This window comes from Pinus tabuliformis, chromosome 3_1 (assembly GCF_031772625.1).
Source record: "Pinus tabuliformis cultivar Carrire ecotype Pingquan chromosome 3_1, CPIR1, whole genome shotgun sequence".
NCBI lineage: Eukaryota > Viridiplantae > Streptophyta > Pinopsida > Pinales > Pinaceae > Pinus > Pinus tabuliformis.
The window spans coordinates 528,297,184-528,441,362 of record NC_142301.1 but is presented as its reverse complement, the minus strand read 5'-3'; positions in this window follow the sequence as shown (position 1 = coordinate 528,441,362).

The window sequence follows — 144,179 nt, the reverse complement described above, 5'->3', positions numbered from 1 at the left end:
GAACTCGAAAAGGTAGAAAACAATATCGGAGGGAACCTCTTGACCATGGCAACCAAGGTGTACCTTTTTTGTAAATAGCCAATCTCAGCCCAAAAAAGGGGTAAACGTATACTGAGGTGACATCGATTCATTTAATTTAACGAGTTCAAAACGACAAGTACTCGACAATATTTTCAATTTTTGAGAGTCAGAAAAGAGCTGAAAGATGACTCGAAGGGGGTTCCTTTTTTGTTTGTTTAATGAGTCCGAAAAAGAGATAAAATAAAACTCCCAGAATCGGTCAATAATGATCACTATTCACATTGGAGGCACCTGTAACTACACAAGAAAGACACCCATCACCGATATCAAGAGAAAATATTAAAATATTACGAAAATATTTGACAAAATTACTTTCAAAACTTAGAAATAGGTAAAAGTAATTTCATTTTTACAATTTTACCAAACTGAGCTCTGAAAGTGCTTTTTGTGCACTAATTCTCTTGATTTTCCGGTGGCCGTTGCGAGGTCCAGGGTACCATTTCATGAACTGTCTTTAAGTTATGGTATGTTCTATTCTTAGAGCAATTTACTTCTTTTTATTATTATTAGCAATCATATGTACATTAAGTAAAGTGCAGATAGAACATTAAACGACCGACATAAAACAAGCCAAGACAAGAGACACAAGATGTGGTGGCTAGCTAGGGGAAAACCCCAATATGGGGAACCCTTTGATCAAATCTTCCTTTATCTTCAATAATTCAACAGAGAGAAATAGTACATAAATCTAATTTACATTAGCAGTAGCAAACCCTAGATCAGCCCTCAACTAGGGCATACCATATCTTACAAACCGACCGTCGGATCAGCTTGATTCCTTCACCAAAAAATGTGACCTTATGAGAGAGTCAGATCCACCTACAGCATAGTTCAGAGAGAGAGAAAGATGGTCAATGCTGGTCAAACTTCCAATCTGTAGTTGCAACCCTAAATCTGTGTCCTTCCTTCCACACATGTGAGAGAAGAGTCTCTTTCTGCGTAGTAGGAGAAGAGCCTCTTTTCTACGCAGGAGAGAGAGAGAGATGTGATGAGATGAGCGTGTGCAAATGAGGAAAAGACCTCCTGTATTTATATAAAAATGTTGATGCTTGAATAGATGCGACTGTTGGGCTTCTGAGCCTACATGAGTTGCTGGTCAGCTTGATAATTATTCCATAATCAAAATAAATTCATATCTCCAAAAATAAATATCGGAATCGGATGATCTTTAGATCAATCCTACACCTCTCAACGAGAGGAATCTAATAAAAATATTACCGTCCATGAATAAGATGACCCACATGGAGTTTGGCCCTAGTTGCCAATTTTAACACTCCCTCTCAACTACGGAGAACTCCATCTGCAATTCGTCTGTCGGTCGCTACTATTCATCCATCAAATGCACTACCCTGTACATCTTGACCCCTGCTCTACTCTACTCTATCCTACCTGAACTGCTCTATTTTGTTCTACCCTGTTCTGATCTACTTTTCTCTACTCTGTTGTGCTCTACTCTCCTTTGTCCAAATTATGAAGAAGAAGAAATGATCGAGGATGTATCATACTATCCTCCACTGACTCAAAGTCAGTCTTAGAGTGTGTACCAATGGTCCCAGACTAGTCCTCAACCGACCTGAAGTCAGTGTCATAGTGGGTACAACTCCTACCATTGGTACCAAACCATTATCATCCTTCACTGACTCAAAGTCAGTCTCAGTGTGTGTACCACTGGTCCTAGACCACTCCTCAACCGACTCGAAGTCAGTGTCATAGTGGGTACAACTCCTACCACTGGTCCCAGACCAGTATCATTGATCCTAGATCAATGAAGGTCATCCTAGCATAGGAAGTATGGTAGATACAGTGATGCGTCTATCAATACTACTATGGTCCCTATCCTCATTTCCCTGCTCATTGATCAGATGAGAGGTACTTCCCATAGGTCCCAGACTGCATGGGTAGGATGCCTTGACAGGAGAACTAATCAATCCTGTCCACAGGAGAGCGAATCATCCTGTCCCACAAGAGAGCAAATCATCTTGTTCACAGTCGCCATGGAGAACACATCATCCAGGCCTCATAGGAGAACTAATCATCCGGCTACATGATCATCACGGAGAACACATCATCCAAACCTCACAGGAGAACTAATCATCCTGCTACATAATCGTCATGGAGAACACATTATCCAGACCTCACAGGAGAATTAATCATCCTGCTACATAATCGTCATGGAAAACACATTATCTAGACCTCACAGGAGAACTAATCATCCTGCTACATAGTCGCCACGGGGTGTCACAGGGAAAGTATTGATTCTTTTACCTTGTACACGTACACCACCAGGGGATGGTGAGTCACCCTATGGTCATATGTCACTTCAAGAAGTACCCCGCTCCCCCCCGGAGCTCCCAGAGCTCAATACATCATATAGGACCCTCATAAGAGGGTTTCTAAATGACACCAAGTCATTCTTGGAAAGTCAGAAATTTGACCATTCCTAGGGGCTTTGTCAGAATGTCAGCGACCTGTTCATCTGTACCGATATGTTGGAGCCTTATAGCTCCCTGCTACACCATATCTCGAATATAGTGGTACCTGATATCGATATGCTTGGAGCGATCATGAAATACGGGATTCTCTGATAAACGAATTCCACTCTGGTTGTCACATAGGATCATGGTTGTATCCAATGTAAATCCAAACATCTCACTAAAGAGATTTCGTAACCAGACTGCCTCACAAGAGGCCATGCTAGCAGCAATATACTCCGCTTCAATGGTGCTCAAAGCCACCAACTTCTGCTTCCTACTCATATAGGATATCAAAGAAGATCCCAAGGAGAAACAACACCCGGAAGTGCTCTTACGATCCACCACACTACCTGCCCAATCAGCGTCAGTGTATCCAAGTAGTCTCACATCTTTGGCAGTGTATCTTAACCCATATGTAATTGTGCCACAAAGATATCTTAACAGATTCTTGGCACCAATCCAATGTATGTGGTGAGGTTCAACCATATATTGACTCAACGTGTTTACTGCGAAGCATATATCTAGACGGGAGTTCACTAAGAACATTAATGTGCTGACGAGTTGACGATACTCGATGGCATTTCATAAAATAGGTCCAGAAACACTACCGCTTAACTTCTTAAAGTCAAGCTCCATCGAGGCAGTTGCAGGCTTGCAATCTACCATATCAAATCTTTCCAATATCTTCACCACATATTTTCCTTGAGATAGGAAAATTTCCCTTGGCTTCTGCCAAACTTCAAGTCCTAGGAATTAGTGCATCAATCCTAGGTCCTTCATTTCAAATTTAGAAGCCAACTCCCTCTTACATTTGTGAATGAGAGGGTCTACACCTGTTAGAAAGAGGTCATCCACATACAGCACCAATATGAGAGGTTTGTCATCTTCAACCTTAAAGTAAAGGTTAGGATTAGCTTCACTCCTAGTGAATCCCAGCTTCATCAAGTAACTATCGATCCTCTCATACCATGCTCGGTGTGCTTGCTTCAGCTCATAGAGAGCCATCTTCAACCTGCATACATGAGATTTTCGATCATAAATATCAAATCCTTTGGGTTGCTCCACGTAGACCTCTTCTTTGATCGAACCATGCAAGAACGTGGTCTTGACATCCATCTGATGTAGGTTCCATCCTTGTGAAGCCGCAAGGGCTATGATCAAGCGGATGGTGGTATATCTGGCAACAGGTGTTATAGACATATTTTGGCACTGCAACCCCAATCATATATGTCCATAAACCAAAGGCTTCTGAGTCCCTAAAAGTGTTGATTCATACCCTAAAGGAACAAGGTCAGCTGATTACATCATCTCCCAAAAGTTCTTCATGGAAAACTGCTCAGAACTAGTCAAAACTGGACCATACAGACTGCTCAGTGCTAAGGGTGCGATGCATCTCACCTGCTTAGTGCAAAAAGTGCAATGCATACTGGAAATCCCTTCTTTAGGGTGCGATGGGTGAGAGTAGACAAATGGCAAAGACGGTTTGCAAGGTGGATGATCATGGAATCTTCCAGAAACTTCTCATGTGACACTTGCCTCTCTGAATTCGCCCAGGGATGAGTAAGAGATCATGAATCTCCAAATGGAACCAAGAACTATCAGAGAGAGGACACTAATCAAAATTGCAGAAGCTAACTCACCCCCCTGCAAACATATATATATGGATCCCTCATCCTAGAGATCCAGAGGCTGTAATCTTGTATTTTGTAAGGAAGTGCTGTTGGTTTCTTGGTGGAATATCATAGTGTTGGGTGATCTAAGCTTTTCATGAGGTGAAGAAGGGCTTTCATGCTACGAGGATGACACTGGGTCAGATCAATGGGTTGTAATCCTCTCTTCTTCTCTTTCTATTAATAAAGTTATTCAATTTTTCCTCCACATTCTTGTATGTTTTATGATATATGCATTTGTGTGGTCAATATATATCTGGTCCTATATTGTTTATGATTGTAGATCCATGTATTTCGATAGTATTATGCTGCTTTGACTTTACAGGTACTCTTTGAATCAGGGTAAGAAAGGAAGGAGCGGCAAAGATCTATCAGAGGGGAGAGGAAACAAGCAAGGAATCAAGCGAAAGACAGAGGTTGGTACTCTTGCTTTCTTCTCATCTACTTCTCATAAAGGAAAATGAGAGTAACTTTAGTTTGTTTGTTTCTAATATAGCTACACGTCTTAGTGGGACTAGCAGCTCTGAATAGACACTAGATTTCCCAATAACAAAATGGCAACTCCGCTGGGGAGCGAATAGCTTGTTTGCTTGTCTATATTTGTTTGCTTTATAAACTACAAACGGAGCCTGAAGTCAAGCCAGCTAGCCTTCGAACTTTATTTGCTATGCAAGTGCAAATTAGATCAATGCTGCTTCAGTCTATCTCCAGGTTTTGTTTATGAACTGAACAATTGATTTGTAAACATCCTAATTGCCCTGGTGGTGGCTCAAGTAACCTCATTAGGTCAGCCCCTATGATTTATATTTACTGACTATCATTTGCTCGGCCTAAATCCCTGAACTGAGCTGCAAACTATGATAAAAAACCAAGTTCAAGTCTCGGCCCTATACCATCGCACCATTTCTTCTAGGAAATCTGGATGCATCGCACCTCCCATGTGTACCAGGTGAGATGCATCCCTGTTTCCCTGTGTTACAGGTGCAATGATCAGAAAAGGCTAATTTTGCCTCCAGATTTTGGTTTTTTTTCACTCTCTTCAGCTTTATTCAGGAGTTTTGCTGTCTATGATCAGTATACCACTGTGGAAACTCCCTTCCTTTGCATGATTCATCCTCCATTGTACAAATAATTGTGAATTTTTTTATGTATTGTGCACCATTTACAGTTCTCTTTTACAAAGAAGTAGCTTAATCGAACTATCGTCTTTTGATTTGGAAGTGTCACAAGTGTCTTTTTCAGTCAAAGAAAAGAACTCTATTGTTCTTGATAGTCGATTGTACTATTACTTTTGTATTTGATTTGAATTAGTAGTTTTTCAAGTGTCGAAAGCAGTTTTCAATTCAAAATCGTAAAGTGTCGTCATTATCTTCCTTTCGTTTTTTGAAGAGAAAATCATTAGTACTGTCACTTTGAAAAGATAATTCAGATTTGTACTTAGCATTCTTTTTGTCATTCATACATTAAGAAGGCGGAAAACAAATACATGCATGTGCATTTGCATGTAGACTGCTTGTTGATTTTGATTAAGGATAGTGCATCTAGTGTGTGCTCTCTGCTCTATGTTGAAAGGATCTCATTTCTCTTTCTTTGGTGGCTAGGATTTTCATTGCAAAAATAAGATTAAACGATTGTTTATCATCTTAGATTGCATTTTAGGAATTGTATATCTACATCACGCGGTGAACCTGAAAGGCAAACTTCTTAAGAAAGATCAACTATAAAATAAATTCAATGAACATAAAAATGATTTGGAATCTAATGCACAACATTTAGAAGTCTAGGCTAGAGACGTATTCCAGTGTCATAAAGCCTGGTAACTATTGCTTTCATCGTGGGTTTGGTGATTCCTCCTCTTTGAGACGACAAGTACTAGTACGGAATTGTGCTCCCACGTACCGTCGAGTATATATTGGGAGACCACAATAGGCTACATCCTTTATCCTTAGGAAGCTATGTCTGCCACCCTATCGATCGTAATGCACTAAAGACAGTGTTCGGGAAGATTGACTGTCGTACTGTAAAAAGTATTCTGCAGTTTTGCGATTGGTTTGGTAATCCCTCTGTCTATATTTCTAGAGTAGTCTCTTTCGTTCCTTTTCAGACTCCTTAAAATAAAAGTTCCATCTGAGCGCTTGTCAGTTAAGGCTCATTAAAAATCGAAGGCGACTAGAGTCATCTTTAGCTTTTTCTCGACTCTTAAAAATTGAAAAAGCAAGTTGTGTCAAAGCGTCTAAAATTTATTTTAATCGGAATAACGTCACTGTTCCCTCATTGGTCTTAGGTTGAGGAAAATGGAGTCCACCAACCAAGGATTTCCCCTTGGGGGAAATCCTAGTCCTTTCTCCTCTTGGGGAGATGTTGGTGCACCTCATATGGACACATTGTCCCTCCCAGGACTGAAAATTGGTTTGTGAATATGGCTCTTCTCGACCTCTGTCGTTCAAACCACTGTGATTCCTGAGCAATCAAGTCAGCAACTAGATGATACTAGAGTTACCCCCCAACCTTCTGCTTCTCTTGTTTCTCCCTCCCCTCCTTCCTCTTCGCTTGGTGAAGCTGGTAAAGCTAAAAACCAAGTAACTGAGAAGAAGAAGAAAGGGAAGGAGAAAGAGAAGAAGAAGAAGGAGCCAAAGGCAAAAAGGGGCAATCGTGCATCGTCTAGCGAAAATCCACACACTGCACCATCCAGACCTAAATCTCCATGTGTCATTTGCAAAGGAGACCACTATCATCGAGATTGTCCTTGCATCCCTCAGATCTTAAGGGACTGGTCTCCTCATTTGCACAATCCGATGTCATCAACCTCTGACGATCATGTTGAGAGTACATCGTCAACTAGTGAAAACGAAGTCTCTGGACAGAAGGGAAAATGTAAATTCCCTTGTAAACTGTGTGAAGGCAATCATGCCGTCCACCGTTGTCCCTTCCTAGATGAAGCTAAAAGAGTCTTGGATAACCGTCCTGCTTCACCGCTACGGCTTCCTCCTGGGTACAAGAAACTCTTGTCGAGTCCATCGCTAGTTGAAAATCTGACTGACACAACTTTGTGATCGGTCGAAGCATCTATCATTGAAGATAAACCCTCTGAGTCCATACCAGACGAAAGTCAAAAGGTCGAGGCGGCAGTCGACCCAGTCTTGTCTTCGGAAGGTCCATCTTCAGATGATACAGTCACCGAAGAGAATGAGAACGACACCGTTCAAATTCTTTTCATAAACACAGACTCCGATGAACATGGGGGCAATCTACCCATTCCTTTACTGCGAGTCATATCTGGCTGTTTATTTGGTCCCACCTCCAAGCAACCTAGTCATTTCCTTTGATTGGAATCTACTAGGCAGACCCCGTCTACCGTCTAATGTACCATTTCGAATCATTGTACAAGCTTACAGAATAGTCATGGTCAGTACTATCATAGATGAAGGGGATTCTATGAGTATCCTTTCCTCAACTGCTTGGAAAGCGCTTGGTTCACCATCGCTTCTACCTGAGATGCGAAATCTGACAGGCTTCGACAAAGGAACCAGTCGATTATTACGGATCCTTGCAAGTTTGCCTATAACATTGAGAGGGAAAACCGTTTATCTGAACGTAATGGTAGTCCAAGGACCTTTAGATTATAATCTTCTCCTTGGACGTGACTATATTTATAGCATGGGAGCCATTGTCTCCTCACTCTTTCAAGTAATGTGTTTTTTGCATGAAGGAAGAGTGGTCTAGCTCGTAGACCAGCGTTCATTCCCCGGCTCACACATAGCTAACAGTCAAATGCCATCCCTAACTGGTCTTTTCACGCAAGGAATGTCTCATCAATTTCCAGTTTGTCCACCTGAATAATGCGAGTAATTCGGTGGTCATGACTGAAACCCAGGAGGCATGCACCCTAGTTTGCTTTGGTAGGAAAACTTTGGGTATAGGGTAGGTTTCCGTGAAGGATATATGACTAGTCTGACACCCGTCCATTTAGGAAAATGGGATTAGACCGGAATAAGATTCCCTCGTCAAGGTTAGGTGATTGGAGCTAGAATCACCTTTTTCCAAATGGACTAAGCTGAGGAAGTGTTTCTATCTACTATGCGGATGGAGACTATCTTGCAAATACGAGAACTTCTATATGGTAGCCTGGAAACTTATTTCACTATACTTGGGGGCATGCAAACCTTTTGGCATGCAAGTGAAAAACGATCATTTATTTTCTTAGTTTGTAGATTCTCAACCCTTTAAACTCGTAGAATTGGTCGTTCCTAGCTTGCATAATGAAAGGATACATAGCAAAGCTTCGAAAGGTGCAAGCTACATAAAAATGGAATCTATCAATGAGATATCCTTATTATACAACTGGCATGAGCAGTTTTTATGTGAAGTTCAAGCTCATTAAAAATTAAACCTAAGAAATGAGCAAATGTTCCCCCAGAGTTTAAGCTCATTAAAAAATGAACCAATCTTCGGTAAATATCCATTGCGAATGAATTATCATCAGCTTTTGAGCCTTGGTGGTGTTTTTATCATCACCTCCACTCTATTTTAGCCGATCATACGCCTCCATTTGATTGTTTACCTTTTTCAGGAACAACTGCGATGAGTGATTCTGTTAGCCATCCTTGTGACACTGCCGTGATTGGAAAATTCCAAACCTTACCTGGAATCAGCTACTACCCAGAAAATATCACTCGTTCCTCAAAAAATGAGTCTCCTTTAAGCTCTTTTCATCTAACTCGTAAAATATGAAAATATTGCTGAGCGATTGGCCTCTTCAGCTCGTTAAAGTTATCGGAAGTGTTATCCCTCCTCTGGATTTTAATCTTTTTGGACCTGAGGGATTATTACACAAAAAGATCGAGTGCTTGTCTTGTTTGGCTCGTTAAAACTATCGAAAATTCATCCCTTTCATATTATTTTATACTTTTTCGGACTTAAGGGATTATATGATGAAAAAGGATCATTGGAGTTTCCTTTCCGTCCCTTTTCAGACTCTCTAAAATTGAAAAAGGACGGAGTTATCATTGTCGTTAAACTCGTTAAAATCAATAGTGACAAACTTGTCCATATAGACAAGAACGAGTTTCACTATCGCTAGGCTCATTAAAACATAGCGACGCGTTTGCCCAAAGGGAAAATTATAGAACAAGCATATGTTATCCTCCTCAAGCTTGACAAAAATAAAGAGGTACTGGTCAGCAATGACTGGGGAAAAATTGGGAAGAAAACTTGAAGAAACTTTATTGGTAGCAAAGTCACTCTTGAACATGACACTTTCACTCCATCACCATGATTGAGTCGAGTTGGGTTATTCCATTCACCCGTCCTTTTGCCATTGGTCCATCGTACCATCCATATTTGGGGTTAACTCTACCAATCCATTTTCAGTGTCACCGATATGTTCAAGAGACGTTGCTCAGAGAATTCACCAAACCATCTTGTGTCTCATCCGCTGCAATACATTCACGCTCCATTCTTTCATGACCACCACCCTGAACCTCGTATCATCAGATTGTTTTTCACCTCCACAAAATCATTTGCTCCGTTCTATTTCGTAGATGTGGGATTCATTAAGGCCCTCCTACGATGGGTCACTTCTTGTCGACATCAGCTCATTATCCAAGAAGTCGACCTAGGAACAACCCTTTCAGCACTTTGAAGCTTGCATGCCTCATTGGCAAGTTTCTCACTTCCAGCAACAGGTTTACATCAATGGCCTTCGATCGAAAGATTTTGTGTGGTGATCGACGCCAAGTCCATTTCACACCACGTGAATTGTACTATCGTACCTTGAGGGTCATCATCATTATCAGTGATTACTCTTGCACTTGTTAACAGCTTACATCATTGGCTGGTAATCAGGCGATGTCTTTCCATGTTTGACTCCAGAACATCTTTTCACATGGATTGACTTGTACTTCGAGCGAAGATTGAATGAGTTTGAAGACCTCGAATCTAGTTTCATCCATCCGGGCTGCGATATATTCAGGAAAATAAAGACATCAAATGTACATCATTGCTGCACAGAGGATCATCCTAATCAAAGGATGATGGCTCTATCAGAATCATCAGTCTGCCACACAGACGGTTGTCTGTCCTATGTACATGAAATGAATTTATAAAGCTGAGCATGGGAATGCCTGCCTCAGCTAGATCATGAAAATATTATGAAGATAATGTATTGTATTGTATCTTATTACAGGTCGCTTTCCAGTTTGAAAAAACCTCGGATCCTCATGATAAAGCATTTCACCCGACATCAAAAGATTTTCAACCTCATGCTTTATGGGGCAACTTTTATAGGCATATTTGGGTACTGCAACCCCAATCTTATATGTCCATAAACCAAGGGCTTCTAAGTCCCTAAAAGTGTTGTTTCATACCCTAAAGGAACAAGGTCAGCTGATTACATCATCTCCCAGAAGTTCTCCATGGAAAACTGCTCAGAACTGGTCAAAACTGGACCATACAGACTGCTCAGTGCTAAGGGTGCGATGCATCTCACCTGCTCAGTGCAAAAAGTGTGATGCATACTGGAAAGCCCTTCTGTAGGGTGCGATGGGCGAGAGTAGACAAATGGCAGAGACAGTTTGCAAGGTGGATGATCATGGAATCTTCCAGAAACTTCTCCTGTGACACTTGCCTCTCTGAATTTGCCCAGGGATGAGTAAGAGATCATGAATCTCCAAGTGGAACCAAGAACTATCAGAGAGAGGACACTAATCAAAATCCCAGAAGCTGACTCACCCCCCTACAAACATCTATATATGGATCCCTCATCCCAGAGATCCAGAGGCTGGAATCTTGTATTTTGTAAGGAAGTGTTGTTGGTTTCTTGGTGGAATATCATAGTGTTGGGTGATCTAAGCTTTTCATGAGGTGAAGAAGGGCTTTCATGCTAGGAGGATGACGCTGGGTTAGATCAATGGGTTGTAATCCTCTCTTCTACTCTTTCTATTAATAAAGCTATTCAAGTTTTCCTCCACATTTTTTTATGTTTTATGATATATGCATTTGCGTGGTCAATATATATCTGGTCCTATATTGTTTATGATTGTAGATCCCTGTACTTCGATAGTATTATGCTACTTTGACTTTACAGGTACTCTTTGAATCAGGGTAAGTAAGGAAGGAGCGGCAAAGATCTGTCAGAGGGGAGAGGAAACAAGCAAGGAATCAAGCGAAAGACAGAGGTTGGTACTCTTGCTTTCTTCTCATCTACTTCTCATAAAGGAAAATGAGAGTAACTTTTGTTTGCTTGTTTCTAAGATAGCTACCCATCTTAGTGGGACTAGCAGCTCTGAATAGACACTAGATTTCCCGATAACAACAGGTGCAAATATCTCGTCATATTCTATACCTTCCTTCTGGGAGAAGCCACGAGCGACAAAATGAGCCTTATACTTTTCCATAATTCCATCTACTGCATGCTTTATCTTGTAAAGCCATTTAGAAGTGACAATTGTCTTGTCTTGGGTCTAGGAACTACTTTCTAGACATCATTCTTCATAATAGACTCATATTCTTCGGTCATAGCATCCTTCCATACTTGATGCTTGACGACATCTGAAAATGATGAAGGCTCATTTTGTATGATCGTGCTCATGATGGTCAGGTATCCTTGATACCTATTGGGTTTCTTACTTTCACGGAAGGTTTCTCGGGGTACAGTGTGTCCTTCAGCATCATCGAGTAGCCCCCTAAGCTAAGAGGGCCTCTTCCTAGAAGAGGAAGGCTTAGGTGGATCAATAGGATCCATGGGTTCTTCTGCATCAGGCATTGTTTCATCATCCTTTTCTTTCGGTTCCCTGGTGTCGGCCTCTTGAGAGCTCCTCAAAGTCAGAAGATTGTCCACCTTGCTGAGAGCCATATCTTCATCAAAGGTGACATCATGACTAATCACAACTTCCCATTGATCGGCTACATAGATTCTATAACCCTTAGTATTTTCACCATAGCCCACGAAGATTCCTTTCTTTCCAGATGCACCCAATTTATTCCTTTTCTCTTTTAGCACATGAAAAAATATAGGGCTTCCAAAAATTCTAAAATGAGATACATCAGGTTTCTTACTGGTGAACATTTCTTTAGGAGTCTTGGAACCCAATGCTTGATGAGGACATCGGTTTTGTACATATACAGCAGTGCTTGCAGCTTCGGCCCATAGAAACTTCGGAAGTCTTTGATCATGGAGCTTGGCACGGATAGCTTCCACAATTGTATGGTTCTTCCTTTCTACCACACCATTCTGTTCATGAGTATATGGTGTAGTAGTCTCCCTCTTAATGCTAGCCTCTTTACAAAAGTCATGAAACTCGTTAGATTCATATTCAGTTCCATTATCAGTCCTTAAGATCTTGATCTTCTTTTCGGTTTGATTCTCGATCAAGGCTTGAGATGTGTTATAAGACATGACACCTAGTGGACTTCCTCCAACCTGATATAATGAATCAACTCGAAACCCAAGATTGAAGACATCTTCAATATTGTTTTTCCATGCACGTACCTTGCCATTGATGAAAGCCACCTAGTAGCCTTTGTCTTCCATTACTGAGAGGGACATCAGGTTCTTTTTGAGGTCAGGTACATATAATACATCTTGTAAGTGGATCGTATTACCTTGATTCAATTTAAGAGCGACATTGCTTACACCTTTCATGGGATATTTCATATTATCTCCAAGGACAATTTCCAGGTTAGTTTATTTCTCTATTATATTATGGAGAACTTCTTTGTAACTAGTGAAGTGCACCACTATCAACAAGCCAAATTCCCAGTGAGTCCGAAGGAGAAGAGGTAGATAGAGCAGTTAGTAGATAATATTCATCCTGTTTATTGTTATCAATGTTAGATTCATACCTGGAATTTCTAGCATTCTTGAATGGTTGTCCTCTTCCTTGATTTCCATCACTCCTTTTACCTCTGCTATTAGATTTTCCATTCCTTTGATTGCCATGAGAGGGATTTTGATCATCGTCCTGATGTGGGTCCCTTCTATTAGGGAAGTCCCTTGCATAGTGACCTGCTTTATCGCAAATGTAACATCGTCCTTTTCTTCCACCCTTAGGTATAGCCTTTCGTTTTGATTTAGTCCCGGAATTATTTATTTTCTTAGCATGAGAAGAAAAGGCAGTAGGACGACCTTTAGGCATGGGCATTTCTTTCTCTTCTATCCTTATTTCTTCTTGAATGCATCTTGCCATTAATTCCTCAAAACTAGGAATTACGTTATTGTTGAGAAAAGTAGTCCTAAACATGTACCATTCGGATGGTAGTCCTCCAATGGTTGAGAGTACCATTTCCCTATCAGTAATAATTTCCCCAATAGATAGGAGATCGTTCTTGATCTCAGTGATTCTTAAGAAGTATGCTTGCATACTCTCATCTTTACGCTTCTTAATTTTCTTAAGCTTATTTCTAAGAAACAAGACTTGATTTGCATCATCAACTTTAAATAAACTCACCACTCTATTGTATATTTCCTTGGAGGTGTTCAAGTTAGAGATGTAGGTCATCAAGTGCTTGTCGATAGAGTCCCGAATGATCTTCTTTGTTTTGACTTCACTAGTTTTCCATTTGTTCCTGGTAGCAGTGGGTGCATTTGATGGAGGCTCAACAATATTGCCTCTCACATGGTCCAACACTCCTTGATTTTCTAATGTTAGATCGAGAAACATCTTCCATCCGTGATAGTCAGCTTTCTCACGGAGCTTGTCTTCAGCAGGAAAGAGTGTTGAGGACCCCATAGTTATTTTAGGATAGCCTTGCCAATCTTCTCTTTGGTGATTGCTCTTGCTCTTGCTCGATCTTTGTCTTCACCTCAGCTCTCATACCATGTTAAGTTATGGTATGTTCTATTCTTAGAGTAGTTTACTTCTTTTTATTACTATTAGCAATCATATGTACATTAAGTAAAGTGCAGATAGAACATTAAATGATCAATAGAAAATAAGCCAAGACAAGAGACACAAGATGTGGCATCTAGCCAGGGACAAACCCCAATATGGGGAAACCCTTTGATCAAATCTTCCTTTATCTTCAATAATTCAACAGAGAGAAATAGTACATAAATTTGATTTACATCAGCAGCATCCAACCCTACATCAGCCCTCAACTAGGGCAGAAAATATCTTGCAAACCGACTGTTGGATCAGCTTGATTCCTTCACCAAAAAATGTGGCCTTCTGAGGAGAGTCAGATCCACCTAAAACGCAGTTCAGAGAGAGAGAAAGATGGTCAATTCTGGTCAAACTTCCGATCTGCAGTTGCAGCCCTAAATCTACGTCCTTCCTTCCACGCATGTGAGAGAAGAGTCTCTTTCTACGCAGTAGGAGAAGAACCTCTTTTCTACGCAGGAGAGAGAGAGATGTGATGAGTGTGTGCAAATGAGGAAAAGACATCCTATATTTATATACAAATGTTGATGATTGAATAGATGCGACTGTTGGGCTTCTGAGCCTACATGAGTTGCTAGTTGGCTTGATAATTATTCCATAATAAAAATAAATTCATATCTCCATAAATACTTATTGGAATCAGATGATCTTTAGATCAATCCTACACCTCTCAATGAGAGGAATCTAATAAAAATATTATCAGCCATGAATAAGGTGACCCACATGGAGTTTGGCCCTAGTTTCCAATTTTAATAGTCTGTGAAAGGTAAGAGCCTCATCCTTGTTCTTTCATTTTATTACCTTTTTATGCATTTTAAATGGTGATTTTTATGCTAGAAAGGAGGATTTAAAAAATTTAAGGTGTCAACGACCATCGTGGGTATAGTTAACGGACCTACGATGGTCGCACTTGAGCCTAAAGGCTCGCACGATGCCATCACATTGTTTGTAAAAATAGGCATGATGGCACCAAGGGCGATTTTTAAAGAAATAAAACTCTCTTTTAAGAAAAAATGATGATTTTGATCCATGAAAAAGGAATTAATAAGTGTTTAAATGTTGTTTTCTAGGAGAGTATGGTCTTGGAATGGAAGGAAGAGGCCATGAGGCTGAAGATCATCAAGCAACTCAATACCCTGCTTTCATAAATTCTCTGAAGGATTATGGACTGTTAAAATTCTTCAGGACCACAGGGTTAAGGGCTCAGGTGGAATCACTACCTTATCTGATTAGCCTTTGGGATATAGACTGATATATCTTCATCATAAAAGGGCAATAACTTGAACTTGAGGAGATGGACATCTATTTCATCACAGGATTATCCCATCAAGGAGAAAAAGTTCAACTCTTTGGGTCTTGCCTAGGAGGTGAGAGCACAAGGAGTCTAGTCCAGAGATATTGTCCTAGTGTCGAAATAACCAACGAAGGTAAGGTGAAGATAGCAACAATCACCAACAACCTCGTTTTGAGAAAAATTTTGTTCACCATGGCATGTGTATCCGGAACAAAAGCCTTGCATGAGGCTTCAAAGTATCAGTTCCAATATGCTATTGCATATTTGACCCACACCGTCTTCAACTAGTGTGGTGGCCTTTTGGAAAACATGAAGCAACAACTAAGGAAGGGTAAGCATGGAGGCCTGAAGAAATTCAGGTTTGGTTCTATACTAGTGACCTTCTTTTTGGATCGAGTGCCCCTCTTTTGGTATCAGTGGGAAGAAGTACCACATCCTGCCCCCCTGAGATTTGAGACTCGTGAGATGGAGCCAGCTCATGCCTCGACGAGGCATGGGTCAACATATGCATTATCCACCACAGTTCTTCACCTGGCTAGAACACCATCTACTCATGGTAGATGACTACACTTATGCTGGCACATATTTTAGGTGGGATCCATGTCTACCTCTGCCATTAGACGAATAGTTGATTGATGCAGGTAAAAACTTGTTTTTTGGATTTTTTCAAGTTTACGATTTTTATAAAAGTGTAAACTGAGACTCAACTTATGATAAATGTGCAGATGTGGGACCAGAGAGACCACCATGCACATCACCATTAGCATGACGAGCTTCTCATCCGATAGTGGGTGCAAACTACAAGGAAGGGGTTGACCCCTTGGTTGAGATCGAGCGCAATCTGGAGGCAATAACTTGAGGGCTTCCATATTATGCCACTATAGATGATGTTCTACTGCATTGGCAGAGAAACACTGTGGGAGTCTCTTTGAGATTGCATTGGCTACTAGGCTGAGTGATCAGGGTGGTCTCATGCTATCATGAGCACTGTGCAGTTTGATAGTCTATCTATTCTTTTACACATTTTGTAGGATTTGAAAGCCAAGTGTCCCAAAACACTATTTTTTGACATTTTGATGTAAACAATCCGACAAATGTGATATATATATATATATATATATATATATATATATATATATATATATATATATATATATATATATATATATATAAATATATATATATATATATATATATATATATATATATATATGCATGTTTTATTTCTACTTATGTGTTCATAACATGATTTAGTTTTATAAATGACGCAAATGTTTATCAAGAGTAAGATTTGCTAATTCATCGGTTAATGTATTGAAATTAAGTGGAATATGTTGATACGTAATGTAAATAAAATTTCTTTCCAGTAATCTAATACGTAGATACATAAGCAATATTTGTGGGTTTCTCACTGAATAATGATTGTTTAACTGTAACACAATGAACTGGAAATCCAACTTGACAACTAAATCCCTAATGCCAAGAGTAACTTCTTTTGACAAGAGTTCAATAACTACAATATATTCATAAATATTATTGGTTGTTCGACCAAGGTAGATACCTTGTAAGTTAATCATCTTGCCATTAGGGTCATAGAGTACCCATGTTGCGGAAGAGAGGTTATGTGTGCTATGACAAGCACCATCAGCAAAACCAACGTAATGACCTAATGACATTTGTAGACCGAGTGGAACACATGGTAATCATTAAAGCATATGTCTGCAAAGAAAACAAACACACCAAAAATAAAAAATGCACACTAATGAATTAACACACTAATGTACAAAAGTTATTACACAAATTTCAAACATAATACTTTTCGATGTACAACCCATTATGGGGCTGTGACAATGCATTTCCCTCATAATCACATAGCTCATAGGCACCTTTCTGTAAGACACACTTGACAATGTAGGGCCCATGCCACAAGGGTTCAAACTTTTTTGCCCCAAATTTATTGTTGGCTTGATCGTAAAGAAGGGCTAAGTCGCCTTCAGCAAAAGTGCGAGGAGAAACGGTTTGGTCAAAATGAGCTTTGACTCACTTCTTTTGAGCTTCGATGACCATCACAACAATGCAATGAGTCTCGTCAAGTCTCTCAAGATACAGTAGCCACTCCTCTTCATGTGATGTATTCAGAAGAAGTTCGATAGCTATCTTAAGTGAAGGGATTTCACACTCGATTGGAAGAGTTGCCTCTAAACCGTACAACGACTGGAACGGAGTGAATCCAGTGGTCGTCTTAGCAGAATTTTGGTAAGCCCAAAGAGGTAAGAATAACATTAAATTCCAATCCTTCCTATGCTTCCCAATGGTACGCTAAAGCATAGTAATCAAAACCTTATTGACTGCTTCAACTTGTCCATTGGCCTATGGATAATAAGGATTTGAGCTATCATGTCGAGGGCCCAACTGAGTAGTTAGCTTTGCCATCATGTGCTGACAAAAATGTGATCCATGGTCATTCACGATAGCTTGAGGGACACCAAAATGTGCTATGACATGATTAAAAAGGAACTGAGCAGTAATAACTCCATCAGCATTATATGTAGGCATTTCCTTAGCCCATTTCATAAAATAGTCGACGACGACGATGATATAACCATGCCCCCCAACCGAGCGAGGGTTACATGCCATGTAATCAATGCCCCATTTGGAAAATGGGCCAATGGTAACTACTGGGTGTAGGGGTGTGGGTGGGGCGCGCTACTTGCGGTTGAAAATCTGGCCTACATGGAATTTTTAGACAACTAGAATGTAGTCTTTGAAGATAGAAGGCCAGAAATAACCGACGTGGAGGATTTTCTGAGCGGTGGCATATCCAGACATATGACTACCACAAGCACCAGAGTGGAAATCATTTAAGATCCTCTCATCCTCTTCAAGGGTGAGACATCTGCGAAGGACAAAGTCCACACCGACCCGATATAATGTATCACCGAGAATCTGATATGGTTGGGACTGATGCCAGATGCGACGTCAATCAAATTAGGACAACTCAGATCGGAAAGCCTGGGTTTGGAGATAAAAAATAATGTCTCCATATGATGGGTCAAGAGTTCTTATCAGAAACAGAGTTTCATCAGGTATATGCTTAGTAAAATTAGTTGGAGTGCTTGCACATGAAAGAGCATAGATTAACTCAACAAAGACGAGTGATTTATTTCATTTGGCAGTAGCAAATTCCAAATCAAACTCCTTAAGGATGACAATCCATTTGGAGTATTCTCCCCCCAGTAACTGGCTAGTAAGTATATATGTCATGGGGTTGCAATCAGAAATAACAGTGGTTTTCCGTAAAAGGATATAGTGTCCAAATATTTGGATGGTGTGAACTGCCACTAAGGCAAGCTTCTTGACATGAGCATATCGAGACTTGGTATCAAAAATATTCCAGCTCAGATAGTAAACCACATGCTCATTTTCATCATCGTCGTCCTGAAATAACACCATAGCAATAGTCATATCAGTTGCAGCCAAATACAAGAAGTAAACGTGGTGTTAATCGGAGGGATGCAGTAAAGGAGCAATAATCAATGCATTCTTTAAAGCATCGAAGGATTCCTAGGCAAATTCATCCCAAATAAAAGGGATCCCTTCTTAAGTAAGTGAATAAAACCCTTGGCAAGTTCGGCGTAAGTAGGGACAAATCGACAGAGAAAATTAGCTTTTCCCTGTAGGCTCTTCAATTGCAGTAATGACGTAGGGGGGTGTAGATTAACTATGGCCTCAACTTTCAAAGGATCAATCTTGATACCTTCAATAGAAACCATAAAACCTAAGAGCCAGCCAAAATCGATGCAAAACACACACTTGTGTCGATTGAGACGAATATTTAATTCCGACATCGTAAAAATATGGCTCTTAAGTGATTCAGATGGTCACGATGTTTAGCCAAATGATCTGGTAAGTCATCAAGGTATGGCTGAACAATGTGTCAAATGTCATGAAATGCATGAGACATTTCTCGTTGGAAGGTAGAGCCAACATTCTTCAAACCGAAAGGAAGTTTCTTGTAAGGGAAAGTGCCCCAAGGAAAAATAAAGGTCGTTTTATGCTGATCGGCGGGTGAAATATTAATCTGGTTATAGCTAGAAAAACCATCCATGAATTAAAAAATCTCAATCCCAACGCATTCGCTGATGATTTGGTCGATAAAGGGAGTAGGATAATTTTCCTTAGGACACACGTGATTGATATCGTGGTAATCAACACAAACACATATTGTACCCTTCTTTTTTGCAACAAGGACGATATTGGATACCCGATCCGTCAATGGAATAGGATAAATGAAACTCACTTTCAAAAGATTCTCTACTTTTGCTTTGATAGCAGCATCCTTTCGAGGGTCCACAGGACGAAGCTATTGTCGAACAGGCTTAGCACCAGGACAAGTTGGAATCTAATGCACCACTATGGGTGGATCGATACCAGGCATTTCCTCATATGACCAAGAGAAAACATCTTAGAATTCTTTAGAAAACCAAGTATAAATCTTTATCTCATCTAGATAATAGGAAACCCCAATATGAATGTTCTCGACAATTCCTGGCTTAACGAAAATGTCAAGAGGCATTGTAGTAGTGATATTTCCCATATTATCCTTTGACAAGACTTCATTTACTAGGATAGGTGTCTGAAGTGGAGGTGTAGTAAAATGAGAAACAGGCACTTCAAGACAGGAAGGTATCTCATCGAGGCTAAGAAGAAAAGAAGAACGATGATGTAGACCATTCCATGGAATTTCATCTAGAGACATGACCTCAACGATACACTCATTTGTGGGGAATGTCTTGTTCAAAGGATCCAAAGAATCCCAAGAACATAGATAGGGATATGGCACATAAGTGTTTAGGTTCATACTAAAGACAATATGACTTTTTGAAGCAGCCATCGAAGCTAAGACAATTTCTTGATAATTAATCTCCAATGGACTTAAAGGCATAGCATCGCCAAATGAGTCAATTTGTTCATCGATAAGTGTTGAGTCTTGAAAATGTCATTCATTTCCATTACACTTTCACTATTATGTCCATTATATCACCTCCATTTCACCTCCATTTCACTAGTATGTCACCACATTCATCCCACTTTCATTATCATTGGGCCACCTTTATGTTTTTCCAATCTTTATTATTTCTAAGCCTTTTAAGTGAATTTGTGGTTAAACATTAGAAAATAATGTGCATATGCTTATACCTAACAAATGGGTTGAGGTTGTTGACATGTGTAGGTTGAAAGGAGACTTCTAGAAGACCCTTATGTGGCACTCTAAGGCCAAATTCGAATTTGGTTGGAAAGAATCATGGGATCATGAGGATATGTGTCACATATCCTAATTGTATTGTAACTCCAAAAAGACATGTGTCTTATCAGTTCCTATTTTGATTAGGACTCTAGAGGTAGAGGGAGAGATTCATGGACTATCATTAATGAGATGGCTTCTCATCTTTTTGTATAAATAGGAGATCTCTCTCCTTCATTTGTTAGTCTTTAGTCCCTAGTTCTTAAGTTTGTAGTTCTTCCTTGATGGCTTTTGAAAGCTTTGGAGAACTTTTTTGTACTTTGTACTTTTGAAGAAATTGAATAAAGCTTTGATGTTCTCAACATGGAAGGAGTTGTGCAGTAGATGTCATGGAGCATATTAGGATGTAAGGTAGAGTACATTTCATTTTGTAAATATTGCTTTGTAGAATGTAAGATAGAGTAGATTTCATTTTGTAAATATTGCTTTGATTTGATTATGTTATTTGATTGCTTTCAAGTTTGATAGATTAGATTTTTCATTCATGCAAGTGTGTTCAATTTTGCTTTGATTTCATAGGTGGCAGAGGGCCCCTGCCTTGTATAGTTGTCATTTAATTTTGCATTTTATTTCACCATGTATATTAGCTGTACATAACAAAGCTTTTTGATTACTGTTGTTTTACATTTTTCTCATGTATATTAGTTGTACATAACAAGTTGTTTTGATTACTGTTGTTTTACATTTTTCTCATGTATATTAGCTGTACATAAATTGCTTTCAAGTTGATTGTAGATTAGTGATGCACATAGCCTTTTAATGAACTAATGACGTGATAGAATCATCTTGTCCTTTTGCTGAAGCAGCAAGGATACTGGGTCTCATAGTCATTAGCTCATTATTTGGTTATTGCATTTTATTTTGATTGAACTAGTTGTATATTTACACTTTTGTTTAAATACTAACTCCATCAATAACATGTTTTAAGTTCTTTTGAAGTGCTAAGTTTTGGAAATTACCATTAGGGACATAGGCCTTGTCTTGAAATCTTTATCCATACTTGTCCTCTAAAAGTATTCTTAAGACCTTAGAATAGGATTTCCATTTGCATTAAACACTTTAGAAAACCAACAAGAACAAAACCCCAAAAACAAACATAAACTATAAAACAATGAAGTAAGAGAAAGGTTAACTAAGCACATATAGTGCACCACACTTCATCAGTTTACGATACCCGGATTGATAATTTATGTAGAGCAATTTAAGACGTTAAATTGACTATATAGTAAGGATAATCCAAGGATCTTTAGAATCCGAGATCATGTTGACCGAATGAACATTCGGAGGTGGGAGAGAAAAGGTACCCATTAAAGCAGAATCTTTGAAGAGACTTGCCCTCACACTCTCGTAAGGAATCTCAATATTTTCCATGTAGGGAAGGTTGTCGTTCCATGAACCAAAAGAAAATAAGGACAGTTGATCAACTGTGAAAAATTTTCCTTCATGAGGAAAATGAAGTACGTGGAACAAAAAAGACACCACACAAAACATGGTGTGAGTCGAGCTTCGCCCAAGAAGAAGGTTGTAGTTGAGGTTGACTTCTAAAACTTCTACTTCTAATTCAACAGTCTTTCCTTCTAATGTAATCAAGAAGTTCGTGAGAATACCATATGGACGTGAGCCTCTACCATCAAAGGCTTCCAAGGTGTTTAGAGATTGGTTAAGAGGAGTAGATCCAATGGCTTTCCAACATGAAACTGACATGATGCCGGTAGATGCACCTTCATCAATAACCGTTAGATGGATTGTCTTTCCTTTGATAAGGACCTATATTAGAAATGCAATTTGATGAGGAAGATGAGGCACATGATTCTCTAGATTGAAAGTAATAAAACTAGAATCAGAAGGATCGGTAGCACCTATAGTAGATAGCAGTTACTTATGTTGCATTGGACAGGATTGGAGAACCTCCAAAGAAGACATCGCCGAAGGTGCCTGAGCTAAATCCTCAAAAATATTGTAATTTTGTGCAACTCTAGCTTTCGGATTAAAAGATGACTTCCAAAGAACACCTTTGAGAGGTGGCTAGATGATGGACTCACCATTAGGGTGCTCAATATGGAGCTGACCAAAACTAGACAGAGTAGAAGTAGAAGGAATATCAGTGGCTTCTTTCTCCATCATATTCTTAAACGTGGCTTGATAGTCCTTAGTTCAAGCAGTGATCAAGATAGGTGATGAACCTTGCATCATGAACACTTGGGAACCTGAAGAAGCAGAAGAATGAGGTTCCTCTACCAACAGGGCCTGTTGTGATGGAAATGGTTCTTTTAAGATAATTGGAGTCCCTTTCATCAAGTGACTAACTTCAGATCGTCAGGGACAATCCTTAGTGTAATGATCCTCCTCACAGATGAGGCAAGGATATTTCAGCTTTCTTCGAGAAGCATCATTAGCAGAAGATTTAGGAGGGTCCTATTTTGGGGAATCAACTTTGGCCTTACCTTTTCCCTTATTTTAACCTTTATAGGTATTATTTGTTGTAGTAGACTGGACAACATGTACCTCAGAGGTTTTACCAGGACTGGATGAATTTTTGGAGGGATTATTGGAACTAGTGTTTGAAATAGATTTCTACTTTGAAGAAGCTTTTTCGAGAGTTTGAGACATGGAACCAATCACACGTCAACAAGTGGTGTATCTGGAGACTTCGATGTTGTCAGATCCAATGATGGTTTCAGAGCATTAGGTGACATCTCATACAATTTAACAGATTGTGAATATACCAAGTCTAAATACTGGGCACGGGCGATAGCTTTCTCTTCATTAACACATCCACCCATGGGTATGTCCTTAGAAATTTTTTTGATGAATTATTTTGTGAACCATTCTATCAACAATTCATCAAAAATCTCAAACTTGATGAGGTGACACCGGCGTCTCCATTCATGGATATGATCAGAAATGTGGGTCGCAGTGTCTTACTTAAGGGACGTAAGCAAATGAGTCCCAGTTTCATACCGAACTGGCAATTTGAAATGAGTGAGGAAAGCCATAGCAAGAGAGTTGAAATCAACATAGGTACCATGATGAAATTCAATGTACCACTTAGCGGTAGCACCTGTGAGAGTTCTTTGAAAAAGTCTAAGACAGATAGAATCATCGACATACGAATTGAAGGAGCACTAGAGGTGATATGTCATCACGTGGGCTTGTAGATCCTCCTTCGCTTTTTCCTCATATTTGCGGCAATCAATTTGAATTTTCATTGGAATTGGAGGGAGGTAAGGCAAATGAAGAATGGGATCATTCATGAGCCTCAAGATATTGGGCAGCTCCAACATAGCCAAGAAAGGCAATTGTCTGTTAAACGACATATAGGGCCTCTGAGGAGGCCCAAACTATGGAGTCCATCCTTGTTGGTAACGATTTTTCCCCCATAGTGGAGGATTTTGTCCATACAGAACCTGGTTTTATCCCCACTGAGGGTTAGCTTACCCATAAGGTGGATTTGGTTTAGGTAAGGCTTGATACTACCCTACCATAGGCTGCAAATAAGCATTGTACATGACATATAGGTTATAAGGTTTCTTAACCTATTGACCCTGGACGTAAGGAGATTGACCCTGTTGATGCAGGGGTTGACCTTGGCCTTGCAAAGGCTGACCTTGCTGATACACATATAAAGCTTTCTGTTGTCAAGGCTAACGTTGGTGCTGCAAAGGTTGACTTTGCTATTGTAAAGGTTGACCCTATTGCTGCAAAGGTTGGCCTTGCGAGGAAAAATCTTGGGAGGACTACTGAACAAACTGAGTTTGCAACTACAAAGGTTGTTGCAATCAAGGAAAATGTTTCCCTTACTGCTGCAATGCTTTCCCTTGTTGCTGCAAATATTTCCCTTGCTGATGCGAAGGTTTCCCTTGCTGCTACAAATGTTGTCCTTGTTTCTGCAAGGGTAGCTGGATAGTTCTTGGCGTTATACCCTAAGGGTATTGATAGTTCCCAAATTGGATCTGGCCATATCCACCAGGAATAATGGATTGACCAGACTAAACATAAGGTCCATCTTGAGGAATATAAGGTGTATTAACCAAGGCTTTCGAACCATATGGGAAATAAGACTGTTGGAATGGGACCTGAACAATATATCGCTGCTAGTATTAGACGTTACATGACCCAGACAAACCAAGAGGGTTAGGAATAGTTCCATAAAAGGTTGATTCATCCCAACCATGTGAGTTTGTAATCCACTCACATTGGTTTCACCTAACATGAGAGGAATATTCAGATCTTTTCCCCCAGGTGGTGGCACAATCTATCCAATCAATGGCGAGATAGAAGAACTTACTGATACCTGACCTGAGACAGTCGGTTGAACCGAAAGAATCAATTGAAAAGATGAAATGGGTTGAGATGGAATGGTAGGTTGAACAGGAACTGAAGTCACTGCAGTTTGTACAGTGGTTTGAGACATCATGTTTGGGATGAACAAAACTGATGTAGGCATAGCATTGGAAGATCAGATGGGGTTCTGATACAATGATGAGGCACTATGAGTGCCTAAAACTAACTGAGCTAGAGTGGTATAGCCATGTGGAAACATGGGTATACTAGTTTCAAGATATGAGAGAGACGAGACGCTTCCCATATAAGGAAAGCCTTTTGTAGGGAATTCATATCCCTTCTCATCATCCACGTGAGGAGTATGGGTGGGGAAAATTATGAATGACTCGGAGAGGAGACTATAATTTCTGCTTCTGACTCCATAGATTGAAATAATTGGTGACAGGGAACCCAAGATGTACGAGGAGATAACTCCAAAGGAATACCATGCCAATCATACAGGCTGTAAGGATGCTTAGGAGATATCAAAACAGGATCGAACAATGGATTCAGAAAATAGACAACCAACCCTTGCAGACTTTCAGGAGTCTGCAGACTCTTCGGGGTCTAAATAGGATTATCAGAGCAATATGGATCAAATTCTTGAGGTGACCAGGAATCTGATGGAGGTGGATGAGAAGATAAAGGTTAGATGCTTGTAACAATTCCAAGTTCAAAACCTTGATCCTTAAGAGTTTGAGGAAGTTCCTGATGAACTCCTTGGAAGGACCCTTCACTATCAGACAATGAAGGGGAACTATGAGATGGACTCAATGGTTCAGCCATGATGGCTTCCTCTCAATAGAAAAAAGGAAAGGAAAATCTTTTTTAGGGATTTAGAAGTCTTGAAATTAACAGGGAATTACTCAATTTTGTCTAAGAAGAAACTTTCTGGGATTGACATGTTTATCGTGGGCATTTATTTTAGAAACAAAAAAATTTCCTTTTCATATTTTAAGAGTTGAGAAAAGGGTGAAAAGGTGATTCTAGTTGCTTTCAATAGTTTCACGAGCTTGAAAGGACAAGTTACTTTATAGTATCACTTTCACTTCCAATTCGAAACACAAAAACTTCAAAACAAAACAATCCTTTTGATTCCAATGAGACAATCGATTTGTAATCTATCATTAGTCAAATGAAGCTTAAGTGACTTTCACAATATCCACTAATGAAAACAACTTAAGGCACAAGAAACAAAAAGTGATCTGCAAAGTATGTTTGAACACACAAAGACTCTCTAGCACAGGCAATTGATCTCTGATTTCTGATGAGAAGACTAATGAGTGGATGATGAGCACCAGTATTGCAGCAAGGATGTTGTAACTCCTGGGCTACCAGCTTTACTTATCAACCTGGGGTTCGTAGAAAACTTGGAGGTGACAGTGCTATATCCACAAGTAGAAGTGAATGTCCTTCCTGTTGTCACTGTTCATCTAGCGAGAGACATTCCAAGCCAGACTTCTATAGAGTCAGAAGAATCTTGATTCTTTGATGGAAGAAGAGAAAATCTATTCTAAGAGAGCTACTCTACTACAATAATGAATAAAACAACATGTAATTCTACATCACCCCATATCCTAATTAACCATTTAAACAGCTAAACTAAGCATAATTGCTAAATCAACACTAACCTAATGTTGTTATCTAAGTTAGAGAAGTAGAGAGTATCAAAGCAAACTAATGTGTAAGCAATGAACTAAACTAAATCTGTTTTCACGTTTTTTGTTTTATTTTGGTAAAATCAAGAATGCAAGGAGTCAAGTGAAAGAGCAAGCGAAGATCAAAATCAGTGGAAGGGCGACGTAGTGGAGCAATAGTGCACACAAAGATGAACGTCTGAGATCGTATCGCAGGAGACTACATGAATGGATGGATGAATAGGGCTAACGAGAGATGAATGGCAGAGATCTTATTGCGCAATCTAAGTGAATAGATGGACGAACAAGGTTAATAGGGAGATGAATGGTAGAGATCTTATGGCAGAGATTAAGTCAAGAGATGGATGGATCACATTAAGTCATGTGTTTCCTGAAGGGTAAAAAAATGTTCAGAATGATAGAGTGGGTTCCATAGGTGGTAAGCAATTTCTCGTGCACCTTCAAAGTTGTAAGTGGAATTCTAAAATTTGGCACGATTAGCCTAAGTGAATGACACGTAGCACGGGAAAACCAATTTTCTCGCGTGCTCTTGGGCAGATATCAGCTGTGTATGAATTCGCATGAGATTGCACGATAGCCATTAGATCATGTGTGGTTGATCAACAGTGGAGATCGGCCAAACTATTTGGTGATCGGGTGACGTGATAGCCATCAGATCAAGCGAGGCAGATAGATGGTGGAGATTATCACGTCAAGTCACGAGGCAACAAAAGGGTAAAGAAAACGTGTAGAATGATGGAGCAGGTTTTCGTAGGTGGTAAGTAGTTTATCGCGCACCCTCAAAGTTGTAAGCTGTATTCTAAAATTTTACATGATTAGCCTAACTGGGTGACACGTAGCATGGGAAAACCACTTTTCTCGCGTGCTCTTGGGTGGATATCGGTCGTGCAATAATCCGCGTGAGATTGCATGATAGCCATTGGATCAAGCTAGACAAATCGATGGTGGAGATTAGAAGCGCATAAAGTATTGAGACGACACGATAGCCGTTGGATCAAGCTAGACAGATCAACGATGGAGATTTGGAGTGCATAAAGTCAAACATTGAAATGAATCAGAAAGCGATTGGGCAGGTTTGTTGTGTATCAAACGATAAGGAAATCTAAGGGTATAATCAGACTAAGACATGATTTCTTGGCTTCCGCCTAAGCATTTCATACTAAAGGAAATAAAAATATGAGTGAGATATATTACATAAAGAGAATGATGGAAAGAGATGATGACAAAATGAACCAAGTACTGAATCAAAACAACAACTCCAAAGCTCAGGCGATAACTAGAAATATGAAACGCAACCAATCTACTCTACACTGCTATAATGGAAATGCAGCTACTTAAGAAAATGAACGATTAAACCATGAATCTATGCTAGCATACATGTACGATAAAGAGGTGCCTTAGCTACTAGGGTTGGGTCCTAACCCAAGAGCTTCAGCCGTCTGAGTTAACTTAGTGCTGGCTAAAAACAAAACTCATTCTTATTTTCAAACAATGGATTACATCCAAAATTATCACAAGTCTTCAAGCTCAAAAATAAAGTAGAGTTTTACAATCAAAAGTATGAATCCTACCGAGGCACTAGGCCTTTCTACTTATACGACTGAAGTCTCCAACGACTTCCTTAAAATTAGGGAGGCTTAGCTCCCAAACTAGAGATAAATTGGTGTTTTGACTTCCACTTTCTCAACTACCTTCTAGTCCTCATGATTTGGCTAGTTGCACTCTGAGTTGATGGAGAAATATTCGAATGGAGGGGTAGTAAATGAGGAGGATTTCCCTCCTATAATTCCTCTCCCTTGTCCCATTCTAGTTTTGACGAAGATATTTTCCAAAATTCCTTGCTTTTATCATTTATTCCTACGTTACATGCACATTAGACCACAAAGAAAAATATCCAACTCTAACTCATCTCATAAACAAAATATGACCAAAATTATGCAATAAGTTGTGAGAATAGTTGGTTTGACTAAGCTAGGAGGTGAACTACGCCCAATATAATTACCCAATGATGAGGCTCATCATCACCCCTAGTGAAAGTGTTGCTCATACTCTAAGCAACTTAGTCAATGTCCATGTCCTTCATGGCTCTGGTAGCCTCTCTGATATCCCATGCCTCTGATGTGGTCTCTTCTTCTTGTGCATAGAAGTTAGCTTTCCTTTCTACTTCTTCCCACTGCCTCTTTTCCTGTTCTTCTTTTATCCCTTCTAGCATCCCTAGGAGTAGTGGTGGACTGAGTTTTAGGCCTATCCAATTGACCTTCAACCTTTGCATTGATTGCTTATACATAGGTGTCATGTTGAGTGCCTCTCTCAACCTTTGAGGGGAGTGATATTCTCTAATCTTCAAGAAGTGTGGTAGTGTGTTCCATCTCCTGAAGCAGGCATGTATACTATCATCTCCTAGCAGCCTAAACATATCCTCAAAATGTGAAAGTGCTTGCTCTTGAGCAGCAAGATATATAGGTGCTAGCTGAGGATTATTTGCAATTAGATTATGGATGTTGATTAGGGCCTTGGGATTTGATTGTTCAGATCTGATGAAAAGAGATTCATTCTGGTCTCTGGAAAATATTCTTTTCATCTTTGCAACCCTTGACTCCTCATGGTTCATCCATGATGCCAAATCCATTAATTGTAGATCTCCTAGCATGACATTAGGATCCCAAACATTCATGTCTGTGAGGGCCATGTTGTGCAAGGAAAACTCAACCATTTTGGCCCTATCATCTAGTGTACTTTGATCACAAAGATCAATAAATTGCCTATAGTCCTGAAATGGCATGGTGCCCCTTTGTGCTAGTTTTTTAATTTGAAATTGCAGCCATTGTTCTTTGAGGTAAAGAGCATAGGATTTAGCTGGCATCCTACATTAGATGGCCTCCAAGGAGAGGTTGGCCATACATGCTAGTTGGTTTTCTCTTTTCTAAAGTTGTCCTCTCAACCATGCATTTTCCCTCTCAAGAAGATCTCTCATTATTTCTTCTATGTCCCTTAAGCCACTTAGCTCTTTGTTTTTCTTATCTTCTTCCTCTTGTTGTTCTTTCTCATCTCCATCAGTTTCTTCCTTTTTTTCCTCCTCTGTTTCAGCATCATCCTCCTTCTCATCTCCTTCATCATGTTCCTCTGTATTAGTTCCTTCTTCATCCATCTCATCCCCATATAGTTCTGTATCTTATTCTTCTTGTTTTTCCTCCTCCTCACTGAGAGAAGGACTAACATCATAGGTGAGGGTTTTGATGTCATCCCCTACTCGTAAGTCTTTGAAGACTGACCATGTTATATGGGTCCTGAGGTTTTAGAGAGCATCCTCAATGAGGATCCTGATCAACCCATGGTGAGCCAATTGTTGGGAATTCCCTTCTTTTACTTTGCTGCTGGAGTCTATGAGTGATTGCATCAAGAAATAGGGTATGCTGAGTCTTTGGTGAACTGGTGTTTCTACCCCAAATATTAATTCTTCAAGCATCCTAAAATGCTAGCCATAAACAACACTGTATCTACCCTCACATGAGATATATTTGATGAGTTTGTAACCTACCTCACTCCATGGGTATGGAAAATTGTCCCTTCTTACTCCATTTTTATCCTCTGTGGGTTCTTCACCTTCTAAAAATAATTTCTTTTTTGCCACATGACTATTTGCTTTGTCTGCTTTTCTCCATGGAATTCCTAAGGGAAGTGTTGTGACCCTACTGATGAGATCTAGGGTGAGATCTATAGTGATCCCTATAACTATGATAGTGGCATGGATTCTGCTATTTGGAGTGCGGGAATGAGAAAATTCTTGAGCCACCTCATCGTCATACACTGTGCGTTTTTCGAAAAACCCCATCTATTGGTGTCTTATAAAGATCTCAAGCACTTGGGGGTGGTGTTGTATCCTCATAGTGTTTGTGGGTTCTCTCCTATTAAACCCTCCTGTCATATTGCTTATGAGGCTTGAGGACGAAATGAGAGGTTTGACACAAAAATTTTAAATCTAGGAGAAAGCAGAGTTTCCTATGTATGTACTTCACCTCCCACAATTGTTATATCCACTAGCTTTTAGAGCATTTCTAGTTCATTTTCTTGTAAATGGGGATGGATTTTTAGATCCTACCTCTTTAGAATGGTGGCAGTGGACACTTCTTGTGATATTACTTCTTGAACCCCTCTATGTCTTCTGAAGACTACCTCTGTGTATCCTATATAATGCTCCTGTAGACTGTTCCTGTGCATGCTCCTGTAGAAAATATTTTGTAGAACGATGGATCCCTGCTTTCGATGGGTGGACAGAGTTATAAGAGTGACTTGAGTGAGAGGGTTTCGAGGAGGTGGAATGCATGAATGCATGAAAATGATTTTTTATTTCCCACTCCTCATAATCAGATCCCACCTTGTAGATCCGTAGTTAACCACTTCTTTTCCTACTCCTCCTCTGTCTTTGAGTCGACTACAACGATGGGTGAGAGGACACCCGGTTTTGTATGTGATGATTGAACGAAGGTGACCAAGTTAACTGGCCACCTTTTCACTTATAAACCAACTACCTCGTAATGATCACAACTTATGATCAAATGATGCATATGAGTGAGTAAGCGGGATACTTACTTGTGGTCTCGATGCCATGCTACAGTTGTCGAGGATCAGAGGTGTTGCATTTGTTTATTTGGTGCATGGTCATTCTTCTTCCTCTTCTATTTTCTGTTGTCTATTGTCTGCTCCTAGATCATCCTAGAGAAGGTCTATAGCTGATGATTGACATTCTGTTGGATAGGCTACTACAAAACCTAACCAACCTGCCATTCACCCTCAGATTGCTTCCTGTAGGTTTCAGGGTATCCTGTAGGAATACAGGGGATCCCGTAGAAAACATAGTCTTCGACTGAATTGAAGTAATGAAGTGAAAAATCAATGGAATTGATGGAGGGATGCATGTTAATGAGTGGAGGAGATCAATATATGTGAGGCAGGGTTCCCTTTGGATCTTCTCTTTATTTGTTGATTGTCTTTTCTCGCCTACCTGCAAATAACAATTATGTCATTTTTCCCTTTTTTTTCTGAAAAACACCTAGGCTACCTCAGAGAGGTTTTCACCCAAGATTTTTTCCCTGGTCACCTCAAGGAAGGTTTTCACCTAGGGATCTTCTTATTCTTTTTTATTTTATTTTTCATCATTGGGCCGCCTCAAGAGGTTTTCAACCCAAAGATGTGACTCAGGTGCCTCATGGAGGTTTTCACCTGAAACCTTATTCTTTTTTTTTTTTCAGTGACCTGATGGGGGAGGAGTTGGAACTTGCTCCACCATCATCACTGTCTTATTGATATTGTCAATGAACTCTTGTTTTGATAAATTCCTCTTGTACATTTTCAATTGGTTTCCATTAACAAGCAACAGAACGACTTCTTCATCTATAGTTCTGATTTACACTTAACCATTATCATGACATCTTTCCACCACATAATATCAGAGCCATCTTGTCCTTAGATTGCCCTTAAATTATTTATACCTAGAGTCATATAATAATGCCCAATCTCCCTCTTGAAATCGCTTCTCCTTAATATGTCTATCATGCTAGATCTTCCTCTGAAGCTGAAGTCTCTCTATATGTAGGATGGCCTGCAATCTGAATTCATTCAAGCCATTCAATTAAAACAATCTTTCTTTTTGTGCATGACTAAGATCCAAATCTAGTTGGGCTACCATCATCAATGTCTTATATTCAAACTGTAGGTTTTAACCCTGTACAGAAAATACCTGCATATTAATTCTAAAACACAGAAAATAAACAATGTGAGAGAATAACACATAAAACACATATACATAGAGATTTTCCCCTGGATCCCAAAACCTAGACTACCAGCTTGATTTTTCATTATGTTCCTTTCAATGTTACAATACATATTTATACATGCCAAAGCATCCAATACCATGGACTAAAAACCATCATGTCCAAAACCATGGACCGAAAACCATCACGTCCAAAACCATGTGCGAAAAATCATGCACAAAACCATAGGTAGGTCCTCCCAACCTAATATAGGGTCCAAAAACAAAATTTTCTGGGGCACTGCCCCGACCCCATAGAGTCGGGTTACCTGCACCCCTCAAACACCCTGTGAACCCCCCCCACCATCCCCCACTACGCAATTGGTGCAATGAAGGGGGGGCTCTGCCCCCCCTCTAACCCCCCAATTAACTACGTGGGCTAGTCATGGAAAGAATATAACACAACCCAACATTCTCCCACTTTTTGTTTTCTTTCCACAGGGGTCCACAAGAGAGCTTAGTCATTTATCCAACCCTGCAATGCCCATTGTTTCTCTATACCAAGAGAACTTCTCAGAGCTCACAGATTTTGTCAATGCATCTGCAGTATTCTTCAAAGTGTCCACCTTTACCAGCAACACCTTTTTGTCTTCTATCATATTCCTCACAAAGTGATACTGAACATCAATGTGCTTTGTCTTTGAATGATATGTAGGGTTCTTTGCCAAAAAAATTGCACTTTGGCTGTCACAGTCTATCCTTATAGCTCCCTGTATGAACCCCATACTTGAACACAATATCTACAACCAAACTACTTCCTTGCTTGCATGAGTGGCTACCATGTATTTTGCCTCTGTAGTTGACAGTGCCACTACAAATTGTTTCTTACTCATCTAACTGACTGCACCTTCAAATAGGTTAAACACATACCCACTTGTAGATCTTATTTGATCCAGATCTCCAGCCCAGTCTGCATCAACAAAGCCATGAATATCCAACACTTTGTCCAATCCTAGTCTTCCTTGGTAGCACAAAGCATAATCACTAGTGCCACACAAATACCTAAAAATCCACCTCACTGCTATCCAGTGCTCCTTCCCTGGTTTTGACATAAACCTGCTCAATAGTCCCACTGCATATGCAATGTCTAGTCTATTACAGACCATCGCATACATCAGGCTACCGACTGCACTTGCATATGGAACACGGGACATGTCCTCTTCCTCTTCTTGTGCCTTGGGACACTGTTCAACAGATAACTTTACACCTACAGGAATAGGAACCTTCACCAGTTTACTATCCTACATATTAAACCTCTGCAATATTGTCTCAACATACTTCCTCTAGTTTAACCAGAGCTTCCTCTTTGTCCAATCTCTTTTAATTTCCATGCCCAAAATATAGTTTGAAGCACCAAGATATTTCATTTCAAATTTGGAGGACAACTGAGTCTTCAAATACTGGATAATTTCTTTGTCATTTCCAACCAGAAACATATCATCCACATACAAGACCAGATAAATAACATGGTCACCAATTAATTTAAAATACACACAGTGATCTACTTTGCTTCTAGTGAAGCCAAGTCCCCGTATAAATGTATCAAATTTCTAATACCACATTCTTGGTGAATGTTTTAACCCATACAGAGACTTCTTTAACTTGCATACCAGTTCATTCTTCCCCTTCACCGCAAAATATTTAGGTCGCTTCATGTAGATCTCCTCTTCCAGATCCCCGTGAAGAAATGTTGCCTTCACATCCATCTGTTCTACCTCAAAATCAAAAGCAACAGCAACAGATAAAAGTAATCTAATAGAAGTTACCTTGGCAACAAGAGAAAAAATATCACCAAAATCAATTCCCAACACCTGGGAATAACCTTTTGCTACCAACCGAGCTTTGTATTTATCCACCTTTCCTTCTACATTTGTCTTCTTCTGGAACACCCATTTGTTGCCAATGGGTTTCCTTCTAGCCAGCAACTCCACCAGATCTAAAGCCTATTTTTTTTGCAAAGATGCCATTTCATCAACCATGGCCTCTTTCCACAGTTTTCCATCCTCTTAATCTACTGCTTCCTTCACAGTTCTGGGATCATTATCAATACTAGATAAAGAAAAAATTGGACAGAAAGAAAATGGACTATACCTTTCTGGCTGCCTTCTTTCTTGAACTGATCTTCTCACACCCGGAGTTTGTGGCTCTTCATCTTCTGATTCCTCCTCTGCTGTAGAGTCTGATTCTTCCTCCTTTAGCTCAAAATCTATCTTCTCAAGTTCCTTTGGTTGGACTTCATGTTTAATAACATCTTTCACCTCTATGAACACCACATATTGGTTGTACACAACCTTCCTTGTTACTAAGTGCCAAAGCTTATAACCCTTTAAACCATCCTTATACCCAATAAAGATGCACTTTTCAGATTTATTATCCAACTTGGTTCTTTTCTCCTTTGGAACATGTACATATGCATCACATCCAAATACCCTCAGATGTGAAAGAGAAGGTTTCTTACGAGTCCATAACTCTTGTGGAGTCTTATCTTCCAATGTTGATGAAGGTGATCTATTGACCAGGTAACATGCAGTGTCCACCGCCTCTGCCCAGAATTCTTGTCCTAACCCGACACCACTGAGCATGCTTCTTGCCCTTTCCATTAACATCTTTTTCATTCTTTCTGCAACTCCATTTTGCTGAGGTGTATATGGAGTAGTCCTCTGACGTGCTATAACACACTTCTTATATAATTCTTCAAATTCCTTACTTCAAAACTCTCCACCGTTATCTGTCCTCAGCACCTTTATCTTCTTCTCTATCTGGTTTTTCACTAGAGCCTTAAATTCTTTAAACTTGTCAAAGACTTCAAATTTCTTCTTAAGGAAATATATCCATGTATTCCTTGAGAAGTCATCTATAAACGATACATAGTACATAGACTTACCCAGTGATGGAACCTTCATAGGTCCAAACACATCACTATGCACAAGCGCTAATATCTGTTTCACCCTCTTACCACCAGAGGGGAAACTCACCGGATTCTACTTCCCATATACACAATTTTCACATAAATAAAAATCCAGAGAGCTATTACTCATACCTTCTACCATACCTTTGCCATGAAGTATTCGAAGGCCCTTCTCTCCAATATGTCCAAGACTTTGATGCCATAGCATGGTCTTCTCTCCAAAGACCACTAGATTTTCTGCTCCACTTTTAGGAACCAAAAACTGTTGCACCCATCAATAACAGTGCTACCTTGCAGCTTGTACAGAGTTCCAGTCCGAACTCCCTGCATCAATACCAGTGTCCCCCTAACCATTTTGTAGGTATCCTTCTCAAACACTATTTTTACACCTGCATCATCTAGCTTGCTTATGGAAATCAGATTTCTGGCCAATACAGGAATATGCAGAACACCTAGAAGTGTTCTAACCCTTCCACCTTGCAACTTCAACTTTAATTTTATGCAACCAATGACTCTATCCTTCCTGTCATCCCCCAAGAAGACATCACCACCATCATATTTCTCATACTCATAGAACCACTCTCTATGGGGAGTGAAGTGAAAGGATGCACCTGAGTCAATAAACCATGCCTCATGATCTACATGTGTACTTGAAGAAGCCAAGTACACATCCCCACCTTCATCTGAGGTGGTTTTCACCTCTGCAGAAGGAGCATCATCAGATCCCTTTCCTTTATGACGAACTTTAGATTTACAATCCCTTTTGTAGTCCCATTCCTTTCCACATTTCCAGCACACCACCTTTATAGGTTTTCCTAGAGATTTAGATCTCCCTCTAGATTTAGATCTCCCACTCGATGACTTATTTTTGCTTCTGTTCTGGGACCATCCTCATATAGACAAGGCATCACCATTTTGGCTCTCCATATTTTTCCATCTCATCTCCTCCATTAGCAAGGATGAGACTATTTCATCAAACTTTAAAGTAGTTGCATTTCTACCTATTGCAATAACCAGACTATCCCATGAATCTGGTAGAGAACACAACAAACTGATGCACTTATCTTCATCTGAAATTTTAATATCAACAAATAATAACTTACTTACCACAATATTAAATGCGTACAGATGTTCTGTCACCAAGAATCCATCTTTCATCCTTAGGTTATACAACGTTTTCCATAGGAATAGTTCATTCACCAGAGATTTAGATTGGTACAAATTCTCTAACTTGTCCCACAAAGCCTTCGCCATAGCTTCCCCTGATACATTCAACAGTACTGAATCTGAGGCACACAATCATATTGTGCTCTTAGCCTTCTGATCCAACTTCTTCCATTCTTCATTGGACACTCCCATTGGTTTAGTACTCGGATCTACCGTGACCCACTGATCTTTATCCACCAACAGATCCTCCATCTTGAGTTTCCATAACTCAAAACTTTTACCATTAAATTTCTCGATCTCCATATTTCCACTGCTCACCATCCTCTTTCACCACCAGAATCAATCTCGCAGATCTCCCACTAAACAGGGTCTACCATAGGCCCGAGTCAAACCCCTCAACAACAAAGGCGTCCCCTTGAAGCCAAAACAACTCTGATACCAAATGTAGGTTTTAACCCCGTACATAAATTACTTGCATATGAATTCTAAAACATAGAAAATAAACAATGCGAGAGCATAACACATATACACAGAGATTTTCCCTTGGATCCCAAAACTGGGACTACCAGCTTGAGTTTTCATTATGTTCCTTTCAATGTTACAATACATATTTATACATGTCAAAGCATCTAATACCATGGACCGAAAACCATCGCGTCCAAAACCATGGACCGAAAACCATTGCTTCCAAAACCATGTGCAAAAAATCATGTACAAAACCATAGGTAGATCTGCCCAACCTAATATAGGGTCCAAAAAAAAATATTTTTGGAGCGCTACCCCAGACCCCATAGAGTGGGGTTACCTACATGCCTCAAACCCCCTGTGACCCCCCTGCTACGCAATCGGCTCAACGAAGGAGGGGGCTCTGGCCTTCTTCTAACCCCCTAGTTAACTATGTGGGCTAGTCGTGGAAAGAATATAACACAACCCAACACAAATTCAGTGGATAGCAAAGCCTTTTTCCCATAGACCAACTCATAAGGTGTAAATCTAATGGTGGTGTTCCATGTTGTATTATAGGCCCAAGTAGCCTCAACTAGTCTCTCTGCCCAATCCTTCCTACTGCTGCTAACTACCTTTGTTAAGATGCTCTCCAATGCCCTGTTGGTCACCTCCACTTGTCCACTAGCTTGTGGATGATAAGGAGTGGAGGTCCTATGCTTGGTTTTGTGATGGATGAGCAGTTCTTCAATCATGTTGGAGGTAAAATAGCTACCTTGGTCTGTGACTAGCTCTCTAGGGTACCCAAGTTTGTAAAATACATTCTCCCTTAGGAACTTAGCCACCTTCTCTTCTGTTGTTGCCTTAATCGCCTTGGTTTCAGTCCACTTAGTCATATAATCAGTGCACACAATAATGTACTATTTTTTCTTTGAAGGAGGGTTGATAGGCCTAATGAATTCCATGCCCCACTTTTCAAATGGCTCGAAAGTCACTTGAGGTTGTAGGGGCATTTCATCCCTTGGAGTAGGCTTTCCCATCCTTTGGCACCAATCACACTGACTAATGTACTTCTTCACATCCTGATGCAGAGTGGGCCAATAACAGTCCACTTGTAACACTTTGAATGTTGTCCTATTTGTTGCAAAGTAACCTCCACAAGGCCCATCATGATAGGTCAGAAGGATGTCAAAAATTTCCTTTTCCCTTACACACTTTCTCAAGATTTGATCTGGGCCAAGTTTGAAAATATTGCCCCCAATCTAGGTGAAGGGGGTGTTTTTCCTGACTATCTTACTCTTTTATTTGAAGGGAAAGTTTGGTGGGAACTATGCTGATAACAAATAGTTTGCTATATCAACAAACCATGGGGAGAGAACTAAAATAGAAAACAAATGCTCGTCTGGTAACTGGTCATCCACCATTCCTTCTTCACTTGTAGGCATATTCATCCTAGATAGAAATTTTGCAACAACATTTTCCTTACCAGGCTTATCAACAATAGTTATATCAAACTGTTGTAATAAAAGCAACCATCTTATAATTCTGTTGGAAATAATACTGAGAGGGGGGGTGAATCAGTATTATCAGAAAAACTTTTTCATTTTATGCTCAGAAACATATACGCTACTTCAGTTAAGTGAAACAGCGTGTACACGCAACTTTGTCTAAAGAAACCCGCGTATAACAATAAAACTTATGATTCAGTAGCTTATCTTCAGTAAATGCATCAGGACATTATTAACCATGATAGTAAAATAGGTGCAGTATAATAGAACAGATCATCACACAGAAAGCACACAAATGAACACCATGATATAAGGTGGAAACCCAATGTGGGTGAAAACCACCTGCTGCAAGTCGTCTCTATCTTTCTTTAATATGAAACTTCAGTTTACAATCTTTTGTACCAGTGCAGCCTTATACCAGTACGCAGGCTACAACCTGCTGAAGGCTTCAACCTTCTCTCGTTCTCCAAACTTTCTTGGAAGGGAGCTCCAACCCCCTTTGCTCTTGTACTAGCTAAGATACTAGTACGTAGGTGCTGGCCTACAATCTTCTTTCCTTCAGGTACCACCTTTCATGCATTTTCAGACTGGATATTCCTGAAGCACAACATTACAATCTGAAGACCACAATTCATTCAACTTTCATAGCAGCTTACAAAACAACCAACAATCACTGAACCACTGAAACCCTGTCAAACCCAGTCACCAGAACACAGAGCAGACTACAAAACTCTGCAATAATAGTCAGACCCAGCTGCAACCCCAAAAATCAAGCTCCAAAAGATATACGCTACTTCAATGAAGGCAACCCGCGTATACACGCGGTTTTACCGAAGACAACCTGCGTACAGATCTAAAAATAATTTTTCATAACTTGCAGCTGTACCAGACATCAGTTATACCCAGAACATAACATTGCGTCAGTATGCAGATCTAGAAATACGCATAATCAACCTTATAAAGATAGTTCATTTCAAACCATTTGATCCCGATCTCTCCTTAGATCTTGTTCTCCATCAACCGATGAGATCTCTCCTTAGCTCAGATCAAGCAATCAACCAATAACCTGCATACTGGATCTAATACTTCATCAGATATTCAAGACTTTTCAGATACACTTGCCTAATGATTTCCTTCTCCTTATATAGCCTTAGGCCTTGTTCAATACCAAGGGCCAAAACCATAGAAATCCAATACCATCAACTTCAAAACTAGGGATCAACACATCCGTCGAGACACCAAGGTCCAAAACAATAGGCACAACTTCCAAGGAATAACCGTCGTGGACCAAAGATAAGTTTTCCACATACACGCGCTTTTACTGAAGCCAACCAGTGTGTACACGCGAATTGGTATATATCGAACCTGCGTATACGCGACTTGGTATATAGTGAACCTGCTTGTATACGCGACTTGGTATATAGTGAACCAGCGTGTATATATTTTTCTTCATACTTGTAGACTGATCATCAATTCCTTGCTGCTATCCTTCTGCACTATGATTTGTTATCAGTGTGATTTGCCATCAAGGACAATACTTGACTCATAATGCCAACAATCTCCCCCTTTAGACTTGATGGCAACAACACCAAATCAAATCAGTCTCCCCCTTTGTCATCAAGGGCAAAGGGCTATGCTCCCCCTGAGTACATGCTGATATCTTTGCTTGGCTGTGCTGAAACATGCTCCCCCTAACTGTAGGCAAGATCTGCAAAAGATGTTCTTCAAAAGAACCAAGACTTATACACCATAAGGGACCTCCCTATCACCAAAAGACTCAATCCATACATCCATACTCCTAACTAAGAGGGGATACATTAGAATCAACCAATTATATTACATCATTCATCCCAGGTATAGTGGGGAAACCAACATAAGCTGTTACATGACCTCGACACCATAAAAGAGATATCACAGAAGAGATACATGACATAGAGACAACAAATCTAGACCAAGACTTATGAAAGTCACAAGCAGCATCTGATGCACATCTTTTAGATCAGCAACCAAGATTTCCTTCTGAGCTCCTTCTCCTGAAACCAACAACAGTTGTGTACTAGAACCAAAAGCATCTAAATGCCAACAATGCTTTATGAGACTTTAAGCTGCTCCCCCTGAACCTGTGCCTGCTGCACCCCCTGAAACTGTGGCTGAAGAATTCTGGCATACCCATCTCAGACCTTCTCCAACTGGAGTCTGCCCTTGCTGTTCAGAACTCCATATACGCGACTTCTCCTGCATAAAACAGCGTATGCACGCGGATATGCTTTCTGCAACACGCGTTCACCATACACGCAACTTTACCAACATAAATCGGCGTATATACGCGGATATCCCTTACGTAACTTGCGTATCCCAACATTTCTGTAGAACAGACAAGCTTCAACAGTAGGATGAAGCATCAAATACTCCCAGCTTTTGTCTGAAATATTCAAAAGTTTCCCTGGGCAGTGGTTTTGTGAGAATGTCAGCAACTTGTTCCTTAGAAGGAACATACTCCAACTTGACCTTCTGCTCAAGCACTTGTTCCCGAAGAAAATGGTACTTGATTGGTATGTGCTTGGTCTTTGAGTGCATGACTGGATTCTTTGAAATGCTGATTGCACTTGTATTATCACATAAGATAGAGACTGGTGAAGTGCAGGTGATTTGAAAATCCTGCAAGGTCTGCATCATCCAAAGAAGTTGTGTGCAACAAGAGGCCGCAGCCACATATTCTGCTTCAGATGTAGATCAGGCAATCGAGGTCTGTTTCTTGCTGAACCAAGATACTAATCTGGAGCCCATAAAGAATGCACCACCACTTGTGCTCTTCCTGTCATCCACGCTTCCGGCCCAATCTGCATCTGTATAAGCATGAAGTGTGAGATCTGTATCTCTAGGATACCATAAGCCATAATTTTGTGTCCCTTGAAGATACTTGAAAATTCTCTTCACTGCCTGAAGATGAGTCTCCTTCAGATTTGCTTGAAATCTTCCAACTATTATGACTGCATGCATGATGTCTGGTCGGGTACCTGTCAAATAAAGCAAACTCCCAATCATGGATCTATAAGTTGGTTGATGAACTGCTACTGATTCATCATTTGCACTGAGGCTGCATCCTGTAACCATGGGTGTACATACTAGCTTTGACTCTTCCATGCCATACTTCTTCAAGATCTGCTTGAGGTACTTGGTTTGAGACAAGAAGATGCCTCCTTCATTTTGTTGGATTTGCAATCCAAGGAAGTATGTCAATTCTCCAAGTAGTGACATTTTGAATTCTTTCTGCATAACCAAGGCAAAGTTTTGACTCATAGTCTCTTCATTGCTGCCAAAGATAATATCATCTACATAAACAACAAGTATTAGAAATTTGTTATTTTCAACTTTTATATAGAGATTGCTATCTGTTGATCCTTTTGAAAAGCCTTGTTGGTGAAGATATTTGTCCAACCGATAGTACCAAGCCCTTGGAGCTTGTTTGAGACCATAGAGAGCCTTTTTCAATCTGCATACAAGGTTTGGATCATTCCCAAGAATGAAACCATCTGGCTGTTCAATATATACTTCTTCTTCTAAGTCTCCATTCAGAAAGGCCGATTTCACGTCCATTTGAAATACCTTGAAGTTTTGAAAGCTTGAGAGAGCAAGGAACATTCGGATGGCCTCAAGTCTTGCTACAGGAGCAAAGGTATCTTCAAAATCTATCCCTTCTTGCTGCGCATACCCTTTACAAACAAGTCTGGCCTTGTTTCTAATTACTTCTCCATTTTCATTCAATTTATTCTTGAAGACCCATTTTGTCCCTATGACATTCTTATCTTTTGGTCTAGGAACCAGTTCCCAAGTGTTGTTCTTTTCGATCTGCTCAAGTTCTTCATCGATTGCTTTGACCCAACATTCATCTTTGCATGCCTCTTTCACATTTTGTGGTTCAGTGGAAGAGAGTAATGCCAAATAGCTTGAAGCTTCTGCAATTATTCTTCTTGTTTGTACTCCTGCTTCTTTCTGCCCCACAATCTGAGATTCTGGATGATTCTTTTGAACATATCTGGATGGAGTCTTCTCTTCTATTCTTGTCTGCTCCTCTGGTTCTTCTTGAGGTTCTTCCTCTTCTTGAGGTTCTTCTTCTTCATCATTCTGCCTTTGAGGGTAGCCTTCATCTTCTTCAATGTCTTCATGATGAACTTGCCTAGGAATGTATCCCTTCTCATCAACCACTACATCAATGCTGTCAACAATTCTGCCAAGTCTTTTATTGTAGCATTTGTATGCTTTGCTATGTGGAGAATAACCAAGAAGAATACCTTCATCTGCTCTTGGTTCAAGTTTTCCAAGTTGCTCATCAGTATTCTTAATATAACATTTGCTCCCAAAGATTTTGAAGTGCTTCACCGAAGGAGTCTCACCACTCCAGAGCTCATGAGGTGTTTGAGTGCTGTTTACTCGGACATTTGTTTTGTTAAGAATAATAACCGCAGCATGTGCAGCTTCACCCCAGAAAGTTGTGGGAGTACCTGATTCATCAAGCATAGCACGAGCCATTTGTTCGATTGTTCTATTCATTCTTTCCACAACCCCATTTTGCTGAGGAGTTCTAGCTGTAGAGAATTCTCTTCTTATCCCATGTTCTTCACAGAAATCGAAAAATTCGTTTGAGGTAAACTCCCCACCTCTGTCAGATCTGAGGCACTTAATTTTGTGTCCTGATTCATTTTCAACCAAGGCTTTGAAGGATTTGAATTTCTCGAATGCTTCATCTTTGTGCTTCATAAGCCCTAACTAGACAAACCTTGAAAAATCGTCAATGAATAATATCAAATATTCTTCTCCTCGAGGTGTCCTTTTCCTAAATGGACCACATACATCTATATGGACTAGCTCAAGAGGCATGCTAGCTGATCCTTCCTTCTCTGGAAAGTTAGTTCTGGTTTGCTTTCCAAACTGACAAGATTTGCATATGGTGTTGTCTGGAATTTTGATATCTGGAAGACCACGAACTGCCTGATATTTGCATGCTTTCCTTATTTGTGAAAAGCTTAGATGCCCCAACCTCCGATGCCATAGCCAATGTTCATCATCCTTGCTCAAGTAGCATTGTTGTCTTTCCTCAAAGATATATAGATTATTTGGAGTCCTTCTTCCTTTGAGCACTGTTTTACCTGTATCAAGATCGCGAACACAACATCCATTTGATCTAAATATTACCTCTGTTCCTTGATTGCACATCTGACTGACACTCAGAAGATTATGCTTCAATCCATCAACATATAAAACATTTCCTGCTTTGACCTTTTCTTTCAACGGAGCAACACCTTTTCCTTTTATGGCTGCAGAGATATCATTTCCAAAAGAAACTTTCTTCCCCTTTTCTAATGCGGTATATGACTCAAGCTTTTCTTTGTCCCCTGTCATATGCTTCGAACATCCGCTGTCAATGTGCCATAGACTTTCTTGACCTTCTGCATAAAAGGCTATCCCACATCTTTCTGGTTGCGGTTCCTTTATTCTCCATGTTCTGACATTTGAGGTTTGTTCCTTCTGAGTTGTCTTCCGAAACCTGCTCCTGCATTCAGAATCTTCATGACCAAATTTATTACAAATAGAGCATTCAACATCATTTTCAAGAACCGAAAAGTTGTTATAAGTCCTTTTCATGGTTCCAGTCATTCTCCCTTGCTTTTGAGCTTCTCTAGTCATGATTGTCTTGTAGGCAACACATTGAGCTGCTTTGTGACCGAAGTTATGGCAAGAAAAGCATTGGCCATTAAAGAAACTTCTGCGATAATCAGATCTATCATCCAACCGATTGTAGCTTCTATTCACATTCATTCTTGGAGCAAGTTGGGAAGATTTTACCTGTGGCTGATTGTAGCCTCTATTTGTCCTTAAGGCAGTTTGTCCCCGAATTTCTTGATGGTCTTTATTTGTTCTTGAGGTAAATTGTCCCTGATTCACCTGATGACTTTTATTTGGCCTTTGCTCGCTTCTCCTTGCTGCATCAAGATAACTTTTAGAGGTAGAGGCTTGAGATGTTTCTCCATTATATCCCATACCTGTCTTGATCAGAGGAGATCGCTGCACATTGATAATCTCATCCAAGGTTTCAGATCCTTTGACAAATTTGAGATTAATCGCTTTTGTTTTCTCAATCTCCTTTCTAAGACAAACAATCTCACATTCCAATTTTTCAAGATGTTTTTCCTTTTCAGTCAGTTGACATTGTAGAGAATCAATAATAGCACTTTTCTCTTCTAAGCAAAATTTGAGATTATTCATTTCTTCATAAAAGCCTTCTACATCTATAGCATCCATGTAATCATCATCTTCAAAAGCCATTAGAAGTTTATATCTATAACCTTGTTCATCTTCGTCACTATTTGAAAGACCATCACTATCTTCATGAGTGTAATAGCTTTTCTTCTTTTCATTCTGTTTCTTGTTCCATTTAACAGGTTCCTTTCGCTTGTCATTCTTATCTTTGTGAGGACATTTGGCAGCATAATGACCTACTCTTCCACAAGCAAAGCATTTAAAAGGTAACTTACCTCTGAATCTTCCAGAACCCCTTTGAAGATTTCTGACAAAATTTGATTCTTCTTCTTCATCTTCTGGCACGTGACTTGCTTCATAATAATCTTCTTTGCCCGAAGCCTTGAAAGCAGCTTCTCTTCAATCTGATGGACCTCCTTTTCTCATTTCATAAGCAGTTAGAATTCCGTGAAGCTGAGACATAGTAAGAATTCGTAGATTTTCATTTTCTTCTATTGCAGACACTTTAGATTCAAATTTGGGGGACAATGATCTTAGAACCTTTTCAACCACAATAGCCTCTTTTATTTCTTCACCCAATTTTTTCATGCAATTAACAATCTCATCTACCCTAAGGAAATAGTTAGCCACACTTTCATCATTATACATTCTGAGAGTCTCATACTTAATCCTGAGAGTTTGAAGTTTAGCACGCTTTACCTGTTCGTCTCCTTCATAGCTCGTGACAATTTTGTCCCATATTTCTTTTGCGGATTTATAGTGCATTACCTTCATGAATTCTGATTGGGATATACATCCTAGAAGGGTACTGACTGCTTTTGCATTTGTTTCATACTTCTTTTTTACGGCTGCATCTGTAGGAGTAGCTAAAGGAAAAGCGTAGCCTATCTCTACAATGTCCCAAACTTCTGTACCAAGAGATTGAAGATAGGCAGTAACTCTTACCTTCCAATAATTGAAGTTTGTCCCATCAAAAACTGGTGGCCTGATTGATGCTTCTCTCTCGTAGTTGCTCATGATGAACGATCTAGCTTCAAGCGATCAAGCTTCTCTGAAGGACCTGCTCTGATACCAATTGTTGGAAATAATACTGAGAGGGGGGGTGAATCAGTATTATCAGAAAAACTTTTTCATTTTATGCTCAAAAACATATACGCTACTTCAGTTAAGTGAAACAGCGTGTACACGCAACTTTGTCTAAAGAAACCCGCGTATAACAATAAAACTTATGATTCAGTAGCTTATCTTCAGTAAATGCATCAGGATATTATTAACCATGATAGTAAAATAGGTGCAGTATAACAGAACAGATCATCACACAGAAAGCACACACATGAACACCATGATATAAGGTGGAAACCCAATGTGGGTGAAAACCACCTGCTGCAAGTTGTCTCTATCTTTCTTTAATATGAAACTTCAGTTTACAATCTTTTGTACTGGTGCAGCCTTATACTAGTACGCAGGCTACAACCTGTTGAAGGCTTCAACCTTCTCTCGTTCTCCAAACTTTCTTGGAAGGGAGCTCCAACCCCCTTTGCTCTTGTACTAGCTAAGATACTAGTACGTAGGTGCTAGCCTACAATCTTCTTTCCTTCAGGTACCACCTTTCATGCATTTTCAGACTGGATATTCCTGAAGCACAACATTACAATCTGAAGACCACAATTCATTCAACTTTCATAGCAGCTTACAAAACAACCAACAATCACTGAACCACTGAAACCCTGTCAAACCCAGTCACCAGAACACAGAGCAGACTACAGAACTCTGCAATAACAGTCAGACCCAGCTGCAACCCCAAAAATCAAGCTCCAAAAGATATACACTACTTCAATGAAGGCAACCCGCGTATACACGCGGTTTTACCGAAGACAACCTGCGTACAGATCTAAAAATAATTTTTCATAACTTGCAGCTGTACCAGACATCAGTTATACCCAGAACATAACATTGCGTCAGTATGCAGATCTAGAAATACGCATAATCAACCTTATAAAGATAGTTCATTTCAAACCATTTGATCCCGATCTCTCCTTAGATCTTGTTCTCCATCAACCGATGAGATCTCTCCTTAGCTCAGATCAAGCAATCAACCAATAACCTGCATACTGGATCTAATACTTCATCAGATATTCAAGACTTTTCAGATACACTTGCCTAGTGATTTCCTTCTCCTTATATAGCCTTAGGCCTTGTTCAATACCAAGGGCCAAAACCATAGAAATCCAATACCATCAACTTCAAAACTAGGGATCAACACGTCCGTCGAGACACCAAGGTCCAAAACAATAGGCACAACTTCCAAGGAATAACCGCCGTGGACCAAATATAAGTTTTCCACATACACGCGCTTTTACTGAAGCCAACCAGTGTGTACACGTGACTTGGTATATATCGAACCTGCGTATACGCGACTTGGTATATAGTGAACCTGCTTGTATACGCGACTTGGTATATAGTGAACCAACGTGTATATATTTTTCTTCATACTTGTAGACTGATCATCAATTCCTTGCTGCTATCCTTCTGCACTATGATTTGTTATCAGTGTGATTTTCCATCAAGGACAATACTTGACTCATAATGCCAACAAATTCTAGCATTCACATCTAGTTTGTTCATTAAATATTTGATTGCAGCACGGTCAGTATGCACAAATTTTTGATAGCCTGTAATGTAATTCCTAAATTTTTTTAATGAGTGCACAACAACCAAGAGTTCCTTTTCGGTCACTGTATAATTTAGCTCAGCCTTTGACAAGTTCTTACTGATAAAATAGATGGCATAGGTCAATTTCTCCTCTACCTGACCTAAGGCTGCTCCTATGGCTTTGTGTGAGGCATCAACATGAATATGAAATGGGAGGGCCGAGTTTGGGCCTCAAAGAATTGGTGCAGTGGTTAACTTACCCTTTAAAATGTTTAAGGCCTCTTGACAGCGTTTTGACCATATAAACTTAGCATCTTTGGCCAAAAACCCAAATAAGGGAGAGGCCAACTTGTTGAAGTCCTTTATGAACCTTCGGTAGTATCCAGCTAACCCTAAGAAGCTCCTGACATCCATCTACTTTTGAAGAGGTGGGACCCTTTGGATGATTGCTATTTTGTTTGGGTCCACCTATAGTCCTTGTTGAGATATTGAATGACCTAGCACGGTCCCTTTAGTCATTAAGAATTCACATTTTTATGGACTAAGAGATAGGTTCATTTCAATGCATTTGTGCAATACTTTGCCTAGGATAGTCAGGGCTTCTTGAAAACCAAAACCATAAGGTGTAAAATCATCCATATAGTTTTCCACCACATCATGTACTAATTCAACAAAAATACTCAAGACTACTCTCTGAAAAGTGGCAGGAGCATTGCATAAGCCAAAAGGAAGGACCCTATAGGAAAAAGTACCCTAAGGATAGGTGAATGTGGTTTTATCCTGGTCTTCTGGGCTGATTTGGATTTGGCTGTACCCACTAAATCCATCTAGGAAAGAGAAAAACTTCTTCCCTGCCAGGCCCTCTAGCACTTGGTCAATGAAGGGTAGGGGAAAATGATCCTTCTTTGTGGCTTTGTTCAACTCCATGTAATCGACAAAAATCCTCCACTTACCATTTTTCTTGGGAACTAACACTAAAGGAGAGACCCACTCATTGTCAGAGATAGGGTAATTGAATCCTGCGTCTAGCAGTTTTTGTAGTTCTTCTTTGACTATATCTTTAAGAGTTGGATTCATCCTCCTTTGTGGTTGCCTGACTGGCTTGCAACCTTCTTTGATGTATATGTGGTGAGTACACACGGAGGGGTGTACTCCCTTCATTTCCTTGTAACTCCAAGCGAAGGCTTCTAGGTTTTCTTTCAACATGTTGCCTAGATTTTACTCTTCAAGAGTAGAAAGAGATGGATTAATTTTCAAAGTTCTCTATGGGCCAAATTTTATGGTTTTGACACGGAGTGGGTTCGAATTGGCCAAGCATAAGTCAATTGGACGATTGTTCTTGGTTTCCCTTACTGCTTCTTCTAATGGTAACGAACTAGGAGTTGGAATTTGGAGCAGCTGTTTAATTAAGTCATCCTCATCTTGTTGTCCTCCTCCTATGGTTGCCTCCAAAGAATAAAGTTGGGCTAAATAAACCTCATCTTCTTCCTCCTCCTTCAACCATAAAGGTAAATCATGCTCTAGAGAAGGTTGAACAGGAGGGTATAGGACTAACTGTCTGCACATATGCCCATTCTTGATGGTCATATTGCTAGCTCTGCAGCTAATGTAAGCATCAGCTGTGGCCAACCATGGCCTCCCAAGGATGAGAGGGTAACCATTAAGCATAGCCTTAGGCTGGAGAACTAGAAAATCTGCAGGGTACTCCCAGGATTCAATGGAAACCATCACATCCTCCACAATTCCCTCAGGGGTGACTCTAGAATAGTCTACAAATTGCAGAACTATTGTGGTTTTCCTCAATGACCCTTGTAGGTTGAGCTTGAGCATGGTGTCCTTGGTCATCACATTAATGGCAGCCCCAAAATCAATCAAAGTGTGGGGGACAATGGTGCCATTGATGTGCACATCTACTACAAGGCTTCCAGGGTCCAAATATTTTGGAAATATTACCTGCCCCAGCATTAAGTCAGACAGCTGCCCAGTGACATTAATGGTAGGGGTATCCCTTTTTCTTCTTCCTGGATGCTTGAATCACTTCTCCTTAATCAACTTATTGTAAATGGGAACATCTTTTATTCGCTGGAGAAGGGGGATCTTTACACATAGATTTTTCAATTCTCCCAGAAGTTCAGTTTCTTCTAGGGTAGGCTAGAGTGGTTGGGCTAATCTCTCAGGAAAGGGTGGATTTAACTTAAGGTTGTTTTCCTCTCTTTCTTCCTCAACCTCCCTATGTGGCAAGGGAGGTTGGTTATCTGGAAGAATTATCCCAGATATTAGGTTGATCTCCTGGATTTCTGCATCGTAAGATGGGTATGATGTCTCTCCACAATATACTTGTTGAGCCTGCCTATTGTTTAGGTTCGGATTTGGCTAGGTAGGCATTTGGGGTTGCTTGCGTGGAGCAGAATGTAGAAGTTATGGTTGGGTAGGTAGTGGAGGCAATAGAGTTGGAGCATTGTTGTATTGGGGCCTCCACCCATGGTTTGGGGTGTTCCACTAAGGTTGGGGCTGAACATAAGGTTGAAATGACTGGCTGGCTAGCTGTGAATGACACTGAGATGCATAGGACCAAGGAGGGGGTGTAGACCAGGAAGGATGAGCAGGGGGTCCCCAAGAAGGTATAACTGTGGTTTGGTTGGGGTTGTAATATGCATGGGATGACCCTTGCATACCCTGCTGGTATGGTCTAAGCCCAGGAGGTCTCCATTCGTTGATGTAGCAAAGTTGCTCAATGATCCCTTCAACTCCTGGATATACAGCTTTAAGTCCAAGTAAAGAATGGCACTTTTCTGTGGAGTGGTTTTCTTCACAGACTGAGCAAATATCAATGTAGTTCAATGGACACTCGTTATTAGGATTCCTCCTGGTGCATCTAGGACAAAAGATGGCCAAGGCTCTCTCTTCTTCCATTTTCTTCCTTTTGATATTCATGGAGTCCAATTTCAAGGCAAGGGTTTGCAGCATCTCACTTTTGAAATATTCCAGCATATTTCCAATTTCACTCTTGATGGATGAGTTGGAAGATGATGTACTGGCCATAGGTTGACTACTCCTACCCTTTCTCTTGGCTGCCATAGAATGGTTTCTAAAGACAGTCTTGATATCCTCATAGGGTAATTGGTAGATATCTCCTCCTGCTAAAAAATGTAAGGTATCCAAAAGTTCTTCCTTTAATCCTCTAAGAAGGACCAACTTTAGTGACTCAAGGTCAAGTGTGCACCCGGCCCTTTTGTAACTGAGATAGAATCTTTCTTCATAGTCTTCTACGGATTCATCCTGGCCCATGGTCATCCTAAAAATCTCTCCTTTATTATCCCTTGACCTACAATAGTCCCTATATTTGTTCTCAAAAACCTGTTGCATTTGAGCCCAAGAGGTGATGCTATCTCCAAGTAAACCCATGAACCAGTGCAATTTTTCATCCTTGAGGGTAGTGGGAAACAATTTTAAAATTTTATCATCATCTGTATAGTCATAGGTTCGGAATATAACAACAAACTCAAATAGGAAAGTGTCAGTGTCCTCTGTGGTCAGGCCATGGAAATGAGGTAGGGTAGAGGGGCTTATATTCCTCATCTTAGTGTCCCCATTGGTCTCCCTGATGGGGAAGGCACCCTCAATTCTCTCTCTATTTCCTCTGTCATTTCGGTTTTCAGCCATTGGTTCAATAGGAATTGGTTCCTCTTCTTCTTCTTCCCCTGTAGGTTCTTCAAATATGTCAGGTTGCTCGCCTTAGGGTTCCTCTAGTTCACAGCCACCGAAGAAGAGAGAAGGTTGGCTATTGGATGCAGTGGGGGTATTTGGAAAGAATTTCCCTAAATTGTCCCTACTCCTATGAGGCATGAAAGGAAATGTTTTCAGGTTGGTTTCTATAAGATTTTCTTAGCTGGAAAGTACTTTACAGAAATGAAATTGTTGATTGAATGGAAACTACTGACAGAAAAAACTACTTGCTGAATTGAAATTCTACTTGCAAAATGGAAAGGAAAGTAGGAAATGACAAATGAAAGAAAGGAAGCTACTAGATTACTTTTGCAGAAATAAACTAATGGAAGAAAGTTGAAGACTAGAAATAGAATAAAAGAAAACATGAATCACATTCTACTCTGACACCTCCCCGACAACGGCGCCAAAAAGTGATGAGCACCAGTATTGCAGCAAGGATGCTGCAACTCCTGGGCTACCAATTTTGCTTATCAACCCAGGGTTCGTAACAAACTTGGAGGTGACAGTGCTATATGCACAAGTAAAAGTGATGGTCCTTCCTATTTTCACTGTTCATCTAGTGAGAGACCCCAGGGGTTCCAAGCCAGACTTCTATAGAGTCAGAAGAAGATTGATTCTTTGATGGAAGAAGAGCAAATATATTCTAAGAGATCTACTCTACTGTAATAATGAAGAAAACAACATGTAATTCTACATCACACTGTATCCTAATTAACCATTTAAACAGCTAAACCAAGTTAAATTTCTAAATCAACACTAACCTAATGCTGCTATCTAAGTTCCAGAAGTAGAGAGCATCAAGCCAAACTATGTGTAAGCAAGGAACTAAACTAAATCCATTTTCACATTGTTGGTTTTCTTTTGGTAAAATCAAGCATGGAAGGAGTCAAGCAGAAGAGCAAGCGAAGATCAAAATTAGTGGAAGGGTGACGTAATGGAGCAACATTGCACAGGAAGATGAATGGTTGAGATCGTATCGCAGGAGACTACATGAATGGATGGATGAACAGGGTTAACGGGAGATGAATGGTGGAGATCTTATCACGGAGACTAAGTGAATAGATGGATGAGCAGGGTTAATCGGGAGATGAATGGCAGAGATCTTATTGCGGAGATTAAGTCAAGAGATGGATGGATCACATTAAGTCACGTGTACGTCGAAGGGTAAAAAAGCATGTGGAATGATAGAGTGGATTTCGTAGGTGGTAAGTAGTTTCTCACGCACCTTCAAAGTTGTAAGTGGAATTCTAGAATTTTGTGCGATTAGCCTAAGTGAATGACACATATCACAGGAAAACCACTTTTCTCGCGTGCTCTCGGGCGGATATCGGTTGTGCAGGAATTCACGCGAGATTGTGCGATAACTGTTAGATCATGTGGGGTTGTTCAACGGTGGAGATCAGCCAAGCTAGTTGGTGATTGGGTGACATGATAGCCATCGTATCAAGCGAGGCAGATTGACAGTGGATATTATCACGTCAAGTCACGAGGCAACAGAAGTGTAAAGAAAATGTGTGGAATGAGGGAGTGGGTTCTCTTAGGTGGTAAGCAGTTTATCACACACCCTCAAATTTGTAAGTTGTATTATAAAATTTTACGCGATTAGCCTAACTCGGTGATACGTAGCATAGGAAAACCACTTTTCTTGTGTGCTTTCAGGCGGATATCGGCTGGGCAAGAATTCGCGTGAGATTGCGAGATAGCCATTGGATCAAGCTAGACATATCGATGGTGGAGATTTGGAGCACATAAATTCAAACATTGAAATGAATCGGACAACGACTGGGCAGTTTTGTTGTGTATCGAATGGTAAAGAGATCTACGGGTATAATCAGACTAAGATGTGATTTCTTGGCTTCTGCTTAAGCATTTCGTGCTGAAGGAAATGAGAATATGAGTGAGATCTATTACAGAAAGAGACCAATGGAAAGAGATGAAGATGAAATGAACAAAGTACTGAATCAAAACAATAACTCCAAAGCTCAGGCAATAACTAGAAATCTAAAATGCAACCAATCTACACTACATTGTTGTAATGGAGATGCAGCTACTTAAGCAAATGAATGAAGAAACCATGAATCTATGGTAGAATAAAGGTAAAATAAAGAGGTGCCTTAGCTGCTAGGGTTGGGCCCTAACCCAAGAGCTTCAACCCTCTGAGTTAATTCAGTGCTGGCTAAAAAAAAAACTCATTCTTATTATCAAAAAATGGATTACATCCAAAACTGTCACAAGCCTTGCAGCTCGAAAATAAAGTAGAGTCTTACAATGAAAAGTCTGAATCCTACTGAGGCCCTAGGCCTCTCTACTTATACGACTAAAGTCTCCAACGACTTCCTTAAAATTAGGGAGGCTCAGCTCCCAAACTAGACATAAACTAGTGCTTTGACTTCCACTTGCTCGGCTGCCTTCTAGTCATCATGATTTGGCTAGTTGCACTCCGAGCTAATGGAGGAATATTCGAATGGAGGGGTAGTAAATGAGGAGGATTTCTCACCTATAATTTCTCTCCCTTCTCCCATTCTAGTTTTGACCAAGATATTTGCCAAAATTCCTTGATTTTATCCTTTATTCTTGTGTTGCATGCACATTAGACCACAAAGCAAAATATCCAACTCTAACTCATCTCATAAACAAAATATGACCAAAAGTATGCAATAAGTTGTGAGAATAGTTGGCTTGACTAAGCTAGGAGGTGAATTAAGGCCCATATAATTACCCAATGATGAGGCAAATCAGTGGACGAAGGTTGACCTAGAAGACCTAAAACCCTAAAAGGCTAATCAAACTTCAAGCACACTCAAACCAAGTTAAAATACAATTGCAATCAGACAATGACAGAGTCAATGAAGAACACAATGCTAGATCATAAGGAGAAGGAAAATAGAACTGGAAATAAGAAAGAAAACCCTAAATTTCTTAATTTTCTGTAATCATTGCACCTGTCAGAAGGAAAGTAGTGATCATTGTCTCTGTAAATAGAACACCCGTGATATCATCGCAACTGTCAGGGTCAAACCCGTGACGGTCGAGGAAAAAAAAAAGAAACTCAAAAATCTTCAAGAACAGTTCAGGCTAACAACCTTCAGGCATCTACCAGAAAGTGACACTGACTACAGACAAGAAAAGAAGTATAAAAATGAATGGTTGATCAAACTCATCAAAAGACAAGGTGAAGAAAGAAAAGGAAAAGGTCATAGTCTCCCTAGCGGAGTCACCATTTTTTTGACAAGGTTAATCCACTCTATGGACAGAAACGATCCCTCTAGCCCAATGAGTGGGTCTAGCAACTGAAGTGAAAATCAACTAGACATCTTCCTAGATTATGATTGAAAAGTAGAATGAGAGAGATGACCTACCTCGCCTTGATTCTATTCTAATTTCCTTTGTCGCGATCCTCGAACTGCTTGTGTCACAAACTTGTTCCCACTTATTTAATGATCCAAGTGGCTCGAGAGACACACATAGGACAAGGAGGACTCAGGGAAGCTCAAAAATCAAAGTGATCGGAATGCTTTCAAACCAGGACCAAAGTGTAGACTTCGTCATTCTGATCGTGGTGGTGCAAATGATTTGTCAATCCAAGTCCATATGTAAAAGTTAGAAGCAATCAAAGTTGGGTTGACTTTTTGATGACTCAGCAGGCTTAAGGAGGCCACAATTTGGACTTTTTCTGACCACTGGATTCTAGCCAACCTGGGCTGGATTCTGGGTGAAATTGTGGGGTCGTTAAATGCACTCCTATGGCTAAAATTCGAATTTCAAAAAATGTGCATTTTGTTATATTAAAAACAAAAAATATATATATAATAAAAGGGGGTGGGGGCCACCAACCCCACCACCACCATGAACTATTGCTCTATTAAAAGAGAGGCAGGTGGGAGTTGAACCCGCCCGACCACATGGGTTGGCACACTAGGCGGCCCCATATAATAGGCAACCACCCAAACGGTACCAACGTACCAAGCTCCAATATTAAATGTGCCAAGTGGGAGACATGGGGTACGCCGCCCAATGCGGACCTGACCCCCTTATATAAAAAAAAATTGTTCATTTTTAAAATGATTTGTATAAAAAAAGGGAGGGGCAGGATTTGACCACTCGACCCTTCCTCAACAAATATGACAACATTATCACTGCACCAAACAAATTTCTTGGGTAATCCGACCGAGAATTTTTAAAACAACCAAGTTTTTTCAGTGCACGGAGGGCAGATATGGAGGAACCAGGAGCAGGCATGGTTTTCGAGACAATTAATTTTTTAATTAATTTTTAATGCATGTGGAACCATGATTGGGCATTTTGCAGGAGGGCCAAATTTCCACTTTGTCAGATTTTGACAAATTTTATATGGATTCAACATCTCTTGTCTTCACAAATGCAATGGCATTGTCCGTTTCTCCATCAGAGTTCTGCATTTTTCAGCCATTTTCAGTATGCGGGTGAAACCATGATCACTGTAAATATAGGGAGCGAAACCATGAGCCTTGAAATTTTCCCGACGAGGTAAATTTTCTCCATGTCGGAATATAGTCAAGTTTATACTTGTTTTTCACGGTTTTCCGCAAGGATCACAATGTCGAGGTCAGATTTTCCATTGAGTTGCAGATTTGTAGTCCACCCATGGATAAGAATCTTTGAGGAATCTAGGGGAATCTAAAGGATTCCTTGAGCCCCAGATTCTCAACTGCTTAGAATTCAAATTTTGGACAATTGATTTTGCACTATTCGATGCCACAAATCTGATGGTGCATTCAGATTTCTCATTCTATCATTCTATTCTTCAGCCACTTTTCTAAGTGGAATGTAGGTGTCAACATCCATGTGCTAGTAGTCATGCAATTGATGCCGTGAGATTGATGGTTCGAACAGCTTCAACAGTTTGACATCCGCTTCTTCAGATGGCCCTTGGTTGTAAGGTATATGTAGTGTTCATGTGCTACCTTTGCTAGTCATTGTGTTGCATAGGTCTTGATTGATGTTTGATGTGGGATCCTATTTCTTACTCATTTTCATGATTCCTACTTGATGTGATGTGGAATCGCCTATGTGATGTATTTTTTGTCATAACTCATCATGTTTGTATGTTGATGGGATACTCATGTGTCGCCATGCATGTTTGTTTTGAGATCCCTTTTATGCCATGTTGGCGGGATGCTCATCGTGCATGAGTTTTTGTGTCATACTAATAGGAGTACTTTGACTAAGAGTTCCTGTAGAACATCTCTTAGAGGCACTCTTGTGTGGGGGCATTTTCCTTGTATGATTGTGACATAATCTCTTGTGTACATCATCACTATTGACAACACTTAATGCAGCGGCCTACACCATCTTGACACCAGGGCCTGGAGACATAGTCCCTCCTAGACGAACTCTGTTATCAATGTCTTATGTTTTCATGTGTTGATGATTGACGTGTTCCTCTTCTTTACAACATGCAAATGTATTCATTAATGTTCTTTTAAAAATGCAATTTAACACATCATGAAAGTAAAAGGCCTTGGAAGGGTCCTTCGACATACTCGGAACTGGATCAAGTGGTGTTAGAGTGGTCTTTGCATTGATGTGAATTGCAAGCGTGAAAAATGGAACGTACAATGACAGAGGATGAAAAAGTGATGTACGAGACCATGCTCAACATTTCCAAAAGAGTGGAAATAATGTATGAAACTCTACAGAAAGAGAGAGGAAAAGGAGCAATTGCAACTTCAGTTGTAAGCCATCGATGAGGCCCTGGAAGAATTGAAGCACAACAAACATAATCTTCAAACAAAGAATGTTGAATTGAAGATGGATCTACATGAAGAGAAATAGGAGAAACATAGGTTGCTACGACAGCTGCAAGAAAAGGAAGAGGTCTTGGAAAAGCTACAGCATGACCCGTGTCAGGTAAAAAGTAATTCTCTAAATTCATGTATGAGTCCTGATGATGATTTCGTTGTTTTTGAAAATCATACCACAGGGATTGGCTCCAAATTGTTGAAGAGAATGGGGTATGAAGGAAAAGGCTTGGGCATTAATGGCCAAGGCATTGTAAACCCCATCAAAGTAGAAGAATTAATTCGTCAGGAAGGACTTGGGTATGTCAGAAAGGAAGTTGGGGAATGCATCGAGACAACTAGCGAAGCAACAACAATAGATGATGAGGAGCCCTCATCAGTTCTTTCCAAATCGGCAAAGGAGGTAAAAGATGTTGATTTCCTTTCAGTTTCATCTTCACATAGTAAGCTTTCTATTGGAGATGTGGAGATCCCAATTACAAGGACAAACATGAGGCTCCTTACCAAGATGAGGTACAAGGAGGAAAAAGAACTTGGTGTTAATAACCAAGGCGTAACTCAACCATTGGAGGTTGAGCAGAGACCTCAATTCAGAGGCTTGGGATACACCGAAGGAGAATTCTCAAAGGTGTCAGATTCTTCCAAGGTATCCTCGAAATCGTCAAGGAAAGAGAATGATGGGAACACATCCCCATCATCCCATGGAATCGCCCATTGCAGGGAGAGAGCTAAGGAAAGCTCTCATTGCCATACTGACATCAGAGATAGCAAGGGAAGGTATAACCACTTCCAATCTTCGAATGTTCATTCCGATTATGATCATTTTGATAATAATGAATGTAAAACATGGCATCGAAAAACATGCACCTTTTGTGGATTACATAACCATACATTTTCTAAGTGTTCGAAAAGAATGGCAGCACACAAAAGGATGAGGCATGAAAGACCCTCTCAACAACATGAAAAGAAACAGTTTAAGCAGATATGGAGGAAGAAAAACTACTGCAGTCATTGCAATAGAAGTGGCCATCAAAGAGCCACTTGTTGGAGGCTCCATCTAGAATAGCGCCTTAAAGACAAAGCGTCGGTGCATGAACCAGGTGAAGCAGTTCTTAGACAAGAAAATGCACCACAAGGAGGCGACCCATTCACCTTGATAAGTGAAAAATGGTTTCTAGACATGTTGTCATTTCGTGGTTGTGCTTTTGTAAATCATTTGTTTCATTTTAAGATGAAAAGTGATGATGTGTTTTCCATCACTTGTTTGGCAACAATGATGTCTGGTCTTATTTTGAGTTGCATTTTAAACTCTGAAAGTGATGTCGTGTTTCCATCACTTGTCGAAAGAAAATCATGTTTGGCCTTATCTCTGTAAATCATGTGTTGCAGTGATGATGTGTTTTCATCACTTGTTGAAGCAAAAATGATAGGTTGGCCTTGTTGTCATAGCTGGGATATTGCATCCACCTTGTTGTAAAATTGACCACCGAGTATGTGCTATAAACTCGTGATAAGTATGGGGTGCTTGGGTTATTAGTTGATCATGTCAATCAAGCATGTAATTTGCAAATAATGTACTACAGGTTGTAGAGGTTGTAGGTGTCAGCTCATTACTTAAGGCTCCGAAGAACAAAGGTGAAGGAGATGCAAGCGAGACCTTTTCAGGACGCTTGTGACACAAACATGGTACAGAGAAGTTGCAGATTATTTTTCATGCTTTTGGAGGACCAAAAGCTCCTTAGTGGGGAGGATTGATCCAAGTGGCTCCAAAGACACACACAAGACAAGGAGGACTTAGGGAAGCTCAAAAATTAAAGTCATGAGAATGATTTTCAACTAGGAACAAAGCATAGACCTTGTCGCTCTAATCGCGGCGGTGTGAACGGTTCGTCAATCCGAGTCTATATGCGAAAGTTAGAAGCAGTCAAAGTTGGGTTGACTTTTTGATGACTGGGCAGGCTTAAGGAGGCCACAATTTGGACTTTTTCTAGCCACCAGATTCTGGCCAACCTGGGCCAGATTCTGGGTGAAATTGTGGGGTTGTTAAATGCACTCCTACAGCTAAAATTCAAATTTCAAAAAAATATATATAATAAAAGGGGGTGGGGGCCACCAACCCCACCACCCCCATGAACCATCGCTCTATTAAAAGTGAGGCCGGCGAGAGTTGAACCCACCCAGCCACGTGGGTCGACCCACTAGGCGGCCCCATATAATACGCAACCACCCAAATGGTACCAATTTACTAGCCTCGAATATTAAATGTGGCAAGCGGGAGACATGGGGCAGGATGCCCAATGCAGACCCGTCCCCCTTATAAAAAAAAAAAATTCTTTCATTTTTAAAACGATTTGTATAAAAAAGGCAAGGGCGGGATTTGACCACCTGGCCCCTCCTCAACTAATATGCCAACATTACCATTGCACCAAACGAATTTCTTGGGTAATCTGCCCGAGAACTTTTAAAAGAACCAAGTTTTTTCAGTGCATGGGGGGCAGAGATGGAGGAACCAGGAGCATGCATGGTTTTCGAGACAATTAATTTTTTAATTAATCTATAATGTAGGTGGAACCATGATTCGACATTTTGCAAGAGGGCCAAATTCCCAATTTGTCAGATTTTGACAAATTTTATATGGATTCAACACCTCTCATCACCACGAAAGCAATGGAATTGTCCGTTTCTCCATCAAAGTTCTACATTTTTTGGTCATTTTCAGTATGCAGGTGGAACCATGATTGCCGTAAAAACAGGGAGTGGAACCATGAGCCTTGAAATTTTCCCGAGGAGGTAAATTTTCTCCATGTCAGAATATAGTCAAGTTTATACTCGTTTTTCACGGTTTTCTGCAGGGATCGCAATTGTGAGGTTAGATTCACCATTTGAGTTGAAAATTAGCAAAATCTTTGTGGAATCTAGGGGAATCTAAAAGATTCCTTGAGCCCCAGATTCTCAACTTCTCAGAATTCAGATTTTGGACAGTCAATTTTGCACTATTCGACGCCACAAATCTGATGGTGCATTCAGATTTCTCATTCTCTCATTCTATTCTTTAGCCACTTTTCTAAGTGGAATGTAGGTGTCAACATCCATGTGTGAGTAGTCATGCGATTGATGCCATGAGAACGATGGTTCGAACAACTTCAGTAGTTTGACATCCACTTCTTCATGTTGTGTTTTGAGATCCTTTTGTTGTATGTTGATGGGATACTCATGTGTCACCATGCATGTTTGTTTTGAAATCCCTTTTATGCCATGTTGGTGGGATGCTCATCGTGCAAGAGTTTTTGTGTCATACTGATAGGAGTCTTTTAACTAAGAGTTCCTATAGTGGAACATCTCTTAGAGCCACTCCTATGTGAGGGAATTTTCCTTGTATGATCGCGACATCATCTCTTGTGTACATCATCACTATTGACAGCACTTAATGCAGCAGCCTACACCATCTTGACACTGGGGCCCAGAGACGTAGTCCCTCCTCGACGATCTCCGTTATCAATGTCTTATGTTTTCATGTGTTGATGATTGACGTGTTCCTCTTCTTTACAACATGAAGATGTATTCATTAATGTTCTTTCAAAAATGGAATTTAACACATCACGAAAGTAAAAGGTCTTGGAAGGGTCCTTCATCACACCCGGACCTGGATCATTTAAGCACTTATGTATGTTCACAAGTGATCAATAGACAACAAAGTATGCCAAAACCAATAGCAAATCCAAAAGTAACCTACTTAACTGATCAAGGAAAGACAAGCTAATACATACATGAACATATATATTTTGGGAATATGAACCAACAGTTGTATATTATTTAAAGAATAAAGGGAATCTTACATCCATAGCCTTGATGTTGAAAGGCTCTCCCTGAGTGGTAATCCAAGTCCAAGCAAAGAAACTCTCCAAACACTCCTTCTCCAAGTCTAATGAATAGCCTCTAAACACAAGCTCATCATAGGGGTGCAAATGGACATAGATCAATCATTTGGGAATGGGAGAGGAGGAGTGATAGGACTCCTTCAAAGATAAGATTGGGACCACATCTCAAGGAGGTAGCTCATTGGGATGGGACCAAGAGGTAAAATTGAGAGGATTCGACCTCATATATGTGAAACCACCTCCATCTCGTTGCTGTGGAAGCTTCTAGATCACGAAGCTTCTCATACTCTTTGGGAGAACTTCCTTTTCGAGACCATCGCAAGTATGAAAGGTAACAGAGTGATGCCATCATTGGCTTAACATTGTACAACAGGAAATCATCATAGTTTTGAGCTTCATAAGGGTGATGACCTTAATTTTAGGGTTTTAAGAGATATTTCTTCAGGGAAATCTCTAGAGATTTTCCAAGCAAAGTTAAAAGAGGGATATGAGTTGTATACATGGATGAGTATAATGTATAATGATCATGTTTCGTGAACTTCAGGGTATGTCACAGGGAAGTGTAGGAGGCGTGACAAAATACTGTGTAACAAATCTAGATATGCCAATTCCAATGCACATGACCGACTAAACCTTCCTTATAAACATTAACCAAAGACAATTCCAAAAATGTGTTGGACCACTAGAAGAGAAAATGTTCCCCCTAAATGTGTGAAATCTCTTCAATCCTTGAAAACACTCTCTATAAAGAGTTCATGCTCAAATCAAAAATATTTATAAAAATCATGATCACAATGGCCTCATCAAATGGAACATTATTAGCATAAATATTGAAACATATAATTAACATCAAAAGGATTGGAATATGAAAACCCTAGCTACAAGTTATTCTACGAAAACAAAAATAATCTAGTAACACATGTTTTATAGTAGTAACTACATCATTTAAGAGAATGAGAGCAAACTCTAGCTCACATCAAATCTGAAACCTAAACATGCATGCAGGGTCGTATTCTTGGCTTCAGTTATGGAAATGGAGCGACAAATGAAAACTTACAAACATTCCTCAAGGCTTACAGGGAACTCAAGGGCCAACGAACTGAACTTGATAGCTTTATCAATGACTTGGACCCACAATCACATGCACAAGCCTGAAAAGGTGTGGTTATGACCCTCCAACTGCACACACAAGCTTCACTATATTTATAGTCCAAAATTGACAGTTTGGACGTCGTGGTCATGAGATCTGAGCCACGTTTTAAGGCCAACCTCTAGACCAATGCCTAGAACTTCCTGTAACTTCCCACAGTGATAAATGATATAATGAGAATGTTATTCATACAAAACTTGAGCAAGCACTTGACCTAACCATTCTTAACCATGACAGTCATTTCGTCAAACATATGGTGAACATGTAATCTACATTTCAAGAATGTATATCTAATCATAGGGGTCTGAAACTTAGTCGAGAATCACCAAGAAGGTATAATGCCCTCTCATAATAGTTTCAATAACATTGGTTAGCCCATACAATCATTAACCACCAATTACTTATCAATCCTAAACAAGTCATAACTAGCGCACATTACAAATCCATGCTTATAACTAACATATAACCATATTATTAACCGTGGTAGAACAACCATCAAATTACCATAATAACAAGTATATGTACTCATAGAATACAATAGGAAAATAAGTTTTATTAACTCATGCAAAAGCCAAGCAAGTAAGGGATTTCCATGTACCACCTGACCATAGATTGGGTTAAACCAAATATTTTGTTCTGTTAATCACTCCCATGCCATATTCTAAGCACGAATGTGGGATCTCAAGAAATAAACCAGTAGGGCTTTCCAAATATTAAACCACCTCCACCCTTAGGCTACCATGATATTTTCAAAATTAGTCAAGAGATCACGAAGCCAAAACAATCTTGGATGTCTCAAATTTTCTTCACCATTACCTTGAGGAATCTGCATGTCTCCACCCACCTATCAAGGGCTTACAAGAGATTAAACCACCTCCACTTCTAACCCTTGGGAATTTTCCTGAGACCACCTCACCTAGTTCCAAAACCTTTCGGAAATCCAAAGTTCAACCAATAAAAGAGTCCCATCACACCATGGCTATCCAGGAAATGGTAGGGCAGGCCTAAAATCACTATCAAACTAAGAAAAACCCATGTCGATGACAGCTAATGAACCAAATAAAAAAATCATCTACCATGCATTCAAGCCTTAGCTAGGAAATCTCACGTGCAGTATATTGCATGGAAAATCCTACTGCTTTTGCTACTTGACCCAACCTTCCTTACCTTTCCTTTACTTTCCCTGTCCTTCCTTTTCCTTCATCTCTCTAATGCTAGAGTGCTCCAAGAATGCTCTATATGTGCAAGAGTATGAGAGAATAGAGAGAGCTCCAGAACTGAATTGACAAAAGTTGTGAATTCATCCTCATAATCCTTTTTATTATTGAGGCCTCTATTTTCTTCATTTTCCTTAAATTTTCCTCTCATGCAAATTTGTGAGACTTCATATCCTGTTTCTCCTATTTTCCTCTATTTTCATAAATAAAATGCCAATTAATTCCTCTTTTCCTTTTCCAATGCCTTTTCCAATTTCCCTTAGCCATAAATAAACTGAAAGTGACACCCACTAGGATGTTTTTCCCAAATTTCAACTTGGAATATGTGTCCCATGACCTTAGTCTTATTTTTACCTTTATTATCCTTTATTACATAAAATTGTAACTTGGGGTTGTTACAAACCCCTTCCCCTCAAGGGAACACCATCCCTTTTGTTATATGACACCTATTGTTGGCTCAATTTGGGCTAGCCTAGGTTCAATCTATACTTCGCACCAACAAAAAACTTGATCACTAGCCCTTTCGGAAATGACCTACAAGAAGATCACAGTCTCACTCAAAGTGACTATGAGAGGATGCAAAGCTAGGTTTCTACAGCCTTGAAGGACTAGGGGATGTGGTATTATTATGTTATCTTATTATTAGCATTTATCAATTTCTTTTCCACATTAGATTAATCACTTAAACATGCCATATAAAACCATAAATCATCATTGTGCTGAAGTAAAATTCAATTGTAATAACGGCTACTCTACAACAGATAATAATAAAATATACACATCAAAACAACAAATTAATGTGGTTCACCCCAGTGTAGGGCTATGTCCACAAGAACTATTTTTTAATATAATGAATATTTTGAACAAAAACCAGTTCTTGGCCTACGCACTAAGCTGCAAGTTTTCTGTGCACTCTGTTGCAGACTCTTCTTTAGGCCTTTGCGCACTTAGCTGCAGAGCCTCTCATTTTTTACCAAATTACAGATCACGGTAATAAATCACCCATAACACTGATATGGATCAAAATAGATTGATATCTCTTCTTATTATTTTACCCTATATTTACTATTACATTAGAGGGGTTACATCATCAAAAAACCATGGTCCAAATACCATGGACTCCCTACAACAAGCAACTATGGACCCAAAACCATTGATCTCTTACAAAATTGCATGATTTTACAAAACGGAGGGATTTCCACCTACCCTGAATCCCTTACGACATCGCACGATATATTTAACTCCTCAAAATGTGCTCCACTGCATGCTCCACTGCGTGCTTCGCTCCATGCTACACTGTGCGCTTTGGCCCACAAAATGTGGAGTCTTTTCCAAAATATAGGCCAAGTTGCACTACGCCCAACATGCCCCCAACACTCACATGTGACTCGTTCCAAGTCACATAGCCAATTTTCCTCTGATCTTTGCTACAATGTTGTTGTAGGCAACGTTGAACGACTATAGAATGTCTATGACTTGCTTCTCTTTTCTTCATACTTCCTCCAACATGGCTTTTGTCATCGATCCCCTAGCCTTCTACATCACTGCCTCCTCTCTCTATCAAATCTCTTAAAGATTCTCATCCACTACTTAGGACAGTTGGAGAGCTTCATCCTACCATGGCTAAGTTCTCTCTATCAGAGTTTGCTATTCTTTCCTCAGCTCCTCTATCTTCTTCTGGAGGGAATTTCCCTCATTGACCTTTACAAGCTTCTGTGAGATTGGTAAGGTTCTCATAGTTTCCCAAATCTCCTCCAGCTACTATTGCTTCTGCTGAATATCCTCTTGTAGTCTTTTTGCATTTGGATCTTCCTACAGCGAATTCCAAATCTGTAAGCTCTCATTGAATATCTTCCAATAATCTGCCATTGCTGCGGAGATGTCAGCCATTGCAGCCTTTAGGTCAGCCTCCCTCTTCTCTCACATTTTCTTTGGTGTGGGTGGTTGTAGCTTTATCTATAGCTCAATGATATTCATCTCATATGTAAATTTTACATCCGCAATCTTATCCTTGTATCCTTTTACTGCAAGGTTGATCTTCGCAACCTTGTCCTCCACTAGTTCCGCCTATCGAACATCAATGTCCAGAACCTCACGGCATGTTGCTTCAACCACTTCTTTCAGCTTCTTCTATTTTTGTACTACCTAATCCCTCTCTTGGATCACCTGGTCGAGCTTCTGCTTCAGCGAAACTCACTCTCTCTCTAGTTGAATGTTCAGCTTTGAAGTGAGTTGTTCATGTTGCTTCAACCCATCTATGATCTCTTTATGCATCTTGTGTAATGTCTGAAGTGGCACTATTGTGATGTTCATATTCACATACCTCCACTGTTTGGCTTGTTGTTGTACCTCGGCGAAGTCAAACTATAGGGCTCTGGTAGTTATCACGTTATCTGTGCCCTAAGTGTAGGCTCTATTTGTCTTTCCTCTCTAATCTTCTCCTCTACCTGCACTCGATGTCTGATCATCTGTACCAATGTCCTCAGTTCTGCAATGGGTTCCATGACACCTTTTAGAAGTGTGTTTTAGTGATCTTCTCGCATGTTCCATGATTATGTTATTGCTTCTTGAATCTGTTCCCATTCTGTTCCAAGTCCCCAATAGTGAGGACCAATGGCATTATGTCCTTTCTCTTATCTACCTTCTGCTTCTTTTTATTCTTGTACCATCTTCGACACATGCCTTCCTCTTCTCTATGACAGCTGGGTCTATCTCTATCTTTTTAGACTCTCTGTTCTTCTCATCACCTCAAGGAGGATCCTAGAGACCCTCTTCATATTTCTCCTCTTGTTCTAACTCTTACTCATCCTTATCCTTCCGACTTGCTTCCTTGAGCTTTGTTGTGTCCTCTTATGTCTCAATATCCTCCGTCTGTGTCTCCAATGTAGTGATCCACTCCGCGGGCCACTACTATATCTGTGCTAGGAGATCATCTTCTGTTACTAAATATGGCAGGGGATGCCATGTCTTCCTTGTGTCCCTACAAGCCTGTATGTAAATTCTGTGGAAGTCAGCCTTAAACTTCATGACAGAGCTATACTACTCGTATAGGCTCAGTGAAAGGTGAGAGTGTTGGTTCACCAACATGTGTAATTCCGTATGGTACAAAACAAAAAAAAATATGTTATCCTATGCTCGCTCCCATTTAGTGGTGTACCACATCAAACATCTGAGGCTAGCAGAGGGAATTGTGAATCTTCCGGCTCTCTCCATGCAAGCATCAAAATGATCATAATTAACCATGTGTGGTGAAACATAGTACCTTTCTCCTGAGCCACGCAGTAGTCATCCAGAAACTATTGGCATAGATATGTGGCTGAGTTGTACTAAACTCCATCAGTGCACTGCACAACTAATGAAACCACCGGTTCAGGGACTTCATTAGCCCGACACTTCATCATGATTTTTCTAGAAAATATATGTGTTGCAAAGAGAACAATCTGATCATTGATAGATTTGATATCATAAACTCTCTTCCCCTTCGTCAATCCCAACCTCTTCTTCATCTTGTCTGCTATGGCTATATCCTGATCTTTCCTAACAAAATACTCTATGGAGTCCAACCCCTAATAAGGAAATCTTATTATTTTCCATATTAATATTGGGTCAATAAGGATACTCTTCCCCATCCATAGGCATCCATCATGCACCAGCATGAGTAGTTTTCTCACACAATATGTGCTTCCTGGACTTATGCTGAAATGCGCCACATTCAACATATGCAACAAGCCCAACTGCGCCAATCCAATTGCCCACTGTTGTGGTTCTAACCTTGTCTCACCACTCTTAGGGTAGTGGATATTTCTTATTGTCATTGAAATCATTGTCTACGATCTTTAGCTATGGAATATTTCCAAGATTTTATCCCATAAATCACACTGACCCTAGCAGTAAACATGTGAAGGTGCCATACTTTATGTCCTTCGACTGTTACTAGTTTTTCATCTATTTTTCTTGATGGATTATACATTAGGAGAGGTGATAGAAACATTGAGCCATCTTTTTCCATTTGCACTCGCTCTGCTTCTTCCTCACTATATCTCACATGTTCATGCTCTTTCTGAGGCTCAACAATTTTTTTTTCTTATTTATTCTTCGTTCTCTCCTCTCTGGTCATTTTCTTTCATGGGTATCTCCGCTACATGAATGATGATGCTACTATGGGTGGTGATGTTTCTGCGGGCATATCAGATGATACTTCCATGACTCTAGCTAAGCCACTCTCACTAAATAGACTAATAAATTCTTCAGGCATCATACGACAGTGAAACTTTCTGCAACTTATTTACAATAACAATGCTCGAACTCTTAGGATAACAAAGTGCCAAATTTGGGCAGGACGTGGATTTTTATAACAATTTTGAATTTCTAACCCCATCATTAGTTCAGATTGTGTTCATTAATTGTATATATATCACTAGATCTGCACAATTTGTCCTCATAAATGCAGCACTCCTTGTGTTTCAATGACAACTTTCTTTTCTAACGTTCATATTTTCTCGGTAAACTTTGATGCATCCCATATTGTAGCAAAGCAACCCCTCTTACGTCAAGGTAGCAAAGTAACTTCCTATGTCCAAGCTCTCTCTGCAGCGTAGTTTATAGTCTAGTGCCCACTTTCAATTACAGGCGTCACTAAGATTTTTCTCCTCTCTTTAGAGGAAAGATGTAGGGGCATGGTTGTCCTTGTACAACTTCAACCTATTGCCATTTACTCTTCCTTGAACCAATTCTCCATTTAACTCTTCTAATTGAAATGTGCCTCCATCCGTAACATGCTTGATAATATATGGGCCCAACCAATGCATCTTGAATTTTCCTAGAAATTTTACAAAATTACTATCATAAAGGAGAACAAGGTATCCTACCTGGAACTTCTTCTACTTAATATGTCTATCATGCCAATCCTTTTCTCATACTTTCTGTACCTATTGATGGAATCCTGGAATAAATCTATATTCCTCCAAAGCAATAAACTACAACATTCTTTCCTCCGTTATATCATGGTCTACCATATCTGTAAATGCTACAATCCTCAAACTAGGCACACTGTATTCCATGGGCATCACATCTTCTTTCCCATAAACTAACCTGAAGGGAATCTAACTTGTTAGATTTTTACATGTGGTCATATAAGGCCATAAAACTGCTGGAATTCTAAGATCCCAATCATCTCTCTTCACATTTCATAACTTAGTAAGTGCATTCTCCAAAATATTATTAAATGATTCTATTGTTCCATTGGCCTGAGGGTGATAAGGGGTACTCTTCTAATGATAAACTTGGAACTCCTCAGTCAATGCTTCAATAGTCTTATTTAGGAAGTGTGAACCTTGGTCACTCATCAAAATCTTCAGACATCCAAATCTAGACAATATGTACTCAAAAATAAACTTCATAGTAGTCTTTGCACTGCAGTCCCTTACTGGTTGTGCTTCGGCCCATCTTGTCAAGTAATCAATTGTTGTAATTATGTACCTTGCACCAGTCCTCTTTCCAGGTGGGTTGATGGGTCCAACAAAATCAATGACATACTTATCAAATCCCTGCAATGTAACTTATGGTACCAACGACATTTCATCTCTTCTGGAAGGCTTATTTGTTCTTTGACACACATCACATGATCGAAAGTACTCCTTTGCATATTTATGTAGTGTAGTCCACCACAATCCCACACTCAAAATTTTCTGTGTAGTATCATTTCCTGCATATTTTCCACCAGCTTCACCCCCATAAGCCTCTGCTAGAATCATTTTCCTTTCATGTTCCGGAACATATCTACACAATATCTCATCTAGTCCCATCTTACATAATTGTCCTACTATTCATGAAAAGTTAGCTGCCTTAACCACTAATTCTTTCTTTTTCGACGTAGAATACTCTGAAGGGTCCATTCTTATCGTAAAAAACTAAATGATATTTGCAAAATGGTCATCTTCCACTCTTATTACAAATAACTATACATTAGGGAGATTATCCTCTATGCTGGTTGGTTCTTCCCCTGTTCCCAGTCTTGACAGATGGTTAGGTCCTACATTTCATCTCCTTGGTTTAATAATGATCTCAAAGTCATATTCCCATTATAACAATAACCATATGCAAATATATCCTCCTAAGACAAGCTTATTAACCAAATAATCTAGTTTAGAATGATATGTAAACATTATAAAGTCTGAGTCCTGACCCCAACAAATAGTGTCTAAACTTCTGTAAATCATACACCATGGTTAGCCCTTCCCTTTCTATAGTGGTGTAATTCTGCTCTTCTTTAGATAACTTTTTACTTGCAAAGAATATACAAGAGGCATCCACATAGACATGGAATTCCTTGTTCCAATCAGGGAACACTAGTATAGGTGAAGCTACCATTTTTTGTTCAATATGTCGAGGCTCTTTTGACAGTATTCATTCCACTGAAAAGTTACATCCTTATTCAAATATTTCTCGATAGGCACAATGATCTGAGTGTTATCACTAAAAAAAAAAAAATTCTAAGATTTTGGACAACTGGTATGGTTCCAAAGCTTTCAAGTCATTTTTATTGTTTGTTTAGGAAGTCTAAATCATAGAGTGGAGTCTTGTTCCCATCATCAAATAAGGTCAACAATATTGTCTTACCTATCATTGATCCCTCATTATTTCAAAAGTGTCATGTGTTAAGGCTGTTTCAAATTTGACATGCGCTACGAAATCACCTAGGAGTTTTCGTAGCGCAAAACTCAGAAAATACACTGTGTGCGCTACGAAATCAGGGATTCGTAGTTAGGAGATTTCATAGTGCAAAACCAAGAATTTGCATTGGCTATGCTACGAAATCGGGGATTCGTGTCAGATCTTGTTGAGATGTCTAATCTATCAAAATCCATTAATGTTTCATCACCATGTGTCAGTCCATGAACCTTGCTTATCACATGTAGCCATTCATTCTCATCATTAGATTCGTTAGGGGTCTTGTACGCACTCTTTTCAAATTTCAAAAAGGGTAAGGTAAGGTGATTTGGTCTTAATATTTTCCATGTTCCTTCATGCATAAGAAGACAATTGGCAAGCTCAACGATAACATTCACCACAATTCTTTGAAAGCTCAAGCGAGGCAACTCTCCATTTCAAGCTCAAGCGAGGTAGTTTCCAAAACTAAGACAGTGCGGGTTATTTCAAGTCTCCTTGCAGGTGTCTCACATAAATGTCTGAAGAAAGGAAAAATCATAGATCAGGCCGGTGTCTTAGAGCTGATCATGAAGGATTAGATGTTCTCACGAGGAACAGAGAGGTTGAACATGCATTCAAACATGTGGGCTACTGGAGATTCTGTGAAAAACTTCAGGGTGGTTACATTCAAGTAACCAAGGACTTTTCCTTCAATTTAAATGGTTTGAATTCAAGGGTTGGAGTGCTAGAAATACTAGTTTCTCCCGAGGTTATATCTATAGTCACATAGATTAATAGAAGCCAGGAGAGATGGTTCAATAACTTCAAATTTGAAATGGCACCCTGCCAAGTATTTCTGAAGCCAGAATTCATAGGCTCGGACTTAACCAAATTAGTTCCCAGAAGCTATGTAAAAGATTCATATGCCAACTTGCTGTCATGCATCCAAAGATATTTTACCTGTGAAGGGAGATACCATAAGGTGTACTCTTACCATTTTAAGCTTCTATTACATTTCACTAGAAAAATATCTCTAGACTTACCTTTTTATCTGTTTCGTAGCTTAGGAAAAATGTCTGATAAGGTTCAATTGAAGAAAGAAGCTTGTGAAACCTCATTTTTCCATCATGGGTTGATCAAGTTGATTGTTTTACATGAGCTTCAGAAGATTGGAAGAGACTAGTCTGCATTCTTATTTATGACAAGCTTTAGAACTGAAATAGGACTTAGCCCTAAGGCTAAGGAAATATCTTCACCAGTAGTAAGTCATCAGGAGGAAGCAAGATCAAGTAGGTTTGTGAAATTGAAAGCCAGAAAGCAGGTGAAGGAGCCTATGACACCACTAATAGTTCAAGATACCCCTCAACAATCACAGAAGAAGAAAGTTCAGATCAAGTAGGTGCTATGAGAGCAGTCTATTGATAAAACTGTCCAAAGAAGAGTAACCAGAAGTCAATTAGCCAAGGAAAAGGGGAAGACAATGATTGTTGATGAAAGCCCAGTGTCAAAGGGAAGTTTGAATGATCTCCTCCAGGCTATCGACATAGAAGAGACCCCTCTGGTCCAAGTAGATTTACTTGAAGCAGATAAGAACAAAACAAAAAGAGTTAAATCTTCTAAAAAGCTTCAATTTGATGACCAGGTCTCAGAGTTTGTCTTCAAGCCAAGAAGACCTGTGACTAGACATTTAAGAAGGTTACAAGAGGTAGAGCTAGAAGCAAGTGAGACAGGGGAGGTAGCAGAATTCCTTGAAGAGCTTGTGGTTCCATCAGTACAATCATCACTAGTGCACAAAGATGACAGAGGCAAGGCAGTTATCACTCATGAGGAAGAATGTAGCTTTGAGGAGGTCAAAAAGAAATTGGTGTCTGCCAATCTTGAGATTGCCCAACTCAAGGAAAGGGCAAGGAAACATGCAGTTGAAAAAGCAAATTTCAAAAGAGTAAAAGCCAGTTGGGAAGATGGAAAAGTTCCAAGATATGAAGTAGTGGGAAATCATGCTCAATATTTCACTTGGACCGTCCCTACAATAAAAGAGGCAAGATATGTCAGAAGGGTCAATGGAAAATTAAGAACTAAAATCTGAATGATGAAAAGACAGATTGAAGATTTGAAGATTCAACTGAATGAACCAGAAGAACAGTCTCAGCATAAATGAACCTGATAGTAAGTGAAGAAATTTTGACACAATTTTGATGCAAAACTTACTTTTTGAAGATTGAAGATTATTTTTGGATGGACAATGTCAGTTTTGTTTGGCTCATTAGCATATGGAGAAGCCATTAAAAATCCCAAGAATGACAAAAACTGTGTTTTTGACTCACACAGCAGTTTCGTAGCGCGCTACGAAACTGCTAAAACTACTAGTTTTGTTTTTATGGATCAATATTGAAATGAAATTGGGGACCATTATGAAAGTATGCTACTGCAGAGACACAAAAAGACCACTTTAGAAGTTTTGAACCTTAAGCAAAGGCAAATTCAAGAGATGAGGAACATATGGAAACTCCAAACCCTGCGCTACAAAAATAGCAGTCATTCTGTAGCTCAGATAGTTTGTCAAGCTTCAGGCAGTATTCAAGAGGTTTTTGTCTTAACACAAGTCTATGAGCAGGATTTGAGGATTAATTCAATGCATCACATGTGATTAAAGGAGACAATAGGGTTAGCAGACTTCGAAGAACCTTCTTGGAGACCAAAGCAGAAATACAAGGGCAGTTTCCTAATATCCAGGAACAATCAAAGGACAAGCAATCAAAGGCCAACATGGAGTTTAAAGTCATCACTCAAGCCAAAGATGAGGAGAAATAGTTGTCAAAGAACGAGTTTATTTCATAGTTAAGTTTGTTGCCAGCATAATAAGGAGTTACACTCCTAGTTGTATTAGGTCTCTAGGACTGCTAGTTAACAACTAGTTGTAATTAATAGTTTGTTTAAAGATCAATAGGTGTCAGGTCAAGTGAAATTCGAATTCCCCCCATGCTGGAGGAAGGAATCCAAGCTTGTAATGAACTCTATATATGACAAGAGATGTAATGCACAAGGGTTGGAAATTTTTGTGAAAAACACTCATATTGTGTCATTGTAGAAGACTATGTTTTTTATGTAATACAAAGTTTGGCTTTACTCCTCAGGATTCAGAAAGAGTTCAATGCTTGCTTGTTTTATGATTGTCCTCATTTCCTCATTTGTAGTAGTATGAATGTATGTTACTTAGAACTCATTGGCAATGCTCTAACTTCCTTCATGCATTTGTAGACTGTGTTTCCTACATGTTCTTATGTGTTAACTGATATATTGAACTCTTGATGCCCCGACTTCCATGTTAAGCTAATATTGTTGTCATACTAAACATTTACTAACTCCATAAGCCCAATGGATGTTTATTGACTGTGTTTCAACCATTAACACTCCTTGTTTTGTTTTGTAGAGTTAGCCATCTAATCTTTTACTAAAATCTTTAACCTAGTGAGAGAGCCCTCTTAGGTTGAGGAGGCTAAGCCTCAGCCAAAAGTTGGTTTGAAACAGTTACTCAAGGTCTTCCTAGTCAACAGCCTATCGGGGTTAGGTTTTGTGATAACACTAAGCATACCCCTTGATGAAATTCCTGAAATACGTAGTATGTCCCAACATAGTAGGAATCTATCTTACTATCTTAGGTGGAGGAAAGTTCACAATGATAGCAATCTTAGCAGGGTCCACCATTAGTCCTTTCTTACAGACAGTATGTCCCAACAATATGCTGAAAGTTAGAGGAATATTTCGGCGAAAATCACATGGAATGTCATTTGTCGACGCTTTTCGAACCAACCAGTGTGGTTCATCGTCAGGACAAGTTGAAGAACAGATCTAGCTAAGCATGTTATATAGACCGAGCAAAGCCTCCAACGACTAGTTTGACCAACTGCTAATATTGACCAAAGGACCAGGATTAAACTAGTATTTTGATCCTGGTCCCTTGGTCAATATTAGCGGCTGGTCAAACTAGTCGTTGGAGGCTCTGCTCGGTCTATATAACATGCTGCGCTAGATCTGTTCTTCAACTTGTCCTGACGATGAACCACACTGGTTGGTTCGAAACGCGTCGACAAATGACATTCCATGTGATTTTCGCCGAAATCTTTCTCTAACTTAATATGGATCACAGAAGCCTAAACTCTATTAATATGCTGAAAGGAAAACAAAATATGCACTTTTTTAGGTTCAAAGAGACCTGATATTGTCTACATGTGTCGATCATATATCTTAAACTTCCAACATGTTTGTTCAACAATCCAAATACTCTCCAATCATCAAAATATAACTCTAAAAACTTGTGGATGTATTCCTTAAAATATGGGACCATCACCCTAGAAAATATAGTAAGGGCATGTTTTAATCCAAAAGACATTACTGTGTATTGATATGAGCCCCATTCTGTAGTGAATTAGGTCTTATGACGATCTTTAGGTGCAATCCTATTTTGATGATAAACTGAGAATCCATCTATAAATGAGTAATCTTCCTATCCTCCTACATTGTCTAGCACTGCATCTGTGAAAGGGATAGGGAAGGGCTCATGTAAACATGCATCATTCAACTTTCTCAAATCAACATAGATCCTAATTTATCCTTGAGTCTTATTCTCTTGCACCACCATAGGACTCACCCATTCCGATTCTTCTACAGCTTCAATAATTCCTATTGCTATCATCTTATCAAGCTCTACTTTCACTTTCTCCTTATACTTCGGGTTCAGCCTATAAGGCACTTGTTTAATCAGATTTGCATCAGGCTTAACGGTAATATTCATCACTCCTAGATCTCCTATTATACCCTTTATCTCTGAAAAATTAGTGGGAAACAATTCTTGATATTCATGAAGTAACTTTGTAAATTTAATGACTATCTCCTCATCCCATAGTCTCCTATTATTGAAAACTTGGGTTCCTTATCTGATCCTATGTTCACCTTCTTATTCTTTAGTGGCTTCGTTATGCCTAGTATCTCTAGCTCAGGTCCACTTACTTTGCGGTATCCTTCTGATTTTGCTAAGTTGATGTTGCAAGGATCTTCCTCTTCAACTGCAATAAGGTTATAACACTCCAATACATTTTCCATATGCACAACCTAATCAGGTTAGTGCCATGTCAGTTGAGTTACATTCTCAAAGATCCTCTTCTTGACTTTCTAAATGGCAAAAATATATGTATGGGAAATTGTCCTCAAAGCTGAATATTAATATGAAGCCATCAACCTTGTATCCCCAGTTCATAGTACCATGTCGAAGCTCCATTTCTAGGTATTGGTTTTGAGGGATCGTCTCTAATGCATGAATGAATCCATATATCCATTCTTGTTGTGGAATCTCCTTCCATGTTGTAGTGCATAGATGGATATGATTCCTAGGATTAGTTTCACCATCACATTTTATCTCTATCTTTGTATCTATCTATCCAAACCTTATCCCCATTAGTCCTTGACATTCTTGCCAACCTCATATATTCTGCTTTTGTGCATTCCACCATCTAGCAGGGATATCTTTCAGGGATATATCTAAGGCTAACAACCTTTGATTTTCTAGAAGTTACTATTCATAATCATTTAAAAAGTATTTAAATCATCTAAGTCATCATAAGAAGGCATGTTACACACCTCAGATATCATACAATGAACTGATTTAGTAATTCTTGCACAACGCATTTTAGGATACTTCATGCAACCTATTTTTCCAGTTCTCCAAGTCTTCTTCTGAGTCTGAGGTACAAGAACTATCATGCTCCCAACTCAACTTTCCCTCTACAGTAGGGTTAACATAATCTCATTCCTTTGTTGTCATTTGATAGATATTGTCTATGTCAGTTGCACAGTATTATTCTTTGACTGCTTCTATATATCTTACTCATTCTGATGGATCCAAGGGAACAATTACTCTCATATTGTTTTCTTCAAATATCTTCTATCTCTTCTTCAGATTAATTATGGCGATATTGTCAAATTCCCAATCAATTCCAAGAAATGCATGATAAGGGTTGTTTTCATCGATGATCTTGTTATACAGCAAATTGACCTCCTCATCAGCTCAGAGGAGAAAGACATCATAGCTGAAGCAAAGGCCAAGATCACATGCCTTGTTTCCACACTAACGCTATTTGTGCACTAACAACCTACTTTATAAAGCTTCTCTGCAAGCCTAAGGGTTCGTTAGTGACCCAACTAACTCAAGTTGCTAGTTCAGGAACAACGTTAGTGGATCTTAGTGAAGTTCTAAGGGTCAAAGGAATGAATTGACTCATAAATATCTATATATTTGTTCCTAAAATCACTTAAGAAAAGAAAGGAAACATCCAGATTCGACCTATTTGGAGGATTTCTAATCCTAATGAAGGAGGAAAATGGGAAAGAGCTAAAAAGCATGGCAACTTCATTTTTTTTACCCTAGGGAACTCAAGGAGGAACTTGGCAACCCTAACTCAATTTCTACATAAGCAAAGCTAGGGCTATGGTGATAGAGGTCAGATCATTTGAAAGGATAGCATACTTGATTATTGAGCATTGTCTCAAATCATAAGAAGTTGGTAAGAAGGGAGAGAGAGAGAGAAGCTAGAGGGGTAAGGGAAGGCTGACGCAATAGATGGTTGTAATCACTCTTCCGACATTAATATAGAACTGTAGTTGTACTATCTACTCCGTGGTGTTGGTACTATCATTCATTTTTTTGTTTTTCCAATACCTTTTAGCATGAGTAGCTTAGTTATGTGTAACTAGATGTTATTTTATGTATTCATGTATTAGTTATTAGAGTTGTATGTTGTGATTATTCTTGTCTCTTCTATGTGTAGGACTTGATCTGGAGCTGTCTCAGGGGACTTTCGCCTAGCTACATTTTTCTCTCCAGCAAATCTACATGGAGGCTTGAGGTAATCTATTTGTCCTACTTTGATAGTTAGTTATTGTTTATGAACATGCATGTAACTTTGTGACAGTTACAGATAATCTTACAGAGTGTCAAGGTTCCGGGAAGACCTTTGAGGGTATCTCCATTCTCCATACACCGTGCATTTTATCCTACAGCAGAATTGGCGACTCCGCTAGGGACTATACATCTAGTTCCTGGTTTACCCAGACAGTTCTCAGTTTCCTCCTCCTTCTAAGACCTCCCTATACTTCTGCATTCCCTTTCTGACCCACCAAAACATTGCTGCATCTTGCCTACATATATTCATCATTGAATCTGATCTGAGAAGCCCTATTTTGAGCTGTTTCCCCACACTAATGCAGGTTAGCAGACTACACAGTGCTTTATAAAGCTCTGTGTCTGCATACAGGGTGCGTTAGTGGACCCAGTAACTCTCTGTGGCCACTATTATAGAGCATTAGTCTCCCAAAACCTTGATTTCCAGCTGTGTCTGCAAACCAAAAGGGATAGGAAGCCTACTCATGGACTGAAAGAGGATCTGTTACTGCATTTTGTTAGAAAAATAGGTGTCCTAAAAGTTTTTTTTTTAGGAAATAAGTTTGGTTTTTCTTTCTTAAAAGAATTTTTTATGAAAGAAAGATCCACATTTTTTATTCATTCTTCTATTTAGCTGGTTAAAAGCTACTTTATTTTGGTTTCAAGTAGTTGTTAAGAAAACATTGGAAAGATTTCCATTGGTTATGCATGTGTTAAATGACTAGGATGCATGGAAAGAATATGAATATGTGAAAGACTCTCACCTGTAGAATACAACTTGTTTTCATCGAATTGAAATTTTTTTAAAGCATTGTCTTGTGCATGACTTTTGAGTCAAAGACTCATCACATTTCATACATCAACTCCCTTACCAAAGCCAATAAAAAAGTACACATAAAGTTTACCTAAAATCAATCAGTAACTATTTATTAAGCAGACAAACATTAGTTCAGGCTAGGATCTTGGGATAGGTAGTGTGAGTAAACTGCCCAAGATAGAAAGCCCAAACTAGTGTCATTAAAAGAGAGAAAGTTCCTGCTGCACTCATACTACCGGGACCACTCCATTAAAAGCAGAGCTAAATACAAGACAACATCAAACTGTGAGTGAAGGTAGCCCGCCTTCACTTGCAACTCCTTTGGGTATTCTGTGTATTGTGGATCCCTTCGAGGATTTCGGAGCTGAGTCGGGGACTTAGGTATCCTGCCCACACAGCGTATTGTCTATGACTATTTCCCCCCCGGTAGTGTCTGTGATTTGAGGTATCCTTAGTGGCCAAGCTTTTAGGGACTTACACAAGGTGATTGGGGCTGGCTGCCCTGGTACCTAACATAGATGGACCTACTCTGTCTTCAGTTTTTGGGAGGGTTCTCGTCTTCACGAGAGTACTTGGCCCCTCAATCTAAGGTTTGAGTGAAGCTCTAGAGTAACCATAACTATACATTTGGCCAAGCCTCTCTGTTATTCATTATGATACTCGGTTTCATCTCCAGCGATCGGTGCTTAGTAGACAGGGTCATTTCCCTCTGTTTGTTGATTAATCAACTTAGTGTATTTTTTACATTTTTTTATGCATCCGTGTGTTATCATTTGAGACTTTAACAAATATCACGATAAAATTTATTGATAAAAATTAACGGTCACCGTGGCTACATCCAACCCTCGTCGTCAATCTAGACAATTGCTAGGACTTCATCCGCTGAGCTCCAGTGCACCAGATTCCCCATCTTTGGGGAATCAGTCTCCCAGATCTCACACAGAATCTGTTTGGACAACCAACAATTCAAGTTTGTCGGAGAATTTCTTTACCAAAGGATTTCTTCCTCACTTTAACCCTCCGCTCACGAATCCATTGGACCCACTTTTGATTCCAGTGGCACCTGTACTCCCTGTTTCTATAGGTGGAACATTTCCATCCATCCTGTCGATGACTAATGAATCGTGGAACTTTGTGGACACTTTTGGTCCTCCACCACTTCCCTAATTGACAGTCGCCACAACACTGTCGATAGCAAACCCGCTATCCCATTTGTCCCAGGTACAACTACTCACATGACACCCTCCACAAGTGGAACCCAACCGATGACAGGTTCCACCCCTTTAGTGTCAAATTATATACCTTCGACAAGTGCTACATACAATGCTCCCTATAATTCTCAATATATCACTATTGGCGTGGTTCCCATCCATCAACAATATGGTTGGCCGCCATTGCACAGTTCAAACCCCCAGATTCAAGTATCTGGGGGCATTCCCAATATGCACATACTGGTAGGGAAAGTAACAGTTCCCCCTCCATTCTCAGGCATGCATGGTTAATCACTGATTGACATGAGTGTTCCTTATGTCATTCAAGGCAAAATGGTTAGTTTTGTGGCGGGTGGGAATCCTCAAGGAGGTCCCAACCAATCCATGGGGTCACCCTACTCAGAAATTCAAATGAGTCAAGGGGGCACCACTTATCCTAGGGGAAATTCTATACCCCAGTATCAAAATCCCCATGGAAATCCACACTACAACGCCATAGCTCAAGGCAAATACGATACCATGCAGCCCATGTATAATATTGGGACTCAAACGATGGGAGGAGTGCAAGGCTCCTCAAGTCATATGTCATCGCCTTGGTCTGAGTCGGGGGCACCACACTCTCTGCCTTTCTTGGAAACGTTGGATATACCCGACTTGTACAAACTCACAAATGACCCCATCTACCACAACTTACTTTGGCCGCCGATCCCACATAAGATACCAATGGACATCCCCAAGTTCGAAGGAAAGAAAGGGGAGGATCTGGGCACCCATATCACCACCTACCATCTTTGGTGTGTTTCAAACTCCATGGTGGATGATAGTGTATGGTTACATCTTTTTCCCCACACCCTCATTGGCAACACAGCTAAATGGTACATTGAGTTACCACGTGCGTCAGTAAACACCTTCAATGCTTTAGTGATGGAATTCCTAAAGCACTTCCAACTACCCATCCACTATGAGACTAGGACATAGCTCCTCACTTCATTACATCAGGATACCCCCACCCACATCTCCGATCATATACATGAATGGAGACGTAGGTGGAGGTTAGTCAAAGCTCCTCTCCTAGAGTATCTCTTAGAAAATTGGTTCTGCAAGTCCTTACTCTCTCAAATCACTAAAGATGTCACTATAGGTGGTGCAGTCACAGAATACCAATCCATACGTCGTGCCCAACACTTAGATCTAATATATTCGCAGTCTGGCACTCTTTACAACATAATCCCTAATGCCCCTCATAACTCCAATGTTTCCACTACTCAGCACCTCGGAGTTCACACCGATGGGATTATCGGTGCAACCTATGGGGCTGTTGTAAAACAAATTAGTTGTCACATTGCCCAGATGTCAGTGGACCCCTCTACCAAATCGACTGTTCTTCCTACCACCGTGATAAACTCTATGTAGTCTACGCAAAATCTCAGTGGTAAGAACAAGAAGAATAAGAAAAATACCGCTCCTTCTGAGGAGCAGTCAACAAAGTAGCCAAACCCAAAACAAAAGGCCGTTGTGCCTCCTGACGATGAAAATGATAAACCTACCTGATTTCCCTGCAAAATCTGTGCTGAAGACCACATGACCTATCATTGTCCACGTCTTCAAGAATGCACAAAATACATTGCTAAAAGGGATATTGGCCATACCCCTGTTGTCCTCAAAAATCATTTTCCCGCTTAGCAGCAGCAAAACCTTATTGCAAACCAACCCCAACCCCCGCAAGGGGGCAACGATGGTTCACAACATCCTTCAGCTGGTGAAGGATCTTCTACTGTTTACACCTCTGAAACGGTAGATCTGCAAACACGAGCCAAATATTATGGAGATCTTGTCACTCATGTAGAGGAACCTTCCTCAAGTCAAAACCCACCACCACCCAATGATTTACATATCAAAAGGCCAGTTGCTGACCTTGTAATTCACCACCCAAAAGGGGCACTTCGACACACAACGCACAATTCATCTGCATGTGCCACCCCAAACTACAATATTGTAGAAGACTTGGTGCAATCTCTGTTGGCTATGTCGGCGCTCGAAGTATTACAAACATGCCCAACATAAAGGAAAGCTTTGCTTTCGGCTATTGGTGGTATCGACCCACAGGATTCCATGCTTGCAATTTTTGACATGGAAAAGTGTAAACCTCCCCTTTCTCACTAGCTTGCATTTCAAGTGAAAATTTTTTCGAAAGGTAAAAGTATACACAGAACTGTCATTGACAAAGGTGCTTCTACCTGCGTCATGTCAGCTTCATGTTGGTTTGCTCTGGGTTCTCCAACCCTATCCCCGCTGTTGATTTCCCTTAAAGCTTTCGATGGCCACACTTTCATCCCAAAAGGTTACCTAGCTATCTACCCCATCACTTTGTATGGGAAAATAGTAACGATTGACATAGAAGTCATAGATAAAAAACTCGCCTATAATCTCTTGTTGGGTCACAGTTGGAGATATGCCATGACGGCCATCGTATCTATTGTCTTTCACATCATCCTATTTCCATTGGATGGAAAGGTAGTTACAGTAGATCAGCTATCTTTCTGCACCCCTGATTATTCCCCATTACCAAGTAGCTCCGTACCCCTAGTAGCTGGTGTACCTGACTCTTACGTCAGTCTTGGTATCGGTCGATTGAAGGCTTCTTCCCTCGTGGGTTGTTTCCCTCTTCAGCCACCAAAGGTTTCACAGACAGTCAACATGCTTTCATCTATTCCTCATGAACAGACCAATCCATGGATCCTACCACCTCCTTCAGACCTTGACACATACAGAGAATAAATGCCACTGTCACTAGCTAAATTGACCTACCAAGCCATTCAATCTACATCCACATCTCCGGTCATGTTGGTTACAGCCAATGGTACCACTTCCCATCCCATAAACGCTCCTTATTTCGATCTACTCAATCAAATCCTACCTACGGACGAAGCTATTCGAGAAATCATGAGTTTAGGAGAGCGACCGTGGGAGGATTTTCACCATCATGTTTTGATATCTGATTCAGACACAATGCCTCTTCAAATCCTTTCCCCTGACATACCAAAAATCATTTCCTCACCCTATATGACCATCCAAACTTTGGAGGCGGAAGGAAACATGGGCAATATTTCAAAGACATTACTCATCGACATTTCTATCAAGACAGGCATCGTGGAAAACATCTAGATTAGAGCTGATTGCAATCCTGAGGAAATTGCAAGCTTCACCTGCCTATTTAAGGAATTCTACAATGTATTCGCCTAGCCTTATGAGGAAATGCCTGGCATAGATTCGTCTATTGTCGAGCATGAGATCAAGATTTACGACAATGAAAAACCTATCCGTCAAAGACTTCGACCAGTCCATCCCCACAAAACGGCAGCCATAAAAATGAAGTAGAAAAATTGTTACATGTTGGTTTCGTCTATCCTGTTCCTTTAACGGAATGGGTTTCCAATCTGGTTCCTGTCGATAAAAAACAAGGAACCATCCGCATATGTGTTGACTATCGAGACTTGAATGTCGCATGTCCTAAGGATAATTATCCAACACCGTTCATCGACCAAATCATCGATGACTACGCCGGTTGTGAATCATTTTCATTCATGGATGGATTCTTAGGTTACAACCAGATTGCTATAAAACCCAAAGACCAGCATAAAACCACCTTCGTCTACCCATGGGGCATCTTTGCCTATCGAAAACTCCCATTCAGTTTAAATAATGTTGGAGAAACTTTTCAAAGAGCCATGGACTACGCATTTCACGATATCAGGCATATCATTCAAGCTTACTTGGATGACCTTCCAACCCATTCCAAGCAACGAACGCAACACCTAAACCATTTAAGAGTGATCTTTCTATGGTGCCAATTTTACAATGTCTGCCTGAATCTGGATAAATGTGTTTTCTTCGTCGAGTCTAGATGCTTACTTGGATTCATTGTCTCCAAGTACAGGATTAGGGTTGATCCTGATAAGGTAAAGGCAATTACTCAATTGCCGGAACCACAATCTGTTCTACAGCTCCAACATTTGCAAGGGAAAGCAAACTTTTTACGATGATTCATCGTAAATTATGCCAAATTAATGAAAGGCTTCATGCGCCTACTTAAGAAAGGAGTGCCATATCTATGGGATGATCAAGCTCAACAATCATTTGATGCCTTGAAAAAGGCGCTTATATCAGCCCCACTCCTTAGCGCTCCCAACTATAGCCGCGACTTTCTTCTATACCTAGCAGCCTCGCCATCCTCTCTTGGAATGGTTTTGGTTCAAATGCATGATGACCAAAGTGAACATGTGATCTATTATCTTTCCAAAGGCCTAGATGGGCCCAAACTCAGATATTTGCATGTGGAAAAGTTGTCATTGGTAGTCGTCTTTGCTGTCAACCGATTCTGACACTACATACTGCTGTGACAGACTACTGTCATTGCCTTGGAGAATCCCATGAGACATATTTTGTCTCGTCAAGTAATTGGAGGAAAATATTCAAAATGGATCGTGATCCTCCAACAATTTGATCTGGTTTTCACAGCTGCCAAGGCGAAGAACTCCTTAGTCTTCGCCGAACTTTTGTCGGAACTTCCCATCGTCGATCCGAACGAGATAGCCCACGATCCTCTCCTGGATGAGGCTATCTATCTTATCGACACCACTGACCCTTGGTATGGGGACATTCTTGTCTACCTCCAAGCCCAATGGTTCCGCCCCGAACTATCGACAGGCGACCGTCGTCGCATCTGTCACCAAGCGTGACACTATCTAGTGATTAACGATATGTTATATCGTCACGGTGCAGATATAGTTCTTCGGCGTTGCCTCACTCATGAAGAGGCGGAGCACGTTTTAAATGACTTCCATGCTGGGGCATGTGGCAGTCATCTTTCTAGCATATCTACTGCACAGAAAATCTTGCACATAGGCTATTACTGGCCAACCTTGTTTAAATATTATGTCAAGGCCATCCGATAATGCCATCCTTGTCAAATATTCACAAATAAAATGCATGCTCCTCCAGTGCTACTGCACCCAGTGATCTTCATTGCCCCCTTTGATAAATGGGGGATAGACTTCGTCACATATAATCTCGTTTTCTCTACTAGACACAACTATATCATAGTAGTTGTGGACTATTTTACGAAATGGGATGAAGCCCTTCCTACCTACAGAGCTGATGGAGAAACCACGAAACTATTCCCATTCAATCGGGTTATCTATCATTTTGGTGTACCCTGCATAATTGTTACAGACCATGGATCTCACTTCCAGAACCATATTATGTCTAATTTAACGTCGCTGCTTGGTTTTCGTCAAGATCAATCATCCTCTTACTACCCCCAAGCTAATGGTCAAGTGGAAGCCATCAATGGCATCTTAAAAACCATGATCCATAGCTTGGTAGGAAACCAAAAAACCAATTGGCATCGAATGCTATATTCAGCGCTATGGGCATACCAAACTTTAGTCAAAACTGCCACGGGCTTTACACCTTTTCAACTGGTTTACGGTCTGGAAGCAGTTCTACCCATCGAATGTCAGATCCCTTCCCTACAATTAGCCATTGAACTCCTTCCCGACACTACTACTGAAGAAGAATGCTTACTATACCTTAATCAACTGGACGAAACCCATCGAGATGCTGAATTGGCACTCGAGGCTCACAAGCGCCGGGTAAAATCCCAATACGACAAAAAGGTTAAGCTTCATATTTACCAAGAGGGAGACCTTTTTTTTCTCTATGATAAAAAACATGACCTCTTGGGGGCATGAACACTTCAACCCTTATGGCTAGGTCCCTATGTCATTGAGAAAGTCCTCTCAAAAGGGGCATATGAACTACAAGACTCGGAAGGAGTCTCACTTGCAGAGCCCAGAAATGGGCTCTATCTGAAAAAGCATTATGCCTAGTGTTGCACTAGGCATGTGCTTTGTAGTTTTATGTATTCATAAGTTTTTCTTCCCTTTTTGGTGTGATTGGATTGTTTTGATATTTATCGGAGTACTTGTCTCATACATTCTTCTCGCAATGCAGATGTATTTGTTACCCTTAGCATACGTAGGATATGCGGATGATGCCAGTCATCACACACGGTACATTGCATCAGCTGCTTGGGTCATACACACACCTGAGTCGGAATTATTTTGCTCCAGGGGCGCCTTTCTTGGTACCGCCACCAACAGTATTGCCGAGTACATGTCAGTAATTTCACTTCTCATGGAAGCGTCATCAAGGGACATCTCCAATTTGGTGGTCAGGTTAGACTCCCAGCTAGTCATTATGCAATTGACAAATCGTTATCACATTCGTAATCCAACCTTGTTACGTCATTATCTAAAGGTAGGACTTTTGCAACGTCAATTTGAAATAATCACATATGAACACATTCCTCGAGAATTTAATGCAATTGCTGATTCATTAACTAACTATGTATTAGATTAGCATCTGTCTCATTCTTTATAGAAGCATGCATGCAAAGTAAAAATTTACTGAGTTAAATTTTTTACAAAAACATTTAAAAAACATTTACACCATCAAAATACCAAAATATATATATATATATATAGATCAAAATCCAGTCTTTTACATTGAAATATTCCAAAACTTGGATGTTTTAAGTACAAAATGGCTAAAAAGCCCAGCTACAAACACTCATTGGCTATGCCAAAACACCTGCTAAAAAGATCCTATTTCTCCTGAAATGATATGATATATGGGCATATCGAACTTTAGTCAAAACTGCCACGGGATTTACACCTTTTCAACTGGTTTACGGTCTGGAAGCAGTTCTACCCATCGAATGTCAGATCCCTTCCCTACAATTAGCCATTGAACTCCTTCCTGACACTACTACAGAAGAAGAATGCTTACTATACCTTAATCAACTGGACGAAACCCATCAAGATGCTGAATTGGCACTCGAGGCTCACAAGCGCCAGGTAAAATCCCAATACGACAAAAAGGTTAAGCTTCATATTTACCAAGAGGGAGACCTTTTTCTTCTCTATGATCAAAAACATGACCTCTTGGGGGCAGGAACACTTCAACCCTTATGGCTAGGTCCCTATGTCATTGAGAAAGTCCTCTCAAAAGGGGCATATGAACTACAAGACTCGGAAGGAGTCTCACTTGTGGAGCCCAGAAATGGGCTCTATCTGAAAAAGAATTATGCCTAGTGTTGCACTAGGCATGTGCTTTGTAGTTTTATGTATTCATAAGTTTTTCTTCCCTTTTTGGTGTGATTGGATATTTTTGATATTTATCGGAGTACTTGTCTCATACATTCTTCTCGCAATGCAGATGTATTCGTTACCCTTAGCATACGTAGGATATGCGGATGATGCCAGTCATCACACACGGTACATTGCATCAGCTGCTTGGGTCATATACACACCTGAGTCGGAATTATTTTGCTCTGGGGGCGCCTTTCTTGGTACCGCCACCAACAGTATTGCCGAGTACATGTCCGTAATTTCACTTCTCATGGAAGCGTCATCAAGGGACATCTCCAATTTGGTGGTCAGGTTAGACTCCCAGCTAGTCATTATGCAATTGACAAATCGTTATCACATTCGTAATCCAACCTTGTTACATCATTATCTAAAGGTAGGACTTTTGGAACGTCAATTTGAAATAATCACATATGAACACATTCCTCGAGAATTTAATGTGGTTGCTGATTCATTAGCTAACTATGTATTAGATTAGCATCTGTCTCATTCTTTATAGAAGCATGCATGCAAAGTAAAAATTTACTGAGTTAAATTTTTTACAAAAACATCTAAAAAACATTTACACCATCAAAATACCAATATATATATATATATATATATATATATATATCAAAATCCAGTCTTTTACATTGAAATATTCCAAAACCTGGATGTTTTAAGTACAAAATGGCTAAAAAGCCTAGCTACAAACACTCATTGGCTATGCCAAAACACCTGCTAAAAAGAGCCTATTTCTCCTTAAATGATAAAACTACTCTAGCTATCCTCCGAAGAGGAACCAGAAACCACTAAGGTACACCGACTGTGTGCCGCTGCATATGAGCAGGAATCTCCATCATAGGAAGGGTGGGGACACCCATGGTAAAGCCCTCCAGGTTCCTCAAAACCTCACGAAGACTGTCAGCATTGCCCCCTCCAGCAGGTAGTTGGCCTCCTCATCGCATATGGCGGGGTTTGCCTGCAGGTCGTAATGGCGCCACATCTGTGTTAAGCATAAAACTTCATGTCAGTACTTATTTCACCTATAAAAACATTACATAAACATTCAAAAGCTAAAAAATACTTGAAGTACTGTAAAAAATCATTCTCACCTTGAGGACCCTAGTTGGTCCCGGGCGGTAGCATCAAGTCCAGGTCGCTGGTAAAGTCCATGCCCTCATAAGCATAGTCATCAATCATCACAATTTGGCCACGAAGCCACTGGAAGAAATCTTCCTCGAAGAAATGTCGGATCGGTCCTCCTCCTGTGCGAGGATTGAGTGATGACCAGCGGCCCTGCCTTGGCTCCCTCGGATCAAGGGGACCTAAGCTCATCCTTGGGCGCATAATAGGTACCCTCTCAAGAAATAATGAAACTATGATAGTACCATACCCAAAACTGTGTTGGGTACGAGTCTTGCATGCCGTTAATTCTGCCTTCAACTGGCGAAGCACTGCTTCACACCAATTGAACATCTGTGGTTGGACACAGTCAACTGCAAGAAACAGTTGGGCCTTTGTCACAATGTGGGGACTCTTTGACCCCGCCAACCACACAATCAACCATAAAATTTCCCTCATAGACCTGGACCTTATCCTCTCTATGGGGACTCTGTTGTTGACTAGTCCGCTCTCAGGGATGCAGTAGGATTGCACCAGCTCTAGGGTAGATCGTGGATCTGGCCTACCACCAGTGAGGTTTGCCTGTGCCCCATGGCATGACAAACCAGTCAAAAAATATATGTCATCATGGTCAATAACCAGCTCTTGATCTCCAATCCTGAACACTTGCTCGTGTTCATCCCAACGCTAGATAATCCATCTCAATAAATCCTCTTGCCCTTTCATCAACTCCAACTTTGCATACCTTAGTAAACTGCAGTGGCACAATGCAAGTATGCATGCTGGATCATTTAGCATTAGCAATTCGTGGCTACCACGGGCCCGTTCTCTCCATAGGCTAGTCATTAAGGCCTGAATCTTGCACAAAATAACCCTAAAAATAATCAAAATGGGGCAAAATAGCTTCAATAATTCTTGCATGAGGTTTTTAACTACGCCCTTCAGCTCTAACGCTCCCCCCAGTGATACACAGGTAGGATTAACGCTCTCCAGTAGCTTGTATAGAGCGTTTAACGCTCCCTACAGGCCATATGGAGGGCATTAGTGTGCAAACAGGACTTTAGGGCACCTTAGATCTGAAAAATTCCACCCCTGAAACTGTCAAGAAAGGTTAAGAAATGTATAGAGCAAGGTTTTAGCCTCTACCAAGGACTGACGGCACGTCGAATGGTCGCCTATATCTCCTGCAATGGTGTACAGAAAATCTGCTCCTCTTTAGCTCCAAAATGCTCTCACAAATCTCAAATAGTGAAAATGGTGAATGTGAAAGCTAAAAACATTTCCTTATATTTATTTTTGGAGACATGATTTTTTGAAATCATTAAAGAGGAAGTAGTCCATTCTCCATGATTTTTTATCATGCATAAACCCATATGGATAGGAATTGTTTCTTTTTATACTTTTTCTGCTTTGATGAAAGTACCTTTAGGAATGAAAAGCAATAAAAGCTGCATGCAATTCTCAAAGAGAGCTTTTCTTTTATTGGATATTTTCTTGCTCTAAAAAATTGAAAAATCCTTGAGTTTGTCATTGTTGGGCTCATTAAGCACATACGACAACGGTCTGAGCAACTCTTTTTCGCTCTTTTTCTAGCTCATTAAATTGAAAAAGACCATTAGAGGATTCTTTTTAGGTGTTTTCTTCTCACTCATTAAACTGAAAAAATCCCGAATTTTTTCTTTAGGCTCGTTAAACATTTATAAAGATGACTTGAGCATTCTTTTAGGTACTTTTCTCGCTCGTTAAACTGAAAAATCCTGATTTTTTGTCACCGGGCTCGTTAAAAATATACAGCAACAACAAGAGCACTTGCTTTTTTGGGACCATTTCTCACTCTTAAATTGAAAAATCCCTGAGTTTTTCCCCTCCTTCGGGCTCGTTAAATCTACAAAGGAGGAATGACCAGTTCTTTACCTCTTTTTCCTTGCTCACTAAACTGAAAAAGATACCTTGAGTTTTCTTCATTTTACTCGTTAAAATTTGATGAAGGTATTGAGTTTGTTGTCGCATGACTCATTAAAAATTCACGACGAAAAACGAGTTTAGTCCGTCTCCTCATACTCGTAACAAAATGAGGTCAACATCTATTGAACATAGGTTTCTCTTTATCCGGATTCAATAGATTAACTTATGGAAAAGTAACCAATCAATGTATATTATTAACCTTTTGTCACACCCGATTAACAACTATGACAAAGGGACCACCATGGAGTCTTTCTTTACAATCTTTTCAGACTCTCTAAATATGAAAAGACCATCGAGTTGTCTAATCTGGACTCATTAAACTACACAGACAAGATATAGAGTTGCTCTTTTGAAGATCCTTTTCAGACTCTCAAAACATGAAAAGATCGACGAGTTTGCCTATCTAGACTCATTAAACTAATCAGATATGGCATAGAGTCGCTCTTTTCACGGTCCTTTTCAGACTCTTAAAATATGAAAATATCGACGAGTTTACCCGTCTGGACTCACTAAACTAATTAGATGGGGAAAGTAGACAATGCAACTGCATTCAGTATTAGAAAGCATGGTTTGGCAGCAGTTGTTCACTTGAACATGGCACTCCCTCAGATAAACCTTCCTTGTGTTGGCCTCTCAATATGAATCCTACCATCCTATGAGTTTAGCCTAAATACCCCAATGTTCTTACGTCTATGTATCCTAACACTCTTTGGTGTTCATGAGTCTAGTGCTGCATGATTAAAACCATTGTCATGCCTTCTATTGTTCAAGGGTTAACCTTTTGTTTCCTCCATCAACCCGTCAAGCATATCCTTACATCATGCCCTTTGTTGTTTAGACCCAATGCTCAAAGATTCCTCAAAAAAAAAATCATTCTTGTCCTGTTTCATGTCAATTGATGTAGGACACATTATTGCCTACCTTTCGACAGGTATCTTCCTATCGACTTCAACACTCTATCTAGGAAGACAACCTAGAAACACATTCAGTGCCTTGGTACTTGTAGACATTAGTGGCAGGTTGCCTTGTGTTTGATCAGGGGTTCTCATTATTGGCTCCTGGTTAAGCGATTCTACGGGTGTTCGACAACAAAAACATCTTTCACACTCGTTAGATTGTACTGTGCATCTTGGAGACCATCACCATTATTGGTGGCCTTCCTCGCGTCTATTAACGGTCTCCATTATTGACTGGTAATCAGATGATTTCATGCATGTTTGACATCAACGCATATATTCACATGTATCGATCTATGCTATTCGGTGAAGCGGAAATTAAGACCTTGGGTAGAGGCTTGCATCACTCAACCTTGTTTCCTCTCCCAAGTTGCGTATATTTTCTTGGAGACATCTCATCAGAATGATTCTATTATGACACCAGATCCGCATTGTGCTTATCAGTAGCCAACATCGTCATATCTCTTTTATGATAAAATCACTATGAAATAGCTACTGAGCATGGGAATGCCCGACTCAGGACATGATTTTAGAAGTTTTATATATATGTGTTGTATCAGGTTTCCCGTACCACCTGAAGATCCAATCCTCTCTCTCTTTTTGTCGGAGAAGGAAAATTACAATTAAGTGAAGTATTACGGCCATCGTTGTAGCCTATGATCTCATACTTTACGGGGCATCTGTTATACAGCAAATTGACCTCCTCATCAGCTCAGAGGGGAAAGACATGATAGCTGAAGCAAAGACCAATATTACATGCCTTGTTTCCATACTAATGCTGGCTATGCACTGACAACCTACTTTATAAAGCTTCTCTGCAAGCCTAAGGGTGTGTTAGTGACCCAACTAACTCAAGTTGCTAGTTCGGGAACAATGTTAGTGGATCCTAGTGAAGTTCTAAGGGTCAAAGGAATGAATTGACTCATAAATATCTAGATATTTGTTCCTAAAATCACTCAAGAAAATCAAGGAAACATCCAGATTCGACCTATTTGGAGGATTTCTAATCCTAATGAAGGAGGAAAATGGGAAAGAGCTGAAAAGAATGGAAACTTCATTGCTTTTACCCTAGGGAACTCAAGGAGGGACTTGGTAACCCTAACTCAATTTCTACATAAGCAAAGCTAGGGCTATGGTGATAAAGGTCAGATCATTTGAAAGGATATCATACTTGATTGTCGAGAATTGTCTCAAATCATAAGAAGTTGGTAAGAAGGGAGAGAGAGAGAAGCTGGAGGGGTAAGGGAAGTCTGATGCAACAGATGGTTGTAATCACTCTTCCGACATTAATATAGAATTACAGTTCTACTGTCTACTCCGTGGTGTTGGTACTATCATTCGTTCGCTTGTTTTTCCAATACCTTTTAGCATGAGTAGCTTAGCTATGTGTAACTAGATTTTCTTTTATGTATTCATGTATTAGTTATTAGAGTTGTATGTTGTGGTTATGCTTGTCTCTTCTATGTGCAGGACTTGATCTAGAGCCAGCTCAGGGGACTTCCGCCTAGCTGCTTTGTGCTTTCCAACAAATCTACACGGAGGCTTGAGGTAATCTATTTGTCCTACTTTGATAGTTAGTTATTGTTTATGAACATGCATGTAACTTTGTGATGGTTGCAGATAATCTTACAATTTTCCAAAGGTCTCGGGAAGACCTTTGAGGGTATCTCCATTCTCCATACACCATGCATTTTATCCTACAGCAGATCTATCATACTTCAAAATCAACAGTAGTGCGAACTCCTTCAATATCCATTGTGACACCTGGAAGTCTTCCTAGAGGGAAGATATTTTGTTGATTTTCCATCCTTAACTAAATAGGTGACCACTATAGCTTTGGCTTACCCATTAATTCCCATATCTGCTTCATCAAGACATTAGCATCATACCCCAGATCTAGAATAATTTGATCCATCTCATACTCTCGTATCTACACATTAAGCCTAATCTCTCTTCTGGTTCTCTTATGTCGATGCAAATTATTGACTGTGCGCATCTCAGTTCGTGGTGTTTCTTTGGATGCACAGGAATCTATCAACTGTTGAAGCCTGTCTATAGCATTTTGATCTCTTAACAATGTCATACAAGTCTCCATAAAATATTTTAAAATAACTACTTTATTTGTTGAATCTTGGTCTTGTGTCGGAGCTTAGTTCTGTATCGAAGTTGATGACACATGACAGTTACTTTTCTAATGGGGCTTTGGCTATGCACTAGATGTTAAAGCTCCAGCATCCATAAAACTTTGCTTTTCTTCCATAAATAATTCTTTTTCTTTTTGAATATAAAAAATAAGAACTTTCTCAGTAGTCTTTCTAACCCATGCACTTTTAGATTCTTTCTTTTCATCCACTTTATCACTACTGGATGTAGCTCCACTTCTAGTGAAAATAATAATTCAAGGTTCATCGGTCCTCCTTTCAGCAGTCATCATTTATATATTCTTTTTCGACTGTTGATTCCTTTTTGTTGCATCTTCGCCATAAGTACAAGAGGGGGAAAGACAAAAACACCCCAGCTATTACTCGATTATGGCTTTTGTAAACTTTCAGGGTGGGAGGGTGAATACTACGAAGTTACCTGGGGGTTGTCAGGGTGGCTTTCTTCTCTTTCACTTTCAGATCCACTTAAAAAAGGACTATAATCAGTCTCTACAAAGGTCTTTGGGTATTCTTCACGATATCTATTTCTGGTATCTACTATATATCTCTTTCCACTTCAATTTACTCTGATCTCTTGCTCTGGTTTATTCTCTCTTCTCCCAAACATAAGTAAACTAGCAATCTGATTGCATCCATAATATTCCCTTTTCACAAAGAAACATCTTAATCCAAAGTTTTAGAGATTTTAAATACCTGCCTCACAGTCCTTTGAAAATTCGTAGTTCTTCTTCGTTGTAGGACACGGTCAAGTCTATAGTGAACTCAGTAATGAATCCTCCCAAAATGCTATCAATCCAGAAATCGACAGCTCTTGAAATTCTATTGTCGGTGCTCTTGAGACGCTGTATCAATTCAGGAGTCCACACTATAGGTTCTTCACCCTTAAAATAGTTCTTTCTTTTGGTCAACCTCGATATCCACTCATACAACTCAACAGGAAAAGAACCGAAGAAAATCTCATATTGATCTATAAAAATATACTTTTGTAAACAAGCTTTGGATGTTAGATGAGGGGTTTTTTTTCTTGATTCGTAAATTCTCACTCTTTCAGGTCTATCTAGTCTTGAGTCTCTTTCTTCGACGGGTACCACATCCACATATCCTTCAAACAGATCCTAGTCCCAGCAACGGAACCACTTGTTGGCTCGATTTTGTTGTGTGTGGAGCATGATTGTTCAGAGGTCTTTGTTTCAGCCAGATGTATACCCCAGGAAGTTTGTATACCCCTCTAGTCAATCTGGGCCATTCATTAGGCGAATGATCTGATGGCAGAACTTATGTTTAGTTTAGGGTTTTTTGCCATAGAAGGCAACCCCTGTCTTTGTATGAGGGCATTGTATTTGAGGCTGTGTAATAGATGTGTATTCTCTGAGTGAGAAGCAGAGAGGTGAGACTATGAGAGAAAACAGAGGAGATTACAACGGATCTCCTGTAGGTTGTGTCTCTTCATTTTGCTGGATAATAGAAAGGAAGGACTGGCTGTTCAGGGTGGACGTAGCCCAAACTGGGTGAACCACGTATATCTGTGTCTCTCTTATTTTATGCATTTTCTGTGTTTATATTTCTGCAATATTTTATGTGTTCCATTGCTTCGTAATATATATATAATTTTCTAACAACTGGTATAAGAGCCGAAGGTCTATTTGGCTGATAAAGTCACAGGAAAGAAGGGTTCCTCGTTCGAGTGGGAACAATGGCAGAAGATGGTAAGTTTAGGGTCGAGAAATTTAACGGCCAAAACTTCTCGCTATGGAAGATGCAGATGGAAGATTATCTGTATCAGAAAGATCTATAACTACCATTGGGTGGAAAAACAAAGATGCCGACGGGTATGACAGATGAAGAATGGAACCTTCTCGATAGAAAGGCACTCAGAACAATACGGTTGTGCCTCGCAGCATCGGTCGCCTTCAACATTTCAAAGGAAACAATGACAGAGGGTTTGATTAAGGAATTGGAGAAACTATATGAAAAACCCTCAGCCTCAAACAAGGTATTTCTTATGAAACAGTTATTTAATATGAAGATGTCGGAAGGTGGATCTGTTGCAGACCATTTAAATGATTTTAATATTGTTACAAGTCAGTTATGTTCTATAGGGGTAAACTTTGATGATGAAGTTAGAGCTCTATTATTTTTGTGCTCATTACCAGAAAGCTGGAATGGTTTAGTAATGGCCATTAGAAACTCTGTTTCTGGATCTAGTACTTTAAAGTTTGGTGATGTTGTTGGTGCTATCCTTAGTGAGGAAATGCGATGGAAAAGTGCCGGTGAGACATTGGGAAATTCTTTAAGTGCAGAGTCTAGGGGAAGAAAAATGGAAAGAGGAAAGAGCTCAAGATATCGTAGTAAATCAAGGAAAGGAAAATCCAAGTCTAGATCAGGGATAGTGTGCTGGAAATGCGGAAAGAAAGGACACCTAAACAAAGACTGTAGATCGCGGAAGGGAAAAGAAGGAGATGCATAGCAGGAAAACAATCATGAAGCAAATGTGATAGGTGAGATGTTACAATATGCTTTGATTCTTTCTTCCGAAAATATTACTGATTCCTGGGTGGTAGATTCAGGAGCTTCATTCCATGCCACACCTGATAAGAAATACTTTCATGACTATGTTCAAGGAGATTTTGGACAAGTTCGTTTGGGTGATGATAAACCCTGTAAAATTGTTGGAATGGGTAAGGTTCTTGTAAAATAGTAGAATGGAAACCAATGGCTACTAAAGGAGGTAAAGCATGTTCCAGATCTAAAGAAAAATCTGATTTCAACAGTGCAGTTAGGCGGTGAAGGTTGTGTGACAACTTTCACAAATAAAGCTTGGAAGGTCACCAAAGGAGCCCTGGTAATAGCAAAAGGTGAAAAGGTTGGTACATTGTATTTATGCAATGGTATTTCTAACTCTGTTAATGCTTTACCTTCCAAAGGAGCAGATGCAGCATTATGGCATCATAGGCTCGGACACATGAGTGAAAAGGGGATGAAGATTCTTCACTCAAGGAATTTGTTTCCAGGTTTGAAGAATGTTGATTTGGACTTCTGTGAGAATTGCATTTATGGAAAACAAAAGAGAGTCAGATTTCTTAGAGTTGGGAAAGAAAAGAAGAGCGAAAAATTAGAGCTTGTGTATAGAGATGTATGGGGACCTGCTCAGGTATCATCTCTCGGTGGCTCTCATTATTATGTTACTTTTATTGATGATGCAACTAGAAAAACTTGGATTTATTGTATTAAGAATAAATCTGATGTATTTGATATTTTCAAGAAATGGAAAGCTTTGGTTGAGATTGAGACAGGAAAGAAATTGAAGTGTCTTAGATCAGACAATGGAGGTGAATATTGCAATAAAGAGTTTGATAGGTATTGTTCGGAGCATGGAATTTGCAGAGAGAAGACAGTTCCAAGAACACCACAAGAAAATGGTGTGTCAGAAAGTATGAACAAAACAATCATGGAGCGTGGAAGGTGCATGAGATTGCATGCATGATTGCCTTTACAGTTTTGGGTAGATGCTATAGATATTGTTGTTTATCTAATAAATAGAGGGCCTTCAGGTTCCTTGGATGGTGGTGTTCCAAAGGAAGAATGGATAGGTAAAAAGGTAAATTACTCTTTTGTAAAGCCTTTTGGTTGTGAGACCTTTGTCCATATTGATAAAGAAAATAGAACAAAGATTGAGGCAAAGTCAAAGAAATGTACCTTTATTGGATATGGTGTTAAAGATTTTGTTTATCGCTTATATGATTATGAAAATCACAAAATCATTAGGAGTAGAGATGTAATATTCAATGAAAAGGTCTTGTATAAAAATCAGTTGTAGGAAAAGAAATAGGAAAAAGAAAACAAGGAATACACAGTCCTTTATGAAATCACTGACAAAGTAAAGGTGCCTGAAAATAATAATAATAATCAACAACCACAACAACAGCAACAGGCACCCCAAACACCTGAAAGTGGTGTTAGAAGATCTACCAGGATAAGTAGAGCACTTGAACTATACTATCCTTCATTATATTATTTATTTTTGACTGATTCTGGTGAACCCGAATGTTATGAAGAAGCAATGCAAGTTGAAAGTAGGAAGAAGTGGGAGGTGGCCATGGAAGAAGAGATGGACTCCTTAATGCATAACCAAACTTGGGACTTAGTCAGGTTTCCTGCAGGAAAAGCTACATTGAAGAATAAATGGGTTTACAGGTTGAAGGAAGAAGATGGAGGAAAACAAAGGTACAAAGATAGACTTGTGGTGAAGGGGTTTGCACAAAATAAAAGTATTGATTTTGATGAAATATTTTCTCCTGTTGTTAAAATGACTTCAATCAAAACTATTTTAAGTCTAGTAGCAGTTGAAGATTTGCATCTTGAGCAGTTAGATGTAAAGAGAGCCTTTCTCCATGGGGATTTGGAGGAAGAGATATATATGCAACAACCACAAGGATATGAAGTGAAAGGGAAGGAGAAACTAGTGTGCAGGTTGAAGAAGAGCTTGCATGGCTCAAAATAGGCTTCAAGGCAGTGGTATCTAAAATTTGACAAGTTTATGTCTGAACAAGGTTATACTAGATGTCACTCTGATCATTGTGTTTATCTGAAAAAGAAAAATGATGGAAACTATATTATATTGTTATTGTATGTAGATGACATGCTTGTTTCAGGGTCTAACATGCAGGAAATAAATGTGCTCACAAGAAAATTGGCAAATTCATTTGCAATGAAGGATTTGGGAGCTGCAAAACAAATCCTTGGTATGAGAATAACTAGTGACAAGAAAAATCGTAAATTAACATTGTCTCAGAATGAGTACATACAAAAGGTGTTGAAAAGATTTAATATGCACAATGCAAAAGCAGTTAGTACACCTTTTGCTAGCCATTTCAAACTTAGTAAGGAAATGTGCCCAAAGTACCAAGAAGACATGGATTATATGTCTAAAGTTCCATATGCATCAGTAGTTGGAAGCTTAATGTATGCAATGGTCTACACAAGGCCTGATATTGCACATGCAGTGGGAGTTGTAAGCAGGTAGATGAACAATCCAGGAAAGGAACATTGGATGGTAGTGAAATGGATTCTCAGATATTTGAAAGGTACCACAAATTAAGCATTATGCTTTGGTGGTTCAAAAATTTCTCTACAAGGATATGTTGATGCAGATATGGCAGGTGACAGAGATAACAGAAGGAGCACTACATGATATGTATTTACTGTAGGTGGAATAGCTATCAGTTGGGTTTCAAAAATCCAAAGTGTTGTTGCTGCTACAGAGGCTAGTAAAGAAATGATTTGGTTACAAAGGTTTATGGGTGAATTGGGTAAGGAGCATGATATGGGCACGTTATATAGTGATAGCCAAAGTGCCATTCATCTTGAAAAGAACTTAGCAATTCATTCCAGGACTAAACACATACATCTCAAGTACCATTTCATACGATTAGTGCTGGAAGATGGAGAGTTGAAGCTAGAAAAGATACACACTAGCCAGAATCCTGCAGATATGCTAACAAAAGTTGTAACCAGGGAGAAACTGAGAATATGCTCAGTTTCAATTGGTCTTCAAGGATGACGATGAATATGAGAAACATCCAGGTCCAAAGAGGAGTCATTGTCCAGAAAATGAAGCAGCAGTGGAGTTGCTACAATCATTCTCCAAGTGGGAGATTGTTGTTTGTGGAAAATGATTGTTCAGAGGTCTTTGTTTGAGCCGGATGTATACCCTAGGAAGTTTGTACACCCCTCCTTGCAGGGGGGTGCGGAGGGTACTTGTTCCCCCCGCGGGGGTCCAGGGGGGCCGATCCACCTCGGCTGGGGCGTTCGGGGGCCAGCGGTCCCGCGTCAGGGGCTCGAGGGCAGTGCCCATGAAGCTAAAAACAGATGTAAAATTGCCTTGTAAAAGTATAGTAATTTATAGTCAATCTAGGCCGTTCATTAGGCGAATGATCTGACTACCGAACTTATGTTTAGTTTAGGTTTTTTTTTCCTAGAAGGCAACCCCTCTCTTTCTATGAGGGCATTGTATTTGAGGCTGTGTAATAGATGTGTATTCTCTAAGCGAGAAGTAGAGAGGTGAGACTGTGAGAGAAAACACAGGAGATTATAGCGGATTTGCTGTAGGTTGTGTCTCTTCATTTTGCTGGATAATAAAAAGGAAGGACTGGCTGTTCAGGGTGGACGTAGCCCAAACTGGGTGAACCACATATATCTGTGTCTCTCTTGTTTTATGCGTTTTCTGTGTTTATATTTCTGCAATATTTTATTTGTTCTATTGCTCCGTAATATATATAATTTTCTAACAACTGGTATAAGATCCGAAGGTCTATTTGGCTGATAAACTTGGAGGAAAGAAGGGTTCCTCATTCGAGTGGAAGCAATGGTGGAAGATGGTAAGTTTAGGGTCGAGAAATTTAACGGCCAAAACTTCTCACTATGGAAGATGCAGATGGAAGATTATCTGTATCAGAAAGATCTATACCTACCATTGGGTGGAAAAACAAAGATGTCGACGGGTATGACAGATGAAGAATGGAACCTTCTCAATAGAAAGGCACTCAGAACAATATGGTTGTGCCTCACAGCGTCGGTCGTCTTCAACATTTTGAAGGAAACAACAACAGAGTGTTTGATTAAGGCATTGGAGAAAGTATATGAAAAACCCTCAGCCTCAAACAAGGTATTTCTTATCAAACGGTTATTTAATATGACGATGTCGGAAGGTGGATCTGTTTCAAGCCATTTAAATAATTTTAATACTGTTACAAGTCAGTTATGTTCTGTAGGGGTAAACTTTGATGATGAAGTTAGAGCTCTGTTATTTTTGTGCTCATTACTAGAAAGCTGGAATGGTTTAGTAATGGCCATTAGAAACTTTGTTTCTGGATTTAGTACTTTAAAGTTTGATGATGTTGTTGGTGCTATCCTTAGAGAGGAAATGCGACAGAAAAGCTCTGGTGAGACATCGGGAAATTCTTTAAGTGCAGAGTTTAGGGGAAGAAAAATGGAAAGGGGAAAGAGCTCAAGATATCCTAGTAAATCAAGGAAAGGCAGATCCAAGTCCAAATCAGGGATTTTGTGCTGGAAATGCGGAAAGAAAGGACACCTAAACAAAGACTGTAGATCTCAGAAGGTAAAAGAAGGAGATGCACAGCAAGAAAATAATCATGAATAAAATGTGACAGGTGAGGTGTTTCAAGATGCTTTGATTCTTTCTTTCGAAAATATTACTGATTCCTGGGTGGTAGATTTAGGGGCCTCATTCCATGCCGCACCTGATAAGAAATACTTTGATGACTATGTTCAAGGAGATTTTGGACAAGTTCGTTTGCGTGATGATAAACCCTATAAAATTGTTGGAATGGGTTAGGTTCTTGTAAAACAACAGAATGGAAACCAATGGCTACTAAACAAGGTAGGGCATGTTCCAGATCTAAAGAAAAATCTGATTTCAATAGGGCAGTTAGGTGGTGAAGGTTGTGTGACAACTTTCACAAATAAATCTTGGAAGGTCACCAAAGGAGCCCTGGTAATATCAAAAGGCGAAAATGTTGGTACATTGTATTTATGCAATGGTATTTCTAACTCTGTTAATTCTTTAACTTCCAAAGGAGCAGATGCAGCATTATGGCATCATAGGCTCAGACACATGAGTGAAAAGGGGATGAAGATTCTTTAGTCAAGGAATTTGTTGTCAGGATTGAAGAATGTTGATTTGGACTTCTGTGACAATTGCATTTATGGAAAAAAAAAGAGAGTCAGATTTCTTAGAGTTGTGAAAGAAAAGAAGAGCGAAAAATTAGAGCTTGTGCATACAGATGTATGGGGACCTGCTCAGGTATCATCTCTCGGTGGCTCTCATTATTATGTTACTTTTATTGATGATGCAACTAGAAAAACTTGGATTTATTGTATTAAGAATAGATCTGATGTATTTGATATTTTCAAGAAATGGAAAGCTTTGGCTGAGATTGAGAGAGGAAAGAAATTGAAGTGTCTTAGATCAGACAATGGAGGTGAATATTGCAATAAAGAGTTTGATAGGTACTGTTCAGAGCATGGAATTCGCAGAGAGAAGACAGTTCCAAGAACACCACAAGAGAATGGTGTGTCAGAAAGTATGAACAAAACAATCATGGAGCGTGCAAGGTGCATGAGATTGCATGCAAGATTGCCTTTACAGTTTTGGGCAGATGCTATAGATACTGTTGTTTATCTAATAAAGAAAGGGCCTTGAAGTTCCTTGGATGGTGGTGTTCCAAAGGAAGAATGGATAGGTAAAAAGGTAAATTACTCTTTTTCAAAGCCTTTTGGTTGTGAGGCCTTTGTCCATATTGATAAAGGAAATAGAACAAAGCTTGAGGCAAAGTCAAAGAAATGTACCTTTATTGGATATGGTGTTAATGATTTTGGTTATCGCTTATATGATTATGAAAATCACAAAATCATTAGGAGCAGAGATGTAATATTCAATGAAAAGGTCTTGTATAAAAATCAGTTGCAGGAAAAGAAACAGGAAAAAGAAAACAAGGAATACACAATCCTTGATGAAATCACTGAAAAAGTAAAGGTGCCTGAAAATAATAATAATAATCAACAACCACGACAACAGCAACCACCACAACAGCAACAGGCACCCCAAACACCTCAAAGTGGTGTTAGAAGATCTACCAGGATAAGTAGACCCCATGAACTATACTCTCCTTCATTATATTATTTATTGTTGACTGATTCTGGTGAACCCGAATGTTATGAAGAAGCAATGCAGGTTGAAAGTAGGAAGAAGTGGGAGGTAGCCATGGAAGAAGAGATGGACTCCTTAATGCATAACCAGACTTGGGACATAGTCAGGTTGCCTACAGGAAAGAATACAGTGAAGAATAAATGGGTTTACAGGCTGAAGGAAGAAGATGGAGGAAAACAAAGGTACAAAGCTAGACTTGTGGTGAAGGCATTTGCACAAAAGAAAGGTATTGATTTTGATGAAATATTTTCTCCTGTTGTTAAAATGACTTCGATCAGAACTATTTTAAGTCTAGTAGCAGTTGAATATTTGCATCTTGAGCAGTTAGATGTAAAGAAAGCCTTTCTCCATGGGGATTTGGAGGAAGATATATATATGCAGCAACCACAAGGATATGAAGTGAAAGGGAAGGAGAAACTAGTGTGCAGGTTGAAGAAGAGCTTGTATGGCTTAAAACAGGCTCCAAGGCAGTGGTATCTAAAATTTGACAAGTTTATGTCTGAACAAGGTTATACTAGATGTCACTCTGATCATTGTGTTTATCTGAAAAAGAAAAATGATGGCAGCTATATTATATTGTTATTGTATGTAGATGACATGCTTGTTGCAAGGCCTAACATGCAGGAAATAAATGTGCTCAAAAGAAAATTGGCAAATTCATTTGCAATGAAGCATTTGGGAGCTGCAAGACAAATCCTTGGTATGAGAGTAACTAGAGACAGGAAAAATCGTAAATTAACATTGTCTCAGAATGAGTACATACAAAAGGTGTTGAAACGATTTAATATGCACAATGAAAAACTAGTTAGTACACCTTTTGCTAGCCATTTCAAACTTAGTAAGGAAATGTGCCCAAAGACCCAAGAAGACATGGATTATATGTCTAAAGTTTGATATGCATCAGTAGTTGGAAGCTTAATGTATACAATGGTCTGCACAAGGCCTGATATTGCACATGCAGTGGGAGTTGTAAGCAGGTACATGAACAATCCAGAAAGGAACATTGGATGGTAGTGAAATGGATTCTCAGATTTTTGAAAGGTACCACAAATCAAGCATTATGCTTTGGTGGTTCAAAAATTTCTCTACATGGATATGTTGATGCAGATATGGCAATTGACAGAGATAACAGAAGGATCACTACATGATATGTATTTACTGTAGGTGGAACAGCTATCAATTGGATTTCAAAAATCCAAAGTATTGTTGCACTTTCAACAACAGAAGCAGAGTATGTTGCTGCTACAGAGGCTAGTAAAGAAATGATTTGGTTAAAAAGGTTTATGGGTGAATTGGGTAAGGAGCATGATATAGGCACGTTATCATTTCATACGATCAGTTTTGGAAGATGGAGAGTTGAAGCTAGAAAAGATACACACTAGCCAGAATCCTGTAGATATGCTAACAAAAGTTGTAACCAAGGGGAAACTAAGAATATGCTCAGTTTCAATTGGTATTCAAGGATGACGATGAAGATGAGAAATAGCCAGTCCAAAGAGGAGTCATTGTCCAGCAAATGAAGCAGCGGTGGAGTTGCTACAATCATTCTCCAAGTGGGAGATTGTTGTGTGTTGAAAATGATTGTTTAAAGGTCTTTGTTTTAGCCGGATGTATACCCTAGGAAGTTTGTACACCCCTCCATGCAAGGGGGTGTGGAGGGGACTTGTTCCCCCCACGGGGGTCCAGGGGGGCTGATCGCCCCTGATTGGGGGGTCTGGGGGTCAGCGGTCCCCCGGCAGGGGCTCAGGGGCAGCGCCCCCGAAGCTAAAAACAGATGTAAAATTGCCTTGCAAAAGTATAGTAATTTCTAGTCAATATGGGCCATTCATTAGGCGAATGATCTGGCGGTAGAACTTATGTTTAGTTTAGGGTTTTTTGCCATAGAAGGCAACCCCTCTCTTTCTATGAGGGAATTGTATTTGAGGTTGTGTAATATATGTGTATTCTCTGAGCGAGAAGTAGAGAGGTGAGACTGTGAGAGAAAACAGAGGATATTACAGCGGATCTGCTGTAGATTGTGTCTCTTCATTTTGCTGGATAGTAGAAAGGAAGGACTGGCTATTCGCGGTGGGCGTAGCCCAAACTGGGAGAACCACGTATATCTGTGTCTCTCTTGTTTTATGTGTTTTCTGTGTTTATATTTCTGCAATATTTTATGTGTTCCATTGCTTCGTAATATATATAATTTTCTAACAACTGGTATAAGAGCCGAAGGTATATTTGGCTGATAAACTCAGAGGAAATAAGGGTTCCTCATTCGTGTTGGAGCAATGGCAGAAGATGGTAAGTTTAGGGTCGAGAAATTTAACGGCCAAAACTTCTCGCTATGGAAGATGCAAATGGAAGATTATATGTATCAGAAAGATCTATACCTACCATTGGGTGGAAAAATAAAGATGTCGACGGGTATGATAGATGAAGAATGGAACCTTCTCGATAGAAAGGCACTCAGAACAATATGGTTGTGCCTCACAGCATCGGTCGCCTTCAACATTTTGAAGGAAACAACAACAGAGTGTTTGATTAAGGCATTGGAGAAACTATATGAAAAACCCTCGGCCTCAAACAAGGTATTTCTTATGAAACGGTTATTTAATATGAAGATGTCGGAAGGTGGATCTGTTGCAATCCATTTAAATGATTTTAATACTGTTACAAGTCAGTTATGTTATGTAGGGGTAAACTTTGATGATGAAGTTAGAGCTCTGTTATTCTTGTGCTCATTACCAGAAAGCTGGAATGGTTTAGTAATGGCCATTAGTAACTCTGTTTCTGGATCTAGTACATTTAAAGTTTGATGATGTTGTCAGTGCTATCCTTAGCGAGGAAATGTGACGGAAAAGCTCCGGTGAGACATCGAGAAATGCTTAAAGTGCAGAGTCTAGGGAAAGAAAAATGGAAAGAGGAAAGAGCTCAGGATATCGTAGTAAATCAAGGAAAGGTAGATCCAAGTCTAGATCGGGGATAGTGTGTTGCAAATGTGGAAAGAAAGGACACCTAAACAAAGACTGTAGATCTCGGAAGGGAAAAGAAGGATATGCACAACAAGAAAACACTCATGAAGCAAATGTGACAGGTGAGGTGTTACAAGATGCTTTGATTCTTTCTTTCGAAAAATATTATTGATTCCTGGGTGGTAGATTCAGGGGCCTCATTCCATGCCACACCTAATAAGAAATACTTTCATGACTATGTTCAAGGAGATTTTGGACAAGTTCATTTGGTTGATGATAAACCCTGTAAAATTGTTGGAATGGGTAAGGTTCTTGTAAAACAGCATAATGGAAACCAATGGCTACTAAAGCAGGTAAGGCATGTTCCAGATCTAAAGAAAATTTTGATTTCAACAAGGCAGTTAGGTGGTGAAGGTTCTGTGACAACTTTCATAGATAAAGCTTGGAAGGTCACCAAAGGAGTCCTGGTAATAGCAAAAGGCGAAAAGGTTGGTACATTGTATTTATGCAATGGTATTTCTAACTCTGTTAATGTTTTAACTTCCAAAGGAGCAGATGCAGCATTATGGCATCATAGGCTTGGACACATGAGTGAAAAGGGGATGAAGATTCTTCACTCAAGGAATTTGTTTCCGAGTTTGAAGAATGTTGATTTGGACTTCTGTGAGAATTGTATTTTTGGAAAACAAAAGAGAGTCAGATTTCTTAGAGTTGGGAAAGAAAAGAAGAGCAAAAAATTAGAGCTTATGCATACAGATGTATGGGGACCTACTCAGGTATCATCTCTCGGTGGCTCTCATTATTATGTTACTTTTATTGATGATGCAACTAGAAAAATTTGGATTTATTGTATTAAGAATAAATCTGATGTAGTTGATATTTTCAAGAAATGGAAAGCTTTGGTTGAGATTGAGACAGGAAAGAAATTGAAGTGTCTTAGATCAGACAATGGAGGTGAATATTGCAATAAACAGTTTGATAGGTACTATTCAGAGCATGGAATTCGCAGAGAGAAGACAGTTCCAAGAACACCACAAGAAAATGGTGTGTCAGAAAGTATGAACAAAACAATCATGGAGCATGCAAGGTGCATGAGGTTGCATGTAGGATTGCCTTTATAGTTTTGGGCAGATGCTATAGATACTGTTGTTTATCTAATAAATAGAGGGCCTTCAAGTTACTTGGATGGTGGTGTTCCAAAGGAAGAATGGATAGGTAAAAAGGTAAATTACTCTTTTTTAAAGCCTTTTGGTTGTGAGGCCTTTGTCCATATTGATAAAGAAAATAGAACAAAGCTTGAGGCAAAGTCAAAGAAATGTACCTTTATTGGATATGGAGTTAATGATTTTGGTTATTGCTTCTATGATTACGAAAATCACAAAATCATTAGGACCAGAGATGTAATATTCAATGAAAAGGTCTTGTATAAAAATCAGTTGCAGGAAAAGAAACAGGAAAAATAAAACAAGGAATACGCAGTCCTTGATGAAATCACTGAAAAAGTAAAGGTGCCTGAAAATAATAATAATAATGAACAACCACAACAACAGCAACCACCACAATAGCAATAGGCACCCCAAACACCTCAAAGTGGTGTTAGAAGATCTACCAGGACAAGTAGACCGCGTCAACTATACTCTCCTTCATTATATTATCTATTGTTGACTAATTCTGGTGAACCCGAATGTTATGAAGAAGCAATGTATGTTGAAAGCATGAAGAAGTGGGAGGTAGCCATGGAAGAAGTGATGGACTCGTTAATGCATAACCAGACTTGGGACTTAGTCAGGTTGCCTGCAGGAAAAACTACATTGAAGAATAAATGGGTTTATAGGATGAAGGAAGAAGATGGAGGAAAACAAAGGTACAAAGCTATACTTTTTGTGAAGGGGTTTGCACAAAACAAAGGTATTGATTTTGATGAAATATTTTCTCCAGATGTTAAAATGACTTCAATCAGAACTATTTTAAGTCTAGTAGTAGTTGAAGATTTGCATCTTGAGCAGTTAGATGTAAAGACAGCCTTTCTCCATGGGGATTTGGAGGAAGAGATATATATGCAGATACCACAAGGATATGAAGTGAAAGGGAAGGAGAAACTAGTGTGCAGGTTGAAGAAGAGCTTGTATGGCTTAAAACAGGCTCCAAGGCAATGGTATCTAAAATTTTACAATTTTATGTCTGAATAAGGTTATACTAGATGTCACTCTGATCATTGTGTTTATCTGAAAAAGCAAAATGATGGCAACTATATTATATTGTTATTGTATGTAGATGACATGCTTGCAGCAAGGTCTAACATGCAAGAAATAAATGTGCTCAAAAGAAAATTGGCAAATTCATTTGCAATGAAGGATTTGGGAGCTGCAAAACAAATCCTTGGTATGAGAATAACTAGAGATAGGAAAAATTGTAAATTAACATTGTCTCAAAATGGGTACATACAAAAGGTGTTGAAAAGATTTAATATGCACAATGAAAAACCAGTTAATACACCTTTTGCTAGCCATTTCAAACTTAGTAAGGAAATGTGCCCAAAGACCCAAGAAGACATGGATTATATGTCTAAAGTTCCATATGCATCAGCAGTTGGAAGCTTAATGTATGTAATGGTCTACACAAGGCCTGATATTGCACATGAAGTGGGAGTTGTAAGTAGGTATATGAACAATCTAGGAAAGGAACATTGGATGGCGGTGAAATGGATTCTCAGATATTTGAAAGGTACAACAAATCAAGCATTATTCTTTGGTGGTTCAAAAATTTCTCTACAGGGATATGTTGATGCAGATATGGTAGGTGACAGAGATAACAGAAGGAGCACTACAGGATATGTACTTACTGTAGGTGGAACAACTATCAGTTTGGTTTCAAAAATCTAAAGTGTTGTTGCACTTTCAACAACAGAAGCAGAGTATGTTGTTGCTACAGAGGCTAGTAAAGAAATGATTTGGTTACAAAGTTTTATGGGTGAATTGGGTAAGGAGCATGATATGGGCATGTTATATAGTGATAGCCAAAGTGCCATTCATCTTGCAAAAAACTCAAAATTTCATTCCAGGACTAAACACATATAGCTCAAGTACCATTTCATACGATCAATGTTGGAAGATGGAGAGTTGAAGCTGGAAAAGATGCACACTAGCCAGAATCCTGTAGATATGCTAACAAAAGTTGTAACCAGTGAGAAACTGAGAATATGCTCAGTTTCAATTGGTCTTCAAGGATGATGATGAAGATCAGAAATAGCTAGGTCCAAGGAAGAGTCATTGTCCAGCAAATGAAGCAATGGTCGAGTTGCTACAATCATTCTCCAAGTGGGAGATTGTTGTGTGTGGAGCATGATTGTTCAGAGGTCTTTGTTTTAGCTGGATGTATACCCCAGGAAGTTTTTACACCCCTCCACGCAGGGGGGTTCGAAGGGGACTTGTTCCCCCCATGGGTGTCTGGGGTGGCTGATACCCCCCGGCTAGGTGGTCCGGGGGCCAGCGGTCCCCCGGCGAGGGCTCGGGGGCAACGCCCCCGAAGCTAAAAACACATGTAAAATTTCCTTGTAAAAGTATAGTGATTTCTAGTCAATCTGGGCCGTTCATTAGGCGAATGATATGATGATAGAACTTATGTTTAGTTTAGGGTTTTTTGCCCTAGAAGGAAACCCCTCTCTTTGTATGAGGACATTGTATTTGCGGCTGTGTAATAGATGTGTATTCTCTGAGTGAGAATCAGAGAGGTGAGACTGTCAGAGAAAACAGAGGATATTACAATGGATCTGCTGTAGGTTGTGTCTCTTCATTTTTCTGGATAATAGAAAGGAAGGACTGGCTGTTTGGGTTGGACGTAGCCTAAACTGGGTGAACCACGTATACCTATGTCTCTCTTGTTTTATGCGTTTCCTGTGTTTATATTTCTGCAATATTTTATGTGTTCCATTTCTCCATAATATATATAATTTTCTAACAACTAGTATAAGAGCCGAAGGTCTATTTGGCTGATAAACTCGTAGGAAAGAAGGGTTCCTCGTTCGAGTGGGAGAAATGGCGGAAGATGGTAAGTTTAGGGTCGAGAAATTTAATGGCCAAAACTTCTCGCTATGGAAGATGTAGATGGAATATTATCTGTATCAGAAAGATCTATACCTACCATTGAGTGGAAAACAAAGATGCCGACGGGTATGACAGATGAAGAATGGAACCTTCTCGATAGAAAGGCGTTCAGAACAATACAGTTGTGCCTCGCAGCGTTGGTCGCCTTCAACATTTCGAAGGAAACAACGATAGAGGGTTTGATTAAGGCATTGGAGAAACTATATGAAAAACCATCGGCAACAAACAAGGTATTTCTTATGAAATAGTTATTTAATATGAAGATGTCAGAAGGTGGATCTGTTGGAGACCATTTAAGTGATTTTAATATTGTTACAAGTCAGTTATGTTCTGTAGGGGTAAAATTTGATGATGAAGTTAGAGCTCTGTTATTCTTGTGCTCATTACCAGAAAGCTGGAATGGGTTAGTAATGGCCATTAGTAACTCTGTTTCTGGATCTAGTACTTTAAAGTTTGATGATGTTGTCAGTGCTATCCTTAGCAAGGAAATGCAACGAAAAAGCTCAATTGAGACATCGGGAAATGCTTTAAGTGCAGAGTCTAGGGGAAGAAAAATGGAAAGAGGAAAGAGCTCAGGATATCATAGTAAATAGAGGAAAGGCAGATCCAAGTCCAGATTGGGGATAGTGTGGTGGAAATGTGGAAAGAAAGGACACCTAAACAAAGACTGCAGATCTCAGAAGGGAAAAGAAGGAGATCCACAACAAGAAAACAATGATGAAGCAAATGTGACAGGTGAGGTGTTACAATATGCTTTGATTCTTTCTTTCGAAAATATTACTGATTCCTAGGTGGTAGATTTAGGGGCCTCATTCCATGCCACACCTGATAAGAAATACTTTCATGACTATGTTCAAGGAGATTTTGGACAAGTTTGTTTGGGTGATGATAAACCTTGTATAATTGTTAGAATGGGTAAGGTTCTTGTAAAACAGCAGAATGGAAACCAATGGCTATTAAAGGAGGCAAGGCATGTTCTAGATCTAAAGAAAAATCTGATTTCAACAGCGTAGTTAGGTGGTGAAGGTTGTGTGGCAACTTTCATAGATAAAGCTTGGAAGGTCACCAAAGGAGCCATGGTAATAGCAAAAAGCAAAAAGGTTGGTACATTGTATTTATGCAATGGTATTTCTAACATTGTTAATGCTTTAACTTCCAAAGGAGCAGATGTAGCATTATGGCATCATAGGCTCAGACACATGAGTGAAAAGGGGATGAAGGTTCTTCACTCAAGGAATTTGTGGCCGGATTTGAAGAATGTTGATTTGGACTTCTGTGGCAATTGAATTTATGGGAAACAAAAGACAGTTAGATTTCTTAGAGTTGGGAAATGAAAGAAGAGCAAAAAATTAGATCTTGAGCATACAAATGTATGGGGACCTGCTCAGGTATCATCTCTCAATGGCTCTCATTATTATGTTACTTTTATCGATGATGCAACTAGAAAATATTGGATTTATTGTACTACGAATAAATTTGATGTATTTGATATTTTCAAGAAATCGAAAGCTTTGGTTGAGATTGAGACAGGAAAGAAATTTAAGTGTCTTAGATCAGACAATGGAGGTGAATACTGCAATAAAGAGTTTGATAAGTACTGTTCAGAGCATGGAATTCATAGGGAGAAGATAGTTCCAAGAACACCACAAGAAAATGGTGTGTCAGAAAGTATGAACAAAACAATCATGGAGCGTGCAAGGTGCATGAGATTACATGTAGGATTGCCTTTACCGTTTTGGGTAGATGCTGTAGATACTACTGTTTACATAATAAACAGAGGCCTTCAAGTTCCGTGTATGGTGGTGTTCCAGAGCAAGCATGGACAGGTAAAAAGGTAAATTACTCTTTTTTAAAGCCTTTTGGTTGTGAGGCCTTTGTCCATATTGATAAAGAAAATAGAACAAAGCTTGAGGCAAAGTCAAAGAAATGTACCTTTATTGGATATGGTGTTAATGATTTTGGTTATTGCTTATATGATTACGAAAATCACAAAATCATTAGGAGCAGAGATGTAATATTCAATGAAAAGGTCTTGTATAAAAATAAGTTGCAGGAAAAGAAACAGGAAAAAGAAAACAAGGAACACGCAGTCCTTTATGAAATCACTGAAAAAGTAAAGGTGCCTGAAAATAATAATAATAATCAACAACCACAACAACAGCAACCACCACAACATAAACAGGCACCCCAAACACCTCAAAGTGGTGTTAGAAGATCTACCAGGATAAGTAGACCCCCTGAACGATAATTTCCTTCATTATATTATTTATTTTTGACTGATTCTAGTGAACCCGAATGTTATGAAGAAGCAATGCAGGTTGAAAGCAGGAAGAAGTGGGAGGTAGCCATGGAAGAAGAGATGGACTCCTTAATGCATAACCAGACTTGGGACTTAGCCAAGTTGCCTGTAGGAAAAACTACATTGAAGAATAAATGGGTTTACAGGCTGAAGGAAGAAGATGGAGGATAACAAAGGTACAAAGCTAGACTTGTGGTGAAGGGGTCTGCACAAAAGAAAGGTATTGATTTTGATGACATATTTTCTCCTGTTGTTAAAATGATTTCAATCAGAACTATATTAAGTCTAGTAGCAGTTGAAGATTTTCATCTTGAGCAGTTCGATGTAAAGACAGCCTTTCCCCATGGGGATTTGGAAGAAGAGATATATATGCAACAACCACAAGGATATGAACTGAAAGGGAAGGAGAAAATAGTGTGCAAGCTAAAGAAGAGCTTGTATGGCTTAAAACAAGCTCCAAGGCAGTGGTATCTAAAATTTGACAAGCTTATGTCTGAACAAGGTTATACTAGATGTCACTCTGATCATTGTGTTTATCTGAAAAAGCAAAATGATGGAAGCTATATTATATTGTTATTGTATGTAGATGACATGCTTGTTGCAGGGTCTAACATGCAGGAAATAAATGTTTTCAAAAGAAAAATTTGCAAATTCATTTGCAATGAAGGATTTGGGAGCTGCAAAACAAATCCTTGGTATGAGAATAACTAGAGACAGGAAAAATTGTAAATTAACATTTTCTCAGAATGAGTACATACAAAAGGTGTTGAAAAGATTTAATATGCACAATGAAAAACCAGTTAGTACACCTTTTTCTAGCCATTTCAAACTTAGTCAGGAAATGTGCCCAAAGACCCAAGAAGACATGGATTATATGTCTAAAGTTCTATATGCATCAGCAGTTGGAAGCTTAATGTATGAAATGGTCTACACAAGGCCTAATATTGCACATGCAGTGGGAGTTGTAAGCAGGTACATGAACAATCCAGGAAAGGAACATTGGATGGCAGTGAAATGGATTCTCAGATATTCAAAAGGTACCACAAATCAAGCATTATGCTTTGGTGGTTCAAAAATTTCTCTACAGGGATATGTTGATGTGGATATGGCAGGTGACAAATATAACAGAAGGAGCACTACAGGATATGTATTTACCATAGGTGGAACAACTACCAGTTGTGTTTCAAAAATCCAAAGTGTTGTTGCACTTTCAACAACAGAAGCAGAGTATGTTGCTGCTACAGAGGCTAGTAAAGAAATGATTTGGTTACAAAGGTTTATGGGTGAATTGGGTAAGGAGCATGATATGGGCACGTTATATAGTGATAGCCAAAGTGCCATTCATCTTGCAAAGAACTCAACATTTCATTCCAAGACTAAACACATACAGCTCAAGTACCATTTCATACGATCAGTGTTGGAAGATGGAGAGTTGAAGCTGGAAAAGATACACACTAGCCAGAATCCTGCATATATACTAACAAAAGTTGTAACTAGGGAGAAACTAAGAATATGCTTTGTTTCAATTGGTCTTCAAGGATGACGATGAAGATGAGAAATATCCATGTCCAAAGAGGAGTCATTGTCCAGCAAATGAAGCAGCGGTGGAGTTGCTACAATCATTCTCCAAGTGGGAGATTGTTGTGTGTGGAGCATGATCGTTTAGAGGTATTTGTTTCATCCAGATGTATACCCCATTAAGTTTGTACATCCATGCATGCAGGGGGGTGCAGAGGGGACTTGTTCACCCCGCAGGGGTTGTTAAGCCCCAAACTTGCATCTTCCCTATACACCTTTCTAGCCTCTTTTTCCATTTACCTAGACTTCCTAAGCTGTCAAATCATTGCATATTAGTTTAAAAAGAGCATATAAAGTGGTTTCCTAACTATGTCTTGTGTCTGCTATTTGAATTAGACTTTTGCTCATTCAGCTGCGGAATCTTGTCACTTTCCGCAACCAGTTCAACTTTCCGCAGCCTTTTTGTTAAAGTCTATGTTACAGGTGTCTTCACGCAAATCTAGCCACATGGGCAAGTTGCAGATGATGTGGACATGGACCGAGTCCTATTGGCTCAGTCGAATTCACCAAAGAATGCCGTGGTCAAAGATAGTCAAGCGGTGGTCAACGTAAGAGTCCTACGATGATAAAACTCTATTTTTCACCATGTGAAGACTTGCGTGGCCGTTCCTAGATTTCTGGGGACATATCAACACCTGTGGACTACTCCATGAACCGAATCAAACAACCACCCTCAGGTTTAATCTTCACGGCTACCATAATGCTAGATTTCTGGACGTGGTTGTTCACGTGTCTTTTATCAGCGCAGATTTTAGGAAAGTAGTTATGTCATCCTCTGTTATAAATAAAGTGTTCTCATACGCATAGTAACTAGCTTTTGGAATGTAACATTGACTGTTAACGAGCCCACTGTGTCGTGACTTTATTTATGTGTTATGACTGCATTTTAATACATGAGAAGACTCTGTTTATAAGCTCAATTCGTGGTTGATTGCTGACTGCCCGAGGTTGTGCAGAGGGCCCCTGTACACATCGAGGTTTTGTTAATTGTTGTATAGTTTCATGCTTTATTTCTTTACGTTCCTTATGCCATAATCATTTACTTGTATATATTGCACTGCTTATGGTATTCACGTTGATTGTTGTCCATAGTTTTTATGCTTTCTAATGCTGTTAACTGATCAGTGTCTTTGTTTCAGATTATAGTAGGCAGCCCAGGCAATTGCACATAGTTTTAAAATGACAACTGAGATGGAATTATTCTTGTCCTTCTTCTGATTCATTTTTTTCAGTTCTTAGTTCCAGCACTGTTTTATTTATTTCAGTTTTGCTCATTTACTTTTCTGCAAGATAGATATTAAATTGCTCATGTCATTTTCAGTTACCTCCTAAAGCCAGAGTGAGACGAATGGTGAGGGATTGAAGTGTGAGTGTGTAGTTTAATATTAGTTTTATTTTCTGCAATTTAGATATCAGATTGCTCAAGTTGTTTATGATTACCTCGGAAAGCCAGAGCAAGTCGAATGGTGAGGGGTCAGAATATGAGTTGATGTAATGTGATTTTAGTTTACTTTGCTTGCAATTTTTGGATTTCTTTGAGTTCAGTCTCTTTTATATTTCTATAGCAGCAAGGATACTGGGTTTCATGGTCACTAGCTCACTATTTGTTTAATTAGAATAGTGGCATATTTTCATTCTCTTTTAGGAATTAATTTCATCATTGCATGTTTTAAAACCTTTTTGCAAGTTTGAAGTTTTGGAAATCATTTTAAAGACATCATTGCTTTGAACGTTTTTATCCATACTTGTCTTTTAGAATTGCCATCTCACATTAGGGAATCAATGAAGATAAACCCAAAAACAAACTAAAAATAAAAAATGACAAGAAGTAAGAAATCGGTTATCTTGCATATAGTGCACCTCACTTCAGTAGTTTATGACTCCCGGATTGACAATTAATATAGAAATTTAGGACACTCTAAATTGACCAAACATTTTGGTGCCCTTGCTGGGGAAGTGAAACTAGGTAGCCAATTTCTTAAAAAAAAAACAGAAGAATTTCAAGGAAGGTAAAAATTGATAACTTCTCAAAGTATGCTCTCCTCTTGCACCTAGTGTGATCTGGAGGATCAGAAAAGAGAGTTATCGGTTCAATAATTTCTTGAGTATGCTCTCTTCTTGCACCTAGAGTGATCTAGAAGATCAGAAAGATTATTATTAGCCCAACTTGAAGAAAAATAAAAAATGACATGCATAGAGCAAGAGATTCTAGGGGAAGGTTTATAGCTAGGGCCAAGAGTTCGATTTTTACAACTCCATCTACTTCAAGGCATAGACAAGATACACCTCCATCATCTCCAACTCACACTCCCAGCCTTAGGATTCCTGGAATTCAAGGGGCAGCAGCTGAATTAGGAGACTCTCCCACACTATCCACCAAATCTGACTTAGGAGAAGAACCTTTCTTCACTTCTACAGGGGAACATATTGTAATTAAAGAAGTAGAATCACCTGAAGAAGAGGGAGAAATTCCTCCTCATTTGCCATTAGTAGAAGAACCAGAGGATTCTGAAATCTCTGAGGAAACTATCATGATAGAGGAAGTACTAAACGGATTTGGAGGAGGAGGTAGAGGTAGAGGTAGAGGAGGAGGAAACAATGGAGGAGGCAGAGGTAACAACGGAGGAAATAGGGATGGAGATAACTCATTTGGATTCCCTATAGCCGATGAGGAAACTCATACAACAATGAAAAACATTTCACCATCTGTCCTCCCAAACTTTCATGGGTTGAGAAGTGAGGATCCCGAAACATTTCTATTTGAGTTTGAAGTCTTGTGTCGAACCTATGATTATATGGAAGACTCTCAAAAACTCAAACTGTTTCCTTCAACATTGAAAGGAGCTGCTTTGAAATGGTTCATGGGATTAGCCACTCAGTCTATTAGTACTTGGAATGATATGAAACAAACATTTTTGGATAGATACCTGGACTATTGCATGCCCACCAATCATAAGGATGAGGTATTCAAGATGATGCAAAAAGAAGATGAAAACTTGGAGGATTTACTTGAAAGATTTCAATACAACTTAAAGAGAGCAAAAATGAGTAATCTAGATGAGGAAACCTTGAAAGCCCTTCTATTGAAAGCCATTAGAGATGAATGGATAGACATTTTAAACATGATGGGAAAGGGAGACATCTCTCAACTTCCACTTCGTGACATAGCAGAACTATGTGTCCATCTCTCAAGAGGAAAATCTAAAACTACAAAAGGGCCTAGAGATCCCTCTCTGATTAGAGCAAACAAATCTGCAACTAGTTCAGTAAGTAGGGCAAAGATTGGCAATATGCTTGATGAGTTCAAAACTGATATTCTAGGGGGCCTTAGTGAACAACTAGACACCCTTAAAATACAAAACAAGCAGAAAGCAGAAGCTGAAGCTTTGGCCATCTTTTGTCCAAAATGTAGGAAGAAACATGCTCTGAGGGAATGTCCCTTGGATGCAAAAGTTGTAGAAACATGTGTGATTTGCTCGGAAAACCATGAGACCAAGGATTGTCCTTCAATTCTTGGGCTCAAAGCTGTCTTTCAAGAAGATCCAAATTCAGTAGAGTCTCTCTGTTTTGTTTCAAGGGGGCCTTGGCAGGGGCAAAAAAATCAAGGGTTTAACAACCCTATGAAATTTCAACCCCCACCAAATTGGAATCCTTGGCAACAACCTTGGTCCCAACCTCAAAATCCATATCAATCATGGGTACAAGGTATGAAAAATCCTTATGGGAGATTTGCTTAATTTTATCAATATCCTCCATCTTTTCAAAATCAACAAGCTCCACAACTTCCAAATCAAAATCCACAACTTTCATTGCCATTTCCACAACAACAACAACCCCCTCAACAAAATTCTCAGCGCTTGCTTCCATTCCAACAAAAGACAAATCAACTACCATCCTAGCCATTGCCAAATCCCAATAATAAAAATCCTCAGAATGCTTACATGGTAGAAGGACTACAATTTCCTACCTACATGATTGTTCCTCTCAACGATGTACAACTCAAGTCTGGTAGAGTTTTAGAAAAGCCTTCTATAGATGTTCAAGAGCAAAGTACTTCTGAGGAAGATTCTCTTAAAGCCAATAAAGGTTCTAAAGCATCTCTTCAAAACCAAAACACTCAAAAAGAAAAAGAAAAAGAGTCAACCCCCACAACTCCTATAGTTGAGCAATCTACATCTTCATCCACGCCTCCTTTCCCTGAAAGGTTACAAATTGACAAAGGGGTGGAAAAACAAATCTTGTTGCCTGAATATGATTTCCTAGATGAATTAAAGAATGTCTGTATCAAGATTCCCTTGCTACAAGCCATTAGAGAGATTTCTATTCTAGCAAAAACAATAAAGGAGTTGAGTCTCAAAAGACCAGGAAGGAACCAAGAGATACAAGAAGAATCCACCTGGTAGGAAAAATTGCAGATATCATGATCAGAAAAATTACCATGCAGAAGTATGTAGATCCCGGTAGTCCAATTGTCAAGACACATATAAACGGGGTAGAAATCCCAAACACTTTGATTGACTTAGGGGCTGCTATCAACATTATGAGTAGACAGACTATGGAACAGCTAAAACTTCCTAATCTTCTTTTTACACCTACCTTACTGCAACTTGCATATAGATCAATAATCAAACCAGATGGTGTATTAGAAGATATTTCAGTCTCCTTAGATTCTTGGGAATATCCAGTAGATTTCATGATTTTGACTCCCAAGAGTAATTTAGGAGGGCATCCACTTATCTTAGGAAGACCTTGGCTAGCCACAACTGATGCTTTCATTAGTTGTAGATCAGGGGATATGTACATTTCTGATGGTAGTTCGACAAAGAAATTCAATTTGTATCCTCCAGCAAAAGCAATCACAGAAGTAGGAGACAATGAATGGGTCGATGATGAGGACACTATACAACCTGTCTTTACCATTTCTGAAATTAGTGAAGATAGTCAAATTCTGAACACATTAGAAAACTTTGAAACATCTTCAGAATATGACCACACACAATTTCAGTTAGATTCTGACATTGAGTATCTATCATCCAGACAAATGTCTCTTTACTCTATGGAAGAATTTGGTAGTTCTACCATTGAGATTTTTCCAGGAAAAACATTGAATATCAACAAAAATTTGGAAAAGTCACAACAGGGAGAGCTAACCAAAATCTTGCAAAAACATTCTACTGCATTTGCATGGGAGTATACTGATATGAAAGGTATTGACCCTAAGACTTGCATTCATCACATCTACATTGAGGAAAACAGTAGACCAATTAGACAACCTCAGAGAAGGATGAATCCAAACCTTAGGGAGATAGTGAAAGAAGAGCTCCAAAAACTACTCAATGTAAACTTCATTTATCCAATTTTAGATAGCGGATGGGTTTCTCCTTTGGTTATAGTGCCTAAAAAGAATGGTAAATGGAGGGTATGCATTGATTACAGGGAATTGAACAAAGAAACTTTGAAGGATCACTTTCCTTTGCCCTTTATCGATCAGGTATTAGATACTCTAGCAGGCAAAAAGTACTTTTCATTTCTGGATGGTTTTAGTGGCTATAATCAAATTCAGGTAGCACCTGAAGATCAGGACAAGACCACATTTACCTGTCCATGGGGAACTTTGCCTACCGAGTGCTTCCTTTTGGATTATGTAATGCACCTGCAACATTCCAAAGGGCAGTACTAGGAATATTTTCTGATCTAATCCATGATTGTGTAGAGGTTTATATGGATGATTTTACAGTTTATGGTGATTCGTTTGAAGAGGCATTAGAGAATTTGGAAAAAGTACTTGTAAGATGTAAAGAAACAAACCTTTCGTTAAGTCATGAAAAATGCTTTATGATTTTTACTGAAGGCATCGTTTTAGGACATCATATTTCAGGGGATGGGATTAAAGTTGATAGATCAAAAGTTGAAGTCATCTCCAAGTTGCCTATTCGAAATTGTCAAAGAGATGTTAGAAGTTTTCTAGGATTTACTGGGTACTATGGAAGATTTATAGAAAACTTCACTAAAATATCATCTCCACTCTTCAAATTGCTTACTAAAGACTATGAATTCAAATGGGATCCTGATTGTCAATCAGCTTTTGAAACTTTGAAAACAAAAATATCTGAAGCACCCATCTTGAGAGGACCGAATTGGAAACTTCCTTTCCATATTTCTACAGATGCTTCAGATACAGCTCTAGGGGTTATGTTGGGACAAAAAGATTTAGTTCCTTATGCCATTTACTATACCATTAAAAATTTGACTCCCACTGAGTTGAATTATACTGTGACTGAAAAAGAGTTCTTAGTCATTGTTCATGCAATCAATAAGTTTAGACATTATATAACAGACTATGAAACTTTTATCCATACTGATCATTCTTCTATTAGATATCTAATGAACAAACCTGTTACTAATGGCAGAGTTACAAGATGGCTCTTAATTTTACAAGAATTCAATATTACTGTGTTGGATAGACCAGGGAAACAAAATACAGTAGCTGATTTCTTGTCTAGGATCCAAAATAGTAAAGAAGATTCTCTTGTAGAGGACAAGTTTCGTGATGAATATTTATTTGCAGTAACTACTATGACCCCTTGGTATGCAGATATTTCTAACTATTTGGTTACAGGGAAACTACCTCCACATTTATTTCCTAGTGAAAGAAGAAATATTATTCAGGAGAGTTCAAAATATTCATGGATTTCTAACGAATTGTTTAGAACAGGGTTAGATCTTGTGATCAGAAGATGTTTTAGGGAAGATGAAATGCTTGAAATCCTCAAGGCATGTCATGATGAACCATGTGGCAGACACTTTGCTGACAAAAGGACAGCCTATAAAATCCTTTCTTTGGGATATCATTGGCCATCCATTTTCAAATATGCAAAACAGTATGTCAAAAGGTGTGACAGCTGCCAAAGAGTAGGGAGACCTACCCTTTCAAATGAAATGCCATTGCAACCACAGGTACTCATCGAACCCTTTGAAAAATGGGCTTTATATTTCATTGGACCTATTAATCCACCATCTAAACAAAAGAAGTATATATTGGTATGTACTGATTATGTCACTAAATGGGTAGAAGCCAAAGCATTACTTTCTGCTACTGAAAATTCAGTTGTTCATTTTCTTTATGAGGATATTTTTACTCGCTTTGGTGTTCCAAGAGAAATTGTGACAGATCAGGGAAGTCAATTTACATCCAACATGATGGAGAAGCTGATGGAAGAATACAAAATCAAGCACAGAAAATCTACTCCTTACCATCCGCAAGCAAATGGCCAAGTGGAGTCTACAAACAAAGTCATTGAAGCCATCATCACCAAAACTGTCCATCTACATAGAAGAGATTGGGCAGAAAGGCTTCCTGAAGCCTTGTGGGCCTACAGAACTACATGGAGAAATACAATAGGACATTCTCCCTATGAACTTGTTTATGGGAAAGAAGTCCTGCTCCCCATTGAGTTCCAAGTCAAAACTTTCAAGATGGCAATTCAGTTGGGGATGGATCTATCAGAAGCCCAAAAGAACAGAATGGAGCAGTTGAATGAGCTGGATGAGATCAAACAAGAAGCAATCCTAAGAGCTGATCTAGTTCAGTATCAAAGAGCCAAGTGGCATGACAAGTACATCAAAGAGAAAAAGTTTCAAGAGGGAGATTGGGCATTGCTCTTTGATTCCAAGTTTAAAGACTTTAAAGGTAAATTTCTGACTCATTGGCTTGGGTCATATGAGATTGACAAAGTCTTTAACAATGGAGCAGTAAGAATCAAAACCATTAATGAAAATCAAACCCCTCTTATTGTGAATGGCCACAGATTAAAGATCTATCATAAGCCACTCTCAAAAGAGGAATTTTTCAAAATGTTTCAAGATAGTTCTGCAATAAGGCTGGTGAAGAAGAATCCTTCTTCTCCACCGGCCTAACCTTTGTTCCTTTCTATTTTTGAAAAAATAATAATAATAATAATAATGTATAAGCCTGAAAACCAATCACTGATTAGCAGTCTTATGCAGAAAATACAGGGTTAAAATCAGGAACTCCTGACACCCTATATTTTCCAAAAAAAAATAATTTCGCTCTTTCATTTCACTCCATTTCATTTTCATTCCACTCCACTTCATTTTCATTTTACTCCATTTCATTTTCATTCCACTCCATTTCATTTCATCCCACTCCATTTCATCCATTTCATTTCATTTCATCAATAAAAGTCTCTTTCATGACCATTTTCATTCAGTTAGTTATTATCTAACCATCTTCATTCAGCCAAGTGGTTGTTGTGTCAGTTTCCACAGCTGGAATTAGTTTCTGCAGCCAGAAGCAGTTTCCGCAGCCACCACTCTGTTTTTCAAATTGACAGTCAAGATGTTAGTTCAATAATCCTGAAAGAAAATGCAGGTATGACTGAGGACATATTATGAAGACATGGAGCATCCAAAGGCATCAATAAGGAGTAGTTGATTAAGGGCTAATGGACAACAAATGGCAAAGATTCCAAGGTATGAGTAAAAGTTTATTTCAAATAGCAATTAAAGCACATTTTTGCATAGTTATTAAACCACAAGCTCCACTATATGCAATGATTGCCGAGATAGCTCCATAACCATTCCATGACATTCCTCCATGAACCATGCATTAATTTTCCAAACGGTCTCATGATTAATCCTTGGGTTCAACTCGTACTTAACTACACTTTCATACCCCACCTGTAATCATGAGACGTGACCGATTCAATTACGGCTCCTCTCCACCGCATAATTTCTGCAGCCGTTTAGTTTAAAAATTTTGCCGGGTTCATTTCACTCCCCTGCCATTCTATTGAAGCCACAGCTACATTACAACCTCGTTCACATACGTCTCCACTCCATTTCATGAACTCACCTCGGCTGCCTGTCCTCTTTTTTCCGATTACAATCCCTGAACACTCCCGCTACCTGTTATCTAGTTTCCATTTTCAGCCACTGTGTTCTTCTCTATAAGCCTGTAACTTAGCCGTCTTACCTCTACTGAACCCCTCACACGCAGACAAATTTCAAACAGTAGAAAGGATGGGCTGGTTATTGAGGGCAGAACCGGAAGGGCCCAAATTTTTAGAAGGATATCCTCAGGTGAAAGACTTACTGAAGAAGGAAAAATGGCTACGCTTCATTCAAAAATTTAAGGGCCACAATAAGGAAATTACAAAAGCTTTTACAAGGTCTTTCAACGGCCAGGTGGTGGAAATTGGGGACCTTAAGCTTACAATCATCGAGGCATCCATAGCAACTGGTGAGCTCCAGTATTGTAGCAATAATGCTGCAACTCCTGGGACTCCCTTCTTTACTTTTATCAACCCGGTAGTTCGTAACAAACTTGGAAGAGACGGTGTTGTATGCACAAGTACTAGCTCTTGCCGCAGCTGTCACTTGGTTAGCTGGCACAAGTCCGCTAGGGGCTTAAGCCAACTTCTATGAGTTCTGAGAAGAAGCTTTTTAGCTGATGGATGAAAGCTAACTCAAAGAAGGCTGATCTACTTGCAGAAAGAAACTGGAAAGCTGAAAGGAAATGTAAACCCTAGCAAACCCTAATTTTACCAGCTATCCCTACCGATGCAAGAAAGATGATGAAAGCTACTGAAAGGACTGCCATTGACTTCTAGGAAGGTAAATACATGTATCTAAGCTACGTCTACAGTAACATCTGAAAAAACACATCTTTTTGTATTTTTGGATAAGTTGCCAGAATTATTATGCATACGATTTGACTGTTTTGACTGTGCAGAGGTGGATTGGTGAGAGAAAATGCTTGGATGAGTTCGGGAAGCTTCAGAGAGGGCCTAAGGGATCCCTAACACCCTTCCAGAGAGTTTCACAGAGTTTGGCTATCAAGAAACCTCATTCGTGAGTTTCTACAGGAAGTCTGCAGGGGTTCTACAGGATGTCTGTGATTTTCTACAGGATGTTCTGTAACTTTCTACAGGATGTTCAGAAATGGGATTTTGGAGGATGGATGGATGGAGAAAGATGAAAGAGTGGGTATTGAGGTAGGATAAGGGATGGAGGTGGACCAGGACTTGGTGGATGGAGTTGAGGATAGATGTAGATGGCTGGATTTGTTCAAGGAGGACTGAAGCAATGATGCACAAAAAAACTAGGGTTATGTGAGCAAATGGCAAACGTAAGGCTAGAAGCTGAACTGAGGGATGGAGAAGATGGGTTTGATGGAGTACGGGCAGGTGGAGAAGTGGCACAGGTGCTCTGCAAGTCCTTTTTCCAACTGGACCGATGAAGACTTGTAAAATCAAAAACCTAGTTACGTTGACCTAATCTAATCTAACTGTCAGTAAAAAGAATGAACAAAAGTTGAACTACAATGAAACCATGTATTCTAAGTCATGCAACTAAGCAAGCAAAAGTCTGAACTTGTAACCAACTTCTACACATGAAAATCAAACACTAGTGATTGCATGGCAAAGCAAAATCAGTGTTTTTGTGGGCAGCAAGGTTATCCTGATCCCAGCTCCTGATCCCACTGAGGTAGAGGTGAAACCAGAGATGTTTGATGGCCCTTTTTTGAAGCTTTTTCCTGTTAACAACCTATCAACTAAATCTGAGCATCAAAAGTATTTCTAACCATTAACAGTGACCTATTTAATCAACAAGATTTATTCTACTTAATAGAAATAATTTTGCAAATGCATGAAGAACAAATAACAATACATAAAGGAGGCCTTAGCACTCGGGTTGGGCCCAACCCCAAGAGTTGCAGGCTCCTATAAAGAACTCAGATCTGATGCCAAGTAAAGCTGCTTCTCATTACTCAAAAATAATCATCACAAGAAAGTGTACAACAGTAGCTAAGAAAAACGAGCTGAAGAAAGGACAACACTATAGTGCAAATACCAACAGTTCCAAAAGTAAACTACGAAGGTTGAGGCCTTCTTATTTATACAATACGAGGGGGCTAGCAGCCCTCCTAGATTCAAGGGACTCAGCTGTTCCAACTGCAGTAAACAATCACTCTTTCCAAAGCTGCTTGGCTGCCTTTAGAACTCATTTTGGTGGCCTGTTGAGCTCGGAGTTGAGGGTGAAGATTTCGAGGAAGGGCCATTTAATGCCACAGACAACCTCCCTACGAATCCTCACCTCAAGCTTGGCTATCACTTGGGCCATAATTGCTTGGTTTTGCTCCAAAATTTGTCCAAAAAACCTGAAATGGCTACATATTAGCCTCCTTGGTACAGTGACCACCCTTATTCGTTCAAATAACATAAACATACTAGAAAAACATGCATAATCTATGAAAAATGGAGGATTCAACAAGGATAATTAGGCAAAATGAGCCCAATAAGTTACCCAATTCGGGGCTCATCATCACCCCCCTGCTAAATGGGTTGCTCATCCTCTGAGCAACTAGTCCATCTCATCATCCTTTATGGCTTTGATTGCCTCCCTCACGTCCCAAGCCTCTGATATGATATCCTCTTCCTGGTTGTGGAATCCTGCCTTGCTTTCCACTTCCTCCCATTGTCTACCTTCCTCCTCTTCCTTCACTCCTTCTAGCAATCCCAAAAGTAAAGGAGGACTGAATTTCAAGCCAATCCAATTGGCCTGCAAATTCAGCATCAACTGTTTGTAGAGGGGTACCCTTGCCAAGGCTTCCCTCATCCTGGTGGGAGAGTGGTATTCTTTTATCTTCAGGCTATGAGGTAGTGTGTTCCACCACCTTGTGCAGGTATGCATGCAGTTTTCTCCCAACAGTCTCTCCATGTCCTCAAAGTGGGCAATGGCTTGAGAATGTTGCTCAATGTATTCTGGTAGATCCTGAGGACTGTTGGCCAAGTGCTGGTGGGCGCTTATTACTGCTGATGGGTCATCCGGCTCTGCTTTGATCATGAGAGGCTCACAGATCTCTCTGCCTATGATACTGCGGACCTCTGCTGCTCTCTTCTCCTCATGGCTCATCCAAGAGGCCATGGCCATAAGCTGGACATCTCCTATCACCGTGTTGGGATCCCATGCATTCATGTTCGGAAGGGAAAAGTTGTGCAAGTAGAACTCTGATAATTTGGACCTATCCTCAGATGAACTACTACCACATAGAGCTGCAAACTGATGATAATTTTGGAACAAGGTGATGCCCCTTTGAGCCAAGTTATTGATCTGAAACTGTAACCACTGATCCTTGAGGTATAGGGCATAGGATTTGGTAGGATGCCTACACTACAAAGCTTCCATTGCCCAGCTGGCCATGCAGGCCAGTTGGGCCTCCTTTTCTTGTATCTGCTGTTTCAGAGACTGTGTCTCCAATTCATTTTCCTTTAGCTGCCGATTCAGTATCTCAATTTCAGTCTGTATCCCTTCCTTTCTCTGCTGTTCATCACGGGTATCTTTGGCTGTTGTGGGCTCCTCTTTTTGCTATTGTTCTCCCAAGATATGAGGCCTGTCTTCCTTCCTCTATCCCTGTAATTCTAGCTGTTGTCTAAGCAGCTCATTTTCTTCCTATAGGTTGACCTGCTGGCTGCTCTCCACATGTCGTACTAGAGCCAATTCCCTTCTTGCCTCCTTGAGTTGTTCTTCCAGAGGACCTATCTCTGCCACACCCTTGGACTTAGTGATTTTCATCCAAGTGTGGGCCCTCACTCTCTCTTCTTCTAGTGCAAAGAAAAGTGGCACTGTGAATTTTTGAGGAATGATCTTTCCGGCTTCCAAGAAGTTATAGTAGGAGCCCAAGCTAGGATGGGGGCTAGGTTCCACAATGTTCTCCACCTTTTCTTCCTCTTGTGGTGATTTAGCTACCTCACCTTCCATTGCTTCGGTCTGCTTCAGCCTAGCGAGTGTTTCCTGTAGAATAGTCTCAGCATCCTGTAGAGAGGCCTTTGTGTCCAACATTTTCATTCTCTCCCTCCAAGTGGATGTCTTCGGGCTTCCCCGTTCATAAGTGATGGATGCCTTGGAGGGGGACCTCTCCTTTTGTGTGGTAGCGGTGTCTACAATTGTGATTGGTTCTTTTGACGGAGGCTAGGGTCTGCCAGTCTTAATCCTCACACTCCTTCTTGCTTTAAAATACAGGGGAGGCTCCCTCTTTCTCTTTTCCTTCTGCTTGGGAAATGTTCTTAGGGTGGGCAGCACAGCTGCTGCCTCCCTAGCTAAAATTTCCGGTGATGTTTCCCTCTGTTGCTCTGTCTTCAGACTTCCTATAGAAAGTCCTGTGCTGACTGTTTTCTGTCTTCCTGAAGAAGCAATTTTCGGGCTTCCTGTATAAACAATTTTCACTGTTTTGGCCTGCTTGGCTGGGGCTGTCTTCTCCTTCAATTTTGCTGTGGTTTCCTTGGATGTGCCCTCACTTGCTTGGACCTTTTCAGTCCTTTCTGCCCTGATTTGCAACCATTTCTCCCTTGGCGTTTGTGCTTTTATTCCACCCATCGCTTTGGCCTCAGTAGCTTGGCCTTTTTCTCGTTTCTCTTCTTGCTTTTCTTGTGGTGGCCTATCCTGGGTTTTCTTACCCTTAATTTCCTTACCCTTAGTTTGCTTCTCTGCCTCAATATGCTCCTTTTCCTCACTGTTGGATGAAGTGAGTTCTTCGGCCAGAATCCGGATATCATCATCCTTGGTCATATTGCGAAAAATCTCCCAAGAGAGAGGGACAGTATAAGTATGAAGGGCATCTTCTACTAGAAGCTTGATAAGCCCATGATGGGCCAGCTGGTCTGGTGTCCCTTCCTTCAGTTTTGTGCCACACTCAATCAATGACTGTAGGAGGAAGTAGGGGATGCTTAGCTTTTGTTCTGTGGGTAAATCCATCTTATGTCTGAGTTCAGTGAGTAACTGGAAGTGATAACCATATACAATACTGAATCGCCCCTCACAGGTAATGTACTTCATAATCTGAAGGCTGACCTCGCTCCAAAATGGATGTAGGCTAGCTCTCTGGAACCCATTTTTATCCTCTGAAAACTGTTCTTCTGGTAGGAAGAGTTCCTTTTTGGCCTTCTGGCCCAATTTCCTTTCCTCTTTATCCCAGGGTATCCCCAATGGCAAGTCAGTGACCTGACTAATGAGTTGTGGGGTGAGTTTTAAGGTCAATCCTCGGAAATTTACAGTGGCTAGTGTCTTTGATTTAGGCTACAAGGACCTTAGGAACTCCTCTGTTATCTCATCATCGTGCCCTTGAATTCTGTCTCAGAAGGTCATCCAATTTGCACGGGTAAATAGGTCTACCACCTCAGGAGTTTCTCTCAACTTCTTGGAATCCGAGGGTTCCTTTCTGATAAACCCTCCTGGCATGGTGAAAAATACTCTGTTTTGGCTTGTGCTCTGATCAGAAAGGGAATTCTGTTTAAGGTTTCCTCCTTTGATTCTCAGGACAGGGTTTCTCAGATGTTTGTATCTCCCCTTTCACCAATTCCCTGGTTATAATGCTGCTGCTGCCCCAAAACTTGACTGTCAAAAGGAAATTAGGCTCTCACAGACAGAGTGCAGAGCTTAATTTTCACACCAACCATATACAAGTCACACTTTTTTATGCACAGATCAGTCCTTACAGAGGTTTATCATTTCTACAGGAGGAATTCGTTAACAGGCACCGTGGAGGAGAATGTAACACAGAACCAACTGAAAAAAAATCCGTGTATCACCCAGGAAAACCACAATTCTTGACCCACAGGCAGACTTGTTTTTAACTTTCCCTACTCCAAACAGTTTAATTTACCACCTTTTGAAATTTCATGTACAGGTATGGAATTTTTCGAGCCTACCTCTCTTCGAAATTCCAACTCCGACGTAGAAGATCCAGGTTTCTCTACTCCGGGAGGCTATGTTGTGCTTCCTATAGAGCTCCTTCTATAGAGAGCTTTGCCGGCTTCTGGAAGACATCACGGCACTTCTGAGCAAGCCTGGGACGCGGAAGGAGTTTGAAACGGGCCGCGAAGCTCGGGCTAACAAACTGTAGAGGAGGAGGATGCGTATGCTACTGAAAACCGGTTGCAATAGTAAATTCCAGTGGTTAATGTGAGTGTTATGGCCGAAGGATTTTGAATTACGGTGCAATTCATGGCGCAGGGGTGAGGTGTCCAGGCCGATCCATTGGCCAACGTCATGGCCATCATTCTCCGGCGTGTCTCTGACCGCCATTTTCCTATCTCTGCCATTACCCGCCGTCATCACTGCCCATCCGCTGATTTCACTGCAAATCCACCGATTTTCCTCAACTGGACACTTCCCACGTGTCGGCTCCATGTCCCTTTGGCAGATTCGAGCGTAACCGAGCTCGTTCAGATCCCACGAGGCCATTCGACTGACTGTGGGTGGCCAGTTGACTGGCCACTGAATTTGTTCAACCCGCACCATTCACAGACATGCAAGTTTCATAGTATAGTTCATGAAATTTGATGAAATAAGGTTAGGTACTTACCTGTGTGGCCGTGGACATGCTCTGCAGGTTTCTGGACGTGGATCGATGGCTTTGCTCATTGTTTCTTCATGCACAGGCGCTGGAATTCCTTTGTTCATTTTCTGATGCTGCATGCAAGGCTTCGGGACCCGATCCACTGGTGGTGAACGTTGCATGCACGACTCTGTCTTTTCTCAGCTGTCGAGGAGGTGATCACATTCAAGCGGAGCTGGTTGCATGCCTCCTGCATTGATTTCAACTGCTATTGACTACATAGTGTGTATTCCAGGCGGATCAGCTGCTACAGGATTCCTATAGGACATCCTGTAGTTGCTTCTCCTCCTAGGCTGCATGCAGAAACGAGCAGGGTTACATTCACGATTGAAGGGTCCTGATGAAGCTTTAATAGGTAGAGTGTGCAGGCCTTCATGTACTTGATTTGTCCCTTTGAAAAAATTGCAATCTGAAGAAAACAGGACTCTTTGCATGACTGTGCAGGAATACAGGACCAAATTGTGGTAATGGCGGTGGAAAGAGATGAAATAGGTGATGGATGAGAAAAAGGGGTGGCTGCATGCCTCATCAATAGATTTCAAGCTTTAAATCCCTCTTCAGAATTGATTTTAGCCTGCCCAAAGGTTCTATAGGATGTTTCCTGTAGAAATGCAGAACTTCCTGTAGAAAGTCCTGAAACGTCCTGTAGGAGGTTGAATCTTGACCCGAATGTGTCCAAATCCTTGAAAAAGTGAGTGGCCATGTAGGGAGTGTCTGTGAGGATGTCTGGTAACTTGGTACGGACCCCTGTCCTTGTTTCGCGCGACCTCCTTTATCTGCACTGCATTTCCTGAAACCTGCAATAATTCTTCAGAGATTAGACTTGTTTCTTTTTTCTCTTTCCTCTTTTTCTTTTTCTCTCTCTCTCTTTTTTTTTGAAAGACAGCAGGGGTGCCTTCATGAGGTTTTCACCCCCACTATCTGCCCTGGGCGCCTCAGAGAGGTTTTCACCCAAGGATCCTTTTATTCAAATTCTTTATTTTCTGAGAGATAGCAGGGCGCCTCCCTGAGGTTTTCACCCTCACTGCCTGCCCTGGCCGCCTCAGAGAGGTTTTTGTCCAAGGATCATTTTATTCCTCTTTTTTTTTTTTTATCAAGGTGTGGCCAGAACAGAGGCAGAACCCTGCTCTATTACCAGCACTGATTTTTCCACAGTTTTAATGAACTCTTGCCTTGAAAGGGGTTTCTTGTAGATTTTCAATCGATGCCCATTGACAAGCATGGGGATGGCTTCTTCATCAATGGTCCTGATAAGGACTGAACCATTGTCATTGCATTTCTCAACTGTATATGGTCCTAACCATCTTGTCCTCAGCTTTCCTTTGAAATCCTTGTATCTTGAGTCATACAACAGCGCCCAATCTCCCGGCTGGAATTGTTTTTCATTAAGGTGCCGGTCATGCCATATCTTCCTTTGGAGCTAAACTACTTCTGAGTGGAGTAGGGCCTGCATTCTTTGTTCATCTAATCCATTCAGCTACAATAATCTTTCACGTTGAGCATGGCTGATATCTAGGTCCAGCTGAGCTGCCACCCTTAATGTATTGCACTCGAACTCTATGGACAACAAAGCTTTCTTCCCGTAGACCAGCTCATAAGGTGTGAAACCGGTTGTGGTCTTCTAAGTGGTGTTGTATGCCCAGGTGGCCTCAACCAGGCGATCTGCCCAATCCTTTCTACTGCTGCTCACAACCTTAGTCAAAATCCCTTCCAATGCTCTATTGGTGACTTCCACCTGCCCATTTGCTTGAGGATGATAGGGAGTGGAAGTCTTGTGCTTGATCTCATGATGAGCGAGCAAATCTTCAATCAGGTTGGAGGTGAACTGGCTTCCTTGATTGGTGACTAACTCTCTTGGGTAGCCATACTTGTACAAGATATTTTCCCTCAGAAACTCAGCCACCTTTTCTTCTGTTGCTGCTTTGATTGCCTTCGTTTCTTCCCACTTGGTTAGATAGTCGGTGCACACAATGATGTAAGACCGTTGCTTTGAAGGAGGGTTGATAGGAACCACAAAATCCATGCCCCACTTCTCAAATGGCTCGAAGGTCACTTGAGGTTGGAGAGGCATTTCATCCCTTGGAGTCAGTTTTCCCATCCTCTGACATCGGTCACATTAGCTGATGTATCTTCTGACATCTTGATGAAGAGTAGGCCAATAGTAGCCTGCCTGTAGAATTTTGAAGGCAGTCCTTTTGGCTGTAAAGTGGCCTCCACAAAGTCCGTCATGATAGGTTAGGAGGATGTCAAAGACTTCCTCCTCCCTAACACAATACCTCAAGATCTGATCTGGGTCAAGTTTAAACAGGTTGCCCCCTATCCAAGTGAACGGGGCACTCTTCCTTACAATTCTGCTCTTCTCCTTTTAGGATAGATGCGGAGGGAGCTGTGCTGAGACCAAGTAATTTGCGATATCAGCAAACCATGGAGAGAGCACTGAGATAGAAAACAAATGTTCATCTGGCATCTGGTCATCCACTGTTCCTTCTTCACCTGCAGGCAAGTCCAATCTAGACAAGAAGTCAGCAACAACATTTTCCTTACCTGGCTTGTCGACAATAGTCAAATCAAATTGCTGCAACAAAAGTAACCATCTAATGATACGAGCATTGACATCAAGCTTATTCATTAAATATCTAATCGTAGCATGATCAGTGTGTACAAATGTTTGATAACCAGTGATGTAGTGTCTGAACTTGTTTAGGGAATGGACTATAGCCAGGAACTCTTTCTCGGTTATAGTATAGTTCATTTCTGCCTTGGACAAGTTTTTGCTGACGAATTATATGGCATATGGGAGTTTCTCCTCAAATTTTCCTAAGGCTGCCCCTATGGCTTTGTTCGAGGCATCAGTGTGGATGTGGAAAGGTAGGGCCCAGTTTGGACCTCTCAAGATCGGGGCGGACACCAGCTTATCTTTCAACTCATCCAGTGCCCCTTGACAGTTGTCAGTCCATTTAAACTCAACATCTTTCCCTAAGAGGCCAAACAAAGGCGAGGCTAGCTTACTGAAGTCTTTAATGAATCTTCGATAATATCCTGCTAAGCCTAGGAAACTCCGAACATCTCTTACCTTTTGAGGAGGTGGGACCTTTTGGATGATAGCAATCTTATTAGGGTCCACCTGTAATCCTTGCCAAGAAATGGTATGACCTAGCACGGTCCCTTTAGTCATTAGGAATTCACATTTTTCGGGACTGAGGGACAGGTTCATCTCAATGCACTTGGTTAGAACTTTTCCTAGATTAGTCAATGCTTCTTGGAAGTTGGACCCATAAGGAGTAAAGTCATCCATATAGATTTCTACCGAATCATGGACCAACTCAAAAAAGATGCTCAATACTACTCTTTGGAAAGTGGCAGGAGCATTGCATAACCCAAAGGGAAGGACTCGGTAGGCAAAGGTACCCCAAGGACAAGTGAAGGTGGTTTTATCTTAGTCTTTAGGGCTGATTTGGATCTGGTTATACCCGTTGAACCCATCTAGGAAAGAGAATAACTTCTTCCCTGCCAGTCCATCCAACACCTGATCTATGAAAGGCAAAGGGAAATGGTCTTTCTTGGTGGCTTTGTTAAGTTCTCGGTAATCTACACAGATTCTCCACTTCCCGTTCTTCTTGGCACCAGCACTAGAGGCGAGACCCACTCACTATCGGAGATAGGATATATGAATCCTGCATCCAATAATTTTTGCAATTCTTCTTTGACAATGTCTTTAAGGGCTGGATTCATTCTCCTCTGAGGCTGCCTGGCCGGTTTACAATCTTCTTTAATGTAGATGTGATGGGTACAAACCGAAGGATGGACTCCTTCCATCTCCTTATATCTCCAAGCGAAAGCATCTAGATGATTGTTTAGTAAGCTACACAGCTCCTTCTCCTGGGAAGGAGATAGGGAGGAGCTGATCTTTAAAGTTCTTTCGGGACCAAAATCCACATTCTTAACTCTGGGAGAGGTTGGATCAGTCACACAGAGGTCCACTAAGGTGCTGGCTTGGGTATCCTCCACCAATTCCTCTAAGGACAGTGCACTAGGAGGTGGATTTTGAATCAAAGTCTCAATCAAATCATCCTCGATTTGAGGACCTCCCCTAGTGGTTTCTACTGTGCACAATGGTGCAGAGTAGACCTCATCCTCATCTCCTTCTTCCAACCAGAGTGGTAAGTCATGTTCTAGCAGAGGTTGGGCAGGAGGATATAGGACTAGTTGCTTGGACATAGGCCCATTCTTGATGGTCATGCTTCCAGCTCGGCAACTGATGTAAGCATCCGCAGTGGTTAACCAAGGCCTTCCCAAAATGAGGGGGTATCCAGTGAGCTTTGCCTTTGGTTGAAGGACCAAGAAGTCCGCAGGGTACTCCCAAGAGTCAACAGAGACCAAAACATCTTCCACAATCCCTTCGGGAGTCACGGTGGAGCGACCTGCCAACTGCAGGACTGTCGAGGTCTTCCTTAAGGAATTCTGAAGGTTGAGTTTAAGCATGGTGTCCCTGGTCATCACATTAATGGCAGCCCCTAGATCAATCAAGGTATGGGGAATTATGGTGCCATTGATGTGGACATCAACTACAGGACTCCCAGGGTCCAAATACTTTGGACAGATTAGTTGCCCCAACATTAGATCGGATAGTTGTCCGATGACATTGATAATTGAGGCATCTCTCTTTCGCCTGCCTGGGTGCCTGAAACACTTCTCCTTAATCAATTTGTTGTATATTGGTACATCTTTGATGGCCTGGAGAAGTGGCATTTTCACACACAACTGTTTCAGTGCTCCCAGAAGTTTAGTCTCCTCTGGGTTTGGTTGCGTGGTTACTGTTAGTCGCTCAGGAAAGGGTGGAATGGCTTTGGGTTCACTTTCTTATTTCTCTTCCTCATCCTCTGGGGGAGGAGGTTGGGGATCTGGAAGGGTCTTCCCGGATCGTAAGTTGATCTCCTGGATCTCCACAACATAGGTAGGACATGTTGTCTCCCCAGTGTATAGCTACTGGGCTTGTCGGTTGTTGGGGTTCGGGATCGGTTGAGCATGCATCTAGGGTTGTCTTGGAGGAGCAGGAGGTAATGGTTGTGATTGAGCCGATGGTGGAGGCAGAATGGCGAGAGGAGAGTTGTATTGGGGCCTCCACCCCGGTTGAGGTGCATTCCACTGAGGCTGTGGCTGGACATGTGAGTGAAACGAATGAGCGGTGAGTTGAGTATGGTATTGAGGTGGATAAGACCACAGAGAAGGTGCAGACCAGGAAGGATGAGCAGGGGGACCCCAAAAAGGCATGTGAGCAGATTGGTTGGGGCTATAATAAGCTTGGGATGTCCCTTGCATCCCTTGCTGGTAAGGTCTGGGTCCATGCGGCCTCCTCTGGTTGAGGAAGTAGAGAGGTTCAGTGGGTGCCTCAGTCCCTTGGTACATGGCTTTGAATCCGGGCAAGGTTGGGCATTGGTTTGTGGGGTGGTTCTCCTCACAAACAAAACATACCTCTACTGAGTGCAATGGACACTTGTTCTTAGGGTGCTTCCTCGTACATTTGCGACAGAAAATGGCCAAAGCCCTCTCAGCTTTCTCCTTCTTTCGTTGGATTCGGAAAGTATCAAGTTGCATGGCAATGGTCTGTCTCATCTCACTTTTGAGGTCTTCCATCTAATTAGAAAACTCATGCTTGGAGAAGGTAGTACTAGCTAAAAGTGGATTCCCCCTACCTCTTTTCCGGGCTGCCCTAGAGTGGTTTCTAAACACAGTCTTTATGTCCTCATAAGGTAGTTGGTAAATGTCTCCTCCAGCTAGCATGTGAAGGGTATCTAGAAGGTATTTAGGGACTCCTTCGAGTAGAACCAACTTTAGAGATTCAGGGTCAAGTGTGCACCTACCCTGTTTATAGCTAAGTTGGAACCTTTCCTCGTAGTTCTCTAAAGACTCATCATTCCCCATGGTCATCCGAAATATTTCTCCCTTGGTTTCCTTTGACCTATAGTAATCACGATATTTGTTGTTAAAGGCTTGCTGTAACTGAGCCCAAGTAGTGATACTGTTTCCAGGTAACCCCATGAACCAGCGTAATGCTGCATCCTTGAGGGTAGAGGGAAAGACTTTCAACGTTTTCTCATCTTCTGTATAGTCATAAGTTCGACAAAGGACAACAAACTCAAACAGGAAGGCATCAGGGTCTTTAGTGGTCAATCCATGGAAGTGAGGTAAGGCTGAGGGACTTATGTTCTTCATTTTCATGTCCCCGTTGGTCTCTCGGATGGGGAAGGTACCTTCTACTCTCTCGTCATTGTCTCTACCATTTATGTTGTCAGCCATGGTCTCAAAAGGAATGTTTTCTTGCTCTTCTTCTATTATAGGATCTTTGTATATCTCAGGAGGTTCACCTATAGGTTCTTCTGGATCACTACCACCAAAGAAGAGAGAAGGGTGACTCAGTGAAGTGGTGGGGGTGTTGGGTAGGAATTTTCTGGTATTATCTCTGTTCCTATGATGCATGAAAGGATTTTTGGTTGTTTTTGTTTTTTTCTCTGCTTGTACCTGCAAAATTGAAACAGATGGAATTGCAACTAACTAAAATCTATCTTACAGAAATGAAAATGCGGAACTGAAATGAAAGCAGGAAAGGACTAATCTACTTTGCTGAAATCAAATTGCGAGAATGAAATGCTAGACTACGCTTGTAGAATTGAAATTCTATTCTACGCTTGCAGAATTAAAATTGCAGAATTGAAAGGCTAATCTATGAAAGCAGGAAATGTCTAATTTACTTTTGCAGAAATGAAATTGCAAAATGGAACTGAAATAAACTACTTAGCAGAAGGTTAGAGTAGGAAAATAGAAGAAAAGCAGCAATCACAAATACTCTGACGTCTCCCCGGCAACGGCGCCAAAAAGAGTGGTGAGCTCCAGTATTGCAGCAATAATGCTACAACTCCTGGGACTCCCTTCTTTACTTTTATCAACCCGGTAGTTCTTAACAAACTTGGAAGTGATGGTGCTGTATGCACAAGTACTAGCTCTTGTCGCAGCTATCACTTGGTCAGCTGGCACAAGTCCGCTAAGGGCTTAAGCCAACTTCTATGAGTTCTGAGAAGAAGCTTTTTAGTTGATGGATGAAAGCTAACTCAAAGAAGGCTGATCTACTTGCAGAAAGAAACTGGAAAGCTGAAAGGAAACGTAAACCCTAGCAAACCCTAATTTTACCAGCTATCCCTACCAATGCAAGAAAGAGGATACAAGCTATTGAAAGGACTGCAATTGACTTCTACGAAGGTAAATACATGTATCTAAGCTACTTCTACAGTAACATCTTAAAAAACACATCTTTTTGTATTTTTGGATAAGTTGCCAGAATTATTATGCATATGATTTGACTGTTTTGACTGTGCAGAGGTGGATTGGTGAGAGGAAATGCTTGGATGAGGCCAGGAAGCTTCAGAGAGGAACTAAGGGGTCCCTAACACCCTTCTAGAGAGTTTCACAAAGTTTGGCTATCAAGAAACCTCATTCGTGAGCTTCTACAGGAAGTCTATAGGGGTTCTACAAGATGTCTGTGATTTTCTACAGGATGTTCTGTAACTTTCTACAAGATGTTCAGAAATGGGATTTTGGAGGATGGATGGATGGAGAAAGATGAAGGAGTGGGTATGGAGGTAGGATAAGGGTTGGAGGTGGACCAGGACTTGGTGGATGGAGTTGAGGACAGATGTAGATGGCTGGATTTGTTCAAGGAGGACTGAAGCAATGATGCACAAAAAAACTAGGGTTATGTGAGAAAATGGAAAACGTAAGGCTAGAAGCTGAATTGAGGGATGGAGCAGATGGGTTTGATGGAGTATGGGCAGGTAGAGAAGTGGTACAGGTGCTCTGCAAGTTGTTTTTCCAACTGGACCGATGAAGACTTGTAAAATCAAAAACCTAGTTACGTTGACCTAATCTGATCTAACTGTCAGTAAAAAGAATGAACAGAAGTTGAACTGCAATGAAACCATGTATTCTAACTCATGCAACTAAGCAAGAAAAAGTCTGAACTTGTAACCAACTTCTACACATGAAAATCAAACACTAGTGATTGCATGGCAAAGCAAAATCAGTGTTTTTGTGGGCAGCAAGGTTATCCTGATCCCAGCTCCTGATCCCACTGAGGGAGAGGTGAAACCAGAGATGTTTGATGGCCCTTTTTTGAAGCTTTTCCTTGTTAACAACCTATCAACTAAATCTGAGCATCAAAAGTCTTTCTAACCATTAACAGTGACCTAGTTAATCAACAAGATTTAATCTACTTAACAGAAATAATTTTGCAAATGCATGAAGAACAAATAACAATACATAAAGGAGGCCTTAGCACTCGGGTTGGGCCCAACCCCAAGAGCTGCAGGCTCCTATAAAGAACTCAAATCTAATGCCAAATAAAGCTGCTCCTCAATACTCAAAAATAATCATCACAAGAAAGTGTACAGTAGTAGCTAAGAAAAACAAGCTGAAGAAAGGACAGCACTATAGTGAAAATACCAACAATTCCAAAAGTAAACTATGAAGGCTGAGGCCTTATTATTTATACAATACGAGGGGGCTAGCAGCCCTTCTAGATTCAAGGGACTCGACTGTTCCAACTGCAGTAAACAGTCACTCTTTCCAAAGCTGCTTGGCTGCCTTTAGAACTCGTTTTGGTGGCCTGTTGAGCTCGGAGTTGAGGGTGGATATTTCGAGGAAGGGTAATTTAATGCCACAGACAACCTCCCTACGAATCCTCACCTCAAGCTTGGCTGTCACTTGGGCCATAATTGCTTGGTTTTGCTCCAAAATTTGTCCAAAAAACCTGAAATGACCACGTATTAGCCTCCTTGGTAGAGTGACCCCTCTTATTCTTTCAAATAACATAAACATACTAGAAAAACATGCATAATCTATGAAAAATGGAGGATTGAACAAGGATAATTAGGTAAAATGAACCCAATAAGTTACCCAATTCGGGGCTCATCAGCAGCTGCTACAGACCTGCCCCAGGAAGGTGAACACTGGTTCAAGAACAAGAGCTTGGACGAGCAGGGTTGGAGAGTCATGCTACGTAACCCAGGTATGGACGTAACTGTATTCACAAGAGGAATTCATGTTCATGCATTAAAAGAGGAGTGGGCCAGCTTACTGTTAATCATTCAAAAGTTCATTACTTGTGAAGGCCATTTTGGGGCAATGTACATGTATCATACTCGGTTATTGATGAACTTTTTAAAGAACCAAACCCTCAATCTGCCCTACTTTTTATTGCTGAGGTTGAAAAAGATGTGCACAACAGTCCAAAAGGACATAGAAGACATAGAACCTCATTTATATTATCATGGGCTTGTGAGAATTCTAATTGAGGACCAATTGAAGAAAAATAGGGATACCTGGGAATGATTTTTGGTGAGAAACTACTTTCAAGAGCCATCTGAGGCACCCAAAAGCAGTACACCAAGAAGGAGTAGGAGAAAGGAGAAAAGTGCAATAATTCAAGACTCTCCTATTAGCAAAACCAAAGAAGTTGATCAAATAGAGAGGGAGGAAAGAACCAAGGATAGAAAACCGAGAAAATTGAAAGGGAAAAGAAGCATAGATGATGTCTACCAATCACCAGAACCATCTTTAGAAGAAGACTATCAAGTGTTGTCTGAAAGACTAGTGCATCTTCGAAAATAAGCGGCTACAGCCAAGAAGAAAGAAAAAAGAAAACAGAGTATAGAAGAAGAGAGCACTAGCCCACAACATTTAAGAAGAAGCAACAAGCTTAAAGGAAGGTGGAGGAAAGCACAAATAAAAGGACCCCATTTTATTGACTTGGGTGGGGACACACCGGAGAAACCTCCAGCTGACCGTAGCCCACCTCATTTCCAGCAGCCAAATATTGAAACCAGTCCTCCAGATGTTGACATAAGTCCTTCTCGGCCAGACTTTGAAATCAGCTCTCCTCAACAAAACTTTGAGGACAGCCCAAGGAAAATTTCACCCGAGGTAGATCCGAATCAACAGGAGATGTATGACTATATAGAAAACTTGGAAAAGAGAGCCACAGGTCCAAGCACTTCATCCATCCAGCCTCATTCAGCACAGGACATCCAAATCCAATCATTGAAGCAGGAAATTTTTGAATTAGAGGTCCTCAATAGACACATTAAACAAGAAAATGAAGCATGAAAGGAACAAAGTGCACTGGACAAGATCATTCATGATAATACTATGCTACATCTGGGACTATGGCAGAAAAAGAACAGAAAATTAAAGAGAAAGTGCAGGAAGTTGAGTAGGGCATTGGTCAACCTCAAATTCAGATGTTTGATGAGGAAGCCAAGGATGTTGGCAGCACCAAAGAAGAAGAGGAGAAGGCTGGATATACTGGCAGAAGCTTCAGAGCACATGGACTAAAGGGAGGATGATAAAAATTTTGGTTGCATGAGGACATGCAACACCTTCACAGTGGGGGTATGTTGAGCCCCAAACTTGCATCTTCCCTATACACCTTTCTAGCCTTTTTCCATTTACCTGGACTTCCTAAGCTATCAAATCATTGCATATTAGTTTAAAAAGAGCATATAAAGTGGTTTCCTAACTATGTCTTGTGTCTGCTGTTTGACTTAGACTTTTGCTCATTCAGCTGCGGAATCTTGTCACTTTCCGCAGCTAGTTCAACTTTCTGCAGCCTTTTTGTTAAAGTCTATGTTACAGGTGTCTTCACGCAAATCCGGCCACATGGGCAAGTTGCAGATGACGTGGACATGGACCGAGTCCTATTGGCTCAGTCGAATTCACCAAAGAAGGCCGTGGTCAAAGATAGTCAAGCGGTGGTCAACCTAAGAGTCCTACGGTGATAAAACTCTGTTTTTCACCACGTGAAGACTTGCGTGGCCGTTCCTAGATTTCTGGGGACATATCAACACCTGTGGACTGCTCCATGAACCGAATCAAACAGCCACCCTCCTTAGATTTAATCTTCACGGCTACCATAATGCTAGATTTCTGGACGTGGTTGTTCACGTGTCTTTTATCAGCGCATATTTTAGGAAAGTAGTTATGTCATCCTCTGTTATAAATAAAGCGTTCTCATACGCATAGTAACTAGCTTTTGGAATTTAATATTGACTGTTAATGAGCCCACTGTGCCGTGACTTTATTTCTGTGTTATGACTGCATTTTAATACATGAGAAGACTTTGTTTATAAGCTCAATTCGTGGTTGATTGCTGACTGCCCGAGGTTGTGCAGAGGGCCCCTGTACACACCGAGGTTTTGTTAATTGTTGTATAGTTTCATGCTTTATTTCTTTACGTTCCTTATGCCATAATCATTTACTTGTATATATTGCATTGCTTATGGTATTCACGTTGATTGCTATCCATAGTTTTTATGCTTTCTAATGTTGTTAACTGATCAGTGTCTTTGTTTTAGATTATAGTAGGCAGCCCAGGCAATTGCACATAGTTTTAAAATGACAACTGAGATGGAATTATTCTTGTCCTTCTTCTGATTCATTTTTTTCAGTTCTTAGTTCCAGCACTGTTTTATTTATTTCAGTTTTGCTCATTTACTTTTCTGCAAGATAGATATTAAATTGTTCATGTCATTTTCAGTTACCTCCTAAAGCTAGAGCGAGACGAATGGTGAGGGATTGAAGTATGAGTTTGTAGTTTAATATTAGTTTTATTTTTTGCTATTTAGATATCAGATTTCTCAAGTTGTTTATGATTACCTCCGAAAGCCAGAGCGAGTCGAATGGAGAGGGGTCAGAATATGAGTTGATGTAATGTGATTTTAGTTTACTTTGCTTGCAATTTTTGGATTTCTTTGAGTTCAGTCTCTTTTATATTTCTACAGCAGCAAGGATACTGGGTTTCATGGTCACTAGCTCACTGTTTGTTTAATTAGAATAGTGGCATATTTTCATTCTCTTTTAGGAATTAATTTCATCATTGCATGTTTTAAAACCTTTTCACAAGTTTGAAGTTTTGGAAATCATTTTAAAGACATCATTGCTTTGAATGTTTTTATCCATACTTGTCTTTTAGAATTGCCATCTCACATTAGGGAATCAACGAAAATAAACCCAAAAACAAACTAAAAATCAAAAATGACAAAAAGTTAAGAAATCGGTTATCTTGCATATATAGTGCACCTCACTTCAGCAGTTTATGACTCCCAGATTGAAAATTAATATAGCAATTTAGGACACTCTAAATTGACCAAACAGGGATCCAGGGGGGCCGATCCCCCTCGCCTGGGGTGTCCGGGGCCCAGCGGTCCCCTGGCGAGGGCTCGGGGGCAGCGGCCCCGAAGCTAAAAGCAGATGTAAAATTTCCTTGTAAAAGTATAGTAATTTCTAGTCAATCTAGGCCATTCATTAGGCAAATGATCTGACTGTAGAACTTATGTTTAGTTTAGGGTTTTTTGCCCTAGAAGGCAAGCCCTCTCTTTGTATGAGGACATTGTATTCGAGGTTCTGTAATAGATGTGTATTCTCTGAGTGAGAAGTAGAGAGGTGATACTATGAGAGAAAACATAGGATATTACAACGGATCTCCTCTAGGTTGTGTCTTTTCATTTTACTGGATAATAGAAAGGAAGGACTAGCTGTTCGGGGTGGACGTAGCCCAAATTGGGTGAACCACGTATATCTGTGTCTCTCTTGTTTTATGCGTTTTCTGTGTTTATATTTCTGCAATATTTTATGTGTTCCATTGCTCCGTAATATATATAATTTTTTAACAACTGGTATAAGAGCCGAAGGTCTAGTTGGCTGATAAACTCACAGGAAAGAAGGGTTCCTCATTTGAGTGGGAGCAATGGTGGAAGATGGTAAATTTAGGGTCGAGAAATTTAACGGCCAAAACTTCTCGCTATGGAAGATGTAGGTGGAATATTATCTGTATCAGAAAGATCTATACCTACCATTGGGTGGAAAAACAAAGATAACGACGGGTATGAAAGATGAAGAATGGAACCTTATTGGTAGAAAGGCACTGAGAACAATACGGCTGTGCCTCGCAGTGTCTGTTACCTTCAACATTTCGAAGGAAACAACGACAGAGAGTATGATTAAGGCATTGGAGAAACTATATGAAAAACCCTCGGCTTCAAACAAGGTATTTCTTATGAAACGGTTATTTAATATGAAGATGTCGGAAGGTGGATCTGTTGCAGACCATTTAAATGATTTTAATACTATTACAAGTCAGTTATGTTCTGTAGGGGTAAACTTTGATGATGAAGTTAGAGCTCTGTTATTCTTGTGCTCATTACCAGAAAGCTGGAATGGTTTAGTAATGGCCATTAGTAACTCTGTTTCTGGATCTAGTACTTTAAAGTTTAATGATGTTGTCGGTGCTATCCTTCTCGAGGAAAGGTGATGGAAAAGCTCCAGTGAGACATCGGGAAATGCTTTAAGTGCAGAGTCTAGGGGAAGAAAAATGGAAAGAGGAAAGAGCTCAAGATATCATAGTAAATCAAGGAAAGGCAGATCCAAGTCCAGATCGGGGATAGTGTGCTTGAAATGCGGAAAGTAAGGACACCTAAACAAAGACTATAGATCTCAGAAGGTAAAAGAAGGAGTTGCACAACAAGAAAACAATCATGAAGCAAATGTGACAGGTGAGGTGTTAGAAGATTCTTTGATTCTTTCTTTCGAAAATATTACTGATTCCTGGGTGGTAGATTCAGAGGCCTCATTCCATGCCACACCTGATAAGAAATACTTTCATGACTATGTTCAAGGAGATTTTGGACAAGTTTGTTTGGGTGATAATAAACCCTGTAAAATTGTTGGAATGGGTAAGGTTCTTGTAAAACAGTAGAATGGAAACCAATGGCTACTAAATGAGGTAAGGCATGTTCCAGATCTAAAGAATAATCAGATTTCAACAGGGCAATTAGGCGGTGAAGGTTGTGTGACAACTTTCATAGATAAAGCTTGGAAGGTCACCAAAGGAGCCCTGGTAATAGCAAAAGGTGAAAAGGTTGGTACATTGTATTTATGCAATGGTATTTCTAACTCTGTTAATGCTTTAACTTCCAAAGGATCAGATGCAGCATTATGGCATCATAGGCTAGGACACATGAGTGAAAAGGGGATGAAGATTCTTCACTCAAGGAATTTGTTGCTAGGTTTGAAGAATGTTGATTTGGAATTCTGTGAGAATTTCATTTATGGAAAACAAAAGAGAGTCAGATTTCTTAGAGTTGGGAAAGAAAAGAACAGCAAAAAGTTAGAGCTTGTGCATATAGATGTATGGGGACCTGCTTAGGTATCATCTCTTGGCGGCTCTCGTTATTATGTTACTTTTATTGATGATGCAACTAGAAAAACTTGGATTTATTGTATTAAGAATAAATCTGATGTATTTGACATTTTCAAGAAATGGAAAGCTTTGGTTGAGATTGAGACATGAAAGAAATTGAAGTGTCTTACATCAGACAATGGAGGTGAATATTGCAATAAAGAGTTTGATAAGTACTGTTTAGAGCATGGAATTCATAGAGAGAAGACAGTTCCAAAAACACCACAAGAAAATGGTGTGTCAGAAAGTATGAACAAAACAATCATGCAGTGTGCAAGGTGCATGAGATTGCATGTAGGATTGCCTTTACAGTTTTGGGAAGATGCTGTAGATACTGTTGTTTTTCTAATAAACAGAGGGCCTTCAAGTTCCATGGATGGTGGTGTTCTAGAAGAAGCATCGACAGGTAAAAAGGTAAATTATTCTTTTTTAAAGCCTTTTGATTGTGAGGCCTTTGTCCATATTGATAAAGAAAATAGAACAAAGCTTGAGGCCAAGTCAAAGAAATGTACCTTTATTGGATATGGTGTTAATGATTTTGGTTATCGCTTATATGATTACGAAAATAACAAAATCATTAGGAGCAGAGATGTAATATTCAATGAAAAGATCTTGTATAAAAATCAGTTGAAGGAAAAGAAACAGGAAAAAAAAAACAAGGAATATGTAGTCATTGATGAAATCACTGAAAAATTAAAGGTGCCTGAAAATAATAATAATAATCAACAACCACAACAACATCAACCACCACAACAGCAAAAGGCACCCCAAACACCTCAAAGTGGTGTTAGAAGATCTACTAGGATAAGTAGACCGCCTGAACTATACTCTCCTTCATTATATTATTTACTGTTGACTGATTCTAGTGAACCCGAATTTTATGAAGAAGCAATGCAGGTTGAAAGAAGGAAGAAGTGGGAGGTAGCCATGGAAGAAGAGATGGACTCCTTAATGCATAACCAGACGTGGGAATTAGTCAGGTTTCTTGCAGGAAAAACTACATTGAAGAATAAATGGGTTTACAGGCTGAAGGAGGAAGATGGAGGAAAACAAAGGTACAAAGCTAGACTTGTGGTGAAGGGGTTTGCACAAAAGAAAGGTATTGATTTCGATGAAATATTTTCTACTGTTGTTAAAATGACTTCAATCATAACTATTTTAAGTCTAGTAGCAGTTGAAGATTTTCATCTTGAGCAGTTAGATGTAAAGACAACCTTTCTCCATAGGGATTTGGAGGAAGAATTATATATGCAACAGCCACAAGGATATGAAGTGAAAGGGAAGGAGAAACTAGTGTGCAGGTTGAAAAAGAGCTTGTATGTCTCAAAACAGGCTCCAAGGTAGTGGTATCTAAAATTTGACAAGTTTATGTCTAAACAAGGTTATACTAGATGTCACTCTGATCATTGTGTTTATCTGGAAAAGCAAAATGATGGCAGCTATATTATATTGTTATTGTATGTAGATGACATGCTTTTTGTAGGGTCTAACATGAAAGAAATAAATGTGCTCAAAAGAAAATTGGCAAATTCATTTGCAATGAAGGATTTGGGAGCTGCAAAACAAATCCTTGGTATGAGAATAACTAGAGACAGGAAAAATCGTAAATTAACATTGTCTCAGAATGAGTAAGGTGTTGAAAAGATTTAATATGCACAATGAAAAACCAGTTAGTACACCTTTTGCTAGCCATTTCAAACTTAGTAAGGAAATGTGCCCAAAGACCCAAGAAGACATGGATTATATGTCTAAAGTTCCATATGCATTAGCTGTTGGAAGATTAATGTATGCAATGGTCTGCACAAGGCCTGATATTGCACATGCAGTGGGAGTTGCAAGTATCTACATGAACAATCCAGGAAAGGAACATTGGATGGTAGTGAAATCGATTCTCAGATATTTGAAAGGTACCACAAATCAAGCATTCTGCTTTGGTGGTTAAAAAATTTCTCTATGGGGATATGTTGATGTAGATATGGCAGGTAACAAAGATAACAGAAGGAGCACTATAGGATATGTATTTACTATAGGTGAAAAAACTATTAGTTGGGTTTCAAAAACCCAAAGTGTTGTTGCACTTTCAACAACAGAAGCAGAGTATGTTGCTGCTACAGAGGCTAGTAAAGAAATGATTTGGTTACAAAGGTTTATGGGTGAATTGGGTAAGGAGCATGATATGGGAATGTTATATAGTGATAGCCAAAGTGCCATTCATCTTGCAAAGAACTCAGCATTTCATTCCAGGACTAAACACATAGAGCTCAAGTACCATTTCATACGATCAGTGTTGGAAGATGGAGAGTTGAAGCCAGGGAGAAACTCAGAACATGCTCAGTTTCAATTGGTCTTCAAGGATGACAACGAAGATGAGAAATAGCCAGGTCCAAAGAGGAGTCATTGTCCAGCAAATGAAGCAACGGTGGAGTTGCTACAATCATTCTCCAAGTGGGAGATTGTTGTGTGTGGAGCATGATTGTTCAGAGGTCTTTGTTTCAGCCGGATGTATAACCTAGGAAGTTTGTACACCCTTCCACGTAGGGGGGTGCAGAGGGGACTTGTTCCCCTTGCGGGGGTTTGGGGGGGCCGATCCCCCCCGCCTGAGGGGTTTGGGGGCCAGCGGTCCC